The following is a 118,001-nucleotide window of genomic DNA, read 5'->3' on the forward strand; positions in this document are numbered from 1 at the left end:
AGATGTCGCTTCCCTGCGTCCCGCCACCCCCCTGGCTCCATTAGTAAAAATGGGTTAAGATTGTCGTGAAATGTAAAGAAAAAACGACAACGGAAGACGGAAGTGATGTCGTGAATGGACATTTATCATGACAAGAAAATGAGTTAATTGTATTAGCGCTAAAAAACGCCGGACTCCACTGAGCACAAAATCAATACACAACTTTACACTAAACACACAAACCTACCAAGACATTCAGAATTAATTTTTTTTTTTTTGCTACGTAGCCATGGCGATGGAGTTTGTTGGTTACTTGGTTCTCCCACCCACCCCTTTCTTTGTTCTAAGCAATTAAAAACATTTGTCAGTCATTAACCCCTTCCATTTCATCTCCCCCTTTGGCACCACCCCGCGAGAATAAATAAGACTGCTGTTAAAAGGAGAGGTTGGATGGAGAACAAAAATCCAGAATGACTGGAGACAGTTGCATAAAAGGTGTGGAGGTTTGCAAATGAATGGATGAAGCCGCTGCCTGGTGCGGAGTCAGGTCCCTGGGCCCGCTAGCCGAAACTCTCTGCTCTGACTGCTAGTACCTCTCCATGTCTCGGATGGGGGCGGTTTATCCATCCACCTCCCTGAGATTCAGGGTGGCTCTGGGTGTCAAGCAGCAAGTCCCTCTCAGCTTCATGGGTCCCCTCCTACCTGGGTGGGGCAAGGAGGGCCCTAAAGGTTCCTGGTGAAGCTGACCTTGTTGGATGGGATGAAAGAGGGGATGCAAGGATTCTCCTCCTTGAGTCCCCTGCCAAAATCCCACAAGGGCTCTGGGCACAGAGGTGGCCCCGGGGATTTGCCGTGGTCCTGCCTCTCAGCACACTGGCATCCCATCCTGCTCTGCAAATGGGGCAAGGGAGCATCCTGCTACAGAACGGTGGCCTGTCGGATGCACTCCCACGGGAAGAGAGGGCAGCTGATGACCATGAGGCCTGGAGGGCTACCCCAGAGGTCACCTCTGCTGAGATCTTTCTTTAAACTGGGGGTGCTGTGGGCCATGGCCGAGACCTGCTGCCTGCAACCCACATGCCCCGTCACGGAGCTGCTCCTGTCCTTCAGGTCAACATCGCTGAAAGTTCGTGCCCCCCCACCTCATCTGGCTGTGTTCTTCGCTGTAAGACCCATTGGCGACCCCATCGCCCCTGAGTGAGGCTCCCTGCCCTGTTTCCTGGGCCTGCGCAAAGCTTCGGCCCAAGCCGAATACCCTGCTCAGCCCCCTGGCCCCAAGCAGAGACGGCTCTTCTCACTCGGCAGGACTGTGCTTGGCCCAGGGCCAGAGGGCTCCTTTCACAGAGTCCTCTTGAGCTCCTGCTGCCTCTTGGAAGGCCCACGTGACGTGCTGGGAAGTGGAGAGCCCCTTCCTCTAGCGCTCTTAAGAGAGGGCTGAGCCTCTCTCCAAGGGCCCTCCCAGCACAGAGAAAAGCACCAGGCGGTGCAGAGGTCAGCCCCAGGGGGAATGGCTATCCCATGGCAGGGCTTTGGCCCCAGTGGCCCCTGCTTGGAAAAGAGTGAAAAACACGGACTGAATCAGACCCCGATAGCTCAGTCCTGTCTACTCCCGCTGAGAACAAATCCCGGGGGGTTGTGGTATTTCCGAACCCTGCTTAGGTCCGTCTAACTGGAGATGGTGGGGACCAAAACTGGGACCGCCTGCAAGTACCACACAGGCTCCAAAGCTTGAGGCACCCCAAGCCTGCCACAAGCCCAAGGAGTTGGGGACCCAAAGGCCACCCTGGCCCCTTAAGTGTCACAGGGAGGAGTTTGAGATGCTATGGGTACCAGGCCCCATAGCATGAAGACAGTCAGAGAGAATTCAGGTGTGGCAATAGTTTGAATGCAGGGACACTCCCCACCCCCCACCCCAAGATACTGAGCTAGAGGAAAGAGGAATTCCTGGATGAGCCCCAGTCAGAGTTGAATGTAGCAGAGTCTACGGCAATGGGGCAGCCGGCTGCTTTTCTCTAGTGGGATGCTCTGGGATGCATTTTCTCATACATGCGATTGCCTCACAATGAAACCATCAATGACATGGTGTCAGGCGTGGGATCTGAACTGCCTAGCTCTTCCAATTCCAAACTAATCCCAATAGCAACTGCCCAAGACTGGGCAGTTTCTTTGCACCTGCTGACTTCCCTAGCAAGCTAAAACTCCCTTGGGGCTGCAGGGAAGAAATCTCCCACCAAGTTGATTCATCCTCCCCTTTTTCTATGACCTCCCTGGCAAGAGGGAAGAGAGAGATTTCTCAGTGGCGTCCAGTTAGCCCCATATCACTCAGTTCTGTTGAACGGAATCACATTCTGTTGAGCTCAACTCCTTCGAGGAACCCTGAGGCTTCTATCTAAATTTATATCTAAATGTTTTCCTATTGGTGGTGGTGGTGGGAAATTCCCATGCACATAGAAAGATGAATATTTATTTGAGTATTTTGCCATAACACTGTACTTCATGACATTAGCAGCTCGTCCTAACAAGCCACGGGGGCACCAAAGGAGGAAGTCCAGGTTGCTGCACTCTCTTCGGCCCCGCCCGAGAGCCACGCTGCCTGCAGGCTGGCCACTCATCAGGTAGATCTGCGCTGCCGTGCAGCTCTACCTGGCGAATGGCCAGGCTTCAGGCAGCGTGGTTCTCAGGTGGGGCGAGAAGGAGAGCTGTCACCTGAGCTACCTCCTTTGGTACCTCCCTGGCTCATTAGGACAAGCCACACTTGGTCTACCATGTGCAGTGAGAGTGCTTTTGTGGGGGAGCATAACATGTGCAATAACCCCCCCAACACACACACACCCCTGCAGCTTGAAGTGGTATAGTCCAGGAAATGCTTTACCACTGGATGCTGCTGATTGTATCAACTGGCCCAATAAGAATATTCCCTGCCGGTTTTTTCTTCCCGGAATCTTCTGCGGACATTGAAATCGCAGCTCTCCCAACCCCTACCCAAACCTCCAGCACTTTTATGTATCAACATGTCTCTGATGTTTGAAAACACAAAATTAATGGTACCCCTCTTCCCTGCTCTCCCCTTCCCCTCCCCGCAAACATGTTTAAACAGAAACAGAGTATTTACAATGAAGCGATGGTGGGAAAAAACTTTTTTTTCTTTTGTTCACAGTTAAAGGGAAAAAAGTGACATCAAATCATCCCATTCAGTAGTCTAAATTGTAAGAATCTGACAGTCTGTTGCACTTTTCCTTTTCCTAATATTTATATATTTATAGATTATTATTAATTTTTTTGTTTGTTTTTTGTTTTGTTTTTTTTTGTAATATGGAAGATGAGGAAAAAATCCGAAAAAACACAGGTTTGATGAACACAGAAGGAGGGAGGTTGAAAAGTTCAAAATGATGGAAGGGTGAATCTCGAAAGTTCAGAAGACGGGTTGAAACGAGATGGCTGTCCCCAGCAGCGAGATAATTCGAGATGGGATTCCCCAATTCGGATGAAGCAAAAGTTGACACTTTTTTTTGTTTTAAAAAAACTTTTGAAAGGTGAGAGGCTGTGTCCCCCGAAAAAACAACACGCTAGAAATGTTCTTGATGCTGAGAAGGATGAAGGTGGATTGGAAAAAGCAGTCCGGAGGTAGCCAGCCACTGTACAAATAGTCCCACGCTGCTTTAGATAAGTTTTTTTTAAATAATATATATATATACTTATATATATATTTATATATAGAACTTTGTGGTGTGCGAACTCGTCAAAATGCTGGATGGAAGGGATGCTCTGGAAAATGAATGTGCCTTGACACAAATTAAAACGGCTTTTAAGGAAGGGGGGAGACGGTGGGGGAGAATGAAGTCTTGGCACTCAAAACTGGGATGTACACACAAGTGGAGGATAAGGAGTTTCACCTGGACCGTTCCCATTCAACCTTATCGTGGGCCTTTTCTGATTTTTGTTTGTCCACCCTGCCACCAAACCCCCTTCTTGGAACAGAACTGCCTGGAAACTAAAAAAAAGAAAAACATCCACAGTGATATGATAAATGCAAAGGGGAACAGTCAGTGGAGGGTAAATGAGAACAAGACACTCTTGCCTTCCCTCCTCTCAACTGCATGTGACTCTGTCAAAAGGTGAGTGTGTGTATATATATATATATAAATCATGAAATATACAGATGGATGTTGGCTCTTCAGGCCGCGGGCCATGGACCCTTAGAGGAAGGACGCTCCCCGCTGTCTTTTCAGGGTACTGCCCACTCCGCCCACTCACTTTCCAGAGCTGTCTCTTGCCCTCTGCTGTCACTGGCAGGTGAGCACTCCCCCTGCCTGGCACAGGCGCGGCCCGAGGGGAAGCTCACAGCATTAGTGACCCCCCAACAGGACATGAGAAATCGAGGGGCTCCCCCTTCAGGCTGGGGAGCAGGGGGCAGCAGCAAAGTCCAGCATAACCGCCTCCACGGAGCTTTTTCCCTTCCAAGAGCTTTTTCTTGTTGCTATTTGATTCATAAAAAATGGGCTTGTATTTGGCACATTGAAAGCTTGCAAGTCTCAGCTCTCAGAATGGCGGGTTTTGCCGCCATTTCCCTCAAGCACCAGGGTGTGTGTGTGTGTGTGTGTGTGTGTGTGTGTGTGTGTGTGAAGAGGGTGGGGGGAACCGAATCACCCAGGAACCATTGCTCTGAAAGTGCAGAATGGATGGGAACCGGATATACAGGTTAACTCTGGTAGTGGAATCTGGTGAAGAGAGAGGAGGCAGTCAGAAAACTCAACCTGCATTGAAAACATACGTATCTCAATCTCCAAGGTTCACCATGCCTGGCACTCAAGTATGATGTTTCTTTGTTTACTTCCTACCCAGGCATTAAGATAATAAATGCGTCACAGCTATGAGCAAAGGCTAAACCAGGTCCATAGTTTTCCAAGCAGGTCAGAATTAAGGAGAGCTGGTAGAAGACAGAAAAGTGCCTTTAACTCCCCCATTGAGTCCCAATGCTATTGTGTCCTTGCATGAAAAATGGCAAGAGACACTGGGTGCTACCAGGCAAAAGTTAGTCGTGACAACAAATCCTAAGCTTACTTACGTGGAAGTAAGTCCCACTAACATTTATGAGACCCAGTTCCAAGGAAACAGGTTTAGGATTGGAGTGTAACTTCAAATCAATGGAATGAGATTTAGTCATGACTAACTTAAGAGCCCATGAACTTACACTAATGTTTGCTGGACTGTGCCCATTGGACTTCCAAAGGGAAGGATGTTTTGAAAACAGTTTCCCCACCATTAGCAAAAGTCCGGTTAGAAGGAGGACATAACACATTGGCTAGCACATGGAAAAAACATTGGGCACAGATCAGTTCCCCATCTCCTCTCTTGCACCTTTTTTCCACAACCAGGATGTGCACAAGGTGATAGAAATTTCTACCAAAGCAATGTCAGGGCAAGCAGTTGCAAGAAACCTTTCTCTGCTCTTGAAAAGCATCACGTTAAGGAAATTTTTAAAAGAAAAATGTTATTTCACTGAGCAAATTCTTCTTCCAGAACAGCATACAAGGAGCCCCCTAGAGTTATGGTGCAAAATATTTAGGAATCACGCACCCACCCACCACAAATTAGCATCAAGACAGCTACTGAAATCCCCAACAGCTGCAGAAAAGACCCCCAATGGCCTTTCTTTATTTTTTAAAAAAATCATAAACTGTTTCTTAAAAGCCACTAAGGATCCTATTTCAGACCCACTAACAAATTCTATGCTTCGCTTTTTAAAAAACTTTTGTTTTTAAGTATCAAAACACCCCCTCCCCCTTCCCCAACAATTCTCCCTTTTTAAAAAACTTTAAATAGCTGCATGTTCTCTATAAATAATAGTTTGGCACTTCAAAAATGAAAAAATAAAAGTGCGTCTTTTTAAATAGGATATGTCAATCATGTTCCCTAAGAGTCATTGTTCCCCAGGGAAGACATTCTGGTATCTGATACGGTCATTTCCAAAAGGTGAATTGGGCAGAAATGCTGTGAGCCTCCTTCTCAAGTTTAGATTTGAAAAAGAGAGGATCTCATAGAGGTGAGGAAGGGCTGGGGGTGGGGAGAGAGAAAGAAGCTAGAAAATAATGCCACATATGCCACAACTGACTTGAAAAATTCTCCTCCCTCCAATCAAAATGAATGGGAAATGGTGCTGTGCTTACTGTGCACAGCTCCCATTAATTTCAATGGGACTTGCAGAGGAGAACATTCTGGTGGATTGTGCCCCTAGGATCTCTTCCCAAGCTTGTGGAAAGAAAATCAGGGCCAGAAATGTTTATAAATAGCATTTCGATTATGGAATGGAACCCAGCACAGAAATTATTAAGCATTCTTCTCAGTGAGGAAGCCTAAGTTCCACGAGACAAACAAAATGGGCAAAGCAGTTCTATAAACGAAGGGCATATAAACCTATGAAACAAGCTGCCTTCTACTGAGTCAGACGATTGGTCCACCTTGCTCAGTGCTGTCTACTCCGACAGGCAGCAGCCTTCCCAGGTCTCCCCCCCCCCCAAAAAAAAAAAAAAAGGCCTCGGGTCTCAGCCCTGCCTGCTGTGCTGACAGCTTTGCTCTCAGGGACAGAACCTGAACCTGGGACCTTCTGTCTCTGTGTGCAAATCACGGACTCTACCACTGAGCTGATCAATCAGTCAAAGCCTGCAGGATCAGCCAGTCACTCTCCCACAGAACACCAAGGGGCAGCTAGCCCCAGCAAAGTGCAAAGCTTCAGTTCCTCAGACTTAGCAACAGGGCCTGACAGGGAGGGATCCTAATTCTTGCAGGTCAAAAAACATGAAGCATTCTGCAGACTGAGAAGTTATTTTGCAATCTGAAGCACCATTGGAAGCGTTGAGGAGACCTCCATGGACACACAAGAGCTCATGTATGTACCTCGGAGCTGCTAGGTTGCACTGCATATTTTCATATCGTATATGAGGTATAAGCTTTATGGTGGATCCATAGGGACTAGAACCATTTTTTTAAAATGTCAGAAGAAAATCTGCATTCTAAAAGGGCTTGGTACATTTGTGTTTCTTTACTTAGATTTCTAGCCCATCCTAGCCGAAGGCCCCAGAGTGGGTTAACAGCAGTTCTGCAAAAGAATCTGTGAATTGCTGTTCTGGTTGGGAAATTCACAAGCTGCATCCTCTTAAAGAATGACCACGGTAAGAGACCCAAGAAGGGTTCCTGGAAATTCATTCCACTACTTAACCCCCACCCAGGGCTTTGCGCTTGCTGTGATTCTGCAAGAGCACAGAAACACCACAGAATTCGGTGTTGGCTGCAAAAATCCAGTTCTTGACTGCTCCTGGCTGTCTAAAGCGGAAAGAAACGGTCTAGTCCTTATGGCTTCAAAACTATGTTTGGATGTGTGTGGACAGTGGACCACCAGATAGCATTACCACCACTCAGTTATGCAAATTAAGAGGGGTCATGCAAGTCTGCTTGATGTGCATAATTTGCAGAATGCAGCTTTTTCTTGTCATAGAATTTTGAATTCCTTTGGCACAAAATTTTGATGCTGAAGCATATGCAAGGTTGGTGCTTTCACTCTGCCCAGAAGCCCCCCACGTGGAAAGAAGAAAAGGGGTAGAAAAAAGAGCGGGGAGGAGAAACCAGAGCCTTAGAATATACTGCCAAGGCATCAGCAGCATTTGTGGGGGGCTGGGGAAAATGTCTCTTTCCCACTTCTACATCCACAGCATTTAAAAAGACGCAGGCTAAGAGTTTGGCACAAAAACACATTTCCTTCCCCACCCCACCCACCCCCACTGCTCCGGCAAAGCCTGATATATGCAATGTACTTGCGAAAGAGCAGTGATCATTTGTTGTAAAAACCAGAAGGCCCAGGATCTCAGCCCGTGTAAACAGAGGCCTTATCGCCAGCCATTTTTAAAAACCAACTCACTGGGAAACTTCCAGTGGGTATAATGCTGGCTGCAACCTTTCCCCTTGCTCCGTAAAATCAGTGCAAGATGCTATATAGATATTGCTTCCTTTTTCTTTTTTTTTAATTTTATAGTCTATAAGTTTCACATTTGAGTTTTGCTCCTTAGTGGTTGCAGGGTCTTATGACCCTCCCTTCAATACAAGAAAACTGAAAGAAGATGCCGGTTTCTAACTAAGAAGAGATTAGCTCTCTCACACATATCTATCCCAGACGTCCCCACCAGCCAAGCCTGGGCCAAACTTTGGCCTCACCGGTTGGTTGATCAAGCCGATCCAAGACCATTAGAGGAAGGTGGGCGAGGAATGTGCTGTGTTCTCCCCCTTCCCCTCAACTGCCCCCCAACCCAGTGCCCCCTCCACTCCACGCCTCAGAAAGAGCCAAGAGAAAGTGTTTCCCTCTAGTGGTTATAAAAATATTGCACACATCCAAATCTCGCTGCTGGGGCAAGAAGGTAGGCAAACCAGCCATCTAGGCTGCAAGAGCAAGCTCTGTGCTAACGGGAGGAGCGACAAGTGCATTGAAAGACAAATTGGGGTGTGTTTGTGTGTGTGTGGAACTGCAGGCGAATGTCTCTTGCAGTCTCCCTGGCTTCTTCCACCACCAAGGCCTCAGGCAAAACACTCACAAATATACCCAAGTCAAACGTCCCTTCAGTCCTTGGCCTACGCCATTTCAAATAGAAAAAGATTATCCCCCAGACTCAGCTCGGCCAAACACATACATCTCCACAAACTAGCCAACACGGGCAAAGATGCACCCATTAAGACACTCCAGAAGGACACGCCCACCACACTCGCTCGGGTCAATGGTAACTGGGGAGTCCCTGACACCTAAAGCGGGCTGCCTTCATGTCCCAGCCCCCTGCAGGTTTTGAAAGGGGTGCAGGATGAGAATGGGGGTCCCCCCGCTACTGCTGCAGGAACAGCTGACCGCACTCTCCTCCTAATTCCAGAAGGAGGAGGAGAGAAGGTGGAGGCGGAAAAGCCACTGCGGCCCGTTGACTGATTGATTGACGGGCAGTTGGCGGGTGAAGCTGGCAGGAAGCTCATCCCGGGGAGGCTGGAGGAAGGAGGGAGGGAGAGGAAGGGGCAGGCAGGGGGCGTGCCTTTCCCTGTGCTTGCCGCCTGAGGCAGTGGTCTCACGGCACCTCAGGAAAGGGCCGGCCCTTCCCAGAATGGCTGTGAGAACACGCGCAGAAGGATGTGTGTGGCCCTGAAACAAAGCTGCAGACGACATCACGGCGAGATTCAGGCGACGAGGTAGACGTCCATTTCACATTCGAGAGCTTGCGCACAGGAAGTAGTCTGCTGCTCCAAAACAAAAAAAAAAGGACAGGCATACTACCAACACAACACAAGGTGCCCACTCAACCTAACATCCAAGCCGCCATTTGGAGAGAGAGAGAGAGATTGAGAGAGAGAGAGAGAGAGAGAGAGAGAGAGAGGTGCAACCCAGTGCTTGACAACGAATGCAACACCACGCTATCAGTTTGCTCAGCTCTCTGGCAAAAAACCTTGTAGTCTAACGAGGGGCACACCACAGCCAACATACAACGGTAAAGTTGGGTTGAAGGAGATGCCCTTATTAAAATGCTGGCACCATGAAAAACAGATAGAACGAAATCCTCCCCGTTATTTAGGGGGTGTCATAACCCCATATGTAAACATTGCAGGGAAATACCCTGGTTTTAAAAAAAACACAGACCCTTTTAAGGGGTGGGGTGAGGGGCAGAAACAGTGTTGATCACTGACTGGCTAGCAAGTACATAGAGATAAGAAAAGACCAGAGCGGCGCAGCCCTGAATTTGGACTACCAGACTGAAAGCCGCCATTTGGATGGCAGGGACCATGACACAGAAAGGGGGCGCTGCTCGATCATCACCCCACACCTCTATGGCGTACGCCCTGTTTGCTGGGCATTCGTTGCCAGCTGAGTGGCCACATTTGTGGGAACAGGAAGTGCTGATTAAACCGTGCTACGACTGGGAGCCCTTGCACAAATATTCCCAAGAGAGGGGGCAACTGGGGGCAGAGGAGGTCTCCCTGCTGTGTGATTGTTGGGCCCTCTCACAGTTGTGGGCTAATAACACTGCTTGTGAGGACAAGGGGGTAAAGAGAGAGAGAGCAGCCGCAAGAGGGTCAGGATCATCTGAAGAGTCCCTCGCTCCACAGCCCTGCGGCAACACACAGCGCCACTTAAAGAGCTAATAATACTGACATCGGCAGCCACACAACTAGTGAGTGCCCTAGTGCTTTCGTTCGGTAGGCAGCTGTGCCACGGGGGCCAGCTGGCCGAGTGCGGGAGGCAGGACCCCTGATGAGAAGCAGGCTCAGGGAGAAGTCAGAGGGTGCTTTTCAGTTTTGCCACCCAGAGTCTACCAAATGGTACTTGCAGGTCAAGTTGGGATGGCCTTGTTGCTGCTGGCCTTGAAGAGAAAAACAAAACACACCACTGGTTTAGATGGCAGCCACTGAAAAGCAGATCCAAAGTTTTCTTCCTGCTATCAGAACCCAGTCCGTAGTGTGAGAAATAAGGGCTAGGGCCCTTGTTTATTGAGAGGATGCAGTCTACAGGAAGTAGCATGCTTCCCTATTAAAAGACATTGGTGTCACAACAGGAAGTCGACAAATGTGTTACAGGAAGCAGACCACCACCTTGTGGCACTAGATGAGGGGATAGCTTGCTATGTCAACAGAAGGAGCAGACATACACCCCTGTCACAGTCAGTGGACTGTATGCCACAGAAAAAGGAATCTGATGTCCTCCTCAAAGGAAGTCATCGACTACTTCTCCACACAGGAGATCTCTCCCATTCCAGGAGGCTTACTATTTAAGTCGCCTCTCTACAACCCTGGTTCACGCAAAATCACAGGAGAAGCTCCCAAGCAGGTCACAACTTGCCCTTGGCAAAAGAATTCTCCACCATGCATACTTTGATCCAGCGCTCTTAGGCATATTACAGGGACACTCCACATAGACAAAATGTCTTGCTAAACACTTCACTTTTCAATAATGCAGCTGCAAAATGAGGGGAGGGGAGGACACACACTCCTTTTCACTCTTCTGAACAAAAATATGTATGGAAGAATTACTTTTTAAAAAAACAACAAACAAACAAACACCACCCCACCCCAAACAAACCCCAGTTCTCCATTCCAGCAACCACCCCAGTCCAACCCTTCTCTCCTCAACTTCCCTTCAAAATGAACTAGGTTACCTACAGGTAGAATATCCATGCTTTTCTTCACTACAAAAGATGTGTGGGTTAGATATAACACAGAGTGACATCCGTTTCAAAGTTCGTGGGGAAGATCATTCCGCCTCATGAGCCACTGTGCCCCCATTCGAACCCAGATCTCCTCCCCTCCCACGTGCATTTTGAAACCCAGCCAGAGCATTTGCAGCTGATAAAGCTATGGGTGGTCATAGAGAGGGACCTATGCACCCTGTCAAGAGTTCTGAAATGGACTCCCACAGTGGGCTGGGCTGGGACAGGAAGGCATTAAGAGATCGACCTTCCCCCATCAAGATCAGGGGTTAAGAAAGTCAGAAATAAAGAGGGAAAGAAAGAGGATTGTTTTTCTTAAAAAATGTGTTTCTATTAAAATCCATCAACTCAAAAAAGAAAAGAAAACGTTGCCATATATAATATACATATACAGATCGCACCGTCGGTGAAATCAGGGTCCAGCAGGATGGCCGCTGGGCTGCTTTCCAACCAGAGGGGTGTGCGTGTGCGTGTGTGTATGTGTGTGAGATGGACACTGGACAGGGGCTGGGGTCAGGTAGGTTACAATTGTAATGATTAAAGAATTGGTTTGAATTCTACTCCTTCCCCCAGCCTTCTCTCTCCAGCCTTCTCTTAGCCCACTTTCTGCGGATTGGTGGCTCGAACACCTTGCTCATACGTTACTCGCTGGCTGATGAGATATTGTGCCGCTTGTGTTGCAGCTGGAGTGCCTGTGATGGTGACCTTACGGTTCCTAGTACCCGGGATAAACTCCCCCTTTTTGGAAATCTGGATGCGGGCACCCGTCAGCTCTTGGTACTCAACCAACGTCTTGCCGCCTTTCCCCAAAATGGCGCCCACTAGGTTCTCCGGCACGGCAATCTCCACCATATCTTTGGCGCTTTCCACAAGCTTCTCCGTGGTCAGGAAGGAATTGGCCACCAGCGGAGAGGCCGTTCCCAGATAGCCATTGGCTGCTCCAGTGGCCGCAGCTAAGGAACCCAAGGTAAAGGCTCCAACTGCACCAGCTGGGGTAGTGGTGCTCGTAGAGGCTTCGTTGGCATAAGAAGCTAAGAGATTAGCAGCAGCGGCTGCTGCAGGGTTAGCGCCGGCAGCTACGGCTGCCAGCACCCCAGATGCAGCCGCCGAGTTGAGGCCAAGCCCCATAGAACTGGTGTTGTATCCATAGCTGGCTAAGGTGTTGAGAGCTGTGCTGATGGCCAAAAGGTCACTGCCAGAGAAGCCTGGCAGAGCCGCCGGGAAGGCCCCTACCCCAGCAAGGCTGGTGTGACCCAGGAGGCCCGATGCTGTGGCCGCAGCGGCGGCAGCTGGCAGCACGTCCGTGGAATTGGCATAGGGTGATCCAGTTGGGTTAGAATTGGCCACGGGGCCTGTAATGTTGGCGTAGCTAATATTGAGGCAGCTACTGCTCTGTGGGTCCTCCTGGATCTTCTGCACGATGATGTCTATGGCCTTGTGGATCTGCTCGGGCTCCCCGCTGATGGTCACCACGCGCTCCTGCAGGTTGATGCCCTCGGGCTTCTGGCTAAGCTGCACCCAGGCGCCCGACTGCTCCATGATGGCCTTGACCGTGGCGCCTCCCTTACCAATGATCAACCCAGCCGTGCTGTTCGGAACAATCACCTTGGCCTGCGTTGGAGGGGAAGGAGAGAAGAGGAGAAGGATTCGTTGGATGTTTGGTTGGTTCATATATGAAAGCACAGACATATACAATAAGATGGTTCCCTGTCCCCAAAAGGGCTCACAATCTTAAAGGAGGAGGAGGAGGAGGAGGAGATGCTGGAGGTAGATACTAGCAACAGCCACTGAAGGGTTGCTGTGCTGGGGTTGGATAGGGACAGTTGCCCTCCCCGTGCTAAATGTAAAAGAGTCACCACTTTGAAAGGTTAGCAGGAGATAGACTATTATTGTAAATCACAGCCATAAACACTGTCTTAGAGAAAGTGACTTGCAGTGATGTGGGGTGGAAATTCTTCCACTGCTATATCTTTCTGCAGAAAAAAAAGTTCCATTTCTAAAAGTGCATCCCCCCCCCCGCAAAAAAAAACCCCTAAATAGCAGCATAATGAATGGACACAAGGCCATGGACAACCAAACTGGGCAGTATCAGTGTTGCAGTTAATTTTTTGCAGTGGTGACGCTCCCTAACAAGCCTCAGCACCTGGCCTAGCAGATCTAGTGCAGTAGGGAGGGAAGGAGGCCCTTCAGCACCACGGAGAGCAGCAGTCTCTGCTTCATCTCTGCTTGGGAAAGGTGGGCCAGACGGGCTGAGTCACGTGTGCTCACCCCCACTCCCACCCTGCCCCCAACTCAGCAGTCCCTGCAGAAGGGCGAATGGCCAATGTGCAGGCCAAGATTCTGGATTTCCCTCCTGCCTCTGCTGGCGGTTTCCTCATGCCCCTATGAAATGGGGCCATTGTGTCAAAGGCAGGGCCTCGTATTTGCCCTGGCCTTATCAGGCCATATTAGACCATATGAGGACAGGCCTTCCGTCCTAGGTAAGGGAGAAACTGAGGCACAAACACACAGCAAGAGGGAACACCAAGGCTGCTTTGCTGATGGCTAAGAGCCATGCATGAAAGGAAACAAATCATACCACCCCCCACAGACGCATAATTCCGTGTCAGGGCAACTCACATTCCATCTGCATCTCCCAGATGGGTTAGGAACAGAGGAAACTGCCTTCTACTGAGTCAGACCATTGGTCTTTCTAGCTCAGTATTGCCTTCACAGACTGGCAGTGGCTTCTCCCAGGTTGCAGGCAGGAATCTCTCTCAGCCCTCTCTTGGAGATGCTGCCAGGGAGGGGACTTGGAACTTTCTGCAGAGGTTCCAAGAGCAGCTCCATCCCCTGAGGGGAATCTCTTCCAGGGCTTACATGTAGTCTCCCATTCAAATGCAGACCAGGGTGGACCTTGCTTAGCTAAAGGGACAATGCATGCTCTCTGCCACAAGACCAGCTCTCCCCAGAAGCACCCTCCTTGGGGCAGGGGGTGCTTCTGGGGAGGCCTTGCTCTTTGCTGCCCCACAGAAGCAGAGAGAACTGGCCCTGGTGAGGGAGGAGGGCCCTTCCGCCAGGCCCCCTCCTGGGAGGATTCTAACGCCCATTGAGCAAGCTGCCTGTGGGGAGAACTGCACAGCAGGAACAGCAGCCTGTTTGCAACACCCCGAGATGAATTGGGGTGGTGGTGGTGGTGAGGGTGCTTCTGGAGTAGGACCCAAACGCACCCTTGCTCCTTGCTTTGCCTGCCCCCCGAGGCACCAGCAGGTGCCAGTGCCAGAGTGGGCCCACTAGCATGACCCTCCAGCACAGATAGTGGGTGCAGGGTAAGGGAGCCTGTTGGTACATTTTAGGGTGGAAGATGCACATGTAGAAGCTTCTCTTCTCTGAGAACTATTTTACTCAAACCTAGAATCACAGGATCATAGAATTTTAGAGCTGGAAGGGACCATGGAGGTCTTCTAGTCGAGGAAAGTACTGACAGGGAGCCTCTGCTTGTCATGTTTGTAGCCTCCTTGAAGGCCTAAATGGTAGGAACGTGGGATATCAATCTGTCAGATGAGCAAATAAAAAGTCCACACCATCTATTTCCAGATTCTGTGGCTGCGTAGGTGATGCAAATAAAGCATCTTTACACAGTTTCTCTTATTTTGCATATTTAGTCAGGGTTTTTCCCCCCTAGTTATAGGGAGCTGCTTCTCACTTCACTACCACAGGGACTTGAAATTATTATTTTTTAAAATTTAGATTTTAACAAGAGAAAGTGGAGAGTCTTAGGAAGCTGTGGGCCACACCACACCTTCGGCAGTGTTCCAGGGCTCTAGCAGAATCGCCAAATGTACACCAGTCTGCACACTGCCACCATCTGTATGCCAGGAATAGGGAGGAAAATATTGTTCAACGTCTAGAGGATCTTGCTCTTTGGACTACTCTGAGCTCTTCCACTCATGGGATTTTACAATTCTATAAAGTGTTCGCAACAGACGAAGATGGGAGGCAGTGAGGAGGGGAGCGAACGAGTGGGTGTCCACCGAGAGATAGCTTCAGGGGCTCTATGATTATGAGGGAGGGGTGCTCCCTCCACCCTGCCTGCCCCACGCCTTTATATAACCACCGAGAAAGAGAAAGCTGTACAGATTTAGCAAGGAAATGCTCTTATGTAATCAAGTCACAGGCATCTCCTGAAATCCGTCACCTCGTCCAACCCACAGCCATGGCGCTGGATTAGTGGTGAGGGGAAAAGAGAGGGGAAAGAGGAGGACGTTCTTGCACGCAGGTGGAATGGTGTGGCATTCCAACTTTAAAAGCCACAGAGTCTGAGAATTAGCTCTCTCCTCCAGGTAGGAAGAGCAAGCCAACTCTGGATTAAGAAAAAAACAAAATCAACAGCTACAATTCTCCAAAGCGACAATCAACCTGACATAAACCACATAAACTCCTCTTCTGTCTTGGGAAGGATCTGTGCTCTTAACCAGTCGGAAGTACTATAAATGACCCTGTTCCAGTGTGTGCCTCATCTCTGGTTACTTTAGTGCTAAAACCAGCATTTAATAAAATGCGTCTCAACCTGGACACAATGTCCTTTATGCCAAGCAAGTGTCCTTTTTAGACTAATGCCTCACCTTGGTTCTCATCTGTGCCTCTGCCCTACCCACCATCCCTATATTTCTATCAGGGCTCTCTCCCCCGCTACCTCCTTCCTTCCTTCAGTTTATATACCTCCCTTCGTAAAGTGGCTCAGGGTGGTTTACATTTAGATCAAAAACACTTAATAAAAACAATTAAAGTCAGAAAACATTTAAACCCGATTAAAATTAAAATTAGATATCATTATAAACCAGGCTAAGGAGATTCTCCTGAAAGCGCTCCTGAAGGCCTCCAAGGAAGATAATCCTTTTCTATCCACAGGGAGCACGTTCCACAACCCAGGGGGACAACTGAGAAGGCCCGGTCCCAGGTCGCCACCAGATGGACTGGTGGCACCTGAAGATGGACCCCTCCTGATGAGCTTAATGAGCGTTCAAATCGCAGTTTCCCAGTTCAGACGTCACAGGAAACGACGGTTCAGTCAACTAGGATTCCCCCCCACCGCAGTTCAGCCAGCATATGGGAGGAGAAGGAAGTGGGAGGGAGGCAAGGACCAGTGGGTAAATGGCTCAGGAATGTTACACCGGAACCGGGCTAATATCAGGCAGCTTGGGATGCTGCTATAGGAATTCCAGAAGAAATTCCTCAAAGTTTCCCAAAGAAAGAAGAGGCAGGCTGCTCCTCAGCTGGCAGGGGGCAAGAATGCATGCCTGTGTGAGGGGGAGTCTTTGTTCACTGCCCCTTATCTCAGCAGCCATATAACCCACCCACCCCAGCAATACACACTCTATGACCCACACCATAAGGTGGCTGGACATAATCCTTGTTTTTCGCTTCCAGGCCGTAGCTGGCTTTTCTTTGTGCTGCCATGGCAACAGCACAGCCGACTGACAATGGAACCTGCCGCCCTGCTTTTTCCACACACACCGACCTTGAGTGGGCGGGGTGTGTGTGTGTGTGTGTGTGTGTGCTTGGTCACTTTCTCAGGCCTTCTTTAGCCCTGTCTTCTCTTCTTATGGAAGAGGCTCTCCAGAGGAAAATAGAGGCCTGGCACTCTTGCATGCTGCTGGTGTTTTTGTAAACGTTAGACATGTTTTTAAAACATTTGAATGTTGATTTTGCTTTTAAATTGTTATTTTAGATTCTTGTTTCCACACTGCGATTGCATGGGCGATTTTGCAAAGTTAAAAGATACACGCCAGGACCCAGTGCGGAAATGTGATTGCCTTTTATTTTTTAGTCCACCTGCACTAAAAAGCAATGTTTTTAAAAGTAGCTTTCAGCATGGGAATGTTGGGTGGGTTCAGACAACCACCAGCAGCTCCGTCTCAAGGATCTCAAGAATATGCCAGGACGCAAGGGCACAGGTTCCTGGTGGGCATGGCATTTGAAGCCGTCCAGCCGTCCATGTCTGGGTACCAAAATTCTCCGCCCAGCATTTAATCCCTTCGGTTCCCAAGACCCAGAAGTGAGATGAAGAATCTCAGTAAAATGTCGGGCAGAGGATCTTGAGAATGAACTTGGCTACAGACATCACACCTGCCCGGTGTGGACACTCTCACATCCTGGCATATCCCTGAGACGTTGCCATCTTACGGAGCCACTGGCAGTCATGTGAAGCCATTGGGCACCTTAGAATCCGAATTTGTGTGTTTCCAATGGCCAATATTCTGGATGTTAATTTTAGCAGTTTGGGTCTAGTGAGCTCGGATAGACAGTGCTTCATACTGCTTGAGCCCTCCAACAGCTTTTAATCATCATTATTATCCTAAGAACAAGGATCAACATCGTGGAGGATAGGTCTGTCAAAAAGCTATGACAGCTAAATGGAACCTCCATGTTCAGCAGCACTCTCACTCTCTCTCCAAATACCAGAAGCTGGGGATAGAGAAGGGCTGTTGCCTTCACCCTCTGCTTGCAGATTCCCTGGAGGCATCTGACTGGTCATGCTTCAAGGCGGCAGGAAGGTTCAGACTGTGTTAAGCTTGTCCAATTTAAGTCCTAAATTTCAAGTAATGACTAACTTAGTCTTGATCCTGCTCAAAATGTTGGACCAGTCAGATCTTTGGTTTTGATCTGGCAGAGGTTCTCTCCCGTTCTTCAAAGGGCACTCTAGACCCCATCCCCCAATTTGTTCAGGCTTGAACGGCTTCCCGTCACATCACAGGGCTAATTAACTTAGCTGAGCTAGGAGGATTTTCTTATCACCAGTGACTGCTGTTGTGAATGGCCATTGGGTAGGTCCTATATACATTTAAGCATTATATACAATTGCCACACCCATTTCAGGGCTATTAGAGCCACCAGGTGGGTTCACATGCGGCTGAAAATCGGGAGTGCCTAGAGCTCCCAAAGCTGGGTAGGTCATTTGGTTTGCCCAGTTTTTAGCCGTATGAACCCGCCTACTGTTGATCACGTTTTTCTTCTCTTCTCTATGCCCATGCATATGCATAGTTATACCAGCCAACTGAGAACTGCACTTTACGCATTTCAGAAAGTGGACAGTAGACCACAAAATATTATGCTACAATATCAATACGACAAATATTTATATACCACTTTCCAGCAAAAATTCCCAAAGTGGTTCACCTAGATATAGATAGATAGATAGATAGATAGATAGATAGATAGATAGATAGATAGATAGATAGATAGAATGGCTCCCTGCCCCCAAAGGGCTCACAATCTACAAAAGAAATGTAAGATAGACACCAGCAGCCACTGGAGGGATGCTGTGCTGGGGATGGATAGGGCCAGTTGCTCCCCCACTGCTAAATAAAGACTTTAAAAGGCACCACTTTTAAAAGGTGCCTCTGCTCAGTTAGCTTGTCCCTAAAGAACCCAAAGTTTTAAAAAGAAATATAAGGTAGATACCAGCAACAGCCACTGGAAAGACACTGTGGTAGGGCAGGATAGGGCCAGTTGCTCTCCCCCTCCTAAATGTAATAGAATCACCACTTTAAAAGTTGCCCCTTTGCTCAATAGCTTTTAGGTGCCAAAAGGCTCTTTATTGTTTCTGCATCCCCTCAAGTAATCCCTTCCCAGCCCCTGCAATAGGGGTTCCTGAAACTTAGATTCCCAGGTGGGTAGGACTACAACTCCCATCACCCCCAGCCATTGTGACTGGGGATGATAGGAGTTGTAGTTCGACACCACCTGAGGACTCAAGTCTGAGCACCTTTGCTCTAAAAGCATTGGATCTTTTGTTCCCACATTCACTCACCTGCTTGGCTCGGTCAGGGTTCATAGTTGTCTGTGGCTGTAGGATATTGACCGACTCCGGCTTCACGACAGACTGAGGGATCTCTCGCACCTTCTCTGCAATGAAGTTGTGAACAGCATTGAGGGCTTCTGCCGTGCCTTGTACCAGACACACACGCTCCGTGGTCCCTGTATTGGGAGAAGCAGTTGGGCCAGTGAGAAAACAGGAGCCCCACCAAGCACTGTTCTTGTTGGTCAAGGGGTTTCTGATACACAACACCCTTGGAACATTGCAGGAGCATTCCCAGACGTTTAGCTCGCTTCTCCACCAGAATGGAAGGTTTGTGTCTGCACATTGGCCAGATTCGTGCCGAAGTCCATGCGAAAAATTGGGGAGCACTTCACACATGATTCGGGTTTTTAATTGCACGTTAGAGCCCAACCCAATTTATGTCCGGGGTAAAAAAATCCACTTTTTGTGTCGTTTGGGGGTGTGTGTGTCAAATTCGAACTCGCAGTAAACCTGTGATAAATTCTGCTGTCTGGGAGAGCTCCAGGGGGAAAACACAGTTGATCCAAGGACCCATAATGTGGATACTGGTCTGGAGCAGCAAAGAGGGAAGTGTGTAAAAGTGAGGGAGCGGATTGTGAACCTAGGTAATTTTGGAGCCTGGACCTCAAGGCCTTTGGAGGCCTCCCTCCCCACTGGACACGCCCCCCGCCGCCGCAAGTTAAGCATCATCCCCCTAAACACACACCGTGACACATGCAGTATTTTTAACACGTGGGTTTTGGGGGGCACAAACAGCAATTGAATTCACAAGAGTGTAAGAATATAAAACAGGTATATTTATGCAAATATGCATTAGCAGAAACATTTCAACACGCAACCTAACATATCCCCATCCCACATGTTTCTTTCCCCACTCCTCCTTCTGTCTCTAAAGCACCCATCACAGGTCACAATCACACTTGGCTGCCGGTCGCAGTGCGGACCAGTGGTGAGCTGCTCTTGCGGTAGCAAGCATGACTTGTCCCCTTAGCTAAGCAGGGTCTGCCCTGGTTGCATATGAATAGGAGACTGCAAGTGTGAGCACTGTCAGATATTCCCCTTAGGGGATGGAGCCGCTCTGGGAAGAGCATAAAAGCTCCAAGTTCCCTCCTGGGAGCATCTCCAGGATAAAGCCGAGAGAGATTCCTGCCTGCAACCTTGGAGAAGCCGCTGCCAGTCTGTGAAGACAATACCAAGCTAGATAGACCAATGGTCTGACTCAGTATATGGCAGCTTCCCATGTTCCTATAAGTGGTGATCACAACACCCAGAACAGACTAAAGAGGATTTGGGGGCCCCTAGGGGTTGTGAAGGCCCTGGACTTTGGCCTCGAAGTCCAGGGGTAATTGTGCCACTAACACCACTCTATTGTTAGTGGCATGTCTAGCACCACTGCACCCATTTAAAAGACTGTCTTCTCTCTCATAATATCTTTTGGGTAGCCTCTGCTCTGTGTTCCAGCACCATCAGAAGTGCAGTTGACAAGGACAAGAGACAGGGCCTTCTCAGTCACGATGCCCAGACTGTGGAACTCCCTGCCCCATGAGGCTTCTGTGGCCCTTTCTCGGCTGAATGTGTCCATGTCTAGTCAAAACAGTGTTATTTTACCATGCCTTTAGTTTACAAACCAGGTGAAGTGTTCTCCCTTGTTTCATATCTTGGAGTTTGATCCTACGCATTATTTGTTTCCACTGCTATTGTTGGGTTTTTAACCACTGCTGCAAACCGGCGAAGGGTGCCCAACTTTGTGCGGCAGCAAGGTAAATAAAAGAATAAATATTTTAATAAATGCAAATATCAAAGCCTGGGCCTGGATTCTGGCATCCAGCTTGCTCCTGTGCTCCTGTGGATAGACAGTGCGGCACTGTCTCTCAAGTTCTGCAGAAATAGATACGGAAACGGCTCCCCTGGGCTAGATCACTATTTTAAAAAACGACAGAAATCCTGTCTTTCATTGCATCGGGTCACCCTCTTGAGGAAAGTGCCCGCACACAGAGTAAACAAGGGGTGTGTGTTGTGTGTTGTGTGTGTGCAATAGGCTGAGGAAAGGACGGTGCCAGCAACCGTGTGCAGGGAGGAGAAAAGGCATGTTTCAGGCCACCTGAGAAGGCAAAGCAGCAGAGCCATGGACACCACAAGACGGAGAGCTTGCATTCTCCAGCAATAACCCCTCCTTGCAACACTCACCCCCCCCCCCGCCAACACACACACCAGACCCTGCATCTTCCACTTCCCCTCCCTGCCTTCCCCTCAGCTGCTGCCTGACAATGCATCGCTGCCACCGAGTTGCCATGGCAACCCACAGCGGCTTTTTTCCTCCCCATCGCCACCTCACAATCCGCCCGGCTGCAGGCCTCAAGGGCCTGTCGCCACGGCAACCAGCACCCCCTCATCTGCCAAGGAGGAATGCGCTCAGCGGGGGGTGGGGGGTGGCAGGAGACCATCACCTGGGCAACGGGACAATGTGTGTGTGGGGGGCATCCCCTCTTGTCCGCAGGAGCAAAGCACCCTCCATAGCGAGGAGGGGTGGGCCAGGGTCTCGGCCATCCCCTCCCTCCCTGCTGCTGATGGTGGCACGGGTGAGAGGGCGGCCCTGCCATGCAAGAGGGGATGGTTCCTGGCAGCTGGGGAGGTGTGCGGGGAATTCATCGGAGCCGTTTCCACTGTTGTTTGCTCTTCTTAAAAAAACAAAAACGAAATGAAATCGTTGCACCCCAGGACTTGTGAGGGAATCACCAAGAAGAGAGAGGAGCCTGGTTCACAACTTCGCACCGTCGTTCAGAATCTCGGTTTAATGTGGGTTGCTGACACTAGCATGGTTGTGTGAAGCCACGCCAAGGCGGTTTATGGCCTGAGATGAATCTGGGGCTCCTGCCTTGGCGTGAGTTAACGCAATCACATCAGTGTGGGTAGTCCGCATTAACCATAGGTTTGAGGGGTTGTGTGAACCAGGCCAGCATTTCCGAGCATGTGCAGAATGCTCCTTTCCTCATCACATGTAACTGCAGCTGTTTCCTCCTCACATCTGGGATTATAGGAAGGGGCCTCCCAACCTGAGTGTGTGACCTTCCAGGTGAAATCAATAATAGTGATTATATAGCACAGGCGTGGCCAACCTGAGGTTCTCCAGCTGCTGTGGGACTACAGCACCCATCATCCCCAGCTTCGATCAACTGCAGCTGGGGATGATGGTCATTGTAGTCCAGCAGCAGCTGGAGAGCTTCAGCTTGGCTACCCCCTGATAAAGCCTGTTTCAAGGGTTCAATATGCTGTGCATAAATGCTTTCCCTCTCCAACCCTTACAACAATCTTGCAAGGCAGGCCAGTGTATTCACCTGTTATTACAGAGGGGTTACTGAGAGGTTGGTTTGCAAAAGTGAGTTTCTGGCTGAGGTACGAGTTGGAGGAGGGGACTTTGCAGCCCCCCCTTCCTTATTTAACACTGGGTATCTGCTCGTGCAACAAGGTTTGGCAAATGTAGGAGCTACATTTCAGGAAGATTATAAGGGCTGGGGCATTCGGTGAAGAATGTTTGGCAAATGACACCTTACCACGCACAGACTCCCCAACAGCGAAATCACTTCCCGGAGTCATCAGGAACCTGAAAAGTCCGTCGAGAATCCAACAACCCCATCAAAACGCCTCCTTTCCACCTCATGCAACTAACTAAAAAGGAGGGCTCCAACTTGAATTCTGAGGTTCCACTGAAGATATACATTTACCAGGGAACTCAAAATGTCGGAATCCGTCCATTCCCAGAATGTTGCAAGTCAGTTGAGGGACGAATTCCTGCTTCCTTCCCTGCCTCTTTGCAGTACACACAAACCAAAAGTAGATTTTTAAAAATGAACTCTCCCACCCAAAAGGCACCCCAATGGGATTTTCTTGTTTGCACAATCATCCAATTGTGAAGACTTTTTTAAAAATACAAATAATGTTATAACTTTTCAAAGGAGGCATGAGTTTTTAATGTATTGTTTAGGGCTGGGATTCTGACATTCTCATCCCGACATTCCAAAATCTGGAAGTCCTGCTAGAATTCAGCTGGAGAAGCCGCAAAGGGATGTCAGGACAGCTATGGAACAGAACCAAGGAGGGGATCTTCCATCCCTACTAAAAAGCCCCACCCAGAGCCTACAGCACCACAGACAGACAGTTGGCCTGGATACCCATAAAGACATTGCCACAAACTCCCCCCTTGATATCACCACCTTGACTGAGCCCCCTTGCCAAAACCAGCAACAGAGGGAGCAGCCACAAGCACGGCCCCATGGCACACCGTCTACAGCAGCTGTGCAACACATGACCCAACAAGCCAAAAGTCGCCTACTAGTAGCCATCTATGGTAGTAACACGAGCGGGAGAAACCTTGGGAGATTTTAGGTGGGTTGGTATTTTTAAATGTGCACACCAGGGGTTCTCAAACTTGGGTCCCCAGATGTTGTTGGACTACAGCTCCCATCATCCCCAGCCATAATAGCATGTAGTCGTGAAACAAATATGCATAATCTTTAGTCATTCTGGCAGGGAAAGACGGGAGTTGTAGTCCGATTTGGGGACCCAACCTTGAGAATCCCGGGTGTACACAGTTTTTCAGCAGAGCCCCAAAGGAGCATACAAACGAATGTACAATAGAAAAAACGTTTTAAAAAAACACCTCATAAGCTAATAGCAACCACAGAGCCAAAAAAGCAGCACTTCAGGGGATATCGAGTCAATCAACATTGAAGGCCCACCTAAATATGAAGATCTTCAACACCCAGCGAGAAGTAAACGAAACTGAGCTACATAGGCCTTCCAAGGGAGTTTCAGAGTCTGAGTGGCACTACCACCGAAAAGGCCCTGTCCTGAAGACCCGCCAACTGCAACTCTGATGGTGGTGAGGGATGGAGCAGAGCCTCCCCAATAGTTCTCGCGTGCGGGCAGAATCATGCCAGGGGAGACTGCCCTTCAAGTTGTTCACTGGTCTATAGTGTTGCAGGATAGCCCAGCCCATCAGCAGGATAATGACTATCTAACTATCTCTACTAGCAGCATAGTGACTCTACTGATTCACAGTGGCGCCTTCAGCAAACATCTTGGCAGCTAAGATGGGGCCAAACAACATAAACACAGACTACGTATTTGCCACAAAAGACAGAAATCCGTAGATTTTACAGCCTTTGAAAAAGCAGAAAAAATATAATCACATTTCCTGTGGTAGCTGAAGTGCCAGATTTAGGCACAAGCTAAGTAAGCTACAGTTCAGGGCCTCACATTAGGAGGGGCCTCTGAATTATTTTTTAAAAAATGACTAAAGTTCTCAAGTTTCACATAATGTATTTTCATTTGAAGGTATTTCTAACACAAGAAGGCTTATTGAAAGATACCTGTTTGTAAGATTATTAGTTTTTAATTGCATCTTTGCCAAGTAAAAATAAAGCTTTATTATTTCAGTTTTCATTGTTCTTTTCGTTAGAATGAATGAATGAGACAGAGGCAGAGGCAGAGACAGAGACATCGTACTGCTATGGAGTCTTTGCAGCTTGACATCCCTTCCACAAGCTTCCTCAAAGGAATGCCACAATCCTGGAAGGCCATAAGCAGCCCGCCCCAAACTGCAAGTTACTCAGATGGTTACTATAAATTTACAATCCAGAGAAATAGATACCATTTATAAGAACCACCATGTACAGTAACTGTAGCTGTGATGTACACGCACATGTGCACAAATTCCTCATCAGCTACAAGAGGTCAGATGTTTCATCACAGATGATCAGCATCTGGGCACATAGCATTAACGCTGCAGTTGCCAGTACCAGCTGCTGAAGCCAATATCCACCATCCTTGCCCTCATCCCCACCAGAAGATGTCCGAAGTCATTCGATGCCATAAGCATGAACTGGCAGTTACTACAAAGACATCAGCTAAACCTCCCATACATCCACCCAGTTTTTAGCCCTTTAACTTGCTCCCTATGCAGCTGTTCTGTGCATCTGTCCATGGGCGGCTGGATTGTTCTTCCAGAGAGAGATATGCGTTCCAGGGCACTTCAAACAGCCAGTGGCAGCACTAAGCAAAACTGAACCTCCAAGTTCATAAGCAGTCTACCTCCAATGTACTGGAGCTGGGGGCAGATAGCAAAGCAGATTTGCACCCGGGGCAAAAATGGAGGGCAACACAGACACAGGGCAACAATGGAGCATGACAGGCTCCAGCCAGCAACCTGCTTGAATTGAGGGCGTACCTGGACACTGCCCAGAATCCCCTGTGATGTGGAAAGGTTTTCTGGCATAAAAGTTGATGGAGAAATTGTTTTGTGAGAGTAGAAAGCCTGATAACAGCTGGGGTCAGTCTTTGCAGAAAGGTTTGGAGGAGGGGCCAGAGAATCATAGAATTTTGGAGATGGAAGGGAGCCCTGAAGGTTTTCTAGTCCCACCCCCTGCTGAGTGCAGAAAGAGAGAGAAGTAGCACCTCCACCTCTGTGCTCGTTTAGCACAGTCTAAACGCCACAACTCTTGTATTAAAGAATCAGGAGTGCCCCACTGAATCTAGTTAGTCCAGAATTCTGCTTCCGACAGTGGACAGCTGAGCTGTGTGCCTGCAGGACGCCCACAAGTGGCAAGCAACAGCCCTGCCCAATTAGCCCGAGCATTCAGAGTTAGACTGCTCCTGTCAATGCAGCTCTTGCCCTTGGGGCTCAGCATGTGCCCTTCCTAGAGGCACCTGCCCAGCCAGTGCTGGAAACCTGATACTAGGTGCAATGACATCTGAGACAGCAGAGCTCTGCTCCTGTATCACAACACGGGTGCCATGAAGCCTGAGGAGCAAAAAGGTGGTGTGTGTGTGTTTTTGCAGCCCTTGTTCTCAAGATCCTCTGAGCAACCCGCAGCTCAACACTTCCAGGGCCCTGAACCTCAGCTCCTGCCCGGGCTGCAGAGGTAAGCTGAGGAATCTGTGCATGACCCCTGCCAGCCTGCAATGAACAATGCCTGCATTTCCCCAGGGACAAAAGGCCCAGCCCACCTACGGGTTAGTCAGGGCCGGATATAAATAGGAAAGGGTGTGGAGGGACTTGGTGGGTTCTCAGGGTCTTGCAGAGAGCAGAGGATCAAAGCGGACAACTCAGGGCTCCCTCCTGGTGACTATCCTGGGGGAGGGAAGGGGCACTGGCAGAACAGTTTCCCCTGAGGGCTAGCACTGCCCCCTTTCCCATGGCAGGGCTCTTTCAGGAGAGCTCTCACACAGGAGGGACAGCCAGGGTGGTGTAGTGGCTAGGGTGCTGAACTAGGCCTGGGGAGACCTGTGTTCAAATCTCCATTCAGCTGTGAAGCCCACTGGGGGACTCTGGGCCAGTCACTTCTCTCTCAACCTAACCTACCTCGCAGGGTTGTTAAGAACATAAGAACAGCCCTGCTGGACCAGGCCCAAGGAAGCCCATCTAATCCAGCATCCTGTGTCACACAGTGGCCCACCAGATGCCTCTGGGGAGCTCACAGGCAAGAGGTCTGTGCACGCCCTCCCTCCTGCTGTTGCTCCCCTGCAACTGGTACTCAGAGGCATCCTGCCTCTGAGGCTGGAGGTGGCCCACAGGCCTCCGACTAGTAGCCGTTGATAGACCTCTCCTCCGTGAAGTTATCCAAACTCCTCTTAAAGCCATCCAGGTTGTTGGCTGTCACCACATCTTGTGGCAGAGAATTCCACAACGTGATTATGCATTGTGTGAAAAAATACTTCAGTTTGCTGGTCCTAAATTTCCTGGCAATCAATTTCATGGGATGACCCCTGGTTCTAGTGTCATGTGAGGGGGAGAAGAATTTCTCTCTATCCACTACCATGCATGATTTTATAGACCTCTATCATGTCTCCCCGCAGTCGTATTTTTTCTAAACTAAAAAGCCCCAAGTGTTGTAGTCTTGCCTCCTAAGGAAGGTGCTCCAGGCCCCTGATCATCTTGGCTGCCCTCTTCTGCACCTTTTCCAATTCTACAATGTCCTTCTTTAGATGTGGTGACCAGACTTGTACGCAGTACTCCAGGTGTGGCCACACCATCATTTTGTATAAGGGCATTATAATATTAGCAGTTCCCCTTCCTAAGGATCCCTAGCATGGAATTGGCCTTTTTCACAGCTGCCGCACCTTGAGTCTCTTATTCGGGCTTAAAACCCTAGCAGCCGACATCAGTGTGACTGTGTGATGCCAGGCCGAGATGGTTTATATGGCCCAAGGTGAATCTGAGCTTCCTGCTTTGGCGACTTGGCGTGGGTTCACAGAATCACGCTAATGTCGGTAACCCACATTAAACCTAGATTTGGATGGTTGTGTGAACAAGGTCTTGGGGTCAGGGGACTGCAGAGGCCAGGGTGCTAGGTTTGGGTCCCGAGGGCCACAAACCCAGCCCAGCCTACTGCAAGAAGGTTTTGTTGTGGTTTTAAAAAGGGATAGAAAATGAGCACTAAGGATCAAGCCTGACTGCCGTTCTAGGACAGGGCTGTAAAGAGCCACTCGTCTGTGGTTAGAATCACAAGCAGGCAGGGAGACTTTTGTAAATGGAAAGAGAGCCCATCTGGAGATGCTGCTGCTTCTCCCCAGCTTGTTAATGTGCCCCCAATGACTTATATGCAAGAGAGTACATCCCACTCGTTGTGGACCAGTAACTTTTGAGGTCTGATTTGCAAGTCCGTCCTAGAAACCCTCAGGCGTCCCCCACGTGTCCCTCCTCATTTTCCAACAAGCAGCAGCCCTGCCAATTATCCCTGAGTTTCCACCGAGCATGGCAGGGGTGACACACAAGCCTCTTCCCCTCCGACTTCCTCTTCACTCCTGCTGCACTGGGTCTCCTTGCAGGCCCTCTGGGGGGCCTCAGCCCATGGCTGAATCTGCCCCCTGCCCTTCTAACCCCCAGGAGCCTGGATGTTGCCCCTGTGGCCACCCCCAGCTCCCCTTCTCGATGGAGGACTCTGTTCCTTTGCTCCCCTTCCCCCCCCCCACCCACCCCAGATCCTGAAGCTGGATCAGGGACCAACATGCAACCCGGCTGGAGTTTTGGAGCCTCGGCCTGCGTTCCTTATCAGCAGGAGGTTTCCGGCCATTGAATCCGTTTCCCGAGCTGGCCAGCCCAAGCCAGTGTTTCCTGCTTCCTTTCCTTATGCATACACACACCTCCCAGCCCCAGGCCAACTCTGCAGTTGTAGAATGCCCAAAAGAAAAGTTTTCTCCCACTGCCCCTCTGTGTAAGGACCACACCAGGGAGCCCATGATTTCGCAGATCTGGGTCGGACACCCCAAGGGAACCCTGCTGTTATGTGACTGACCTTTGAAAGGGGGATATTTTTGTCCCCAACACCCAGGAGGCCATGGCGACACACACATTGGCACTCAGAAAACTCTCACATCCCTGGCTCTGTCTGTGCCTCCGCTCCAGTCACAACATCAGGGAGCCAGCAGAAGTCAGAAGACCCGGATTCAAATCCCTCACTCAGCCATGAAACTCACTGGTGTGACCTTGGGTCACTCTCTCCCACTCGATCCTACCTCACAGCGTTGTTGTGAGAACAAAATACAGGGGAGAGCTGTGTACAATGCCCTGAACTCTTTGGAGGAAAATAATAATATTCATTATTACTCTTCAGAATCCTCCCTGAAGCTGAATCCTGAGTTTTCCATTTGCTTTGAAGTAGCAACCCAAATCACACTTCGTTGGGAAGAAAGCCCAGTGATATCAGAGGAGCTTACTTCTGGGTAAACACATACTGAACTGAGCCGCACCCGCACAGTGAACATAGTAAGTAAAGTGTGCCGTCAAGTAGGTGTCGACTCCTGGCACCCACAGAGCCTCGTGGTTGTCTTTGGTAGAATACAGGAGGGATTTACCATTGCCTCTTCCCGTGCAGTCTGAGATGATGCCTCTCAGCATCTTCCTATATCGCTGCTGCCCGATATTGGTATTTCCCATAGTCTGGGAAACATACTAGTGGGGATTTGAACCAGCAACCTCTGGCTTGCTAGTCAAGTCATTTCCCCGCTGTACAGTACTCAAAATTAAGATTTGCAAGGAGCAATTCCTCACCGCCATTTTGAATCCAGTGCTGGATTTCTAAAACTGGGTCTTGGTGGAGGCCAAATTCAGAATAGAGGTGACCAAGTCAATTGCTTCCGTATCCCAGAAATGTGAATGCTTGGTGGGTTAATGGTATGGAGGGGAGGCACTCTGTATATGCTCAGAGGCCCTGCCCTTACTTCACAAATTTCAGGGCCGTGCCTTCCCATTCAAAGCTAATTCTAGGGCTGAGCACCATTTCAGATTAAGCCTTGAAGCGGCAGTGCTGGTTCTGGGAAACACTCACGGGAACTGAACGATGCAGGACTGTACCGCGGGAAAGCGGAGGAGCCCTTCCACTAAAAGCAGGCAGGAACCAGCCCAGGTTCGTCGGAGTGATTGTGAGGACTGAACCGAGAGCGGACCGCCATTCTGGACGAATTCGCGCAGAGCACAAGGGCATGGTTTGGGAGAATGCACAGCGCTCAGCCACAAGGAACGGAGCATCCCCGCCACAAGAAAGCCGGATGTGAATGCAGTTGCGTTGCCACCAAACCCCACACATACAAAGAGTTTCCTTTTCCCTTCAATGGGAAGTGTGTGTGTGTGCGGTGGGGGGGGGGGGGGGGACAACAAACGCACCTGCTCTCTGTTGCCATGGCAACACAATCCAGGCCTAGTTCTCTCTCTGCATCCCTCCCTCCCTCCCTCCCTCCTGCACCCATTTTGCACTAGTGAGGATTTGCAGGCCTAGCCCGTAATCCCGCAATCAAGAGCCGAGGATGTGGAAGGAAAGCAGCTTAGCTGGGGCTGTCCCGTCACAGCTTTGTCTGCCCTTCAATCACAGCCAGGATTATGGAATGGCTGGGCCGAGCAACCCACCCTGTCCTCCCCACACGACCCACTGGCTGCCCTCTCATCCCTGTGGGTCCACCTGAGGATGGAACTGTGCACAATGGTGCGGTGCAGGCTTGGTCCTCAGTGTCCCCCTGGGAGAGTCCCTGTGGCTCGGGGTCCCTCTGCCCATTCTCAGGAGGAGAGCTGGTCTTGTGGTAGCAAGCATGACTGGTCCCCATAGCTAAGCAGGGTCTGCACTGGTTGCACATATGAATGGGAGACTTGATGTGTGAGCATTGTAAGATATTCCCCTCAGGGGATGGAGCTTCTCTGGGAAGAACAGAAGGTTCCAAGTTCCCTCCCTGGCAGCATCTCCAAGAGAGGGCTGAGAGAGATCCCTGCCTGCAACCTAGGAGAAGCCGCTGCCAGTCTATGAAGACAATACTGAGCTAGATGGACCAATGGTCTGACTCAGTATATGGCAGCTTCCTATGTTCCTATGAATTCTGAAAATTCATTTCGAATTCGAATCGGCCCAGAAATTTGATTCAAATCAAATTCAAATAGATTTAACCATGTTTTGGCATCACGCAGACACAAGGTTTGTTTGACATGTTTTGGCATCACACAAGGTTTGTTTGACACTCCACACACAGAAATAAGCTTCACCTCCGTCACCCAAAAATAGCCCAGCTGGGCAGGCCTTAACAACACCTCTCTCAAACAGAAATACGGTTCACACCAACGTGTCCATCACTTGACCACGGCACTCTCAAGGGACAATCAGCATCTTTGCACCCGGGCAGAGACCCAACACCCCAAGCAGAACTTCCATATTGTCTAGGAACATCGGAAGCGGCCTTATACCAAGTCAGACTCTTGGTCCATCTAGCTCAGGGTTGTTTGAACTGACTGGCATGCTCAGAGGTCTCTCCCAGCCCTACCTGGAGATGCTGCCAGGGACTGAACCTGGAACCTTCTGCACGCAAGTCTGCCAATGCTCTCCCACTGAACTACTGCCCCATCCTTCTTCTAAGGGGAGGATCTTGCAGCAGACTGTGTTCACATTCACCCATCCCGATGCAAACTAAGGTGAATCCTGCTGAGTAAAGATTCTTTTTAAAATAGCAGTGTCTATATCTTGACATTTTTGTTAACCATCTTGTACAGAAAACAGGGGGAAGGACTTAAAACTGGAAACATGTCGGCATTTGGTACATTAATAAGTTACATCTGAACCAAAAGTCTCCCGGTTGTGAAGAAACTCAGTCTGCATGCTTGTTGCTACAAGACCAGCTCTTTTACCATGCCAAATCATCTCAAATGCAAGACTTTTCGGTGGAATGAGCCCACACATTCAGCAAGCCCTAGTCATAGGAAGCAGCCCTCCTCTGCTTCTGGCTTTAGAAAGCCTTCACAGAATACACACGACCCTCCAGCTACTGTAAGCCAAATACCCACGCTCACCAGCCCCTGCCTTTTGGGCTACCTTGGCTGGGGAGATACAGACCCTCCCAGCCACCCAGACTCACCCGGGTAGAAGTCCTTCGATTTGGACAGCTTGATCGTGGCTCCAGTTTCCTTCTGCAACTGGACAATGGTCTGGCCGCCTTTGCCGATGATGGATCCAGCAGCATAGCTGGGAATCAGGACCTTCAGGAAGTATTCGCCGTCTTCTGCAAGGGAGGGAACAGGAAAGAAGCTGGTGAGGCACTGCAGGACTCACAGGCCAGACGGAAGCCACAACCAGCTTTGTCCCACAACCAGCTTGGACATAAGATCATAAGAGCAGCCCTGCTGGATCAGGCCCAAGAAAGCCTAGCTAGCCCAGCATCCTGTGGCCCACAGTGGCCCACCAGATGCCTCTGGGGATCCTACAGGCAAGAGGTATGTGCATGCCCTCTCTCCTGCTGTTGCTCCCCTGCAACTGGTATTGAGAGGCATCTTGCCTCTGAGGCTGCAGGTGGCCTATAGCCCCCCGACTAGTAGCCGCTGAAAGACCTCTCCTCCATGAAGTTATCCAAACCCCTCTTAAAGCCATCCAGGCAAGTGGCCATCACCACATCCCGTGGCAGAGAATTCCATTGATTAATTATGTGCTGCGTGAAAAAGTACTTCCTTTTGTTGGTCCTAAATTTCCCAGCTTTCAGTTTCATGGAATGACCCCTGGCTCTAGTGTTGGGAGAGAGGGAGGAAAAGTTATCTCTGTCCATTCTCTCCATCCCATGCAGGCTCAAAGGAAAAAGCCAGCTCAAGTCCACTTCCCAAGATGCACCAGTTCAGAATAAAACCGCCTGGCCCTTCGTGTTGGCCGTGGAAACCGGCTCTCTGGCAGAAACTCGGTTAGCAGACAGTTCCCAGAGGCAGGGCCTTTTCAGGCGCAGCACCTCCGTTGTGAAGCTCCCTCCCACACACCCCGGAGATCAGACAGCTCTCTCTCTCGCGCGCGTGCTCTCTCTCTATTTTGAAACAAATGCTGAAGTCTTTCCTGTTTCAGAAGACTTTGCATACTGCAGGCGTTCCCAAACGTAGCCCCTCAGATGTCGCTGGACTACAACTCTCATTATCTCCTGCCACAATGGCGAGAAGGATTATGGGAGCTGTAGTCCAACGTCTGCGGGACCCACGTTTGAGAGCCCCTGGCATACTGTGCTGAATTGACTTTCTGTGGGGTGTGTATTCGTTCTGCACGGTTGTTTTGCTTCTGCTGTTCACATGGATAAACATATTAATGGTGTTTTTACTTGTTTAGTGTAAGCCGCTTTGTTTGTTTTCTTAAAGTGAAAAGCAGTGTATACATACACACCAATAAACAAAAGCAGGTGGTTTCTGCAGGACCGACCCCAGATGGGGCTTCAGTGGGATGATGCAGAGCAGAGAAAGGCTTTTCCCCACAGCTGTCACGACCCTCTGCTTTGCTGCAAGCAGTTTACCTCTGTGCAAATAAGCCAGGCGAACACCTTCCCCCAAACCCACAGAAACAGTAGCAGCTTGTTCTAATGAGCCGGGGGTGGGGTGGGGATGCCAAAAGAGGCATCTGAGGTTGCTCCACTCTCTCTTCCTGCCCCCACCCGAAAGCCGTTCTGCCTGCAGGCTGGCCATTCATCAGGTAACTGTGCAGCTCTACCTGATGGATGGCCAGCCTGCGGGCAGCATGGGAGAGAAAGGAGCAAACCGTGCCGCCTCCTTTGGTACCCCGCCCCCACTCGGCTTGTTAGAAGTGAATGCCTCACCTCACAGGCCACAACCCCACAACACCCCATGACAGCACAACCTGCTGTTATTCAGCGGGTGCCCCCACCAGCCACATCGGGCCCCAAGCCACTCCGCAGGCCCCCTGCATCGTTTCTCTCCACAGCTTGTGGTGGCTGCAAGGCCCCCAGACTAGGCTCCATCTTGACTTGGTATATAGCGCATGTGCGCACACTTGCACATGGTGCCGAAGGTCAAGAAGCATGGTGGCTGGGATCTGGGCTCCAGCCCCAAAAGAGGCGCAGCTGCCTCTGTTCCCCAGCAGTTCAGGTCCCTCCCCCTCTCTCCTGTGCTGCCCAGGAACCACACTCTGCGGTAACCGCAGAGCTCTACCTGACGAATGGCCAGGCGCAGGAGAGAGAGGGGCAGCCCAAACTGCCTCCTTGGGCTTCCCCCGGGGCTCATTAGGATGAGCCACGGCTGACCCATTTGGACCAGAAACCAGCATCGGACCTGCAGCCCTGAAATGCAAAACACTGGGAACAAGTTCCGTTTGAAGTCAGAGTTCTGCAAACGCGTCTGATGGGTGGCAACGGCCGATGACTCAGGGGCACCAAAGCCACTCAGCTCCCTATCCTGCTCTTCCCGCAGCACGCTTTCCTACAAAACAACGGCTCCTATTTTTATCTGGCCCTGGCAGAGGGGTTGTGCCGTGAGTGGATGGAGCTTACCCGAGATGCAGACCTGACCTACTTATGCTCACAGTCCCATGCTGAGGAAGATGTTAATGCCAGGGCTGGTGAGAAGAAGCCTTGTGATAAGCAAGCAGGGCCCGCTGCTGTGTCCAGATTGCAAACGTCCCCCAGGGCACAGAATCAAAGCCATCCGTTGAGGGGAACAGAAACAATGCCACCATGACCCGAGAAGGCCACAGACAGACAGACAAGACAGACCAGAGGCCTGTGTCCAGAGGTGCCCGTAGGTAATTTTGGAGCTGGGACCTAAAGGCCTTTTGGGGGCCCCCTACTGCTCCTGCCGCTGCCAACAGATAAGCAGCAATCCATTATTTTACACCAGAACATGCTCAGGGAGGACTATGAACAGGACAATCCTGCGACAAGTGCATTAGCTTGAGAGAAGGTGTGGATTGTTTTCCCCTCTCGGTCAACAAACGAGAGCTTGCACAGCTCCCAAAACTGGGTAGGGGACTTGTCAGGCCCTTGGTCCACCGAGCTTGGCATTGTCTGCACTGGCTGGCAGTGGCCATTGTGGCTGGGGGTGACGACGGGAGCTGTAGTAGTCCAGCAGCTTCTGGGGACCCCAGGCTGAGAAGCCCTGCAGAGTCTTTGCAACTTATGCTTGCCAAAATGAATGCGCTTGTCTCCCATGTGGGAGGACAATCCACACCTTCTCTCAAGCTAATGCACTCGTTGCAGGATTGTCCTGTTCATAGGAACATAGGAAGCTGCCTTCTACTGAGTCAGACCCTTGGTCCATCTAGCTCAGGATTGTCTACCCAGACTGGCAGCGGCTTCTCCCAGGTTGCAGGCGGGAATCTTTCTTCTTCAAACCTCTCTGCACGCCACATTTTAAACCAGTTTCAGCCTGTGAAACTGTCACGGGTCCAGAAAACTCAGGATTTGCAGTTTTATGGAGAGGCTGGGGGGGGAGGTCTCTGATAAAGGTGTCCCTCATGGAGCAATAATTCCCAGACTCCTCTGAGGGAATCATGACATTCAATGGTTTCAAATCTGTGGTGTAGACTAATTATTGAAAATACAAGATTTGGTAGCTGGGAAAACGTGTTACTTCACCCAGTCACCTACTCGCAGGAAATGTATTGCTGCAAATCAATTTTTGCTTTTCTTCCGGCTTCCCTAAGAGAGACTCCTTTGCCCAATGACTGAGAACCCACGTTCTAGAAGAAAGCGAACTTCACCTACCCAATGATAAACTCATTTTGTTCAACAGAAAAGATTATGTTGGAATAAGGCATAGCTGCTCAGTTGGGAATGGGATCAGCTGAGTTCTGACATTTTCTTTATGGTCCTCGGGCGGTGTTTTTTTAAAACACGAGATAATAGGCAGCCCTACAAGAGGAAAGTGTGGGCAGCGGGTTGGCGCTATCCATCCTCATCCAGCCTCCCATCTCTCCTGACACCTTGGTGATCTTCCTGCCATGACTTCTTTAAGCTGAAGGATCTTCTACCCAAATCCACTTAAAAGAATTCCCTCTTGGGTAGATTAAACCAGTTAAGTCATTAGAAATCTGTGATGGAGACCAAGCCGATCAGCAAAGAGAAACACGGCACGAGGATGAAACCTACGGGCTGCCCCTTTTCTCCATCCTCCCCCACCACCCCAACACTCACACTCAGCTGTTCCACAGTCCTGAAAAAGATCCCAGCTCCCTTCTGAATTACTCTCACGGCCCCCATCCTTCCAGGATGTCCTCCCCACCCCTCTCACCCATAATGACTTTTCCCCCCAAAGCACAAACACGAGGCATGAATGTAACATGGCACTCACAGATACACTGCTCTTGCACACAGAGGTTCTGTTGTGAATAATCACTGCTAATAGACCTCCCTTATATTAATTAGTCCTTTAGTCTAATCCCTTTTAAAAAAAATATAAGCGACTAAACATCCCCCACACCTTGGGAGTAGAAAATTCCATGTTAATTGTGTGTGAAAAAAGTACATCCGTTTGTCAGCTCTGAACATAAATAATGTATTCCTATCCACCTTCTCCACACCATTATTTTATAAATAACACTACCACATGTCCTCTCACCAAGATTTAGTCTCCCCCTCTGCCCACCAAAAAACCCACTAAAGGTAAAGTGTGCTGTTGAGTTGGTGTCGACTCCTGGCAACCACAGAACCCTCAAGAAGGCCCCAAATATTTAAGCCAGGGGTTCTCAAACTTGGGTCCCTACTGTTGTTGTTCAACTCCCATAATCCCCACAGCCACAATGGCCTGTGTCTGTTGAAGAATGCTTCTTCAATCCATCTAAGGATTATCTTCAGAAATTATTGACTTTTTGGATATATAAAATCTATCCAGTGAAAAAAGTCATTTGAAATTGAGGTCACTGAGTCGGCGTTGTGGACGATAAGGGTTTATATTTTTATGGACTATTTTGCATAAGAATTGTGTGATATTTGGTCATTTTGTGATTGTTGCTACTCAGTATAGTTGGATTTATTGCTTACTGAAATATACATTTTGAGATACATTCTAGTTGTGGTGTTATTATATATGGGATAATAGTTACTGGTTGATTCAATTGCATGTATCTCACATTTATCCCAGCTCGCTTTCTTGGTATATGAGTTGGTCCAACATCATCTGGGCGCCTTCCAGATTACACCCTAAAACAGCAGTAAAATGCTTCGAATTGGCAGGATCATATTAAAAACAATCCCCAAAATCTCAAACTCATACAACGGGAAAATACAGCTATTTTTCTGCAACGGACTTGCAACGTGGTAGCACTTTATTGCAGAGATAAAATCCGAAACAAGGCATTGGAAATGGGAACGGTCCCTTGCTGTCAGTGCAGGGACTGCGGTGTCACAACCCAGGAAGTATGGGAGCACATTTAGAAGATCCGTAGTGACCTGTGGTAGGGGTTAATCTGGAAAGCGCTCATCTGGGAACCCTTAAGCTTTCCTCGCGGGGAAGATGTGTCCACTTCTTGATCGTATTAATGACCCTTCTCTGTACTTTGCCCAGCTCCACGCTATGCTTTTTGAGCTGGGATCCATATGAAGATCCATAGTATCTTCATATCCCTCCTCTTCCCAAACTCCCAGCACTGAGGTTTGCATGAATCAGAATACCTGACCCACTTTCTGCAGCTCTCTTTCCAGCATGGGACAAGAACAATCAGGTCAGTCAGCAGGAGAAGGCAGCAGCTCATATTTTTAGCAGGTATGGGGCCTGGCCCTGCCGGCTTCTGCTGGCACATGCACTTGGGAGCTGTGGCTCATTAGAGGAGCATCTGCTTTGCATGAAGAAGGCCCCAGGTTCAACCCTGGCAGCATCTCCAGGAAGGGCTGGGGGAGAGACTCCTGCCTGGAACCTTAGAGAGCTGCTGCCAGTCAGTGCGGACAATACTGAGCGTTGTGGACCAAGGGTCTGACTCAGTAGAAGGCAGCTTCCCATGTTCCTATGTTCCACCTTGAAAAGCGTACTGAGCTGAATTCCATTGGGCAGACCCTTATCAAACCCATTTTACAGATGGGCAAAACAGCACCACACCACGGAGGGGCATACCCAGATCTGGACCTGGAGGGCCCACACACCAGCTCAGGGGTGGCAAGCAGGAAGGGGCGTTCTCTTGGCTAGGCAAGGGCAGAAGGCCAGGCTCCAAGGAGGCAGTCCAGAAATGTCATCCTGCGGATTCTAGGCCGCCATGGCTCATCTCTGTTCCCTTCTGTGCCTGGAGGGGCCTTGGAGGCCTGTGGGGGGGGCACACAGTCCCAGGGAGCTCCCTAGGCGAGCCCCAGGCCTCAGCTTGCCTGCTGCCAGAGCAAGAGACAGCAGCTGGGCCAAGGATCTATCCCCTCGAATCAATCTTTATTGTTGTTTAACCGCAGGCCATTAGAACGTGCTGGCGAACTCTTGGCACACATGCATGCAGAGCAAAACATCCTGAGCAGCGAAAGGCTCATCCAGCCCTGTGAGGTCCACTAGGAGAATCAAACAAATACAAACATCCACAAAGGCGATTAACTGGACTCATTGAAGGAAAAGTATTCAAAATCCGTTACAGTACAGATCTGAACCAGGAGGACTCCAAAGCCAGACCTGTCCCACCCCTGAACACAGGAAGCTGCTTTCTCTCTGGCTTCTCCAAGAGAGGGCTGGGAGAGACTCCTGCCTGCAACCTTGGAGAAGCCGCTGCCGGTCTGGGCAGACAATACTGAGCGTGATAGACCAAAGGTCTGACTCAGTATACGGCAGCTACCTATGTCCCTATGGCCCATCTGATGATCTAGCCCAGTCTCATCAACACTGACTGGCAGCGTCTCCCAAAGATTTTCACACAAACGTCTTTCCCAGGCCTGTCCGGAGATGCTGGGGATTGTACCTGGGACCTTTTGCAAAGGATGTGCTGTATCATTCAGTTATGGCCCCCTCCCCTATTAAGCTTCCTTCTACTGGGTCCAACCACTGGTCCACCTAACTCAGTATTGCCTACTCTGGCAGGCAGCAGTTCTCCATGGTTCCAGGCCGGAGTCTTCCCCAGCTACACCTGGAGATATAGCCACCAGCTCTTTCATAAAAGTATGCAACTGTTGAAGTCTCTCTCTCTCTCTCTCTCTCTCTCTCTCTCTCTCTCTGTCAACAGCATGACACCAAATGGAGTTGACTGGACAGACCAAAGGAAATCCTCCTTTGCACAACACAGAACGCATTGATGGAGCTTGCTGCCACAAGAGGTAGTGAGGGCCACGGTTGTAAAGAGGAAAACAAAAACAAAAACACACAAGGATTTGTCCCAGTGCTCTCAAACCCTGAGTCCGCAGACACTTCTGGACTACAAATCCCATGATGGCCTTCAGCCACTGTGGCTGGGGATTATGGGAGTTGAAGTCCAATAACATCTGAGGAGGACCCAAGCACTGAGGAGGACTAAGCAGACTTTCTGTCCTGCTTGCTGAGCTCTTTTTGAACTATATATATATATTTTTAAAATGACATTTCTGTTGTGCCATTCTTCCATTTTGGAATTCAAAGTGATGTATTAGGAGTTCCTGGCAGTCACCTAGTACCCTAGGGGTCGCTGGACCTGCTTAGTTTTTGCTGTGCCTGGAGGAGAGCTTGTTTTGTAGTTTTGCTAAGCAGGGTCCACCTTGGTTTGCATTTGGATGGGCGACTACACAAGAGCACTGTAAGATATTCCCCTGAGGAGATGGGGCCATAAGCTCAGTGGGATTTTGCATGCAGAAGGTCCCAGGAGGGTTGAAGAGCAGTGTTCACTCTAAAGCGTGCACATGTGCATGTGCTCATAAATTTTTAGATGTCCGCTCAGTTCATTTCAGATCCTGCTCAGGTCGAATCAGGAAGGCCCCACTCTGAATGCAGGTGTGTGCACACTGCCGTGAGACTGCCATTCAGAACAAAACTCATTCCGCACAGAGACGGGGGGCGGGAATTAAGGAGAACACAGCTGCAGAGAAACTCCTGCCTAAAATCTTGGAGAAGCTGCTGCCAGTCAGTGCAGACAAGATGGAGCGAGATGGACCAAGGGTCTGACTCAGTAGACGGCAGCTTCCTCTATTTTCTGTACTCCTACACCCCAGACCTGGGAGATGCTAGGGAAAGAAAAGGTGTAATGGCGAGCCACAGTGATCGAGAGTGTCATGTGTGATGGTGGGGTTACTGCCCGGGCCAGCGCTGTGGTCAGGGAGAAGGAAGTGACCAGAGACTAGACATTGCCGCATGCCCGGTTCTGGCCGGGTCTCTCTTGCGCTCCGGGGTCAACATAACGCTCACCCTCCAGTGTGTAAAAGTAGGTCAGATTCAGGCCCTGCCAAGCTCAGCTGGGTGTCCCCCCCCACCAGCCCCCGGCTTTGCTACCCTGCTCTCATCATCCCGGATGGCAGCCGAGCCGAGCCTGTGCGCCAGCTGCAGAACCAGGGTGGTGCAGCAAACCTGGCTCTTGGTAAGGAGTGGGGGAGTCATTTGGAAGGAGACTGGTGATGTCGAAGCCAGAATGCTGATCGGCTCCCCCTCCCTCCCACGCCCAGTGCTCTTTCGCTCTTCACTGCTCAAGAGCAGAGCCTTGCACAGAGCAGCTGGGAGGGCTCTGAGCTGACATGACAAATCCCCAAACCAAGCAGGGAGCCAAGCGTTAGAACTAGAACCAGCCGCCGCCCCACCCCACGAAGATGTGCTCTCTCTTGGCAGGCTGGGGAGAGGGGCTGGGCGATCTGTCCCCAACCCAGGATTACTTTCGAAAAGCTGCCTCTCTCCGGACAGGGAAGGATTCGATAGTGGGAACTCTCCGTCTTGCGGGCAGGGACGGGGTAGGGGTCCAGGAGGCCACATCAAACAGCAGGAAGGGATAGCAGCTGGAAAGGTGGTGGTGTGCTTAGGGTCTAAACTAAAGCACCGGGGTTCTCAGATGTGGGCCCCCAGATGTCGCTGGACAGGCGATGGACACGTCTGGGGATCCATGCTGGAGATCCCCTAGCCTGAGGGAAGGCATTGTTGGTCAACAGCCGAAACCGAACGACAACAGGTAGCCGAATCATTTAAAAGTCCATGAACTAAGATAAAGTGTGCCGTCAAGTCGATTCCAACTCCTGGCGCCCACAGAGCCCTGCGGTTGTCTTTTGGTAGAATACAGGAGGGGTTTGCCATTGCCTCTTCCCATGCAGTATGAGATGTTGCCTTTCAGCATCTTCCTAGATCGCTGCTGCCCGATAGAGTACCAGCGGGGATTCAAACCGGCCACCTTCTGCTTGTTAGTCAAGCATTTCACCGCTGCGCCACATAAGGTGGTGTCCATGAACTAAACCTGCACCTTAATAAAGTGGAAAACTAAGCACAGGTGCTGATTGGCCATTTCCGTTCTTTCAAACCGATTGGCTAGAAAGCTCCGGGGAGAGAGAGGATCACCTGGAAGGTTTTCCTGATGCCGCCCAAAGGCCTAGCGAGCGACTTTTTCTGAGAATAAAAGCTGAGAATTTGCAGCGAGGGTCGGGGTGGTGGTGCAACTGACAGGCTCTTCTGCCGCTATTCATGCTGCGGCCTTAATCAAGGAAGACCAGAAGGGCCCCGCCATGGCCGCAATCATTCTGATTGCCCTCTCCTATGCCTTTTCTTTGAGCGGTCTACCATGATGAGCCCACTTTCTCTTTCCTAGATAGCCACAGAGCCACCTGCATCTTCTCAGCCAGGGCTTCGACTGAAATGGGACACACACACACACCCCTTGTTTACAAACCCAGAGTTCAGCATAGGAAGCAGTAACAGCCATCAATATCCCCTGGAGTATGTGGAGAGAAGGCATTTCCGCTCACTTGCTGACTCATATTCCAAGCAAGGGGGCACCACCAGGCTTGAACTGGGAGCCACTGGGAACCCAGACCATCAGGTACTGACTGGACCAAAGAGGGAACTTCAGGCAGTACAAGAAGACAGGATGCCAAGAGCCAAACCCACCTCGATATTTGCTATGCAGCCCCACTGCACTCCCTCAGGCTGGGTGACTCTCACTGCTGAGGGAAGCCGTCTGCCTGTTGCCTCCTTTGCTCTAGACACTTCTTTGCTTGTTACGTCTCCAGCCGTTAGGGGCTGGACTTTGCCAGGACTTGGCCCTGGGTGCCTGGCAGCACCCTTAAAAGTAAAGTAGTGCCCTTGAGTCGGTGTCGACTCCTGGCGACCACAGGGCCCTGTGGTTGTCTTGGGTAGAATACAGGAGGGGTTGACCATTGCCTCCTCCCGCACAGGATGAGATGATGCCTTTCAGCATCTTCCTAGATCACTGCCCCCGATACAGGCGTTTCCCATAGTCTGGGAAACACACCAGTGGGGATTCGAACCGGTAACCTCTGGCTTGCCAGTCAAGTCATTCCCCCACGGCACCATTAGGTGGCTCTTATGGACCCATAATTTGTGTGTGCAGCCTCTGGCGTCACCAATAGGGGGAGACAGAGTGCCAGCAGACATTGCATAGCCTAGGAACTGTCCATCGTTAGAGAGGACTGGGAAGAGACAATCCCATGTTACCTAGCAACCACTGAGGACCCCAATTTCTTAGGGTTTTACAAGACAATGGTTATCTTTGCCCTAGATCACAACAATCCAAATGGTTTCTAATATCACAAGGATAGATTCTGCCAGGGCATCCTGAAACAATGCATCTTGGGGGAAAGGGGAGATTTGACATGTTGCATTGTGGGATACCATAGAAACTGAGCTTAAGAACACAGGCCAAGGGTCCGTCTAAGCCAGTATTTCTGCTTCCAACAGCTGAATGCTTCCGAGAAGCCCACAAGGCGGGTGCAACATGAAGAGAGAGGCGCTCTTACCCCTGGACTTCAGGGCCGAAGTCCAGGTCCTCCACAGCCTTAAGCACCCTCAGTCTTATGCACCATGGAGCTTCCATGAAACCACACAGAAGCACCAAAGAACGCTCAGCTTTCCCCAAACCAGTGCCCAGCAGCACCTGACAAACCTAGACCCTTCCTTCCAACACCATCCGCTCATAGACCCCTCCTCTCCCGCTGTCCAGCATACCCTGCACATGCAACAGGCAGCATTTCAGGAAATGCTGCTGTGGAAATTCTGGACTTCGACATCTCACCTAGTGATTTCAATCTGGCCTCCCGGATTTCGCAGCTGTATTTCCCAATGTCATGGAGGCCGGCACATGCCATGACCCCCGGCTGGCCCTTTGCACTCTCAGAGTCTACAGAGGGCATGTGACAGCTGCAACCTTCATGCCTGGCAAGCAAGACTCCAACATGCCACCCCCACCCACCCCCGCGTTGTTCTTAATGGTTGAATCTCCCACCACCCGGTTGCTAGCCCACCCCAAAAGGTGTATCTTCCATACACAAAAATCACCGGAGCCACGGTTCCTCCCAAGGGATTGTTTCCCAGTTCCTCAGGATGAAGCCCTCCAACCCTGAGACCCTCATTCTCCATATCAGCAGAGGAGCTGCCAGTCAGCCGGGGAGTTGGACGTCTACCATGCCCCTGAAGGTCTCCTCTCCATACCTCCCTGCTTCAGCCAGATAGCTTCCTCTCAGCAGAAGAAATGTGCTTTCTGACAGCCAGGAGCTCCTTGTGCTGAGCACCCGCCCACAAGAGAGAGGCAGACACTCCGATGCAAAACACGGGCTTGTACCCATAGACCTGCTGGCTTCCCACCTTTCTTTGGTTGGGGCTTTTTATCCAAGCGATTTAGGGTGGTTTTTTTTTGGGGGGGGGGGGGTCCTATGCTGCGAGTTTAGGTGAATTTTGCTTTTAAGCCTTCTGCAGTGACAAGCAGGGATTCCACTTCTCTGGTTTCTTTGCCCTGCTGCCAAACAACTCACACAGGTGTGGAACTCACTGGGAGGTTCCCTACCTCCTCCTGGAAGATCCCTGGCGGGGGCCCCTCCCTCCTGCTTCCACAGCTGCAGTGACCTTTCATCCCTTCCCTCCCAAATCTGTCCAGTTTATCACAGACACACCCCAAAAGGCCAAGAAGGATCTTTCCGCCTTGATATCTGGTCTAACAGCCTCATCTCCCAGACCACCCTAACAAGGACCAGACAGAGAAGAATCTTTTCTCTTTTCTTTTTGCAGCCATTTTGGGAAGGGGGGGGGCACTGTCTCTGCTCCGGCAAGAGACAGTCACCCGTTTGATGATCACTCAGACCGCTGAGACTGTAGCACCCTGGCAGCACGGTGGAGAACCCCAGTGACCTCCCCAAGGTCACACAGTGACACCAGGAACTGAACCCCAGTCCTAAAGACTAACCTTAACCTCTGAGTGGCCCCTTCGGAGTCCCTAAGACCCCACCAGGACTGGACATGTCCGTCTTGAGGCCTCAGTGGCCTGGGAAACCCTTCGCCACGCCACGAGGCCTTGCAGCGCCCTCCCCCCCCCCACAACTGATCTGCCCTCCTGAGCTGCAACGTACCCCGGGGTCCCTTCCACCACCCTGCCCAGCCAAGGGCCCGAGAGAAGCAGCTGCCCAGCTAGTTCGTCAGTCACCATGACTGCCTGCGGTGACGTCAGCTCTCTGCACTGCTGGGAAGGCCTGGGTTTCACGAGGAGCAGAGCTCAGAGGGGACATTCTGGCCTCGGTGGTGGAAGTCCCCAAGGACCCCTGCCCGCCCGCCCGCCCGCCCGCCCGCCGGGAGGAGTGGGGATGAATCATCTCCTAGGCACAGCCCCTGGGGGACGCGTCCCCCTCCTCACCCGGGCAATCTGCTCCTCTCTCCACTCAGACCCCCCCCCGGCCCCAACTTGATCATGCACAAGACGTCCCACCCAATTTGACCTTCACCCACCCGCAAGATATGACACAAAGGCGCGCGCACACGCACACACACGCGTGCTCAGGCAGGCCCACACTCGCTCACCTCCCAGCTGGGCCATGAGGCCTGTGTGGCTCTCGCTCTTGCGCATTTCCTCTTTCCGCGGCAGTCAGTCGGTGTCCTTTGGCAATGCACACTAGGTACTACTAACGCGTCCCCCTCCATCTCCGTCACACTCCTCCCCCCCCTCCGGAACACCATCAATGCCTCCCCTCCCCCCACCCCCAAATCCATCACTGGAATCAACCCAATCCTCAACCCAACCTGTCATCCCTTTGGAAGAAAAGAACAAGCCGCCACGGAGCAGGCAAGGCAGAACCAAACCGCGGGGCACAGTCCAGGCCAAACAGCATCCTTCCCTATCTCTCTGCAGCAGCCAGAGCTCTCCACCATGGCCTCCACCAGCTAGCCAAGACACCACGCTCGGAAGACCCTCCGATCCTTGCTCCTCCTGGCCCCCCTGCCTTCCCCAGCCCCCTCCCCTTACTTTCTCCAACCTAAAATCACACACACACACACACACACACACCAAAAGCTCGCCGCCCTCCTCCAGTTTTATTTGCAATTGCTACATTAGTCCCATCAGTAAAGCCATCATAAAGGAGAGCAATTTCCCCAGAGGAACTCTGGCTGCTTCAGACGCAATATTTATGGCTTCTTGCCCTGACACTGAGGCTCCAAAGCAGCTCGAAATGTTAATTACATCTGGAGGGTGATGGCGTGCATGTGTGTGTGTGTGTGTGTGTGTACCTACAGATGCTCATAACTGGGTGCGATAAAAGGTACAGTGTCATGATAATAAATAATAATAACAATGATGATGGTGATGAAGATGATGATGATGATGATGCAGGCACCAAAGCTATTCCCAGCTCCTGCCTCCGGTTCAGAGAAAAACAACAGAATAAATGACACTACCCTTCACAAAAGGAGACCAGATGGAGCAGTCAAAGAGAAAGAGAGCAAGTGTGCCGCTTTGGAAAGATCTGTTTTGTGCCCAAGCTTTGGGGGCAGCTGGAATTCACACCACCAGGGATGGTGACTTCTGTGCATGTCAGAATCTAGCACCTCCGAGATGCCCAGCCATCTCAACTCTTCCCCCCCCCCGCCACCTTCGGCTCCCAACAAATCCTTGGAACACACACAGTGCCCCTTTCACACCCCAGCTGTCTGCATCCTCTTTTGAATGCACATTCTTCCCCTCTTCATTTCCTCAGGCAGACAGTAATGGGGGGGGGCAGTGTGTATGTGTGGGGGCTGACAGGTTTCCCATAGTTTGTGTGTGAGAGAAGTGGGGAGGGAAATCTCCACCTCCCTGCAAGCCGACAGTTATTCTAAGAGACTCCATTTTGACATAACAGCTGCATGGACTACTAGTAGAAGCTTTGCAGCAGGGAAATGTGTATTCTTGGAGGAGGGGGGCATCCGTGTATCTGCTCTGCCCCTGCCAAGCCAGGAGGAAACACAGACTGTCGAGGCCCCCCGATGTCTGAGCTATCATGGAGACGGACAGATATGAGGGTCCCACCCTTGGCAGAGATCAGGGTGCGAGGAGGGGCTGAAGGGGCTTTTGAACCAAATACCTGAAGGGAGAGAGATGGCCCTGGAAAGGGACACCCGTCTCTTGAACCCTAGACTGTTGGGGGTGGGCGTGGGGTGAGATAACAGACCTGCACTCCTGGTCTGGTGGGGGTGGCCAGGAGGCTTGAGGGGCGCAAATACCCCCGAGGGAATCCAGAAAAGAGGCAGGCGGGTGGGGGGGGAGATGTGAAGTAGGTGGTGGGGAAACAGAGGCAGTGGGGTGGAGAAGGGATAGGTAGAGGCAGGCAAGTGGGGGGAGAGATGTGGGGCTCAGGGCTTGGGGGGGCTGCTTTGGTGCAGAGGCAGAGAGTGGATGGGAGGCGGGGAGCAAGAGTGGGAGAAGGGGGCTGCGTGGGACGGGTGGGGGAAGAGGCTGGGCCTGCCTTTCAGGGGAGTTCCTGGGGAGCCAAGTCCATCAGGAGGGCAGGGAGGCCTCGAGGAAGCGAGGGCGGGTGGGCTGCTGTCGCATGCCGCCCCTGGACGCCTGCTCAGCCGGTCCCCTGGAAAAAGCTCTGTCTTTGGGGAGGGGCGCCCCGGACCTCCTCGCCCCCCCCCGCCCTCCGCGCGCGCACAAGCCCCTCACCTCCTGTGTTGCTCCTCTTGGTGCTGATGGCCTCGGTGGGGGTCTCCAGGGGCCTTTTCCGAGAGTCAGGGGGGTCCGAATCCATGTGGGGCGGCGGGGGGGCTTGCGGGGAGGGCTGCGGCTGGGCCCCCCCTTGCTGCTGCTGCTGCTGCTGTGGCGGCGGCGGCTGCTGCTGCTGTTGGGAGGCGGGGGGGAAGAGGCCGTTCTGGTGCACCGAGCCTCCGCCGCCGACCATCATCTTCATGCCGAGGGCGCGGAGGACTTCCCCTCCGCGGTACCCGTGAGACTCCAGCAGGGGGAGGCGGGCGGGCGGCGGGGGGGAGAGATGCTCCGATTGTAGTGCGGGGGGCAGGAGGAGGAGGGGGAGGTGTGTCCAGCTGCGCGGGGGGGGGAGATCAGGGCGCGGAGAGCCTCCTCCAGGTGGAGTTGACAAAGGGCGCTGGAATGGGCGAGCGGGGGCTGGCAGGGGGCGAGCGGCGAGCAGGCGGGCCCTCCTCCCCGCGGGTTCCTTGGCCCCCACTTCCTTTCCTCTCTCTCTCTCTCTCTCCCGCCACCCCCAGCAAAGAGAAATCCAAAAAGGGAAAGGGGTGAGGACTCAGCGCCCCCAAAGGATGCAGAGGAGGGCTGGAGAGGGAGGGAGGGAGGGAGGGAGGATGGACGGGCTGGCCACAGAGGGAGCGGGGCGGGGGAGGACCCTCAGATGCTCGCCCGCCAAAGGAGCTACGAAGGTGCCGAGCCCGCGGAGGTGGGGGGCGAGGAGGGGGAAGGGGTGAGCAGGTCTGGCGGGCGCTGGGGGGCAGAGGCTGGCCCCGGGGACATGCGGAGGAGGCCGCCCGAGAGCGAGCGAGGGGGCTCGGCCCGAGGAGGAGCAGGAGCCGCCGCCGCCGCGCGAGAGAAAGCCCGCCCGCCCGCCCGCTTCACAGCATCCCTCTTTGGAGCCTGTCCTGGACGGCAGTGGCGGCGGAGGCGGCGGCGGCAGCCACCCAGCCCCTGACGTCGGAGGAGAGACCCACCTCCCTCCTCCCTCCCCCCCAGCAGATTGGCTGCGAGGAGCTGGGCCAGGCTGACGGGGAGGGGGGGGGAGAGAGAGAGAGAGGAGCTATTCTCTGCCTTGGGGGCCTGGCAGAGCCGGGAGGGAGGGGGAGCAGGTGGGCGGTGGGAGGCGAGGGAGGCAGCAGCAGCTGTGCGGTCCAGGGCAGGAGAGCGGGGCGCCGGGCGGGGGGGGGACGCACGCCCCTCTCTCCCCCCGGCCGGCCGGCCAGCCTTCCCTCCAGGATGCTCTCCCACGAGCCTTTCCGCCTGCAAGCCCTGCTCTCCTCCCAGTGCCAGACCGACGTCCCGGGGCCAAACGCGGCACTTTCCCGGTGAAGCTGCCTGAGCCCGAGTCAGACCCGCAGGGGCCCTTGCACCCGCCGCCCCCCTCCTCCTCCTCCTCCTCCTCCGCTATGGCGGCGGCGGCAGCAGCGTCGGGCAGAGAAGTCGTCCCTTGCCCCGCACTTGCAGCCAGCCCAGCTGCTGGAGCGGGCTGGGGGCACCGGGGAGCTTCCGCAGGCCACGCCCTCCGCTGGGGAGCCCCCTCGGGGAAAAGCACGCGCGGCTTCTCCAAGGCCCCTTCAGAGGGGGACCCTTCTTGCCAGTGGCCGCGGAGACCACCTCCGTGGGTCAGTCGGACTCCATCTCTGGCCCAAGAGCGGGATCCAGGCCGGGACACCTGGCCACGATTCCCCGTCCCAAGCAGGGGCTTTTCACACGTGGTTTCACCCCGTCACCCAATATTTATGTGAAATATTTATTTGTGTGAGATGCCGCCCTTCCAAAGGCGGCTCAGGCTCAGGGCGGCTTCCATTAGGACGAAAGCAACTAAAATCAAGTAATTAAAAGCAGAGTAACATTACTCTGGAAACTAGATGGGTCATTCAAAGCCATCTGGCGGGTCCTTGCGGCTTTCCTGAAGGCGTCCAAGGAAGACCATCCCCAGCCATGGGGCGCCACATTCCCCAACCCTGACTGGACTTCTCGGAACAGCACAAGCTTGGAGCGACTTTTCCCCATCAGTGGCAACCCATCAGAGGATGCTCTCCTCCTCTCCTGGGCTCGCCTCACCCAACTGTGCAGCAGCTGTGCAGGAGCTCCACCATTCACTTTAGTGGCGCTTGGGCAGGACAATTTCCCAGTGGTTTCGAGGGTCCAATCTGTCTCCTCCACCCCGCCACTCTCAACCTGCAGCTGGGCGTGGTCACCTCGCTTTGCCCCGTGGCCCATCACTTTTCTCCTTCACAGGTGGAAGATCAACTACTAAAGCATCCTTTGCATGCGATTCTCCATACAATCCTCCCTCCTGATCCTCAACAACCACACCACAGCTCTCAGCAAGGCAGGAACTAGTCATACCTAGGGTTCTGGTCTCTCACACACAGGAACATAGGAAGCTGCCACCTACTGAGTCAGACCCTTGGTCCATCTAGCTCAGTATTGTCTTCACAAACCGGCAGCGGCTTCTCCAAGGTGGCAGGCAGGAGTCTCTCTCAGCCCTATTTTGGAGATGCTGCCAGGGAGGGGACTTGGAATCAAGGTGCTCTTCCCAGAGCGGTTCCATCCCCTGAGGGGAAAATCTTACAGTCCTCACACTTCTAATCACAGGACTTGATCTGAGTTCTGGAACCCACATTAAACCTCAGAGCTCTATCCCGAAGCACACAGAGGAGTACAGGAGCTCCTGGGCTCAACTCCTGGCATCTCTGTACAAATACTTTGGGTCACAGGGCTAGAAATGGCTGCTGACCAACACCTTGGAGAGCTCCTGCTAGAGGAGTCAACAACACTAATCTGCAGATGATGAGCCAATAGTCCATCTGCCAGGAGCTGTCCTTGTAGACATCTTTTGTCCATCTAGAATCCCCAAAGGTACCTCCTTACCTAGTCAGACAATATTATCTACCTTTGGGGGGGGGGGTTAACATAACACAGAAACCACCTATGCACAACTGCCAATAGCTTCCCCAGACATTTCTGCTGTGTTTTTAAAAAAGGAATTAATGCCCTGGGGCCCTTTAACCAGGGTGTCCCTTACAGCAGAGTTAAGTTACGCAGAAGCGCCCCCTGCTGACACTCAGAGAAATCAATGCACATTGCACAACATTCTTCAGCACATCTTTGAAATGTGCTGGGGTGCTGAAAGGCATCATCTCATACTCGCCCTATCTTGGAGAAGCCATGGAGGAAACCTGAAACCTTCTGCTCTTCCCAGAGCGGCGGCCCCATTATCCCTTGAGGGGAATATCTTCCAGAGTTCACACTCCTAGTCTCCCATTCATATGCAACCAGGGTGGACCCTGCTTAGCCAAGGGGACAAGTCATGCTTGCTCCCACCAGACCAGCTCTCCTCGGTATAACCAGTGGTATAACCAGTTCCTGGTGGCTTCCACTGCATGGAACCCTATAGTATGCCCCGTATAGAACCTTATAGGACTTCATAGGGATAGCTTTTGGGACTGTGAGCCTCTTTGAGGCAGGGAACCCTTTGCTTGCTATGCAAACTGCTCTGAGAACCTTTTGCTGAAAAGCCATATATAAATAAATAGGTGGTGGTGTCAGATAACCCCATATTCCCCACCCCAACTTCAGATGATGGGGGAAGAGGCTGTGGGACCTGGGTTTTTCCATTTGTGATGAACTGGATGAGGAAGAAATGATACCAAGACCTAAGTTAAGATGCGGTGCCTCCAGCTCACGGCGTGCCTCGTTTCCTGTAAGGCTGGAGGGGAAAATAGTAGGTGACTGTCTGCTCAGTTCATTTTAGATCCCGCTCAGGTTGAATCAGGAAGGCCCCACTCTGAATGCAGGTGTGCACACACTGCCTTGAGACTACCGCCCAGAACAAAACTTATTCCGCATAGAGATGAAAAAAATTAGAGGGGCCGCTGGCTCTCACTGCTGCTTTCCTGTCCCAGGCAGGGAGACAGCCACAGGCTTAAATCGCTCTCCCTGCTGGTGAAGTGGTGTGTTAGGTCAGAAGGGGTCTGCTTCATCTCTCAGCCCCCTCAATATTGTTCCTTTCTCCCGACACTCCAACTTTCGCTCTCGCCCTACGATCTGCTGTCTTCAGTTCAGTCCTCTCTCTAAAATCTCCTTCCTCTCAGCTGTCCTCTGGGTCAAAACATTGGGTTGCATTCTGCATCTCCCATGCGGGGGCTATGTCTTCCTCAGGCATGAAGGCAATGAAAGGCCTTGTAGCCAGGCTGAGTGCATGCCAGGATTCTGTGGAAGCACAGAAAAGCTGCGGAATGTGGGAGCGGCTGCAGAATTCCGCATTCCTAAGAACGTCTGCTTTTTAAAAACAAAACACAACAACAGAAACCCACCCGAGTTTCTAGACTTACAGCTACCAGGACCTGCTTAAAAATAAAAGGACAAGATTTCCAGTGATCAGCTGGACACAGCTCCTTCCCCACCACTAGCAGAAGCCAAAGACATGATGAAGCAAAGCAGTGCTTTAAGAATGACGCAAAAGAAGAGGAACGAAGCCCATTTTCATCATCACTTGCATCATTTTGCATCAGTTGCAGAACCCAACCTTTTCTTCTCATGGAATGTGGGTTACTTTGGTGCAGAATGTTTACTACACTATTAAAGCTCAACACACTCAGCCTGCAGCAATGTTTCCGTGGGGCAAGCTCTTTAATGCTACCTGTTAAAAGTCACTCTACTCAAACGGATACCATTTTAGGGAGGAGAGCTGGTCTTGTGGTAGCAAGCATGAATTGTCCCCTTTGCCAAGCAGGGTCTGCCCTGGTTTGCATTTGAATGGGAGACTACATATGAGCACTGTAAAGTGTTCCCTTTAGGGGATGGGGCCACTCTGGGAAGAGCCCCTGCCTGCTTGCACGCAGAAGGTTCCAAGCTCCCTCCCTGGCAGCATCTCCAAGATCGGGCTGAGAGATTCCCACCTGCAACCTGGGAGAAGCCGCTGCCAGTCTGTGTAGACAATTCTGAGCTGGATGGACTAAGGGTCTGACTCAGTATATGGCAGCTGCCTATGTTCCTATTAAAAAATCAAATACACAGGTACATATTTGCACAATTAGCATCTCTTTCTCCGCTCTACCAAACCTGTTGGTTCCACTCTGTCAAGCAACTAGGCCCAGGATGAGAGTTTTGCAAAGAGCAAATTGGACCCTCGGTGGCTCCCATGGCTCTCTAGGGCAGGATTTCCCAGCCTTGGGTCCCCAGATGTTGTTGGACTACAACTCCCATCATCCTCAGCCACAATGGCTGAAGAGAGCAGGTGCAAACCTTAGCCAGTGGAGGTGCACCTTTTTTGCTGCCTCCTTTATGTTGCCACTAGCTTCTGTGAGGAACGGTAAAGCACAGCCCTGCTGGATCACGTTGTAGCAGGAGCCAACTGTCCTCACGCTGGGCACCTCAGGCCATCACCAACCAGGATGCCACAGAAGGGTCTTGTGTCCACTCCCAGGGGGTTCTCGCAAGACAGGCCCCCCCTCCGCCTCCCTCCACCCTGTCATCATAGCCGGCATTTTGCTAGCCGATGATATCCAGCAGTTAGATATTCTCAGTCTCTCTCCCACATAAGCACAAAAATAAATGAACCGATTTCTTGAGGAGCTCAGCATCTTGTTAAATTGAGCCTGAAAAGGGATTGCTGAGCCGTCTGGAAAGTCTTGGCTGGCAATAAAATCTGGCCCCGATCCTGCAAACGGCAACAGACATTCAGCACAGTGAGTGAGCCAGCCAACGATCCCAAGTCTCAATTACAATCAACCATTTAGGTCCTCCCTCGGAATATTATAACCTTGAAGAATCAGATTAAGAAACAGGATCCTCCATATTCAAAGCTCGGTTGTAATAGCCAAGGTCTCCTTTGACAGTTCTCATGCAGGCCTTAATCTGTTAACATGAGATGTCCAAAGGCCTAACAGGCAGTAGAGTTGCCAACTTTTTTCCTAGCATGGCTCCTGTGCCTTCCATAGTTGTACAGAAGGGGGGAATTTCTGCAGGTGCAGCTTGTCTTCAAGCTAGAACAGGAGAAACTGCACATACAAAAATTCTCTCTCCTAACTACTGAAGGAACAGAAGGCCTATCTTTTACTCTGGCTGATCATGTTAGTAACTGAAGCCGACTTGCACGCATCTGGGAACTGTTGTGGGGGGGCATAAGGGAGTGGATTTCAGTTCAGAGGATTTGGCTTCCACACCAGTCTAAGCCACCCCACCTATTTTTTAAGGGCGACATCAACCTCAGGACTTGGGCTGAAACCATTACTTTGTCAGGAGCCTGATGCTGAGTCCATCCTTAGGGCAAAGGGGGTCACCACCCCCAAGCCTCCGTTCTCCTGGCCTTTAAAAGGGTTGAAACATCAACACGGTTCTCTGTGTTGTTGGGAGGAGGAGGAGGAAGAGGAAGGAGGAGGAGGAGGAAGAGGAAGAAGGAGGAGGAGGCGGAGGAGGAGGAGGAAGAAGAGGGAGGAGGAGGAGGAGGAAGAAGAGGGAGGCGGCGGCGGAGGAGGAGGAGGAAGAAGAGGGAGGAGGAGGAGGAGGAGGAGGAGGAAGATCAACACAGCACTTTGTTTATTCGTAAAGCGTGATCCCATTTATTGCTAATCGCCACCAGCAACTGCAGAGAAGGAGAAGATGGGGAACTGCCATCTCAGACCTACTCGGCTTCTCGGCTGAATTTGGAGGCGGGTGAGGGGAGAGAGAGCTCGGAGCAGATGGGGCTTGGCTGGGCCTTTTCATCCTGGCAGCCCTCAGCTAGCTCAATAGCAGAGCAGGGGGAAGGGAGGCGGCAAGTCAGCCGAGCACGGCTCCTGAATGCTAAACGGCTCGGCCATTGTGTCAGCTGGCCCATCTGTCCTTTGCTGCTTGCCTATTGTCCGTGGCTGACACATCTGGATTCTGTGCAGCCCCCAGGCCCCTCCCCCCCGTCACACACTCTCCAAAGCCTCCAGCCCCTGCCTGGACACCCGGGTCCCTCTGGTCACTTCCCCTGCTGTCTGGTCCTAGCTATGGAAAGGTTAGTTGTTGCCACACACACACACACACACACACACACACCCCGGGGAGATCCCTTCAACTCAGCTTCCAAGGGAATCCTTATGGGAGTGATGAAATGCATCCTTCGCTACCAGTATCCTGACAGATGCACATTCATCCCTTGCCACCCTGCCCCACACTCACCTTCCAGCAACCCCACCATGCTGAAAAATTAATTGCAGAGGTCAGGAAGAAAAGTGCCCCCTGTGGAGCCATGGGCATTCAGCACTCTATCTGGACAGCCATGACATGGAGGGATTGGCTCCCCCTAGTGTGCAAACTAGCACTGCAACACGAGACATCACCCATCTGCCTGCATACCAGCCAACATTACAAAGCAGTGATTCGAAAAATCCTAATATTTAGCATTTATACTGTGCATTCCAAGCACTCCTCATATATTATCTCAGTAAGCCTTCCAAAAGCCTTGCAATTAACAGCCTCATAAAGCTACCAAAAAAAGCAGTTTTATTATCCCCATGTTGCAGATCGGGAAAACTGAGGCTGAGAAAAGTGGCCACCCAGTGAATTTGTGTCTGCAGCTGGACTTGAACTCATGACTCCCAGCTCATTGCTTGCAAGAAAGAAAGAAAGAAAGAAAGAAAGAAAGAAAGAAAGAAAGAAAGAAAGAAAGAAAGAAAGGACTCTCATTCAGAGTCCCCACTACTATAATGAAAAACTGGGTACAATATTTTGTATTTAATCAGTGTTCAGATAATGAGGCAAAGGAGGCCTTTTTTAAAAATCCAGATTTATATCTCACCTTCCTAGACAACAGCATACTCAACTGTTTACTAGTCTAAAAACAACACAATGGTATACATTAATTAAAAAGACAACAGAACAGCAATCAAAATTAAAAATAACCCACTGCAGCAATAACAATGTATTGTTGCAGTGCTGAGTTAATTATCTTTTTTTAGATATTCCTTGAAAAAATGGCTTTCTCCTCCACTCACACTTTACCATCAGTTAATTGCCAGTACATATTAATACAATATTCCATGGAGTGCATTGCATTGGTTTATGTCCAGATCTGGCTTTGCCCTGCCACCTGCTGGCCATTCAGCTCAACAGCGGCCCAATGAATCTATGTTTTGCACGAAATCTGCAGAACCCGGCAAAGCAAAGAGGCTCAGAAGCAGGGCACTCATTCTTCCTGAGCAGGAAGGGACTGTTGTCATGCCCTGCTGGTGGGCTTCCCAGAGGCATCTGAGTAGCCCCTGCAGGAAGCTGGACCCACTTTGGTCTGATCCAGCAGGCTGAGCCAGGCTCTTCCTAGCGTTTCAAGCCACAAATATTGGCGTCACGATATGCATAACATAAGAGAAGGAAGGACGGACCCCTCTTCCCTAGCTACGCCCCTGTATTTGGCACGTTTGAATTCATTTCTGCTCTTATCTGTCTATTCGGAAAGATAAGCTTCCATCTATGTCGTGATCCAGGCTTTGCACGCATTTTGCAATCAAAGCTCAACACACGCATGAGCCTGGATCATCTACTACTACTACGGATATTTATATACTGCTCTTCAACAAAATCATCAAAGCGGTTTACATAGAAAAAACAAATCATACACAAATAGGATGGCCCTCTGTCCCCAAAGGGCTCACAGTCTGTCAGGTACACCCCAGCCACACCCACTGGAGGGATGCTGTGCCGGGGTCAAAGAAGGCCAGTTGCTCTCCCCCTGCTCAATAAAGAGAATCCCCACTTTGAAAAGACGCCTCTTTGCTCAGTTAGCGCAGGGATCTGGGGCTGGCAACCAGCACCGTGTGGCCACCAGCAGGGTGAGGATGGATGGCGGGCAAGCAAACTAGCCAGGGCCAGGGCCAGACTATTTTGCGCCCTAGGCAAGCATGCACTTGCATCCCCCCCCCGCAAAAAAACATTTCAACTCCGATTTTCAAAAACAGGTGTTTTGAAGAAAAAAAGGAAAAGCGCAAAACTTGAAAGTGCTACATTTATTTTAAATGGCAAGAAGAGGTAATGCAGTTTCCGTTTCTGATTATCTTAAATAATCAAAAGCAGTTTCAATTTTTGATTATCTGGAAAGAAAATATTTTGGCACACAAATCATTTTGATTGATTGGAGGGACTCTGCGTCCCTCCGAGCTCTGCGCCCTAGGCGGCTGCCTAGTTGGCCTAAAGGTAGCAGCGCCGGCCCTGGAAGAACTAGCCCACATTTGGACTCCAGCAGCCCGCTTGGGCAACCGGGCCAGGCGTTTCTCAGGGGACCCACTTTTTGCGCGCGGCCGGGCTGGGAGGTGGGGAGGGAAGGAGGGGAGAAGTGGTGGCGGTAGAGCAGCAGCAGCAGCAGCCCCGGCGGAGTCCTAGCCAGCCCGAGCAGCGCTCCGGCCGCGACGAGAGCCAGGGTTGGCGGCGGCGGCGGCGGCAGGCTCCTCCCCCGCCCCGCAGCCTACGCGGGGCCTGCCAGCCTGCTGCCTACCGCCGCCCACTGCTGGAGGAGGCGGCGGCGGCGGCGGCGCCCGGCCAGGGTTGCCACGGCAACCACCTAGGCAGCCCCTTGGCCTGCTGGGAGTGCGGCTGAGCAGTGAGCATGCCCGAGGTGGAGGCGGCGGCGGCGGAGGCAAGAGTGCCGGAGGGAGGCATCGCCATGCAGCAGGGCAGCTGAGCGGGCGGCGGGGCAGAGTCCCGGCAGAGGTGCGGCCGGAGGCGGGCGCCCCGGAGGCCAGCCCGCAGCGCGGCCAGCAGCCGCCTCCTCCTCCTGCGGGGCCCCCGCCACGCCGTGCCAGGCAGGCAGCCCCGACGCCGCCGCCGCCTGGCACCTGCCCGGCGATGCCCGCCCGCCGCCGGAGCGCCCGGTGCGGGGTGCGGCGGTGCCCGGCTTAGCGGAGGGCGGCCCCAGCGGCATGTCCGGGGAGAGCGAGGAGACCACCCGCCTCCGCAAGCCGCGCTTCTCCTACGAGGAGAACCAGATCCTGATCCACGAGGTGCGGGCCCACTACGCCAAGCTGTACGGCCCCCAGAGCCGGCGGGTGACGGTGGCCGAGCGGCGGCGCGTCTGGGAGGGCATCGCGGCCAAGATCAACGGCATCACCAGCTGGAAGCGGACCGGCCAGGAGGTGCAGAAGCGCTGGAATGACTTCAAGCGGCGCACCAAGGAGAAGCTGGCCAGGGTGCCCCACTCCACCCAGGGGGGGCCCGGCGGCGGCGGCGGCGGCAGTGGCAGTGGCAGCGGGGGCCCCGCCTGCTGCGTCGAGGAGGCCTTCTCGGCCGAGGAGGAGACCCTCTTCGCCATCCTGGGGCCCGGCGTGGTGATGGGCGGCGGCGGGGCAGAGCCCGGCAGCAGAGCCCTGCAGCACGGCCCGGGCTTCGCCCACAGCTTCCGCCTGGCGGCTGAGCACGGCGGCACAGGTGCGTCCCCCCGGGGGGGCCGAGGGGCTGCCTGCCGTGCTGCGGGCTGGCCTCCTGGCAGGGTGGGGAGGAGGAAGTGCTCGCTAGCGCCTAGTTTCTGAAAGCGGGGGACGGGGGAGAGGACTGGATCGGAGCTCACACCTCCCGCCCCGCGCAGGGACATCGTGCCTCTGGGCACGCGCAGAGTGCCGTGCTCCCTTGTCACTGAATAACTGCGACCAGTTGCTCCCATGGGTGGGGAGAGCTTCCAGGTCGGGGGTGCCCCAGGTAGGCTCGGGCCCTGGGCCCCGGCGGCCCCCCTTGTTCTAGACACTAGAAACTTGATCAGTGCAGCCTCTTAGGGCTGAAACTAGTTGGGGGAAGGACCGAGGGAAAGGGGAGGGGGGAGTTCACTGCATAGATGGTTATGCCTGATCTCCCGCCCCCGCCCCCCATCAGAAGAGCTCCCATGGCAGCTTCCTGATTAAAGAAATATGCAAAGAAATATGGCTTGTGTGTGTGGAGTGGGGACAGAGCCAGCCGGATCGGTCCCTGCACCTTGCTCAGTAGTCAATGCAGGTCTCTTGAACTGTACCAGCCTTGGGGGTGGGTGGTGTATTTAAACGGGCTCTTTTTAGCAGAGGGACTAACAGACACCCAAATCCCACCCTGCAGAGTGAAGCCTGGTCTTATGGGCAATGGTCTGGGGGGGGGGCTGTCCCTCATCTTCTCCCCCCAACCCTTTCCTCTCCTATGTATTTTGGCTTTCATGCACTGGCTCTTCCAGTATCCTGGAAGCTTTGATCTCTGCTGCAACCCCACCTGCTGATTCCAAAAGGGCTGGTCGTCTCAAAGTCACTTGGTGGTACGGGACAGGCTCTCTGCCCATGCTTAGATGCAACTCAGAGAATGAGCTTTGGCACTCAGCCCTTTGGGGGCCAATTCCCCCACATCACCACCCACACTCTGGATTCTTGTGCCTGGGCCCAAATAAATGATAAGGAGGCACATTGGTGTAACATGCGTTCAGAAGAGGGTGCAGGCTGGTGGAGTGGCTACCACTCCCTACCTTCTAGAAGCTGGCTTGTGATGTGACTCTTGTCCTCCCCAATGAGTTTGCCTCTGTGGCACAGTCAAGAAAGGAGGCACAGCTAATGAGGCCAAGATTTAAGGATGTCCCCCTCCACGGCTTAATCTGGCTTGGTAGTGCTTGTCTCTGGAACCTGTTTCCAATAAACAAAGTAATATTCAAGAAAAAGCAGTATCTGTGCATACACTGGACAGGAGGCACCATGAGGCTCTCGGGCTGCTCTTGGACTACAACTCCCATCATCCCACCACAGTGTATTGCAACAGGGGATGATGGGAGTTGTAGCCCAACATCGTCTGTAGAGCCTCGGGTTGGCCAGCCCACTGATGAGTAACCCTCAATGGCCACCAACTCACCCAATAAACACAGAGAATTAGAGATTTCCAGCTTAAAAGAGAGGCTCCGACTCCTCAGTGCCTCTCATCCTTTTAGAAATAAATTGCTCACACAGCTCACACCCTCTTGTACACTGAGACAGCAGCTGGCTCCCACCCCACAAGCAGCAGAGAAAAGGTGTGAGATGAACAGAAACTGGGAGGAAGGAGATGAGGCAGAGGCACAGAACCTGTTCAGTGAGCAGGAAGAGTACATGGTACAGTCCTACCTGGACCGCTTTATTCAGACTCTATGTGGGGGCTGGACATTTGAATATGCCCCCACGTAAAAACTAAGCCACTCCTGCTAACTAAGCAAAGAGGCATCTTCCAAAGTGGCGATTCTCTTATATTTAGCAGGGGGAGAGCAACTGGTCCTCTCCAGCCCCAGCACAGCATCCCTCCAGTGGCTGTTGCTGGTATGTGCCTTATGTTTCTTTTTAGATAGTGAGTCCTTTGGGGACAGGGGACCCATCTTCTTGATGTATTATTTATTCTTCTGTGTAAACCGCTTTGAGAACTTTGGTTGATGAGTAGTATATAAATATTATAGTAGTACTAGTAAGAGAAAACTGTGCTTGGAAAACTGGCATCCAAAGAGGTCAGGAAGGGCGGGACCACTTCCTGTTTCTCCCCAATAGTGCCCCCAGGAAGAATGAGCTGGAGAACTACTGCTCAGTAGCTTGGCCTACGGGCTGCACTTGAAGGACGGATCGGGGCAAGAAGGGACAGTCGCTCTGGCAAATAGTTCTGAGTTCCAGCATCACCACCCATCTCCTTTCCCCCTCTCTGCAGATCTGCCTGCCAGAGGCCACAGCTCCTGCAGCCCAGAGACTTCTGCCCGAGCTTCTTGCTGCGGTCTGGACGGCGGGTTGCTGCGGCCCAAGGAACGCGACTCACCGGCGCCCCCTCCCGCCCAGCCCACTTCGCTGCAGATCGTCCAGCTGGCTCCGTCTCCGGCCAGCTTAGGCTGCAGGCCGCAGGCCGAACACTCCCCCATGGAGCAACTGGGCACCCCATGCCCCTGCACCTCCCCGCCACTCCGGCGCCGGCGGCCCCGCCTAGACCCACCCATGGAGCCCCCTCTGGATTTCCTGCAGGCCCAGAGGGAGACGGCCGAAGCCATCCGCGAGCTGACCTACACCCTGCGGCAAAGCCTTGAGCGGCTGACTGGCGTGGTGGCAGCTCTGTTGCCGTTGCTGCCGGCTCCACCAGACGCCCCTTTGCATCAAGAGGGGGAAGCCCCAGTGGCAGCCCCTTCTGCAGAGACCCCGCCCCCCAGCAACACCTTTGCCGCTAAGGTGGAGCCGTCCCTGGAACAGGGAGGGGCCGAGGAGAGGCCTCCGCAGGAGGAGAGCAGGCCTGTGTTCGAATCTGGGCAGGCCTCCAGCCAAGTTCTCCCGCCCCAGAAGCGGAGGAAAGGTATCCCCACTCGGAAACGCAAGGGGCGCTGGAAGAACGCATGAGTGCTTCGGAAGGCCTGCTGCTGCCCCCTGTGGAAAGAAAGGGGAAGTGCACACCTTGGCGGGGGGGGGAGGGGGCAGGGTCTTAATGACTTTCTACCTGCTCACCCCATAACCAAGAGCCCCAGCGCCACCCCATGGAGAATGCAAGATTGTACCCTGCACAGTGCACAGTCCCATTGACACCTGCTGCTACAATGGGTCTTCAGGCCTGCACAGCTACCGAGCCAAATGCAGCCCACAAACCATGTGCTTTGGGCTGCTGCGGGGCGGAAAACCCACCCTTGTTTCTGCAGTCCTAGCCAGACCCCCAGCTGTGGCTGGAGGGCTGGGTCTGGCTTGGCGGATCCCATGCTGTGCAGGCACGCGTTGAATGGAGGGCTGAAAGCCAGCTGGAAAAGCTCAGTGAGGAGCCAGAGAGAGAAGAGGCAATGCAAACGGACAGGCACACCACCCCCACACACCCCTAGTTCTGGCAGTACCCCCCTTTCCATCCCATCACACCTCCTCCACCCATCCACACTGGATCCTGGGGAGCATGGGGTAACTGGGTCGACTTCCAGTCCCATACAGATGCCCTCAAATACTTGCTCTTTTGCTCTGTCCTGGCCCCGTCCAGCGCCTGCTCAGTTCAGTAGCAGCTCCTGGCAGCCACACACAGAGGGGCAGCAGTAATTGCCCCACTGCTGCCAGAGGACCCACACAGGTGGCCACTGCTGCCTCGGATGACTCTCGCCGAAACAACCCAGGGATGGCCTGGACTCCTCGAAACCCCGTCCCGATTGAAACTCAATAAACTATTTTCATACTAGATCTCCACTAGTGTTTGTGGCACCTTCTTTGGCCGGCTGTGTTGGGAGGGGCAGAAATATGGCCTTGTACGGGAAAGCAGTGGGGCGGGGGCGGTTTCCCACTTAAGAAAGATACTGATTCTGTTTTTGAAAGCTCAGAACAGGGGCAGACCAACTTCAGGCCTGCAGGATCCTGAGCCAAAAGCTAGGCTCAGGCAGGACTGGCACACACATCGAATAAAATAAGTGGGTGGTGCCTCCCAGCTCCCACTTAGCCCTGGGAATGGTTTTCAGGGCCAGAACTGAGCTGACAGGTCTTGCATACAAACATCCAGTTCTGATCTCCCCCACCTCACCCCTCAAAATGTTCTTCATCTTAACGGTCTAATTGGGTGTTGGGAGGGAACACCCTCATCCTTTTTGCTGTTCCTGTTTAAACAATTGGGAGTCCAAAACCCTTGCCGAGATCTACCACTTGATTGCCATCTGCCTTCCCCTGGCTTGGAAAGCATTTCCCCCCAAACAGTTTGCAAAGTAATTTGTGCTATGTGCTTTGCCTCTGTTACTTCCATTACACAGACAAGAGTCACACAAAGAGAGGGTCCTCAGACGTGGGTCCCCAGATGTTGGACTACAACTCCCATCATCCCCAGCTGCAGCAGCTGGCGACCCAAGGTTGAGAACCCCTGTGCTAAGACTTGGATCTTTCCAGCACACATTCAGAGCTCTGTCCACCAACCCACATGGCATTTTTGTTTTTTAAATTGTCCAGTCTTTATAATATATACTTTTGGTTACACGGAATGCTTCAGCTGACAGCTAGATTATGTATTCTCAGCTGTGTGGTGGGCAAAATGTGGTCCCCTCCTCACCACACTCGCCTATGGGCAATTCCAACAGCCCATACTAGTTTGTTTGTTTGTTTGTTTGTTTGTTTGTTTGTTTGTTTATTTGATTTATATACCGCCCTTCCATACTACTCACTGGAATAACTGGGGAAACTGTCCCAACATTGAGAGTTTGGGCAGTTTCCTGGGGGGTGGGATGTAAAACGTTCCCTGCCAAATGTGACAAGATCAAAACGTTTGTGCTGCTTCCTGGTTCCACTTCCTCTATCATGTCCAAAGCTGCTCTGAGGCTCAGAGAGCATCATGTGCCCTGCTAATATCTCTGTAATTCAGGGCTGGCCCACACACAGGAAACCCAAGACCTCCCCAGGAAAAGACCAAAGAGGACCTGAAGCTTCTGCATCAGCTCAAAACACTGAAGGCTCCCTAGAAAGGAAACACATACTTCCCTTTCAGCTTCTTGAAGTTTCACAGAGATTTCATAAGGCCAGAGAGCTGATTCCTCTCTCGCACTGTCTCTCTTTGTAATCAGATTACAAATAAACATTTGTGGTGTACATATGTAGTGCTTTACAGAGTAACATATGCAAATAAGGCCCCTGCCCTGAGGAGTTTACAATCTGTGGAAGCAGGCAGATGCTCTAACCACTATACTCTTGCCTTACAAGGGGCTTGTGTATTCTGCTTAGCTCTGGAGAGACAGACTATTATTATTATTTTATTATTATTATTATTACATTTATATCCCGCTCTTCCTCCAAGGAGCCCAGAGCAGTGTACTACATACTTGAGTTTCTCTTTCACAACAACCCTGTGAAGTAGGTTAGGCTGAGAGAAGTGACTGGCTCAGAGTCACCCAGTTAGTTTCATGGCTGAATGGGGATTTGAACTCGGGTCTCCCCGGTCCTAGTCCAGCACTCTAACCACTTCACCACGCTGGCTCTCAGGGATGGGAACTACTAGGAACTACTAGGGATGGGAATACTCAAACTAGAGGTCCCAGATATTGTTGGGCTACAACTTCCATCATCCTTAGCCACAATGTCAGAAGGCTCATTTTTGAAAGTCACCTGATAGTTTAGTACATTGCATCACTTTTGGGACTGAGTGGCAAGGAGTTCCCAAGGACCTCTGCTTCTTGATGCAGGTTCTCATTCTCTCAAGCATCAAGTCTTCTATGGCTTCCCAAAGTACCTTTCATGTGCATCCTTATACTTGGAACGCCTGTGTTGCAAACACATCCACTGCCATCTTTTCTTGGGGCTGAAACATGTTTAGTTTTTCAAATTGCCACATGGGCTGCTAAGCTTATAACTGGGAAGAGCCTGCTTGCAATCTGCACAGTTCACAGGGAAAATGCAGTTTGCACATTCAAAAGGAGTGTACAAAGATCTGCCTCTCCCAAAAAGATCTTTTCCTCCATCTGTAATTGGTGCTGTTTTGCAACATGCCCATCACCGGGGTCTCTAGGCGGCTGGATATCAATTGATTAAGTGCCGTCAAGTCGGTGTCGGCTCTTAGCGACCACATTATTATTATTTACATTTATCTCCCGCTCTTCCTCCAAGGAGCCCAGAGCGGTGTACTACATACTTGAGTTTCTCTTTCACAACAACCCTGTGAAGTAGGTTAGGGCTGAGAGAGAGTCCAGAGTCACCCAGCTAGTTTTATGGCTGAATGGGGATTTGAACTCGGGTCTCCCCGGTCCTAGTCCAGCACTCTCACCACTACACCACGCAACAATACTAAGAGGAGTTTCAGGTGGAGGTGGGGGTCTGGATGGGGCTATAAGAGAATGAAATGCTTACTTGTACAGGGATAGACTCCCATCTGGACTAGGAGCCTTGCAGCAGTCTAGGTTTTTAACCCGCTCCGTACGTCAACAATCCCCTTGTTACGTCCCCAGCCTAGAGTAGAACTATGGCCCGTTGGGCGGGGGCTGGAAGGGGGGGGGAGGGAAACGGAGGCGAGGAGCAGGAAATACGCCAGAGCATCCGGGCTTTGGCAGCGCTCGGCAACACGGGAAGTGTAGTTCCTATCCTTTGACGCTAAGAAACTGGATTAACCCTTTAGGGTTAACTGATCTTCCCCCCACTGGAAGAAATTAAGAAAAAATTCCAAACTGGGTGGGGGCAGCTAGGATCCCTGGGCTCTGATTTCAGAATGTGAGAATCGGAATATCTGGGATGTATGCAGAAGTTGGGAACTGACTGCTTTAGGAGTGGGCAAAGCTGGGGCAGTGCTGGATTCGATTTCTGCTTCCAGGTGGGAGAAAAGAGGGAGGGAGATAGTTTAGTGGTTGCAGACAGCCAGTGGTCGCTGCAAGGCGGCCTTGGATGCTGCCTTTAAAAATAGTCATTCAGTACTATATCTTTAGCTCCAGAGGGCAGGGGAGGCTTTATGGAATTTGGTCTATGCCCTGTTCTACTTGGGGAGAGGGGCCGTCATCGCATGGGGTTGTAATGGCTGCAAGAACTCTGCACAAGAAGAGTTTGCCAAACAGGTGTGTAAGGATGGAGGTAGTCCCATTGTACCTCTTTCCCCTCCCCACATTTTTAAACATATCTGCCCTCTGGCTCTCTCTGTGGATCTTTGTGTGTGTGTGAATTTTGTGGAGGGTAGCATGTGGGTGAGTCTCTCTGTCTTCTGGGTTTTCTACCTAAGGAATAATTCTGCGCAGCCTGAAATCTTGCTAACCTATATTGCCTGTCCAGTTGGTTCAATCAAGGCTGCCAAACCCGTTTGGACCCAGTTTGTCCTATGTCATTATGTTCTGTGGGACTTCCTCCTGAAAAAGAATTATGTGATGATGATCTGCAGCTGGTGACTGTGGCCCAGTCTGTAGACTGGGCAGATTGAGACTAAGTGATAAATCTCATTGAAATGAATGGGACTTAAGTTAATTATGACTAACTTGTATCATGGAATTAGGTAGTGCTTAGCCATGACTAACTGTCTGGATGACACGATCTAGTTACTCTGTTTAGTTTTATGGAGCAGAGTTGTAGGCATGTATATGGGACTTCTTGCTGGAGAAAGACCCACTAAAAGCTATTGTTGAAATTATTTCAGATCCTGGATCTCAATGGGCAATTTAAATGAAGAATTGCTCCTTTAAATAAGAGACGAATTTATTGCTATAAACTAGTTGCAAATCACATTAGCTATACTTTGGAATAGTCTGTGCATTTCATTTTCTTGGGAAGAAATAATTTAGAATTAGTTTACTGCAACACGTTTGTTATAATAATGTAGTGAGCCTTTGCAAAGTTTTTTGCACGTAATAATTATCGAGCAAGAATTTATTGCAACAAATTGGTTGCTCTAAACTGGTCTTTGCAAAGTTTGTTTTGCAATAAACAACTGCAATAATTTAGCAGTAGTTTTGATGCAATAAACTTGTTGCAGCAAAGTAGTGAGCTCTTACAAAGGGGTGTGTGTGTGTTTTGCAATAAATAGTTTAGTTTATTGCAGTGAAGTTACTGCAAGTCAAGAAGCTGGCCTTTGCAAAGTTGGGTTTTTACAATAAATTTTTGCAACAAGTTAGCAATGATCTACTTTGCACAGCTTGCCTCTGCAACAAATATGCATGCTTGTCTTTAGAGGCTACAGGAGTCTTCCCTGTTAAAGTTAAGGGCCTTCCAGCAGGACGCCACCGCAGGGCATCAGTTCCCTTTAAGACTTTTCCCCGCCAGCCTAGAGGACTACATCTCCCAGCAGGCCTTGTAGCGGAGTTATGTAAGTTTCTCCATGTAAGAGGGCAGGCGAGAGGGAAATTTCCCCCCCTTGTTTTTCTTTCCCTCCTCCTCCTCTCCTCCTCCTCCCCCGCTTTAAATCCCCCCCCTCGGGCTGCTTTTGCACCCCTTCCTGGCTCCACAGGTGTAAACAAGGCCTCCTCCCGCAGCCATCCAGGGGGCACACTAGGAGACAGACGGGCAGGCAGACAGACAGACAGACAGACGGACGCCAAGATGTCTTCGGCGCAGACGTCCCGCAGACAATGGTGCTACTTGTGTGACCTGCCCAAGATGCCCTGGGCCATGATCTGGGACTTCAGCGAGGCCGTGTGCAGGGGCTGCGTCAATTTCGAAGGGGCAGACCGCATCGAATTCCTCATCGAGACGGCCAGGCAGCTCAAGAGGAACCACGTCATGCAAGAGGGACGCTCCCCGGGGCCTCAAGGCGTCAAGCATGCCAAGGACGGCGGGGCAGCCGCTCTGGAGCGATACGAGCGAGGCCGCCTCTCCGGCGACTACACCCTCAGCCCACGCTTGCCCAACGGCCTGGCACGTGCCACTGACGAAGGTGAGGGCAGCCGGCAGAGCCCCACCACCCGGCGGGCGCTCGTCGGACCTGTGCCGCCCAGCCTGGTGCCGCAGGGGCTGATGGGAGGCCCCCAGGGCCTGTTGGCCGCCGTGTCTGGCCTGGGGGGTCGCCCCGGGTCCCTGGCCATGGCGTCGCCCATTCTGGGGGAGCTGGGGAAGCCGCCCCGGGCAGCCTACGGGGATTACGAGAAGGAGAGGCAGCGCAACGCCGAGTGCCTGGCTGAGCTGAATGAGGCCATGCGCGGGCGCAGCGAGGAGTGGCACAGCAAGCCCAAGCCCGTGCGCGAGCAGCTGCTGGCACTCTACGGCTGCGCCCCCTTCAACGTGCGCTTCAAGAAGGACCACACGCTGGTTGGGCGGATTTTTGCCTTCGACGCGGCCCCCCGGCCTGGCTACGAATACGAACTGAAGCTCTTCACCGAATACCCGTGCGGTTCCGGCAACGTCTACGCCGGCGTGTTGGGTGTGGCCAAGCAGATGTTCCAGGACTGCCTCAAGGACCCTGGCAAAGTCATCTCGTCCGGTTACAAATACCTGGAGTATGAGAAACGCCATGGCTCTGGCGACTGGCGCCTCCTTGGGGAACTCTTCACCGAAGGCGTGCGCTTCTTTAGAGAGTCCCCGGCACCAGATGCCCTGCCTCAGCAGTTCCTAGACAGCAATTGTGCCATGCCGCCCAGCCTCCTGCTGCGGTCTGTGCCTCCACCCCGGGCTGTCATGCGGAGACGCAAGGCCTCCCCTGAGCCAGAGGGCGAAGTGACAGGCAAACTGACCGGCGAGGAACAACAGCAGAGGCAGCACTGGCTGCCCCAAGGATCTGGCGGCATCTACCCATCAGGCATGGCCCACTTGCCAGGCACTGCAGGCCAAGGGCCCTTGCCTGAGGGCTCCCTGAGAAATGACCCCTCTCCCATCACTGCTCTCAAGAACGTGGCTGATACGCTGGGGAACAAGGAGGTCAACCCGGTCCACTCCACCACTGCCCGACAAAACAGCGCCAGTCCAGCGTCGCCTGCCGCCTCAGGGCAACACCGGCTGGTGCCTCGCAATGGTGAGCCGGGCCAAGCCGCCGCCGCCACCACCACCTCCTCCTCCTCCTCCTCTTCCTCCTCTGGGGCCCACTCGTCTGGAGGCATGGAGCCCAGCGGCACGCAGAGCGTCCCCGACTCCTCAGGAGGTGCCAGCAGTGCCCCGCTCTGCTGCACCATCTGCCACGAGCGGCTGGAGGATACCCACTTTGTCCAGTGCCCTTCGGTGCCCGGGCACAAGTTCTGTTTCCCTTGTTCCCGGGATTTCATTAAAGCCCAAGGAGCAGCTGGAGAGGTCTATTGCCCCAGCGGTGAGAAATGTCCCCTCGTGGGGTCCAATGTCCCCTGGGCCTTCATGCAGGGCGAGATCGCCACCATCTTAGCCGGAGACGTGAAAGTAAAAAAGGAGCGCGACCCATGAGAAGGGGGAGCAGCCCAGATCCGGGACGTCGTAACAGGGGGTGCCCATCTGCCCCTCACCCTTCTCCCCTCTGCTGTGGCAGTGACTGGAATTAGTAACTTATTCCCCACCCGACGCCCTCTTGAACCTGCTGTGGACTGGGGCACTGTATATAAATCTATTTTTTAAATAATATTTCCATAGCCAGCTTATATATGAAGCCACATCTACGTAACCTACTACGGGGGCGTGGGAGGGAGGGGTGGGAAACCATGTGTGCTACCCAGTAGCATAAGGGGAAGGGAGATTCTTAAGGGGAGGGCAGGAGCGTTGGGCGGGGGTGGAATTGGGGTGGGGGGTGGGGAGAGAGGGGCAGGGTGGATCGCACTGCAGTTGGACTCCGGTTGTTAGCAACTATTGCTTTTCAGGGACTGCCCAAGCCACTGGGAGGCAGAAGTGAGTTCAGGGCAGTCCACGGAGGGCCAAACGGCAAACGTTCCATGAAGGCGCTTCACGTGTGGGGGGCCAGGCTGAGAACTGAACCAACTTGAATCATTTCAGGTGCCTGGCGAGGATGTGCTATGATTAGCTGAGGCAGGATTGGGACCAGGGCGCTCTAGAGGGCAGAAACAGCATTTCCCACCCTCGCAAACAAGCGTATGTATCCTCATTTTCTCCACCTCTCAGGAACGTAAGAATTGCCTGGCTGGATGAGACCCAGGGTCTGGCTAGTGCACCAGATAAGAAACCTCTGAAGAAGCTCACAAGCAGGGCATGAAGGCGGCAGCTCTTCTCACCAAAGCCTGCTCTTTAGAGGTAGACTGCTCTGGCTCCATGTAGTTCTCTTGAATAACCCCTGTAGGTTGTACTTGCAGAGCGCTCTGTAATCATGTCCCGAGTCAGGCCCCCTGCCCACCTGGCCCCCACCCCTTGCTGGAGTTCTATGATCAACTAATTTGGATGCTGTTTCCAAGCATTTACTGGGCGGAAAGGGAGACAGGCGGATAGTGTGAGAATCATAGAGCAGGCAGAAGATCCAGAAAAGGAGGGGATGTGGGGTGCACAGGGGTGGGGGGTGGGGAAAGTGCCTCTTGCATAGATTTGTGGGGGGGAGGGGCAATTTTCCATACCAAAAGACTAATCATGCACACCAAAAAAAGAGAAGAAAATTACCAAATTGAATGGGGCGGGGGGAGGGGGAGAGTTGACAAGATTAAAGGAAAGTGTGGGTGGGCAGCTTGGTTGAGGGATGTAGTTAATGCAGTCACAATCCGCCAGGAAATTCTCCTGCACAAGCCACTTCGGGTAGTGGGGTGGGAAGGGGGCCTTGCATGGGAGAACTTCCTGGTGGATTGCGTCCTTCCTGGTGGATTGTGTCCTTGTGCCCAGTGGCCCATCACAAATTTTCAATCTTATGTGACGTACATGCGTGCATAAAAGTCCCAGTGAACTTCACAGGCATTACATCTGGGTAAATTTGCATAGGATCAGGCTGGGCACACATGTACATGTTCTACCGGGAACACGAACCCTTTTCTATTCCAAACGCTGCCATTTTCCATCAAAGACTGCCTTCATAGCTTGGGACGGGTCCTTTATACAGCAAAAGGTAGAACCCCAGCTGAAGTTAGATTATTGCTTTAAAAAAAACAACAACACTGAGGGTAAATCTTCTGAACAGATCACTAGCTGGCCTGAATTTTAATTTTAATTTTTAATATTTTTTTTGGTGTGTATGGGAGGGGTGGGGTGGGATGAATAATCCGTGTTTATCCCCTGGACAAGGAGGGTGGCCATAAATCAGTAAGGGCCAGGGGAGGCTAGCACCCACTGTGATGTGATGTAGGGGTGCAGGTGGATAAACTGCAGCCTGCCCCTCACCATAATGTCCACCTTGTATGGTTCCGCATCTGTTTCACTCACTGATTGGCAGTTTGCTCTGCCTTGTGTGTTTTGTGTGGCGATGAGGGGAGGGGCAGAGGGAGGGTGATGGGGGCAGTTCAGATTCCCACATTTAAGGGGGAGGGGAGAGAGAGAGAATGTCAAATTGTTTTTGTATTTCTTTTACTCGTCTCTGTCAATAAACTTGATTATCTTTTTCCATTTACTATTTTTCTCTCATTGTATTGCACTCTCTTTTGCTCATGGCAGCAAAATCTCTTGATTCCGATTTGCTGAGCTGGTTGTGATCCATGGACTCGGCTCTACATTTTCATCCCCTGCTTTGCCCTCCCCTCCATTTTATCCTCTCAGTGACCCTGTAAGTTAGTTCAGGCTAAGAGATCGTGACTGGCCCAAGGTGAGCTTTGTGGGATTTCTAGGTCTACCCACTTCGCTCTCTGTGATGGAATAGAATTTTCACAAACATTCCCAAGTTCTCGGAGGCAAATAAAAGTTGCCTCAGAGAAAGGACACCATAACCGCATGGAAGATAAATGCTTACTTCTTGTATAGGTCGAGTTGTGACTAGATGACCTTAAGGAGGACAGTGAGTTGAGCAGAGGGGCTGGATTTCCCACACTAAGCAGCCACTTTCTTGGCTGGAGGCTACTAGCATGGATATTTTGTTTTAATGCTTTTTTATGTCTTTTGTATGGCCTATGGCTGTAATACAATTGATTGATACGAGCATGGAAAAGGAAAGGGATTGTTGAAGAGCAGACTAGCATAAGCAGAAAGACAGATCCCTGCCCCAAAGAGTTTCCATTCCAAGTGTAGACTTTAAAAACCCAGCCTGGAAGTAGAGGCCTACAACAGTGTGGAGTGAATAGCTCCTGCTGATACGTGATAGTAGCAAGGGCAATGGAGCGGGGCAGGTGGGGGCCCAGTTATTGGGTGCCAAGAGTTGGGGTGGTGTGCTCTTTGCCATCCTTGCTGCCTGGCTTGGCTACCCTCCGGAGCCAGCTCTGCAAGGTGCTTGCACATCTGCTCCCTGCCCTGCCGGCCAGTGGCTGCTTTTCCACGTGCAGTCACCTGCAGAATGGTAACCTTTCTTCCACACTGCAACAGATGTTGCCTACTTTTGGCACACAGTGGATGAGCCCTTCCCTGTTTACCCCTGTTGTGCCTGGGCATGTGCTTTTCAAAAACAAAAGACAACTCTTGTTCTGACAGTCCACCTGTGCAGTCATTGTGCTGTGGTTCTGCTGATCTGAAAAAGTTGGCTTTTCTCTGCTGATGGGGGGGTGGGGTTAAGTAGGGGGAGCATGCAATTTAAGTAGGGGGAAGATACAGGTGGACAACAGATGGATGAGGACGCTGTGTAAACGGAGTGTGAAGAGTGTGAACTAAGTGTGGCAACCCAGACTGAACATGCCACCTGGAAGTGCCCCGGGACGCTGGGTTTACCTGTCTCTGTCCCCACATCTGCCTTGCCAGGCTCCTCTCCTCCACCAGGTGGCAGAGGCAGCCTGGAACCCAATGCTTGCCATGAGGCCAGGTAAGTTGCTGGCCAGCGGGCGGAGTATTGGAATAACTGTCTAGCTTTATAAAGACTAGTTCTGTCCAGGGAGCAAACCTTTCAGGTACTGACTCAGGACGCCCAACAGTAGCGGTGGTCAGAACACGCGTCACGGAAAACCTCCCGCCAAGAGACACAACGGACGCTGCGTCCCAAGATTGGACGGATCGTCTCACTCCGTTCTACGCCATGGAAGCCTGTTGACTCCGTGCGTTTCTGGGCAGTCATCTGTTTTCGAACTGCTGCCACACATTTTCAAAAAAGGCAGAAAGTGAAATTTTGCGTCAGACTGAATTGCCATTTGCGTTGGTGGGTAGAGTCAGGCCCATTTCTAAAAAAGAAAATAGTTCTTTTTGAGAAGAAGAAAACATTATCTCCCCAAAGAAAGGGATTTCAGGATTTCATTTCAAGAAAAGGGGGGGCGGGGAAACAAGAAGCACAAAGGTTTTTATTTTTTATCTTTGGGATTTTGGAATGCTGGGCTCCATCAAAATGGAATCGCACGACCTTTCTGAATGGAATTCGTACTATAATGAACCCACAGAGGTAGGTCAAGTATTTCTGGAGGAGGTGTGTTGTTTTTATTTATTTTATTTATATTTATATACCACTCTTTGTTCTGGGGCCCCAGGGCAGTGAACAACAAATTAAAAACAAAACAACTATAAAATCTAATTTAAAATACACTAAAAATCAACAAGGCAGCTACAACTGACTCAAAGGAAACCAAAAGAGAGATCAGGATTTAAATCAAAAGTAAAGGGAACCAAAAGAGAGATCAAGGATTTACATACAAAGGACAGTCTTCAACCGGTCTCTTCTAAAATATTGGGAGGGCGGGAGCCATGTGGATTAGGAGGAACTGGGATGAAAGAAGTGGCACCAGTTGGGTTGAAATGCTTCGTTTCTATCTGGGAGTGCGTGTGCGTGCATGTAAAATCATGTTAGTGGTGCGACTCATCTGTGATCCCTCTTGGGGTGGGGGTGCTAGTAATCCTGCTTCCAGAGTGTCGCAGCTCTATGAGGGGGAGAGTTGCAGCCACACAGGGCCAGTGAAAGTAAGCAACTCTACCTGGAGACAGCGTAAAATGGAAGGGATGGGGGAAAGGTGCCGTTTCCTGCCAGCAGAGCTCTTAAGTCTCACTGACTTCAGTAACATTTAAGAACCTACAAAGGGCCTTCCTGAGGTGGCAAAGGCCCGCTGCTTCCAGGAGAGGTCAGCCGGATGCCCCAGGAAGCTCAGAAGACGATACAGCCTGCTCTGGTTGTCTGTCCCCGGTATTTGGAATTCAACAGTATACTGCCTCCGGGTGTGGAGATCCCATTCGGCTATCTTTGGATAGCAGTCCATGACATAGCTACCCTCCGCAAATAAGTCTCGTTGCTTTTATTCCTTATTATTGCATTTTCTGTATTGTAAAGAAAATTATGACATAGTTGTGCATCAGGATCCACATAATGTTGAAACTTTGCATTCTGACACACTGGAGACAAAGTTTGGCTTTCCAATAACTTGTCGTCATATTGTTGACCTCAAGGGCACGTAATGTGCCATGTTTTGGTCATGCTAGTCAAGTCTGCTATCCTAGAAAGGCAGTTTTCTGACGATGCTGGTGCTACTTCTCTGTCTTTTCAGTTATTAATTAGAGCTTTGCTGCTGTTAGAAACTTTATGGTTATTTTGACTTGAATTCCGTCTCCCAACAACCTTTGTAGCTCTATAACCTAACATTGTAACCCAAGAAGTGCTGGCATGGAATAGACCATGCATATTGTGCAGTACCCATTTCTAAAATGGTCCCATAAGCAGGCACTGCATAATGAGGCCCCATCCTGGCCAAGGGATGAGATACACGGCCCTTATCCATGGGTCTGGCTGGGCAGGTCCAGGCTTTACAATCTGGACACAGCAGCAGAAGATATACACATACACCTGTCAACATGGGATTTTGTATGAAGGCAGACAGCTGCCTCCTGTTGGGTATTTAGGTCCATCCTGGGAGGAAACAATAGGTGCCTCTTGCTAGGACATTCGCCATGTTCTGAACTGAGTGAGACAGGGCCCATCTTTGGGCACATGTGGGCACATTGCCTTCTGAATGTCCCTTTTGCGATCAAAAACGTGTCAGATACATGCCAGCATACATGAGGGAGGCCTCAGCCCTTTTATGTTTCTCTCAGCAAGGAGCTGTTGCCCAGGGTCGCCCCTCTGCATCCGTCCTCGGTGATAACTCTCCTGCCTGTAAATCACCCGTGCACAAGTCTCTAAAGACTACTGAGAAAAGACAGGAGAGGAATTATGAATCGCATAGAGAGAACAGGCAGGCAGTCCAAAGAGAAAAGGGAGACGGACATTTCTGTCTGTTCTCTCTATGCGATTCATAATTCCTCTCCTGTCTTTTCTCAGTCGTCTTTAGGGATTTGTATTGTTCAAAGATTGGAGGCAGGTGCAGGACTGACAAAAGGACACACATCTCACCTACCTGTGGGAGTTGCTGCCATAGGAGGTTATGATGCCCTCTAGCTTAAATGGCTTTTAAAAGAGCTAGACAAATTCATGGAGGTGAGACAGATCAATGGTGGGAACCACAATGATAGCTGAATGGAACCCTTGTGTACAGGAGCAGTCTATCTCTGAAAACAGGACACTGGTTTAAAAACAACAACAACAAGGAAAAGCCATCATTATTATGCTGTCCCTTTAGGAGTTCCCCAGAGGCATGAACCAAATACTGGGCAAGATGGATTTTTAGTCTGAACCCAGCAAGGAGATTCTTATGTTTGATGCCAGCTTAGAGTACCAAGTAGGGAATGTAAAATATATTTCCTTGGGCAAAGTTGTCTCATTATTTATTATTAATTATTATTATTACTACTACTACTGTGGAGGAGCTAGCATGATGCACTATTGTTATTTATTGATATAGCACCATCTACGTACGGGGAAGCAACATGCCTTGAGAGCAGGAGGCTGTTGGTTCAAATCCCCGCTTGTGTGTCTCCCAGAATATGAGAAACTCCTATATGGGCAGCAGGATGGTGCTGAAAGGCATCATCTCGTACTGCATGGAAGATGGCCATGGTGAGCCCCTCCTGTATTCTACTAAGAAAACCACTGGGCTTTGTGGTCGCCAGGAGTCAACACTGACTGGACAGCACAATCTTTCCTTTATGCACATGGGGCTCTAGAAGAAATGAGAGGACAGGTCCCTGCCCTGAGTAGTTTACAAGGTAGGCACCAGCACCAGGGAGACACATGAGAAAGGAAAGGGGGGATGGCAGCGGCAGGAGTAAGCAGGGCCAGGAGATGAGAGTGTTTCAGTTACGTGTACTTCAGCTGAGTTACAGGAGGAAATTGACCACCTAGGCTGCCCTGAGCTCTGCGCCAAGGCCAGAATGAAAGTGTCACCCTGAAAGTCGCTTTGATACGGAAGGGTGGCTTATACATTTACAAAGTAAGTTGACAAGTATAGAGCAATAAATGAATAAAATATACATCACAACATCAGCAACAAACTGCAAGCACAAGAGCACAAAAACAACAGCAAAGTCACTTTGTTAAAGTGGGAGTAGCAGCAAACCCACGACATACACAGAAACAGCAGCAAGTGAAAGGCGGCCAAAGTACCGCACTTCCAAATAAACCATCTACATATTCACTCTTTACTCTTATTCATTTTTTACGGAAATGGTGCTCTATAGTAGGATGGATGCTGGGGGCGGGGGGGGGCAGTAATTTTGGGCTCTGATACCGAGTCAGACTTAGGGCAATCCCTTGGCAGGCAGTCACAGGAGGCAGACAGGATCTGGTTTGCCCGAGCGCATCCATCCGTGGGTCACTTGTCACTTGATCATTCTCTTTCACTTCTTTATAGATTTCTGTACTGCTTTCTCAGGGCATGGGTGGTTAACCAACACACCGACAACCACAACTGTAATCATATTTATCATTTGGAAAGAGCTTCAGCAAGTACCAGGCACTGTAGATTTACTTGAAAAAAGAATCAAGCCTGCCCGTAGGCTTGCAGTCTAATGAAGGATAAACTGATAAGGAAAAGGGAAACCACAGCACAATTTAAAACACAAAACCAACACCTTTACCATGAAGCCTTCCTCACAACTGCTTAGTCCCCATCCTCTATTAGAAATAGGGACCCTGTAATGAAATAAAAATGCAAGTTCTTCATCTGTTTACACCTGCTTCCTTCCATTTCCCAGGCTTCCTCCTGTTTCCTCTCTTGGATCATTTTCAAGATTGTAAACCTCTTACTCCTCTACTTTTCCTTGTTAAGCAGCAAACATGCACATTTTAAAAGCAACTTGCAAGTCCAACTCTCCACTAAATGCAACAGCAGCCCCCATCCAGCACCGCGGGAGTTTCCTCTGAAGTGGTCCTCTGCAGTGCTTGATGCTAGCAGTTGTCAAAGGACTTACAGTATATTATATTATTGATAACATATTATTTTAGCAGAATAATATGGCAGAAAGGGCTCCTTCCTGCCCGTTCTGCACTATAAAACTCCCAGCCAGCCATGCAGTACAGCCTGGGCTGGATCATGCCACCATCATGCCCAGTTGTGCCTTCAGACATTCTTCAGATCCAAAACCCCAGGGCAGGCATTCATCTACCCTCACAAGGCCAAACTGGTAGCTGCTAGTTTCCTGCCAGATCCTACAACTGTAAGCTTGCTGCAGTTGCTTAACATTAAAATGGGAACATTACAATAACCACTAGAAGTTGTTAAAAGGTGTTGAAATCCCAACTAGAAGACCAAGCAGCCTTTGTGGGGGGGGGGCACTAATCTGACTACTTTAGTGAGATGGGCACACAGAAGGGTCTTTTAAAATTTGTATGTAGGCAGGCAGGGATTCTCCAGCTTGGATCCCAGATGGCCTGCAGCCATTGTGGCCAGGGATGATCAGAGGCCGTCCCAACAACCTCTCAGGTCCCAGGTTTGGGAACCCGTATGTTAAGGCTTTTAGGCACAATAAATGGAGCCTCCTGGTCATAAGCAGTTCCCAGGAGCAAAGTGCAGGAGATGCCTCTCTCCATCAGAAGCAGGGCACAGGTCTCCCCAGGACATCTGGGGGCTTTTTCTGTTGACAACTTTGTCCCAGACTCCCATCACGTCAAATTTTGGAGAGAATGGTTTTCCAATTTTCTCATCTGCTTTTTTATTTTTATTTTTTCTTTTGAATGTGACTTTTGAAAAAATCCAATTTAAAAATGTACTTTAAAATAACATATTTGTAGAGTATGCTTATGGCAGGACCACAAGTACAAAAGGTTCCTCTGAAAAAAGAATCAGGTTAACTTTTACAGCAGAATTAAGCAGAGTTGAGCACAACAGTTCCAACAAAACTGAAAAACCAGTGGCCAGAAAATTGGGGTCAACCAGGAATTACATCACTGACATGAATGGCCCCTATCCCAGAACAGTGTAGATAAGTACATGAATGCCAACACCCCAACTTCTCTGCCTCCTTCCTCCAAGACTAGGGTTCTCAGATGTTGGACTACAACTCCCATAATCTCCAACCACAATGGCCTTTGATGGGAGTTACAGTCCAGCAACATCTGGAGAACCAAGTTTGAGAATCCCCGAGGCAGATAATTCTTTTAGATCTCAACATCTAGATTAGACACCCAACTTTTCCCCAAAGCTGCAGCTAGCCAGGAAATCTGTTAATATGTCTTTATCTATGCTGAAATTTTAATCCAGATTATCAAAAAGTGTGGAGTCCTCACATAATTCAATGCATCTTAAAGAGGAAGTGGGTGGGGGGGTCACATCTGGGCAGATGTTTAACCTGATTATTTTTTCAACAGTGGAGATAAAAATAATTTGTTTGGAGTCACATTATACAGTGATGAGTTTTTGACTCACTCTTGATTTGGTTAACTCCATTCAGGCATCAATCCATCTGGAACTGCTTCATTTAAATGGTTAATTTGTATTGATTACAAAAAGAAAAAGGGCAAAGGTGGTATTTTTTATTTGGTCAATTTCTGTTGCTTTTGGAACAGGCAAGCTCTATGTTAAAATAAGGGCTGCTTGCTTAATTAAGCAATATTTAGTTGATCTGTCTTGTCTGATTAATCAAACAATGAAATCAAAATAAATGTGCCTCCTACAAAGATCTTAATATAGGCGCCTTTTTAAGAGAAGAAAAGAGGAGGAAAAGAGAAATGGCATAGCACCAAGAAACAAGAAGAGAAGCACCCCAAAGATGCCGTGTGAGTCATAGGCGAAAGGTTTCATCATTGAATAATGAACTGTCATACTCACACAGCACCTTTGGAATACCTCCCTCCCACCCCAATTTTTTCTGAACTTTTAAAGAGACCAATCTTAAGACATGTCTTCTTGGGAATAGGTTTATCTTTGTTCAGTGGGGCTTTGTTCAGTGGGGACTTTACCAGCAGTCGGGAGCCTCAGACACATGGGTTCCCAATCCTCCGCTTACACATGACAATTCCCTGCCGTCTACTTCGGTTTGAGGCAAACCACTGTTTGCTGTTTTATCCAAACTGGCAAACAATGGGTTGCACTTGCCCTGCAAATCAGACTGGGCTGGATCATGCAAGTTTTATCCTGACTCTATAAAAAGACAGGCACACGAAAGAAAGACCACCTTGAGTATGCGATTTCTCCTTCCCTGACCAAGTAGCACACTACAGGCAAAACAGCCTCCAGAATCAAACTGGTATGCTCTGGATCTGCTGCGTCAGAGAGGCATTCAGCCCTCACCAAGTAATGTGGCTCCATTATAACCAATGGGAGGTTTGTGGTTGATTTCTGTAGGAGCAGGGCAGCAGCTCAAACCCAATTTTGTGATCTAACCCGATTTCAGCTTGCAGTCCTACAAACAACAAACAGCTTGAATTGAGATTGTGGGTCATTACAGCAGTTTAGGAGCCCCACTCCCGCTGGCTGATGTATTTTATTATATAGCCGGACATTTTACAATTGGGCCATGTAAAAGGTATGGGTTAATAAGTAACCTTGACTTGCTGTCGGTGTGCCTCGAAATCAACCGTTTTGTTCATTCTAGCTGGTGAAGAGTTCTGTATCCAAGCTTGCATACAGTTTCACTTCCCCAAACCCTCTGCCCTGCCCATTAAAATATCTCTTAAGCTGTTATCTTCTTTGAGGTCTGGAATCTGGCAGGGCTCTAAAGACCCACCACTCCAACCGCACTGCTGTCTTTACTTTGCACAGAGCCCCTTAGAAGATCACAGGAAGCTCCCTTATCCTGAGTCAGACTATTTGTTTGTCTAGATCAGTACTGTCTGCACTGACTGGCAGCCGCCCTCCAGGCTTTCAAACTGCGGCCTTCCCCAGCCCTGGAGATGCTAGGAACTGAACCTCGGCTGTCACAAAGTAGCTGCTCTTCCGCTGAGCTGTGGCCCTGTAGGGACGGATGCAGAGGAAGACAATTCAGGAGTCAGGGGCAGTGGGAAAAATTGACGTGCCCTGCCTTTTCCAGGTTAAGGGGGTCCACTGACAGAGCCTCATCCAAGTGCCCCCCCCCCAAATTATGGAGCTGGCATTGATCGCCAGGGAAGTAAGGGAGATCCATGTGAAGGCCAATATTTAGGGGAAAGAGACAGCCCTAGCGGTCGGCACAAAAGGACAGCGAATGATATTGGTTCCCGCAGGCTTCACGATATCTCCAAACTGGGGAGGGCTGGCTAGGTTTACGTGCCGGAACACCTGTGTTATGAAAGGGAGGGCAGTCCACACACCTAGTGTGACGAAGCCTTGCGCACATGAAACGCACACAGCCCGAGATACTTGTCTGTTTAATGGGCGGATCCAGAACATGACAAGAGTCTTGACAAAGGTGAGAACCTGGTTCTCACAGTCATAGATGCTCTTTTTTTAAAAAGAAAGAAAGAAATTGCAGAGTGTACAAAGAAAACAGATAACCTCAATGGTGCTGGCCCCACGGAATTAAAACGTGGAACCAGTGAAGTTATATGTTTTATTAGGAACGTTTTTGGAAAATACTGAAAACAACATTTGTAATATATTAGGTGTTTGGGACAACAATACTTCTATTTATCTCTTTTCTCATATGTTCTATTTTCTTTGAGATTTACCACTCCACCTTTTGCCACAGAGTGGCCCCAAAGCAGCAAGAGTCAGTTTAAAACACACCGTAAAATGCAAGATATAAGCAGCCCAACATCACAAGTAGACATTTAAAACACAGAGGAAATCTATCTATCTAGTCATGGCTGCAAGCCAAGGCCTGAGTCATGGCACCCCTTAGACTTTCTCACAGTTCGGGGAAGTTGGGGGAGTGTGCAAATTATTTATAGGTGTTTGGGACAGGAAGGATCACTGTTGGTGATACAAAGGTACTTCTATAGCAGGCAGAAAGCTGAGCTGCAGTATATAAGAAAGTCAGGGTGCCAACTTTTTAAAATTAGCCCTGCTCGAGTGCCTCTAACAGCAACATGAACCACAGAAACTCAGGAGGTGAAGCTTTCCTGGGCAGGGGAAAGCTTTGCCTGCTGCATTTCTGTGTGCTAGACTTCAAAGGCACCAGAACAGGGCCAATTTTAAAAAAAGCTGGCAACCCGACATCCCGGTCCTTCCTCCTGAGGCTGGTAGAAAAGAAAAACTGACTGCAAGCCCACATAGAGTCGGCGTCTATGGCCATTTTAAAGACAGAAACCCCTTTCTCTCTCCTCCTTCCTGCGGCCCAGTCCATCATTTCACCCAGCCTCCAAGCTTTCAGAATTGGCCCAAGCTTCCCCAAGCAGGAAAATCAACTTAATTTTAGCACCTTCTGTGGTCTTCCTGGAATGGAGCAAACAGAAACCTACTGAGCAGGATGTACAGTTTGTCCAAGGACCAAGGGGTGTCCTTCAGAGGAAGGTGACAACAGGATACAGCTGATTGGGTGGTGGGGGGAGAATTTGAGGCTCAACCAAGTGCATCAGAGAAAGGCAAAATCTGACTTACTAGCAGGGCTTATCTTTGACCCAGGTTTCAAACAGCTCCAGACCAGAACCTGTTTTGGTCAAAGGCAGGACTAGAGGGAGGGGGAAATGCCCCTCCAGACAAGGAGCCCAGGCAGTTCCCCATGACAGAATAATAAGACAGACATTAAAATAAGGTTGCAGTGCTTGAAAGTTCACAGCATCAGAATCAATAGAGCTAAATAAAGATAAAATACAGATGGGAGCTATAATGTGAAAACATGCCTTGATTTCTCTTTCAGAAATCCCAACCACTGCCACCAATGATAAATAGGAACATAGGAAGATGCCATACACTGAGTCAGACCATAGGTCCATCTAGCTCAGTATTGTCTACACCGACTGGAAGCGGCTTCTCCAAGGTTGCAGGCAGAAATCTCTCTCAGCCCTATAGGAACATAGGAAGCTGCCATATACTGAGTCAGACCATTGGTCTATCTAGCTCAGTATTGTCTTCACAGACCGGCAGCAGCTTCTCCAAGGTTGCAGGCAGGTTATCTTGCAGGCTATCTTGGAGATGCTGCCAGGGAAGGAACTTGGAACCTTGGAAACTTCTGCTCTTCCTAGAGCAGCTCCATCCCCTGAGGGGAATATTTTACAATGCTCACACATCAAGTCTCCCATTCATATGCAACCAGGGTGGACCCTGCTTAGCTAAGGGGACAAGTCATGCTTGCTTCCACACAACCAGCTCTCCTCTGCAGTTTTTAAAATACTTTGATGTATTTCTACTTTGACCCTTCTATGCTCCCCTACACACACACACACACACACACACACTTTATTTATTTATTTACTTATTTACTTACTTACTTACTTATTTCTGGTGCAAACATGGCTAAACTCCAGTCTGGAGATATTATATAATAATGATAATGATACATACATACCCATCAATTTATGCTTTGTGACATTACAAAAGAGAGAGAGAGAGAGAGAGAGACAGAGAGAGAGAGAAAGAGAGGCAGGTCCCTGCCATGAGGAGTTTACAGCCTAGATTTGAACAGTGCAGGGAATGGCAAAGATAGGGAAGGATGGGGAGGGGAGGAAGGAAATGTAGCAAGAGATCACTAGGAACGAATGCAGCCACTTGTATCTAGGCCAGTTGAGGGATAAGTTGAGAAGAGTAAAGGCCAACCCTGATGAGATCTCCCAATGTATTCTGGGGGAGCAAGTGGATTGGGCATTGCAGGAGGGGGGTGAACTCTCTTCCCAGTGCTGCCCCTGCATCCCTGCTATTAGGCACGGGAGAGCAGAGAGCGAGAAAAGCCCGGCCAATATAGATACCTGGACATTTCCCCTCTGCTGGCTGGGGCGGAGGGGAGCAACTTGAAATCAGAAAAATGGTGCAGGGAGAAAGGGTTTCCTTTGGCCCCAGTTCATAAGAGAGGAGAGCTGGTCTTGTGGCAGTAAGCATGACTTGTCCCCTTAGCTAAGCAGGGTCCACCCTGGTTGCATATGGATGGGAGACTTGATGTGTGAGCACAGTAAGAGATTCCCCTCAGGGGATGGAGCCGCTCTGGGAAGAGCAGAAAAAGGTTCCAAGTTCCCTCCCTGGCAGCATCTCCAAGAGAGGTCTGAGAGAGACTCCTGCCTGCAACCTGGGAGAAGCCGCTGCCAGTCTATGAAGACAATACTGAGCTAGATAGACCAATGGTCTGACTCCATATATGGCAGCTTCCTATGTCCCTGTGTTCCTCTTCCCCATGGCTGCCTCTAAGAAAAAGAGGCTGGGAGGTCATATCCAGTTTGGCCCATAAGTGTGCTATCTGTGCACACTTACCTGGGTGTAACTCCCAACACTGCTGCAAATTAGACCTCCCATTCCCAAGAACTGTTCTACAGAAGGTGAGGTCAAAGGCTTTGCAGGGAAAGTGGGGTTTGAAATTAATTAATTAACTGTGGTTGAACTTGATGGTGAATACAGCACCAGGATTTATATGCCCCCTGATATGTGTATCCCTAGACGGTGTACATAATTTAAAATGCAAGTACAATACAGGATAAAATGATTAAAACCATTAAAAAAAAACCTCAAGAAGTAGTTTAAAATGAATTCAATAACTAAACGCCTGAGAAAACAGGTGTGTCTTTTTAAAAAGCAGCCAGAAAATGGAGCAGCTCTTATTTTGACAGGGGCAGCCACAGAGAAGGCCTGATCCTGGTCCCGATTCATGACCAAGGAGGCACTCTCTTCAATATCTTAAATAACTAGGGTGGCATTCCAGATTGGTTACTCCAGAATAAAAGGGCAGGGTGCTGCAGGCCACTTGATGCTGATTTCCCTAGCTTTTAACACCAGGGAAGCAGCTGCCCCTCTGAAAAGGTCAGGAGAAAGAGACTGGATTTCCCCCGCTCGCGAGGGGGATTCCAGATGAACAAATCACCCAGGTGAATATGCCCACTTCACCCCTAAGTGTATAATCTAGGGGGAGGGAGGAAAAAACCCTCAGTCTTTCCCAATCGGGATTGTCAATACGGTAGGCAATTAGAGTGTGTAAAGTGGCAACTGGTTGAAAATGGTTGTCCAAATTATGACAGCCTAACATGCAGAAATAAAGCGGGCCACATTTCCCCCCATCACTTCAGCCAGGAAAAGGTTCACCCGCATAACTTCTGAGTGTCACGGTGCATTTGAAAGCACAGGAGCAGGGCCAGTAGAAAAATACGGCATTCTCCAGAAGCTTTTGGCTGAGCCCCCAAGCCCCTACCCCTTGCCAGGGCTCTCCATCACTAAGGTTGCCATCTTCAAGCTTCCCAAAGCTGGTGGCCTTATTTGCATAGTATGCAAATTATGCAGTAACTAATTTGCATTTATTTCTTTATTTATTCGACCGATTTGTATACTTTCCCCTCCTTCTCTGCCCTCCCATGTGATCAGATCCAGAGTAAAATCCGGGCCATCTGGGCAGCGCATTTGAAATCTGTGTAAATCCGGGTGGAATTTAGCAGCCGGGTAGAGGAGCAAAAATCTGGGGGCTACCCTACATTCCAGGGGACATGGCAACCCTATCCTTCACCCCTTGTAAACCTTACCTCTCTGTCTTCCTGACTCATCTTCCTGCCTCCCAACCCACTCTCCAGTCCAAAGGACTAGCTGCATGTAATGTGCAAACACATAGAAAAGAGCCCCGACACAGGGTGTGTGTGGTGTGTGTGTATATGTGTAAAGAAAAACAGCTTGGAAGGATTTTGAGCAGAAGAGAGGCAGGGGTCCTTAGCTGAACGTATGAGTCAACTGTTGGCCAGTGCAGCTGAGTATTGGCTCTACCGAATGGCAGTGGCACTCCAGGATTTCAGATTTAGGGGCCTTTCCCAGCCCTCTCTGGAGCTGCCCGGAACAGAACCTGAGTGAACCTGAGTGTGCACTTGGTGCGGTGGGAGCTTTCTTAACTGGGACTATGTTGGGTGGGGGAGAGAGTTAAAGTCCCCCCCCCCATTACCAATCCACACAGCTGCTATTAACCCTGCCAACAGAGCAAAGAGGCACCTTTTCAGAGCGGTGATTCTTTATTTATTGGGGGAGAGCAACTGGCCCTATCCATCCCCAGCACAGCAACCCTCCAGTGGCTGTTGCTGGTGTCTGTCTTATATTTCTTTATTAGATTGTGAGCCCTTTGGGGACAGGGAGCCATTCTCTCTCTCTCTCTCTCTCTCTCTCTCTCTCTCTCTGTAAACCACTTCGGAAACTTTTGTTGAAAAGCGGTATATAGATTTTCATCGTGTTCATATTTAGTTCCCCAAAACTAAGCACATTAGGGCCAAGGACATAACGTGTCATTTTTGGTGAGATAATGCCAGTGTTGGACTAGTATCCAGTCCACAGATCTTCACGTGGAGCACAGGAGGTTCCTCTCAGCCATGTGTGGGAATCTCCATATGCTCACTAGTGGTACAGACTATTTATTTATTTATCACATTTCTATGCCGCCCCATCCAAAGGCCTGGCTGCTGGTGCACAGCAAGTACAATGCAAAAACAAACACCATTTAAAGCAAACAGGTTAGAACAGTATAACGACACATGTAGAACAGTTCAGAGCGAGCAGGTTGTGGGGAGAACAACAAAGCCCTGCAAATTTGGAAGGGCAAGTTCGAAACGTGTGAGAAACCCTGGTGCAGTTAACTGCTCGATATGCAGAGTAATTCCTTGTCTGTGGACCCTCCAGGGCAGAGACTTCTCTTTTGCTTAAGTTACTCTGTCATGTGGCAAAGCTCCATGTTCAGGAGCTGAAGGGAACAAGATCTGTTGTGGGGAGTACAGGACTGGCTGTTGTCACTCCCAGATGGCCTTAGTTATGGGCAGGACAGTTCTATTGTGCACTTGGAGTGATTCGGATTATATTCTGTGACTGTGACTCTGCCCCATCAGGGCCTGGTAGCTATTCCAGTTTAATTAATCTGACGTTCGTAGTGTACAATCCGTGGGCAAAATTCTTAAGATGTTGCAAACAATTCTCTCTCTTCATTTGCAGAGTGGGTGGGGGTGGGAAAGACGCTTGCTCCCAATTTCCCAACAAGGGGATGGGATGTAACGTTGCTGCTGCTGTTGCTGCTGTCATGTTTCAAAGGTCTCCTTGTACACAGAGGGGTGATGGTGGTCAGAGATCCCTCTGTCCTTTTGGGAAAGGACCAAGCAAAGGCTGGTTGCCAGACCCCCACGCAAACAAGAGATGCTAATGTCCAAGGCTGCCTGTCATGGGGGGAAGGGTGAGAGGTGAGGGCCCCGGTCTGACTTGCACAACTGGAGCGTCTGCTTTGCTGTTTGGAAAGGATTTGGGGCTATCTGGGAGATGAGAGAGGCCATGGCAAAACGAAATCTCAAACTCTCTAGAGCAGCAATTAAGGCTGCAAGCCTAAAAACTCTTGCCAGGGAGGAAGCCCCGCTGCAGACAGTGAATGCATCGGATCTCTTTTGTCCCCCAACATGCAAAACCGACAATGAAAAATGCTGCATCTCCCCTATTAACGGGGATGAAAAGGATGGAGGAGCTGAGGCAGAACCTCAGATACTGAATGCACAGGAGTGGGTGGCTTTTCCAGGAAATAATTTGCCCATGAAAACGGCAGCAGAGGGGGAAAACGGGGGGGGGGGCCTAGGCTCCAAGGTAGAGAAGTCGTAGTCCTGTCAACGTTCAAGGCGCCCAGATCTCCCTAGCCCAGTGCTAGCGTGTTGTCCACTGCACCACCACACTTAGGCTCCGTCAGTGAATGCATAACCCTAGGACTGAATGTGTGGCCGGTAGGTCCTCTCACCTTTCATGTAAAAGAAAATGCAAGGCTCAGTCTAGCCGATAGGGCAGCCAGGGAACACTTGGAAGCACCCGAGGGCATCTAACCTGACACCTGGACTGGTGGAAACCCTCTGGAAGTGCCTACTGGGAGGAGGAAGCAGCAGATTGCTTGCAGGCTGGCGTGTCTGAGCCACACTTCTTTGCTGCAGTAAACGCCACCAAGTGTCCCCTGTGGAGTCACACATCTGCAAAGACACCGTGAGGTGGCAGAGAGCTGTGGCCAGCTCTCGACTTCCTCAATGTGCCCACTGCCACCTCTCTCCAAACACACTTTGCTGCAGCAAGGCCCCCCACCCCCACCCCGGCCCCCAGAGAGTGAACATGACACGTCAAATGTCAATTGACTCTCAGACTGCAGGTCACGCTGCTCCTGCACCTTTGATTAATCCCACCACCTCCTGCACGAGGAGTTTTTTTGATGGATGGCACCCAAAGGCTGCTGTCCCAACCAGGGGGAAAGGTTCCTACCAAAGCCCAAGAACATCTGACCCCTGCATTCTAGCCACATGACAAGAGAGGTTAGGAATGGCCCTGAAATAGCTCCCTTTAATCCGAGATAAGGAAGGAAGGTTCAAAAGGCATCTGCTTTCTCAGAGACAATAGGGAGCTGGCCTTGAGGGGGAGCACTAATCTTCTTCACTCATCCCAAAAGCAATTTACAATGTTTGGCCCACAACAGCCAAAACCAGAAGACACACCCGAGGTGGCGGTGGGGAGGGGGGAGGCGCCTAAAAGTGAAGAGAGGGCAGGTCAGGTGGAAGAACAGATCCATTTCTTGTTGATCCTACGATCTGGAGCCTTGCCAAAGGAATGCCAAAGGAACATAGGAAGATGCCTTACACAGGGTCAGACTATTGGTCCATTTAGCTCAGAACTGTCCACACTAACTGGTAGCAGCTCTCCAAGGTTTCAGGCAGATGCTGCTAGGGACTGAACCTGGTACCTTCTGCATGCAAAGCAAGCACTCTACCACTGAGCTACGGCCCCCTCATAGGAACCTCAGAAGCTGCCTTTGACCGAGTCAGACCCTTGGTCCATCTGGCTCAGTAGTGTCTACCCAGACTGGCAGCGGCTTCTCCAAGGTTTCAAGCAGGAGTCTCTTTCAGCCCTATCTTGGAGATGCCGCTAAGGAGGGAGCCTGGAACCTCCTGCATGTAAGAAGGTACTTCATGCATACCTTGGAACCACCTCTGCAAGGTATGCATGAGGAAATGCCACTTCTTCATGTGCACACACACACACACACACACACACACACACACACACACACACACACACGGCAATCCTTTGGTGTTCCCAGACACAAAGCTGCTGCCTGATCTCCCAACCATGGCTCTGGAAATCAGGAGTGCCCCAGCAAGGGCCCACACACTCTGCCCCTCTCCTCTCTCCTCACTTCTCACACAGTCACTCCTGCCTCCCTTTCAGTTTCAGAGCTAACTCTGCTGCTAATCATGCTAAGCCCCAACTACAGCTTGCAACTGGTTTCTAGACGTAGTCGCCAACGGTGGCTTGAGGCTAGCTGTGGCAAATGGAAACAGGCCTAATGCTGCTGGTCACAGATCGCTTCAAAATGGAAGTGGGAAAGGCATGCCCACTCAGGGGAAGAGGAAGGCAGAGCAAGGGAGAGCTCATTAGCCGAGAGAATGTTCTTCACCACGTTAAGGTAGCTTACATGATCACAAACAGCGTAGAAGTGTCCTACTTCTACACACTCCTGATTTTCTATTGTGTGTGAGCAAATTGCTAGGTAGGGCAACTTCTCCTCCTACCTTGTTAAAATGCTGGCAAGGAGAGCTGGCTGAGTGGGACGGCATCCTCCTTCCCAGCTCCGGCCTCACTCCCTGCTCCTCCTACCTAGTCATTTGCTCACACACAACTGAAAATTGGGAGTGCACACAGCTCCCAACGTTGGGTAGAAGAATGCTTGTACTACCCGGATCGTGTGGACTGCCTTCGTATCTGCCCTGAACCAATACTGTATCACTAAGGTCAGTTATCCACTGCTTCAGTCTAGAGCAGGGATTCTCAACGTTGGGTCCTCAGATGTTATTGGACTTCAGCTCCCATAATCCCCAGCCCCAATGGCCTTTGGTTGGGGATGATGGGAGCTGAAGTCCAATAACATCTGGGGACCCAACATTGAGAATCCCTGCTCTAGAGAACCATGCCACGGGTTCTGTGCACCCAGCTGGCTTTTAGGTGTGTATGTCTCAAATGGCAGCCCAACGCACTGAATGGCATGCTGCTTTTGAAACGACGAGAAATTTCAGAAGCAGTTTGATATGGTATGGGGCTCAAAGATGAGCGGTCAGAAATCCTACTGAGAGCTTGCTTCCCCTTGCTTCAAGATCCTATCTCTCACAGTTGGAGAATGACTGCATCAGCAAGAGCTTTCCAAGGATGGTGCAACAACAGAACGGGTTGCCTCCCTCACTACCCTTCACTGTAAACGTGGTGGGTGGAGTGGGTGGAAACAGGTTGCATAATAAGGAGATTAGACAAACATTTGGGTGGATTTGTGTCAGTGGATTCAGTCCACAACGCGCACAGGAAAACAAGCTGGTGCAGTCAGTGTGCCTGGCGTGGCAGTGTTAGTAGGGAGACCCCAGCCCAGTGAACTCAATGGCCGTAACAAGACACTCTTGCTCAGCTTTGCCGCCCCCCCTCCACAACATGGCAATAAAAATTCTGATCTACTCAGCAGGGTTGTTGTAAGGATTACTGAACTACTGTACACAAAGCACTCTGGACATTTTGTGAATGCTGTGTGAAATGCATCCACAAGAGTCTCTCCATCACTGGCTTTCAGGTAGAATCCCACTGCTTCCTAGAGAACCAGTCCCTTCAGTTTCTTTGGCAACAACAACATTTAATTTCATGGTTTCCCACTGCCTTCAAGGAAGCCTGGGAATTGCAGTTCTGTGCGAAGGCCACAGATAGCTTATCAGAGGCTGTTCAGACCCTTTCACCCATCCTCAGGGGATGCCACCACAACAGCTCAGCTGGTTTATATCAGTACTCATTGACTTATCACATCTATCTCAGTCTTCCCTCTAACAGGGATTCCCAGCCATTGTTCACTACAACTCCCAGAATTCCCAGCTGCAATAGCTTTTGCTTGGGGATTCTGGGAGTTGTTGTCCACAACATCTGGGAATCCCTGTTAGAGGGAACACTGATCTATCTCCTGCCCTTCTTCCATGAGCCTGGGGGAATATAAATGGGGCTCTATCCTCCCAAGAGCCCTTGCCCTGTGGGCTTCATGGCTGAGTGGGGGGTTGGATCTATGACAGGCTTCCCCAAACTGTGGCCCTCCAGATGTTACCTAACTACAATCCCCATCACCCCCAGCTACAATGCATTGTGGCTGGGATGATGGGAATTGTAGTTCAGCAACATATGGAGGGCCGCAGTTTGGGGAAGCCTGATCTATGGGTTTCCTACATCCAAAGCCAACATTCTAGCTCAGGGGTTTCCAATGATAGGAGTTTCCAACATCTGGAGATCCAAAGTGGGAAACCCATGGAAACACCCACCTGTGCTAACCACTTCAGGAATGCCTCCTATCTTAAAGAGCACTGTATTTAAATCCATGGTTGCAATGCCTTCCTGCTGAAGGCCTTCTAAGCAGACCTCCAAGAAGAGATTTTATGGCTCCGTAACTGACAGCAGCAGACTATGGGCATATGGCAAATGAGCCCTGTGGCACCAAACTGCATCGATTGCTATCACCTGTCCCTTGGCAGCAGGTCACCACTTATCAATGAGGATGATCAATAGCCTTGCCAATTAAGTGCCTATCTTACGTAAATAGCAGGCACTTCTCTGCCCTTCAGCATCTGATCCTCCCTTCGACAGTTTTGAGCAAATAAATGTTGGGTAAACAAAGTCAGCCAGAGATGGAAGTCAAGGAGAACGTGTGCTGGTTCCTGGACCACCACTGGCACCCTTTGAATGGGAGGGTGGCCTTGGTCCCTAGAAAGGACAGTGGCAAACTGAACTCTCGGAATGCTGTGTTGCTACCCCCTCTTCCACAGGAGACTGGGGGATGTATGTGGAATTGTTTTATTCTTAGTGATACTTTTAGTGAAGGGGTTCTTGGACAACACAGATGCATTTCAGAAATGCAACAGGTGCAGCTTTCCCCCTTCATTGTATCACAGTGGTGGGGGAAAGCTTCATTAGTTGATTTTTGCCTGTTGCACAAAATAAAGCCACAGACCTTCTCTCCATTACTCCCCTGTTTGTTTCCCCATGGAGCAAAAGTCCCTCTTTTGACCATCTTTCTTTCCTTCCCTTAGGTATTTCCCTCTGTGAGCACCATGGCGTCCAGCTTGGGACCTATGAACCCTATCAATTCCTACGTGACGTTGAACCCCCTCAGTTCCCCCAGTTCTATGAACCTTACTTATCCAAACAGCGGCTTGGGTAGCCCTTCTCTTGCCGGGCTGACCAATGCCACCAGTCCCATGAACCTTCCTTCAGTGGCCTCTCCTGTCAGCCCCGTATTGACTCAACTGGGAGCTCAGGCTTCCACTATCAATCCTCTGTCATCCTATCAAAATGTTGGCCAGTCAATGGCTCCACTAGGCTACTCACCTTCAAGCATCAACAGGCCCAAAGAGATCAGCAAGTCATACCGGCGCACGCTGACCCATGCCAAGCCGCCCTACTCTTACATCTCGCTCATCACCATGGCGATTCAGCAGGCCCCAAGCAAGATGCTGACCCTCAACGAGATCTACCAGTGGATCATGGACCTCTTCCCCTACTACCGTGAAAACCAGCAGCGCTGGCAGAACTCCATCCGCCACTCTCTCTCCTTCAATGACTGCTTTGTGAAGGTGGCCCGCTCCCCAGACAAGCCTGGCAAAGGCTCCTACTGGGCCCTCCACCCAAATTCAGGCAACATGTTTGAAAACGGCTGTTACCTGAGGCGCCAGAAGCGTTTCAAAATCGAGGACAAGGCCAAGAAGCCCAACTCCAAGGCTTCCAATGCCCAAGAACAACCCCCTAAGATTTCCGAGGGTCTTCAGGAAGGCCAGAGCCCCAACACGGGGTCTGAAGGGGCTGAGTCTGGCCACTCAGATACCTCCCATGGCTCCGAGGAGCAAAGAGGCTTGGTCCAGTTAGATTGCTCAGGGGCCCAGGGCTCGTCCCCCGTTTCTGAAGCTTCTCCAGCCCCGATCTCCCAGTCCATGAATAGCCACTACTATGCAACCTCCATTACCAACCTCGATCTTCCTAGCGATCTCAAAATAGACCATCAGTTCAACTTCAACCACCCTTTTTCTATCACCAATCTGATGTCCACAGAGCAGAGCCACAAAATCGACTACAAGTATGACCAGACAATGGCATTCAGTGGCTACAGCTCCCCACATTCATTGGAAAGCAAGCACACCTACGAAACACCCACCTCACTCACCGAGTCCAGCCAATACTTGCAGAGCCTGTACAGCGGCCGCTCCTTGCTCAATGCCTCGTAAGGTTGCTGCCCTGTTATCACGAGAAAAAGGAGGAGGTCAGAGAAAGAAGAGACTCTGCCTCGTTCCACAATCACCCGCAAGACCATCAACGAGATGTTCCTTCCCATTGCCAACCAATTGCATCATGGCCAGTGGAAAGGAGTCAGAAGCCAGAGTCTGCTAGACCTTGATGAACCACACACTTTCCAGACCTCAAGACCGATGTTGCCTCATAGTGGTCAATAACTCCTTTGGAGGCCTTCCATTCCAATATATTCACTTGCCCGTAGTGACCAGGGAGCAGCAAGAGAGAACAATTCCACACTTTGCTGCATCAACCAATGGCCAGTTGGGCAGGAATGGCCACAGATTCATCTTCACTTCAGCACAGTTGTACTGTTGTCAACAGGGGTTCCCATGCTTCAAACTCTGTCATCTCAAAATGCTGGACCACACTCTGAACTCTACATTTACTAAAGATGAGGCTTGATATCCAGGAGTGGAGCTTTGATGAATGTCTGTATATTACTCAAAGGGACATAGGAAAGGAAATTCCATAATGTGGAGCAAGCTGGGGACCATTCATCAGCCTAGAACATTTGACTTTGCAGTCTCAACAAAGATGTTACAGTCAGTGGTTGAACTCTGGTCTTGGGGTACTCAAACCTACCTATTTAGGTCAGAATTGTACTTGGTGGGTCTCTATTGTTACACACACACAAAGGGGTTTGGTTACACCAAAGACAATTTAGGCCTCCACCAGAAGAGGAGCAAGGAGAATATATTTCAGATTTTTTTTTAAAGTGCCTTTATATTTAAATATTTGTGTTTTCTGTTGGGAAAAAGGGTAAAAAGTTGATTTAATATATCATTATTTAGCGACAATACAGGGGGGTGTCTTTCTTTCAAGTCTCTCTCTCTCACTCTCTCTCTGTATTCATGATAATTAAAAACAAAATAATATTCAATGGGTTTTTTTTCTCCTGGCAGGAGTGTTTAAATCTGACCTGGGGCATCATCTAAGATGACTTCTAGTCCCTAACATCCAGGACATAAAGATACTTATTTATTTGAATATATTAAACTGCCTTTCACCAAGTCACACCTTGGTCTGTCTAGCTCTGTATTGTTTACACAGACTGGCAGCAGCTCAGATCCCAAATAGGCGTCTTTCCCAGGCTGACTTGAAGATACCAGGGACCAAAACGGAGGCTTTCTGCATCCAAAGCAAGATGCTCTTCCTCTAAGCTGAAGCTATTTCTCCAAAGCAGACACACACACACTTGCCCTGAACTGAGTCAGATAATCGGTCCATCCAGTTCAGAACTGTCTATGCAGCCTGGCTCTCCAGGGTTTCATCTGGGGGTTGTTTCCTATCCCAATCTAGAAATAAGACAGAGTTGAATCCATTCAGAGGAACCCTCCACTATTTATAATCCTCTACATCTTTGAGGGTTCAGGATGGTTCTCAGCCTTGGGTCCCCAAATGGAGCTGGACTGCACCTCACACTAACCTTTGGCTATTGTGGCTTGGGCCAAATTTTTATTTATTTATTTATAAAGGTAAATTTGTAAAGGTAAATTGTGCTGTCAAGTTGGTGTCGACTCCTGGCGCCCACAGAGCCCTGTGGTTGTCTTTGGTAGAATACAGGAGGGGTTGACCATTGCCTCCTCCCGCGCAGTGTGAGACGATGCCTTTCAGCATCTTCCTGTATCGCTGCTGCCTGATATAGGTATTTCCCATAGTCTGGGCCTGGGAACATACCAGCGGGGATTCGAACTGGCAACCTCTGGCTTGCTAGTCAAGTCATTTCCCCACTGCGCCTTTTGAACATAGACCCAAACCTTCGTCACTGGGCAGTTAACAATAACATAAAACAAGTTTTTTAAAAAAACAAAGACAAAACTTAAAACAATTTAAACAATGTAAAAGTCAAACACAAATTAAAACCTAAACATTTAAAAAGCTGGAAAAGCTTGGGTGAAGAGCGGGGTTTTCAAATGCAGTTCAGACCCACATCAGCTGGGGACCCAAAGTCGAGACCTCCTGCCACAGAACAGAAACATGTTCAGCCACCTTAGAAACCGACTGAAATCTCGTTGCCTTTCGTTCCTCAGCCTGCCAATAGGCGAAGGTTTGCATCTCCTTACCTTCTCTCCTTCACTGGTCACTGCCCTCTTCCACATGGGCCTGAAGGCCTGCAAAGAGAGACCATTGCTGCAGAGTGGAAATCGCCACGTGGCCATGTGAAGACCCCTCGCCACAAAGGCTGGATGCTGCTGCACCACAGGCGGCCAATGCAAATGGGATGACTAATGCTCTGAGCCAACCCATGCCTTATGGAGGGGAGACACTAGTTAGGGCTGACTTGTGTCTGGTGGGGGCTGTTGCTTCTGCAGCTGGCCACTCATGCCATTAACTTGGAGGGGATCCGGCCTTTGTGGTTGCCTAGCAACCACTGCCCACAAAACCCTCACCTGCAACTCGCTTTGCTGCAGGGCCACTTTGGCAAGGGAGGGCGTCAGGAGCAGTGTCCCCCCTAACAGGGATCCCCAGCTGTTGTGGACTACAACTCCCCGAATCCCCAAGCAAAAGCCATTGCCGCTGGGGATTCTGGGAGCTGTAGTCAACAACATCTGGGAATCCCTGTTAGAGGGAACACAGGTCAGGAGAGGAGGCACTGCCAAGACCAGGCCACCCCATGTGACCTCTTGCTAATGTCATGTCTCCCAGAATTCAGGGCAGCCCCGGATTTTGGCTCCTCCACCCGGCTGCCACATGCCACCTGGATTTAAGTGGATTTCAAATGCACTGCCCGGATCCGATCACATGGATTTCAAATGCACTCTGGATCTGATCACATGGGAGGGCGGAGGAGGGGAAAGTATACAAAATCTGTCAAAGAAATAAGTGAAATGCAAATTAGTTGCCACATAATTTGCATAATATGCAAATCAGGCCACCTGGATTTAGGGAGCTTGAATATGGCAACCCTAATCGATGGCTGCTAGTCTGGTGGCTGTGGGCCACCTCCAGCCTCAGAGGCAAGATGCCTCTCAATAAGTGGGCCACTCTCTGAAACCGAACGCTGGACTGGATGGGCCTTCTTGGGCCTGGTCCAGCAGGGCTGTTCTTATGCCCAACATGCTCAAAATGGCGGGGATGTGCTATTGCTAAGCAACCACAGAGGCCTTGCTGGTCTCCCCACTGCTTGGGTTGGGGCAAGGCCCAGAAACGGGCCCCGGGTTGAGGGGGCTCCTTCAAGTTGCGTTGGAAATGGGGAGAACAAGTCACAACACAACTCTGTGTCCTTAGCTGAGTGACGCCACCCCCATGCCTCCTGAGAGGTTCATTTCCCAGAGGAAATATAAGGACTCCGGGATCCAAGATGGAGTCGCAATGGAACCACAAGAACAATGTTCTTTCCCGCAGCCAAGGGGAGATGGGAAGGTGTCGGGCTGCAGGTTTCTAGGGCCACCTGTTCCTTGGAAAGGATTCTTGCGGCTCCTGAAAAACTAACTAATGTACGGATTGTGGCCTATGCTTTCTTGGGCCAGACAAATATGTTTGTTTTTAAAGCGCCTCTGGAATTCTTTGTTGTTTTTATTTTATTTGTTTTTGTTTGTTGTGTTTCTAAACCGCCTAATATCTAGATCTCAAGGCAGTGTGCACACAACTTAAAACAATAAACAAAGCTCCATAAAAACAATGAAAACAATTTTCAAAATCATAAAATTCTAAAAATAGTTTTAACAAAAAACATTTTTAAAATGGTTTTAACAAAAGGCCTGAGAAAACAGGTGTGTCTTAGTTGCTGTTGTTTTTAAGTCAAATGCTAATAAAATAAAATAAAAATGCTAATATTATAATGCCTTTATACAAAGCTATGGTGCAGCCACATTTGGAGTACTGTGTTCAGTTCTGGTCACCATATTCTAAGAAGGACATAGTAGAACTGGAAAAGGTGCTTAGGAGGGCAACCGAGATGATCACGGGCCTGGAGCAACTTCCTTATGAGGCAAGGTTACAGCATCTGGGGCTTTTTTAGTTTGGAGAAGAGGTGACTAAGGGGAGAGATTATAGAGGTGTATACAATTATGCATGGAGTAGAGAGAGTCCTCAGCACATGCTAGATGAAAGCAAAGCACTTAGCAAGACCAATCAGCTCATTTGCAAGTGATTGTAAATTAGCTTTTAGTTTTGCCAGATGGAATCAGAGCTCCTTGCAAGACTTCAGCCTCTTTGCAAGGTGAGATTAAATTTGGCTGATCATTAACTGCTAGACTAGAGAGTTTAAATGTAAGAACTTAGATGTAAGGTCCTATAAATGGCCAGCAAGTTAAGCAAAGGAGATTAGAATTTGCAAAAGCCAGCGTGGTGTAGTGGTTAGAGTGCTGGACTAGGACCGGGGAGACCTGAGTTCAAATCCCCATTCAGCCATGAGACTTGCTGGGTGACTCTGGGCCAGTCACTTCTCTCTCAGCCTAACCTACTCCACAGGATTGTTGTGAAGAGAAACTTAAGTGTGTAGTACACCGCTCTGGGCTCCTTGGTGGAAGAGCGGGATATAAAATATAGATTAAGAGAGAGAGAGAGAGAGTGGATTGATTTCAGGCTACTGATTGGTCTTAAAGCTTGGTAATGTGGTATGAGAATCTGGGATTCTCCACATATCTGACTCTGACCAAGAGGAGCCTTGGAGGGCTTCGTGGGGAGGGAGATAGAGATCCTTCCCAAAATTGCAACTTGCCTTCAGATCCTCATGCCATCTCTCCAGGTCTCTGTCCCAACCTTTATCCTCCAGCACTGCCACCCACACTGGACCATGACCCCTGGGTTTATTTGCACTCTCTGGTGGGGGGCATCCAGGCCCTTCAATGCCACCCCCTGCTGCCCTTGTAGCCCAGATTAATCACTAACTTGCCAGGGCACCGACACCTGGGCACTGGGGTCACACGAGAGCCACGTGGTCAAGCACAGCACATTTAGGGGCACGTCCCGATCATGCACAACTCAACTTGACACACTTCCTAACCTCCCACACATCCAGTTTCTCCCCCAAGGGCAAGCAAAACATTGTCTCCCCACAGTGGTAAGGCCCATGGTGAGAAGGAATGGAATTTAGTTTGGGAAAGAAAGTGATTCCCTTTCCCCAGAAAGCCCCAGTCCAGATATTCCCCAGAAAGCCCCAGTCCAGATACCCACATTCTCCACCCCTTTTGGAGCTCCCACCTACAACATCGTTTCTGAATGCCTCCTCCGCCTGCCCCCCTACTTGACATTATCTTATATAATCCCTTTCCACCCACCAATGACTTCCAAATTGTGTGCCAGAGAAAAGTGGGGGTCATCATAAACCCCTCAGAGGTTCCTCCTCACACCAGACAAGCATCTTCACAAGACCATTTGTTTTGCCAGTCTTCCCTTGAAATCTCCAGAGGCAGGAGAGGGCTGTTCTAAGGCAAGTTCTCAGTTCACATGGGGCCAGAATGAAGTCCCACAGCCTGGCCAGTGAACTGTGTACACAACGAGGACTATGTCTTGGAATCCTTTCCTTCCAAGGCACAGGTGTTCTGTGGCAGACACTATACCCGCCCCCCATTCAGGTGTTACGTGGCTGTGTCTGTATTCACCCACACCAAAACACTCCTTAACCACACCCTCCACTTTCCCCAGATTGGGCATTTGTCTGCAGAGAAAAAGACAGCACTAAGGCAGAGATTCTCTGCATGGTCAGGAATGCCGGGGACTCAGCATTCTTCGTCATGAGGAGGGTCTCTCCTTGGGGCAGCATTTGTCTGCAGAGAGTTAGCAGCACATTGGCTTGGAGGGCAGGGCTTGCTAGCATGCTCCTGTGGACCCTGTAGCCATGCACAGCACCAGAAGAGTGCTTCAGTGTCAGGTCAATGTGGAAAAGGATCTCTGAAGGTAGACTGTCAACTATTTATTTCCTTCCTTCCTTCTTTCCCTCCCTCCCTCCTTCCTTCCTTCCTTCCTTCTAGTATCCAACCAAGGCCAATGTCATAGATAGATAGAGATAGAGATAGAGATATATAGATAGATTATATATATGTACAATTCTCTCTCTTCTTGTCTCATCCCCTCTACCTGTCTCTGTCACTCTCTCCATCCTATCAATTATTTATCCATCCATATCTGGTGAGGGGAAAGCACCCTGAACATGCTCAAAGGCACATCTTATCCTCACATCACATCTCCAAGGTCTCAGCTGTGGCACTGAAAGTGGGTCCTGCTTTCCGATTCAACCAAAAGCCCATTTCGGAATCAAGAGGTTCCAGGGTTCACGCCACACTCTTTAATCTGGGCAGTCTGTGCTGCTGCTCAGTCGTTTGAGGAACCAGGATTTTCTCACATGCCCAGAGTCCTTATCATGTCAAAGGTTAGAAGACTAAGTCTCAGAGCTGATCAGTGGGTGGAGGAGCTGCTCTCTGCTTCACGTCTCACCTAATCCACAAATTCACGAAACTGCCTTAAGCAGGCGGCCGATGTATTTCCACTTAAGTTGCAAAATTGGGATAATAGGACTGACCGACCTGATGGGGCTGTTGTGCGGGTTCCAGGGAGAATGCATGTGAACATACGCCTGCGAAATCCTAGCCCATCTCTGGGACAAATGCTCGCTCATCCCTCTTCAGGCATGCTGCCGAGAGAGAGAGAGAGAGAGAGAGAGAGAGAGAGAGAGAGCTCCTTCCTCACTGGCTCCAGCCTCCAGGCCTGCTCTCCCTCTTTTTCGACAGCAGTGCCACTTGCAGAGGCAGGGATCGGCTGCCCAAGGGGTGCCAACCAGCCAGCGGTGTGGCTGCTCCCATCCTGGCTGCCTCCTTGAATGGGGCCAGTGTGCGCGTGTGCGTGTGTCCGCCGGCTGGCCGGACGCAGTGCGATTCCGCACATTCCTGGAAAAAACAACACCAGCCTGCAGAAAGGCCTTCTGTGCCTGCTGCTGCTGCTGCTGCTGCTGCGACCCAGCCCTGCCCAGCTCAAGGAATGGAATTGATGGCCACCTCCTTTTCCTCTCCTTCCCAGGAAAAGGAACCTCCAGAATCCACCCAGGACTGGGCAGCAGGAGGAGGGAGACGCACAGCCGCTGCAGGAGCCGACCTTTCTTTCTGTTAGGGTTGGCACCATTCCACCCACCCACCCACCACACACTCTCTCTCACTCTCTCTCTTACACACACACACACACACACACACACACACACACCTGGGGTGGCTCATGAGCCTGCCTTGTAAGAGCAGAATCTGCAGGCAGAGTTTGCACAGGCAAAGCTTTATCAGATGCACAATGAGCAGGAAAGGTGAATATCTGCCTGCTAGAGGCCAAGACGCCCAGCGGGTGTGTTGGGGAAAGTGGCAATGTGATTGCTGAGTGACTCTTTTAAAATCTGAGGACTGCCAGAGCTCAAAACTTAATTCTTCTCTCCCCTCTACCCTGGCTGAAGGGAAGGACCTGCAGGGTGGAACAGAGGAACATAGGAAGCTGCCATATACTGAGTCAGACCATTGGTCTATCTAGCTCAGCATTGTCTACACAGACTGGCAGCAGCTTCTCCAAGGTTGCAGGCAGGAGTCTCTCCCAGCCCTGTCTTGGATGCTGCTGCCAAGGAGGGAACTTCGAACCTTCTGCTCTTCCCAGAGCGGTTCCATCCCCTGAGGAGAATCTCTTCCAGTGCTCACACTTCTAGTCTCCCTTTCATATGCAACCAGGGCGGACCCTGCTTAGCTAAGGGGACAGGTCCTGCTTGCTACCACCAGACCAACTCTCCTTATTGGGAGAGGAGGGTGGGCCACTCAACTCCCACCTGCCCAAACAGACCATGAAGTTCCCTGAGCAGAGCACAGGTGCATACTAACGACAAGGTTTCACATTTAAAATTTAAACTGTTATTATTTATTTTTTACTGGTGGAGCTCATATTTTTCAAGCAGGCAACATTTCACCTGATGAAGCTTTTCCTACTCCTGTGTTATCAGGTAGGAACAAGGTTCATCTGTTAGAAATCTGCCTGTCATTTAACTGTTAGTGGCAAAACTAATAATGCAACATTCAAAATTCTATTGTCCAACCTCACATCACATCACTCCTGTAAGGTAGGACAATGTTATTGTTGCTGTAGGCATTGCTATTTCTGTTTTGTAGGTATTGGGGCAGGTTGCTGAGCCTACTGACCCAGAGGCGTAACTAGGGAAAACAGCGCCCGGGGCAAGCACTGAAATGTCGCCCCCCCCACCGCGCCCCACCGCCCCCCCAACATACTACATTATACTTAGGTTTTTCCTCACAAGCGCCTGCCGCCGCTGCCAAGCCAGGCCACTGACTGGCCACCAGGTGCCAGCAAAGCAATGCGGGGGGGGCGCAGGCGGCGCGGAAGGGACCGCTCGTGGGGAAGGGGGCACCGACGCGCTCCCTTGACTGCTGCAGCACTGCTGCACTGAGCAGGAAACATTTGTATTAACAAAAAATTTTAAAATTTTTTTAAAAAATTGGTCATGACGGCGCCCCCCATGTGACCAGAAAAGATGGCGCCCGGGGCACGTGCCCCCCCCTGCCCCCCCTATAGTTACGCCTCTGTACTGACCTAAAGCCACCTAATGGGCTCATGGTTGGCATGGGACTTTGGAGTCGATAGGTCATAGTCATCTTTGCTACTATATTATAAAGGTAAAGTGTGCCGTCGAGTCAGTGTCGACTCCTGGCAGCCACAGAGCCCTGTGGTTGTCTTTGGTAGAATACAGGATACCAACTCTCAAAAAAAGTTCAGTGCATCAAAAGAAAGAATGGCAATCCAAATTGAGGACCAGTGTGAGGAGACCTGAGTTCCAGGTCCTACTCATTCAAGGCCTCAGACAACCCTGACTGAGCCATTGGCTTTGTTCACACAGTCATTTGAATCTAGGTTTAATATGGGTTGTTGACATTAGTCTGAGAACACCAAGTTTGGAATCTCAGATTCATCTCGGGTCATAAGCCACTTTGGCGTGGGTTCACACAATCATGCCAAGGTTGGTAACCCACATTAAACCTCGATCCCAACAACTGTGTGAACCAGACCAGTTATTTCAGTGTAGTCTACCTCAGAGGGTTGTCGTGGGAATAAAATTGGATCATCCCCTGAACATCGGCATCCAAACTCTTTGGAGGATAGGTGGGATACAAATGCCATCAATCAGTCAATCAATGTCAGCACCCTGGGGCCACCTTTATGTAGAGCGAGGGGGGAAATCCTACGCCAAGAAAAAAACACGGATTCACAGCACACAGGCCAGCTTCAGGCAATCTCTCCATAGCCACCAACCAATAAAAGGAGGCTTTCCCCGGCTGGAAGACGGGCTGAGTTATCTTTTGCCTGCTGCTTCATCCACATGCGCGCACACACACCCCGCCACAAGCTCTCTCTTCCTTCCTAGAGCTGTTTTTAACAGTTTCCAAGGCAGACCAGTGCACAGGCTTGACCAGAAAGGGCTCTTTATTCAAGGAGTCTGAGCAGTTGATCCGTCATTCCAGCAACACCTCCTTAATGAAAACACCACAAACTGCTGGGAGAAGGTTAGGGAGCTTCAGCAGCCGCTCACCACCGCCCTCCCCATGGAAAAAGAGAAAGGAAAGGAGGAGAAGGGTGCCGCGTCCTGGGGAATGTCGCCTTGCTCTCTGCAGGGGGTGAATCCAGCATCCTGAGGCTCAACAGCCTGGAGGCCACGAGGACTGGCACCCTGCGTCGTTTGATTTGCCTCATTGGTCCTGTCAATAGCTTTTCCCTTCATCAGACTTTTCACTTGCTGTGAACAGGTGTCAGCAGTAGGACTGCCAGCAGCGGAAGAGGACGCAGCCCAAACCTCTCCTGCCCCCACCCACCCCTTCCCCGATCCCATCACCACCCACTTCAGTGGTCTGCTGTGAGGCAGCACAAGTGTGGTTGTATTGACAGATGAAATGTCCAGGCTTCATCCTAGTCAGCAACCAATGGCCAAACTCTCGCTCAGGACAAAGAGTTGATCTGAAGGCCGGACTATGGGAATGCCCCCTGCAGGGGTCTTCCCTTGATGACTGTTCCAAAGACTCCCCTGGTGCAGGGTGTCATAGCCCAACCTCTGTTGCTGACAGACCTCTGATGGGGGTGAAGCATGGGCAACCTCACACTAGTATTCTGCCCTGCCCTGCTGGAATTATTCCGGGGGCTGGTTTTGACCTATGAAATCCCTTACCATCTTGGGCCCTGTAGAGATCCTCTCCTTCCTCGTGCCCCTTTGCGACCCTTATGGCGCTTTCACAGGCCTTCCGTACTTGTTTCCACTGCAGGTCAGAAAGCAGTTTGGGGTCTCTAGGGTCAATTTCACTTGCAAAAAAAAAAGAAGAAGAAGAAGAACAAAGGGGCCCACAGAAAAAGGGTGGAGAGAGGAGAGCTGGTCCTGTGGTAGCAAGCATGACTTGTCCCCTTAGCTAAGCAGGGTCCGCCCTGGTTGCCTGTGAAGGGGAGACTTCACGTATGACAGTGTGAGCAGAACTGTAAGAGATCTTCCCCTCAGGGGATGGAGCTGCTCTGGGAAGAGCAGAAGCTTCCAAGTTCCCTCCCTGGCGACATCTCCAAGATCGGGCTGAGAGAGACTCTTGCCTGCAACCTTGGAGAAGCTGCTGCCAGTCTGTGTAGACAATACTGAACTAGATGGAGCAAGGGTCTGACTCAGTATTTGGCAGCTTCCTATGTTCTTCCATTGTCATTGCTTGGGGGGTCCCAGTTCACAGCCTCACCGAAAGAAAGGTAGGAGAGCTGGTCTTGTTGTGGCAGGCATTAATTGTCCCCTTTGCTAGGCAAGGTTTGCCTTGGTTTACATTTGGATGGGAGACCACAGTGCTGAAAGATATGCCCCTTAGGGGATGGGACCATATCTCAGTGGAAGAGCAGGAGGTCCAGAGAGGGACCACCTCTAGGGAGGGCTGCCTGGGGGAGACAATTCTGAGCCAGATGGATTGATGGTCTGACTTGCTATAAGGCAGCTTCCTATATTCCTAATGGATGCAAGAAATGTTGGAAGACTGGTCACAGACTGCCCCCCCCCCGACATCACATGCCATTCGGTCCAGTGTCCCAAATGCATCACACTTGCAAATGTGAAATGTGCTATTTTTAAATCTCTGGTTCCCCTGATGCCTCAGCACCGTATCTTTATTGCCGTGTTATTCACATCAGCTGCCTTTAAATTGTGCGTGGAGGGCGGGGGGGGGGAGAGTGCATCCCCAAGGAACGGGCAGCTAGAGCTGGCATCGCTCCGTGTGCCCCTGCATTGACACCAGCGGAGAGAGGGTGCGTGTGGGCATCCACACTTCCTGGTTCCTTCTTCCCCTTCCCAAGCATCTGGTGATGATAATGCAGGTGTGGCTGCAAAGGCCGCGCTGAACAGGATACGGTTTCCTGGTTAGGGATTTACGGTTCTCAGTAGTAAAAACCCTGCCTCTGCGAAGAGTGATGCCTGTCCTCAACCTGTGCTTGGAATGTGGCCAGCGAGGCAGCTCCACCTTGGCCAGAAGGAGGTGAGAGGACTTCCTTTCTGCAGTGGGTGCAGGGTGCCGCTCCACCGGGATGTCACAATCAGGCTGGCTTGCAAGGCCTGCCTGGCTGTGCTAAGCAGCCCCGACAGCCGCCCGGGGCTACGGTGAACACCGCCTGTGTCCCGGCATCTCAAGCTCAGGGCCTGTAAGCATGTGCCGCTTTCCTGCACACAGGTCTGTTTGTTTCCAAAGGAGCAAAAGGGGAAGTGGCAGGTGTATCGAGTGCCCTCCATTCTAAGAGGAAATGAATTGACAGGGGCCGCTTAGCATTCCCTTCGACACTGACAAGGGTAGTGGGGTGTCCTTCTTGGGGACACTTGGAGGTGCTGCAATGGGGAATGATCTCCCTGTAGAATTTCTGCCTTTCAGGCAGCTGTTAGGTACAGGGGCCCTGCCATTGCAAAAGGTAGTAATTCTACTCTGTTCAGGAACGGAGCAGGCCCTACTCCAGAAGCATTAACTCCTGGTTATCATTATTGCTTATTTATATTGCCCCATAAATGCAGAGAAACATTTACTTACTTACTTACTTACTTGTTTGTTTGTTTGTTTGTTGTTTGTTTGTTTGTTTGTTTGACATATGCAGAAAAGAAAGGCCAAGCCCCAAGGAGCTTACAGTCTAGCAGAGGGGAGAAGGACATGAGAAGCATGGGTAACTACACTGTTCAAGAGCAGGTATATGCTCTCTAAAAGAGAACATGCGCATCTTGAGCCTTCTTGCTTTAAGTCCTCTTTTAGTACAGGAGTTAAACACCATCACAACTTTCTTAAACTATAGTAATGTTTTGAACAGGGCCACAGGACTTCCCGCTGGAACCTTTCAGCTCCCTTGCCTGAAAAAGCCTGCGGGATGATAATATCAGCAACATCACCCTCATGGCTCAGAATGCCTCTGTTTGAAAAAGAGTCCTGTGACACTCAAAAGCTTTCATCCAGCAGCCTTTGAAACATTAGCCAACCCAATCAATGTCCGGGTTTGCAGGCACTGTCATACGAACGAGAGACACTTGGGCAGTCGTGTTCTCAACGGGCCCTAGGTGAAGGCTTTCTCAATGCCCTTTTTCAAGGGGGTTTCAAGCCGAGCCGAAAAATAGCCGCGTGGATTCCAAGAGGTTCTAAATTTATCTGCCAGAGCCCATGACCTGGCTTCACCCTCTGTTCCATCCAAAACCGAGAAACATTCACGTCCCCCTCTTTTTGCTTTTGCTTTTTAATGGGCCCTCCAGAGCAAAGCGACGTTTATTCTGAGGCCCGGTGTACCCACCAGGGTTGACCACAGGGCCCCTGTGGAACCTGCAAATAAAATCTCCAAGCCAGCCCTGGGCCTGGCACAGACATTCAGGGATAAGTGGGTGATGTGGGGAGTGAGGGAGGCTGGGAAGGAAAACAAGGCGGCAGGAGCATGGATGGAAAAGTACAGAGAAGGCAGGAAGGGAGCAGCAGAGCCCTGTGGGTGGGAAACAGGAGAGGTTGGGAGATTGGCAGCACAGATTCCCACAGGTGGTGTGGAAGGGGAGGCTGGCAACACGCTTGAGAAATAGGCGCATGGATGTTTAAAAACTGATATCCTGTATGCCATTTTATTTTATTTAGGTATGGATCTAGCACCTTCTGTGAGCAGGGTGCTTTCCAGAGGTCTCTGCCCCAAGGGGCCTACATTCTGGAAATCTTCACCACACAGGCAGGGGAGGGAACGAGAGGTGGGGCAAATAGGGGGAGAATATGCTATTATTTCAAGTTGGTTGCTTGCCAGTCAAGTCTGGGACAGGGGGCCTTCGGCCATTGCGGCTGGGGATGATTGTTGCTGTAGTCCAATAACTTCTGAGATCCCTTACACACCATTCTCCAGTGCCTGGCCTCAGAGGAAACCACAGACTGGGTAGACTGGCTGAAGAATGGGAGCTGTGACCCTTTAGAAGTACCATGCACAATCCGACCTCATTAGCTGCACAGCAGCAGCTACAAGGGCATCATTTAGGGAGGGCAGAGTGGGGAATGCCCTCTTCCTTGACTCTGTTTCAGACCGTGTGGGATCAGAAGCACCTATTTTTCTGGCCCGCTCACTGGTTGGACACTGTTTGCTAGGTCAGTATGCAAATGGCAGGCAGGCAGGCAGTGTGTGTATATCTTCATATGGGTAGAAACCATCATTCTGAAGCAGGCATACCTTACTTTTACACTAGCTTAGAAGAGACCTGACCTTTTATCCTAACCCTTTCCCCTATGCACGAATGACTTCGTGCAATTTCACCCTCATCATTTGGGGGCAGAGGCAGAGGAGAGATTATAACACAGAGGAAGCTGTGGGGGCCATGGGGCTGGCTGCTGTCCTCTGCTTCCCATCTCTGTGGGGGGTGAATGTTGCTGGTGTCACTGTGGGTGTTCATGGTACCAATGGCCAAGATTCGTGAACTCCAGGGGGCATGCCTTCATCTCCTGGAAGTTTTCCACACCCAGTTTTTAGCTCGCTTTCCCTCCATTCCTCTGGAATGCAGGTGTGTGTTCACAGATCGGCCTGATTTACCCCAAAGTCCCTGCGAGCGATCGGGGAGCACTTCACACACGATTCAGGTTTTGAATCAGACGTGAGAGTGTCGCCCGATTTATCTCAGGGTAAAAAAAATCCACTCCTTGCATCGTTTTTTGCAGGGGGGGCAACTTCAAGCTCTTCAGTAAAGCCTCACCAGGGCTGTCCTTAGGCCATGGCAAGCAGGGTGACCCCACACTGGCTGATTTGCCCCAGGCCCCGCACCCTGCCAGGGCTTTCTAAGGACAGTCCTGAGCCTCACCGAGAAACTGTGGCAAACCCTGCTGTCTGGGAAAGCTCCGGGTGGTGTGGTTTCCCAAGATATCTGGCAGGCCAGGGCCACCCTGGAAAACAGGCTAGATGGGCTGCCTTGGGCCTGATTCAGCAAGGCTGTTCTTATGTTCTTAAGAGTGGGTCCTCTTGGCTGAGAAAGAATGGCCAATACTTCTTTTAAGATGGCATTTGTTTTTAAATGGATTTAATTGCTTTTATTCTGTCTTGTATTTGCTGTATTTTGGATTATGTGCACTGCCTAGAGAGACATATAAAGGTAACGTTGTGCCATCAAGTCAGTGTCAACTCTGGGTGGCCACAGAGCCCTGCGGTTTTCTTTGGCAGGATACAGGAGGGGTTGACCATGGCCTCCTCCCGCGATATAGGTGTTTCGGGGATTCGAACCAGCAACCTCTTGCTCCCTAGGCAAATTACTTCCCCGCTGTGCCATTAGGTGGCTTAGACATACATACATATACCAGAGAGAATATAAATATGATAGATAGATAGATAGATAGATAGATAGATAGATAGATAGACAGACAGATTTACCATATACATTTTTAGAAGTGCTTGAATTCAGAAGGCGTGCACACACACACACACACACACTCCCCACCCCCACCCCGTTAACTAGGGCACAATGTTTAGAATGCTAATTAACTGCCATTTTTAATGTTTGCATTGTTAGGATTGTATACTGCTTTGTGGAGTTTTGGGGAAAGGGGCATAGAGATGCTACAGATGAGCGACAGAGAGAGATATTTGTGGCTCTCCAGCGTGAGAATTTGGTATAACTTTGTACCATAGCAGCATGCTTTCCATATACCCAAGGCTTTCTAGTCCTTTTATTTTTCACCCCGCCAATACCCCTGGGAGGTAGGACGCTACTGTCCTCACACAGAAGTAGGTGCCAATGGGGATGATGAATTGAAGACGGTTTCTCCCCCCATAAGAAGCGGTTGGGTGGAAATCCCACACACCTACCCTGTCACCAGGATCCCCCACATCCTGATCCACGCCCCTGGGGCTTTTGTTGAGCTGACATGCTCCTTCAAGGTTCCCCCCTCCCTTTGTCTCTTGCCATTTAATCTGTTTGTTTTGCCAGTCTGATTCCTTCCCATTCGTGCATTACGAGGGCAAACACAGCCGGTGAACTGCCTCGGCGAACCGGATGTGCCCCATCTTGCTCCAGGCAAAGCAGCTCTTTTGCGGTGGGAAAAGCGAGGAACCGCCCAGGTCACCAGTGGAGTGATCATGAATCCACCTTCCTTGATCCTTGTCGACAACTAGAAGACACACATTTTATGGGCCATGCATAGAGGTTCAAATCAGAAGCTGGCTTTGTTGGTTTGTGAATACAATGCCATCAAATAAAATCAGAGCTAGTATTAGATTTCCCACAAATCAGGGCAGTTCCCCCAAATTTCAGGTTTGAACATTTAAATTCTGTCTTAAGAGTTGGTTCTGGAAATCTGATAGAATTTATTTATTTGATATATTTATACATGGCCCCCAAACTCACGTCTCTGAGCAGCTGACAACAAACATATGACAAATTAAAACAGAAATTAACACATTAAAACAGTTTAAAACCACAATTCAAGTTAAAAAGCTTGGGTGAATAAATTTGTCTTTAGAGACGTTTAAACAGTTTTCAGAGATGGTACAGGCAAAGTGGGCCGTCGAGTCAGTGTCGACTCCTGGCGCCCACAGAGCCCTGTGGTTGTCTTTGGCAGAATACAGGAGGGGTTTGCCATTGCCTTCTCCCGCACAGTATGAGATGATGCCTTTCAGCATCTTCCTAGATCGCTGCTGCCCAATATAGGTGTTTCCCATAGTCTGGGAAGTGTACCAGCGGGGATATGAACCGGCAACCTCAGGCTTGATAGTCAAGCCATTTCCCTGCTATGCCGCCCTTATTTCAGCAAGGAGCACATTCCCGAGTCTTGGGGTGGCAACAGAGAAGGCCTGTCCCTGTTTAGCCACCAGACGAGCCAGTGTCAACTGCAGATAGACCTCTTCCGGTTATCTCAATGGGCAGTGGGGCTCATAGTGAATCTCTTAAATACCCTGGGCCTAAGCTGTTTAGGACTTATTAGGGGCCTGTTTGTTTTTGGTTTTTGTTTGTTTCTTTAACTAGCATTCAAAGAACCATACAAAGCATTCCTTCCCCCAAGATTTGGAAGCCTCAAATGGGTTACAGTGGATGCTATGCCAGTGGACACAACACAGAGAGATGGATGGCCAAGGGAATGAGAGGCTTGCATCTAGAGGAGAGAGGGGACCAGAGAGACCTAGGTTAAAGCCCCTGCTCAGTCATGAAACTTACTACATGACTTTGGGCAAGGTGGTCCCTCCCTCCCTAAAGGACCTTGCAGAGTAGTTGTGAGGATTGCACACAACAGAAAAGGAGGGCTGTGTAGGCCACGCGGAGAAACTGTACAGAAGGAGGTGATACAAGGGTCCTAAAATAAAGACTGATGCCACACACCTGCACAGGTGTGCATGTGTGAACAAACAGCCACAGGAACACAAGGTACACAGTCCGCTCTTTCGCTCTTGCACACGCAGGCCTAGTTCTTCCCGGGTGGTTTCTTCTCCGGTTCCTGGCAAGGTGAGACTAGAAAGGTGTGTGAAAGGGGCCCAGTCCAATACTGAATGCAATCCCAACCCGTTTTGGGTTTTTTTGGGGGGGGAGGGGGCAATGTGCTTCACACACACCCCTGGCCTGCTGGGGATACCTGAGCGTGGAAGGTGCCAAGACTGCAGTGCTCCCCAAAAGCCGGCCCCAGCAGGGCTCCGGGAGGCCTGCAGCCATGCTGGGTCAGGTGAGTTTGCCTTGGGTCTAGCAGTGGGCTGGGTGGAGACGTGGAATACCTGCTGGCAGTTATAAATAACTGGCAAGAGGGCACAGCACCCTGCCCTTTCCCCCGGCTCCTGGCGCAGCCCGTCTGAGACTACAAAGGATCCTTTCATGCTCCCACACATGGGCTGCTGTGGCTGCCGCCACACCAGCCAGAGACCAGCCCCGCGGCTGCCGCCGTCACTTCCACGACGACAGATGTGCCTGCAGCTCAGGCAGTTGAGCCTCCCAGTTAGACATCCCAGGCCTCACCCAATTACAAACTGGGATAAGGGGGAAGCGGGTGGGGAAGGGGGAGCAGGGTCACACCCTTCTTCTTTTCTGCCTGTGTTTATGTCCCTCCTCTTTCTGAGCAAAAATTCCAGACAGGTTGCATCCAATCCGTGCAGCACTCCATGCACTGAAAGCACAATTGGAACACACTTGGAGGGCTCGTAAAATCAAGAACAATAAAATACGACAGTAAACTCCATAGAAGAGATATAATCTGAAACCAGAGGAAATGTCAAGGAAGCAAGGTCAAGATCTCTCTCTCTCTCTCTCTCTCCCCCTTTAATATTTATTTTATATCCAATGAACCGGATGAAAACAAATAACTACATCTGTTTTTTAAAAACCCAAACCAAGATCTATCTAGAGGGAAATGCAGCTCAAGACAATATCTAGGTCGGGGTGGGGGGAGCCAAGAAAGAGGAAGAACCACCAAAAGTTTTGTGACCTCTTGTAGCTTGACCAAGCAGAGGTTTTGTGAACCATGGTCCACTCCACTTCATCAGATGCATGAAGCATTATCCTCAGTATGCAGGGGTAGGGGTGTGTGTGTATACACACACACCACACACACACACATACATACACCAAGTTTGGGACGGAATGGTAAACAGTCAAGTCAAATGGGCAGGAAATGCTGGAAGCCTAGGTGAATTCTGTGTAAAGCTTCTAAGTATATAAGCGAAGGAGGATGGCAATTCACAGCAGCAGTGACAGCAACAACATCCTCCGGAGCCATTTTCCTTGAGATAGAAACACATCTTCCTGGTTGAAGTCAGAGTGATTCGTATCAAATATCCTGATGCATTCTAAGTCCTTAGAAGCTTGCCTGAATGAGCACATCCATCAGATGTATATCCCGCCTCTCTTCCATCATGGAGGTCAAGGCAGCGTGCTTGGGGACCCCAGGTGGTCTCCTATCCAAGTGCCAACCAGACCCAGACCTGCTTAGCTTCATCATGTGCCCCCAGACCATGGCTGGCTACATTCCACTTTAAGCCCAGGACACATGGCTCGCACATGCTTTCAAAGCAACGGCTAATGTTGCATGCTAATGTTGCAACAAATGTGCAGACGTAATCACCATTTGTGTTATGCGGAAAAAGGTCCTGGCAAGAGCAGGCCGGGCTGTGGGGGAGGGAGAGCCACAGGCAGGTCAGGGGGAGCAGTTTTGCTGCTTTGACAACAGCAAGGTGACAATTTGAGGTGGGGGGGGTGGGGGTCGTGGGTGGATTATCTGCAGCCTTTGGGATACTGGGAAACTGCAGCTGTGCATCCCCGCCGAAGAGAAGATGTGCTCGCTCTCTCGCTCTCGCTCTCTGGAACGCCACAACCTCAGGTGCTGACCAGCTCTGTCATCTGACAAACACTTCTGCAGGGAGGGGGGGAAGAAGACGGCATATATACATATTTGTTTTACCAAGTCGCTGAAGTGCCCCATCAGTGTTCACACGGCTGAGCAGCTGCCTGTCCAACCTTCCTCACATCCTCACTCGGTTTCCCCGAAAACATCCGTCTCCTGGCCCCATTGCTTGGAGTCGTGTTATATATATATCCATACATTATTAAATCAACACGGAGGCCTGTGTCTTTTGCAGACAGTTGGGTCTTGGAGAACAGGACGGGCGGAGTGGGGGGGGGGCACACCAAACACTCAGACCTTTGTATCCGGCTAGGTGGGCAGGGTGCAAAGATTTCGGCTTCCAGGCTGCGAGTATAAAGAAGTTCCTGTCAGGCTTGCCAATTTCCTTCCAAGGTGTAAGACAGGAGGACAACTCAGAGGGACAGAGTTGGGGGCAGTGTGGTGAGGGGGTAAGGATGAGCGGGTGGTGGGGTGGGGATTGGCCAGTAGTGGTGGAGGACTGATGTGGAAGAAAGTGGATTTCCAGAAGTCACAGGGAAAAGTTAAACTCACACCATTATTTCCCCTAATTCTTGGCAGAAGCCGAAGCCCTCTGCTAATGCGCAGAAGAATTAGCACCTTTCTGTGATGGAGTCTTTCCTATACCCTTTGTCCTTGCATGAACCGTCCTTGCTTGATCAGTCATCAGTCGGTGACTGACCAGGAGAGGGATCTTTGGGTCGTGGTGGACTCGTTGAAAGTGTGGACTCAAGGTGCGGCAGCTGTGAAGAAGGCCAATTCCATGCTAGGGATCCTTAGGAAGGGGGTTGAAAATAAAACGGCTAATATTATCATGCCCTTATACAAAACGATGGTGCGGCCACACCTAGAGTACTGCGTACAATTCTGATCACCACATCTAAAAAAGGACATTGTAGAACTGGAAAAGGTGCAGAAGAGGGCAACCAAGATGATCAGGGGCCTGGAGCACCTTCCTGAGGAGGCAAGGCTACAACACCTGGGGCTTTTTAGTTTAGAAAAAAGATGACTGCGGGGAGACATGATAGAGGTCTATAAAATCATGCATGGTGTGGAGAAAGTGGATAGAGATAAATTCTTCTCCCTTTCACATAACACTAGAACCAGGGGTCATCCCATGAAATCGGTTGCCAGGAAATTTAGGACCAGCAAACTGAAGTATTTTTTCACCCAACGCATAATCAACTTGTGGAATTCTCTGCCACAAGATGTAGTGACAGCCAACAACCTGGCTGGCTTTTAGAGGGGTTTGGATAACTTCATGGAGAGAGGTCTATCAATGGCTACTAGTCAGAAGGCTATAAGCCACTTCCAGCCTCAGAGGCAGGATGCCTCTGAGTACCAGTTGCAGGGAAGTAACAGCAGGAGAGAGGGCATGCCCTCAAAACGATGGTGCGGCCACACCTAGAGTACTGCGTACAATTCTGATCACCACATCTAAAAAAGGACATTGTAGAACTGCTTCTAGTGGCATCTGGTGGGTCACTGTGTGAAACATGCTGGACTAGATGGGCCTCGGGCCCAATCCAGCAGGGCTGTTCTTATGTTCTTATGAAGTTAAAACATACTTCCTGAGACCTGAGGGCCTCAGGCAACGGTGGGGTTTATCACTGTGTGCAGTGATAGCTGGGTTTCTGCCCAAGATGGGCTGAATCAGAGAGCTGAGATGGAACCCCCAATTTCACTTTGGTTTTGTTCATCCTTGCAGAGCAAACAGTCCAGATATGGGCTGGGGGCAGATCATCGCTTTTGCCGGTGTTTGGGGGCAGCTGGAAGGAGGGCACAGAGCTCAGGGTGTGTATATTTGTTTGCTTCTGGTAAACTGCCTTTGCTGAGTGTTTTTTGGTAATGTTTAAAAAAACCTGCTCAACCTGTTTAATTAGGGAGTGGCCTGAGGTGAAATAAATGGTCATCCACACAATCAAAAACTGCATTCTACCCGGGTTTGGGTGCTGTGTGTGCTCCAGTGTTTGGTTGTGTGGGCATAAGGTAGGAGGAAAAGCTACCTAGGGTTTCCTGCTCCCTTGCTTCCACACAATCACTTCTACCCAGGTTTTCCTCTTACCTTGCTCCCACACAACTGAAAATTGGAAGCACACACAGCCCCCAAACCTGGGAGGAACACAGTTTTTGATTGTGTGAATGACCTCAATATGTGTGTCATACTCCCCAACTGCCCCTATACTGTACACAAGAGTCAGCCCCTATGATCTGGTCCCAAACCCCAACAAAGCAGTTATTTCTGAGAAGGGACACATGTTTTCTCTAGAGCGCATGTACATAAATGCGGGCAGATCAGCACTAAGGCAGACAATGCACACAGACTGGCATTTTGTACACTGCAGCTGCTGAAGTGTAACTGCTGATAACATATTGGACAACAACAACAGTTGGAGATCTTCTTTAGCCCAAAAGTGGGAAAAACATCCTCTCTGCTTCTAAATCAGTAGAGGACAGAGGACAGTATATAGTAGAAGGAATTCAGTAGATAGCTGATGAAACAGAGTCTTCAGTAATAGGCAGTGAATCTGGGTATCAAGGATAGAGAGAGCTGTTACACGTTTGCCCCTACTTTCACCTGGGCATTTTTCACACAGTAAGCTTTATTGAGAGTTTACTGAGAGGCTTTACTGTGAGTTCAAAGTTGCCCCCAAAAAACCAACATAAAAAGAGGATTTTTTTTTACCCTGGATATAAATCGGGCTACACTCTAACCCGAGTGGTGTGTGAAGTGCTCCCCAATAGCTTGCAGGGACTTTGGGGTAAATCTGGCTGATATGTTAACGCACAACCTCCATTCCAGAGGAGATGCAAGCTAAAAGCTCTGTGTGAGAAATTCCCTGGGAAATGCTGGAGAGAACTGGGTGCTCCCTGATGGGAAGGGAAGCATCTCTCAAACGATTTCCAGCTCTCTTCAAAGCCACTGAGGTCATTCACACAATCAAAAACTGCATCCCACCTGGGGTTGGGACCTGTGTGTGCTCCCAATTTTCGGTTGTGTGGAAGCAAGGTAAGAGGAAAACTTGGGTAGAAGTGATTGTGTGGAAGCAAGGGAGGAGGAAAACCTTTTCCCAATAATTGGGAGCACACACAGTTTCCAAACCCGGAGAGAACACAGGTTTTGAGAGGTCATTCACACAATCGAAAACTGTATTCTACCCAGGTTTGGGAGCTGTGTGTACTCCCAATTTTTGACTGTGTGGAAGCAAGGTTAGAGGAAAACCTGGATAGAAGAGATTGTGTGGAAGCAAGGTAGGAGAAAAAGCTACCTAGGTTTTCCTCTAACCTTGCTTCCACACAGTCACTTCTACCCAGGTTTTCCTCTAACCTTGCTTCCACACAATCAAAAATTGGGAGTACACACAGCTCCCAAACCCGGGTAGAACACAGTTTTTGATTGTATGAATGACCTCACTGTCTGCCTTGAGTCATGGTTTGCCGTATTTTTGTACATCTGCCTATCCCAGACAAGTCTGATACCAAATGAATATATATTCCTCATATATTTCTCATGTATGATCCCATTAAAATGGCATAAAATCAAGGTTTTGTTCGGTTGTTTGTTTGTTTGTTTGTTTTCAAGTAATCTCCCTTTCTAGTTTCCCCTGGCCCATGCCTCTCTCAAGCACAGCTCTAAAACATGCCCATGAGACAAAAGTGGCAGGTTCAACATAAGGGAAACCGAGATAATGGGAACCACCCTTAAGATGGTAAATCGGGTGTGGATGGCAACAGGCCGCCAGACCCCACCCAACCAGGGAGAGCTGGTACCACCCTCCTGGCGCTGCCTGGCAGGCAGCAAAAACTGCACCAGGGTTAATGTTTAATGAGTCGCCAGTGTGCCCCGGTTTGATGGATTAGCTTCTGCCCTTGGTAAGGGGCGGTGGGAGAGGCCCGGCTGTTTCAGGCAGGAGGGTTAAGAGTCTATCATGAGGCCTATATCTTGAGCACACATGCAATGTTTGCCATGAGGGATTACCTCAGGGCTAGTCCCCCTCCAGGTCATGCCTCTATAAAGGGAGATTTCCAGACCAGCCCTTAAAGGGCCAGGTGTGAAACGGGACCTTCCGGAGAAGTGGAGGGAGTCATGCAATCTGTCCACCACCGACCGCCATCGCCCAAGTCTCAGAGCGGGCTCAGCCATTCGGTAGAACGAGGCAGTCACTTCAGGCACCAGATTCGCATGTCTTTAAAAGTTAGATGCAATCGACGAATGTACCATTCTATTTCCACTGTGGAGGGAGGCGCCATCTTGGATTTCTGCATCCGGTCTGGGGCGGGTTATACTGCTGTCTTTGCGGCATTTAGGGCGGAGGTCTAAGTGGGCAAAGTGTGTCGCCGTACTCCTTTAGAACGGAATTGTCTTTAGGGCCAAATACTCAACTGCTGTTTTGTTTTCAAAGTCATTCTTTCTGCCAGGCTTCCCTAGATCGTGACAGACCACCGGCCATGTTGTTTTAAGCAGCCCATGACTCTGCATGCAATCCCTTCCCTTTTTTTGGTGCAAGAGAAGGCCATTTTGTTTCAAAAACCCACTTTTCTTTCATGATGTATTGATGACAGCCATAAACAAAACCAAAAAATCAACAACTCAGTTGGCACCTGTCATGATGTCCAGGTCTTTAATGTTCGAGATCCCAGTGGCTGCCCATAGACAACCAGTAACGGCCAGTGTTTTATGGGTCTAACCAATAAATCCCGTTTCCTTTCAGGCAACCAGTGCTGCAGTCAGCAAGACCAGTAAGCACCGGGTTTTTTCCAGGCATCTGCCTTGACCTGACAAATTTTGCTAGACTCCACGCTGACTTCAGACTCTGTCCCTCGTCCCTGCCTTGTGGAGTAGGGCTGTTAAAAAATAAATTAAAAAAGCAACCTTCTCTGTGATCTTACATTCACGGAACAGCTTTTAACTCAGCAATACCTATGCTTTAAAAAGAAAAGAAAAGAACAAGGTTTACTGTGTGTTTGTTTTGTTTTTTAGAGTCACTCGGTGTCCACAACTTCTTGGCTTGTGGAGCGGCCAGTTTCTTTCTCACCCTGCACAGCTCCCTCCTCACGATAAGAAAAGGTTTTCATGATAAATGGCAATTAATCAAATGCCAGTGACTAACGCTAGCAGCAAACTGGAAGAAGGCCAAGTCTGAGGTGTGCACTGGGGAGAATCTGGTGGGGGGTGGGTGGAATGGAGGGGCTCCCCTATTAGAGACAATAAGGTAGCATGCCGACCTGAAACTCATCTTTTGTTATGGAGGGGAAATTGTGAATATTTATCTACGGATTACAAACATACAGTTGTAGACAAACACACATCTCTCTCCAGCCCAAGCTCACGGAGTTTCCTGCTCATGCGTTTGGCGGCAGATGGGAAAGTTTTGCTCGTGGCTGGTTTCGATGGCCACTCCCTACATTTTGCATGATGGACAAATGGGTCAAAAGGCTTCTGGCTGGTGAGAGAGCGGGGAGGGCGGGGTGGCTGGGGGGCGGACTGTTGGTAGTCTTTGGATAAGCTTTGTAGCTGGGGTGGTGCTGGAGGGGGCCATAGGGAGGGAGACCACCCTGAGAATTATTATAATTATTATATTTTTTACTGATCCCAAGAGAGCCAGGAGAACTCACTGCCACATGACTGAACCCAGCTCAGGCAAGTCTGGAAGCACAAGCTCTGGATGGGAGCTATTAAGCCAGCAGGCGAATGTAGCCAGTAAGCCCCACACCTGCCTGGATCCCTCCACCAGCGGAGGCGACTTCAGCTAGCCAGCCTCCCAAGCAGTTGTTACCTCCACTCCCTGGGACCTGGGAAAGGGGGCTCCGAGGCTGGGCCAAGGGGTCCACTGAGGGGTACTGGGTCTACAGTGCTTCAGGACTCTGCTGAGGGGACGACTGGGCCCAGCTGCTTCAGACTTGAACGGTCATCATGGTGGGTGACGGTGGGAGTTGTAGTGAAACAGCTTCTGGGGACCCAGGGTCCATCACGGCTCAACTTTTGACCACGGAGACCTGGGTGCAAAGCCCTACTCAGCCCAGCTAATTGGGTGACCCTTGGCCAGACCACCCGCTCTTTTAGCCTACCTCACAGGGGTGCTGTGAAGATAACATGGGAGAAAACTCCACCTATGAAGATACAAATGTGCTAAATGCAGGATTGAGGAGGCCAGTGGGCTGCTGCGAGATCTGGAGTCCAGCTGCATGTCCAGTCTCCGCCGGAGGGCCAAAGGGGCAAGCTACGGAGATGAGCGCTCTGTAACCTCTGCATCATTCTCGGTGGCGCCTTGCAGAACGGGAGGCCCCCTGAGCAGTGCTCTGCCTTCCAAGGCGCCTTCAACTCTTTTAAAAGCAAACCCCGCAAACCGAAAGCCTGTCTCCAGTCACAGCTTACGTTAGCAGGATGAGATCCCCTGCTTGAACGACAGGGGGACTGGAGTGGATCTGGCCTCCTCACCTTTTGGCATGGCCATTACTGTTTTCCAAAGGCTATTGGAGGGGGGGGGGCGGGCATAATCTCCTCCTCTGTTTGCCTTTAGGAGGGCGGCCCTGAAAATGTACCTGTTTTCCCAGGCTTTGAACTGAAATTTCAATTTTACATTTTAACGGGTTTTTATCTATTGTTATTTTCATCTGTTTTTATTAAACTTAAATGTATGTGTGTGTGTGTATCTGTATACCGCCTAGAGCTTTCGATATTAGGCGGCATAGAAATGCAATAAATAAATACATACATACATAATTTGGCTATAACTGGGGAGAGTCATGGGTTAGGACTTGTGGATAACAGCAAGGCCCCCACAAGCCACCCCTCGCCATAATTAAAGCACTAGACAAAACAGGGGAAACCTCTCTCCCAATCCCATGCGTCCTTTTAACACCTGACCCTAAAAAAGTGCTTTTGTGTGTCTCCTTCACTGTTGTACTAGATGCAGATTTTATTGGAGTGGGAGATAAACCAAGTGCATGGTCTAGCCAATGTGAGCACAAATGGATGGAGCGTTCACAGGTGGGAGACTGGGGCAGGTGCATCTATCTGTCTGTTTATCTCTTCCATTTGCATCCCTCCCTCCTACCAAGGAGCAGCAGGTGTGCCTCACTTCCGCCCAGCAAAGTAGGGTAGGCTGAGAGAAAGAGTCTGGCTCAAGGTCCCCCAGCAAACCTCCACGCTGAGATTGGACCCTGGGAGGACTGCTTCTCACATCCATGTCTGAAGGGATGCCTTTGAACTGGAACAGAGGGAGCTGCCATATACTGAGTCAGACCACTGGTCCATCTAGCTCAGTATTGTCTGCACAGACTGGCAGCGGCTTCTCCAAGGCTGCAGGCCGGAATCTCTCTCAGTCCTATCTTGGAGATGCTGCCAGGGAGGGCACTGGGAACCTCGATGCTCTTCCCAGAGCGGCTCCATCCCCTACTAAGGGGAATCTCTTCCAGAGCTCACACTCCTAGTCTCCATATGCAACCAGGGTGGACCCTGCTCAGCTAAGGGGACAGGTCATGCTTGCTCCCACCAGACCAGCTCTCCTCTCCTAGGAGTTGCACCTGCAGTGCATCAGATGTGGTCCAGAAGAGTCGTACCGTCCCCTCTTCCGTGGGAAATCAGCCCTTGCCACTTCCAAAGCCCACTTAACTAAGGAAGCAAGGCCCGTCCCTCTGAATCACTGCACATTAGGACCAGGCCAGACCCCGACTCTGTGGCTTTTCATAGGGACGCTGCTGCTCCTGCCTAGGTCTAAAAACGTACCAGGGATGCTGTGGGACGGAATAGGTTAAGCATGGTGGCTACGTGTTATCGGCGGGGTGGGTCCCCTCGGCGACTGCAGCGCGGCCACCACCGCCACCGCCACCGTCTGTTCCCTTATCTCCTGCGTCCTTGGCCCACACCTGTCATCGCGGTGCTGTCCGGTTGATGATTAACCAGGACTTCCTGTTTGCCGCAGAAACATGCTAGGAGGGCCCAGATTGCTGAAGCGAGGGGAACAGGAAGAGAAGGGCAGAGAGCCAGAGAGGGAATCTAGACCTGCCAGGGTCTTTGCCAGCCTTCCTTGGAACGGGAGGTCAGGCAGGGCTTGCTCAGCTCTTCTGCTGCCCTCGGTGGAGATAACGGTGTCCCCCAAGACCGGCAGGTTGCCAGCGATTCCAGACTGGCCTGGAGCTTCCAGGAATTTGATATGAATCTCCAGGAGGCCACTGAAAGCAATTCTGGAGATTCCTAAGGCTCGGTATTGTGAAAAAGGAATGGGTCAGAAATGTTGGGGGTGGGGATCCAGGAATGGCTTTAGTCAAAATGGGTCACCCGAGACCAGAGGTGGGCAGACGTCAGGTCCACTGCTGCTGACCAGCTTGCCAAGGCTCGCCAGCCTGAGCCAGGTGTGAGGTAGTGGCTCAGGGGTCAGCATCAGGCCGTGCCCGCGGCCCCACCTGTGCCCAGGGCCTTTGTGTGTCGACGGAGCGACTCTGGGCACAGGCGTGGCCCAGGCCACACTGCCTGATAAGACATCTGAACTACTACCGAACCAGCACTACACTCTGCAAGAGTCCAGTAAAGCTGCACAGATCCAAGGCAATCGATACATGTTCCCATTTTACAGGCGAGGGACACTGAGGCAGAAAGAGAAACACACACACCCCCTGCACAAGGTCTGCCATGGCAGGGGATTTTTCAAAGTTTCCGTTTGGCGATTGAGTTGAAGCACTTGCCAATCTGGTGAGGAAAGGGACTCCAGGGGCCACCCTCTAGAGATCGTGGGGGGGGGGGCACCCTTTAGGAAAGGCAGGAGGGCACTGCTCCCCTGTGTTGCTTCAGATCACACCTGATGATTTCTCAGGAGCATCAGCATCTCTAGTTATAGTGAGGTTACCCCTGCAAAAGCAAAAAAATGCTCTTAGAAGACACTTGGC

At 50.6% G+C, this 118,001-nt stretch overlaps 4 protein-coding genes and 1 long non-coding RNA gene across 8 annotated transcripts; 3 read left to right on the forward strand and 2 right to left on the reverse strand.

Moving 5' to 3' along the window:
* Window positions 1-11,507: 11,507 nt before the first annotated feature.
* NOVA2 (NOVA alternative splicing regulator 2) lies at window positions 11,508-63,163 on the reverse strand. 3 transcript variants are annotated; one of them, XM_053266756.1, is made up of 4 exons: window positions 63,071-63,163; window positions 31,411-31,554; window positions 18,994-19,160; window positions 11,508-12,812 (listed from the first exon to the last, which is right to left on the reverse strand). In XM_053266756.1, the coding sequence occupies exons 1-4, from the start codon at window positions 63,090-63,092 to the stop codon at window positions 11,796-11,798; spliced, it is 1,350 nt and encodes a 449-aa protein (XP_053122731.1). In that variant the 5' UTR covers window positions 63,093-63,163; the 3' UTR covers window positions 11,508-11,795. The 3 variants fall into 3 exon arrangements, with proteins under 3 accessions (XP_053122731.1, XP_053122729.1, XP_053122730.1); XM_053266754.1 differs by lacking the exon at window positions 63,071-63,163 and adding an exon at window positions 46,290-47,219; XM_053266755.1 differs by lacking the exon at window positions 63,071-63,163 and adding an exon at window positions 44,171-44,283.
* Window positions 55,799-60,436, forward strand: MYPOP (Myb related transcription factor, partner of profilin). Its single transcript, XM_053266758.1, has 2 exons — window positions 55,799-56,717; window positions 58,956-60,436. Exons 1-2 carry the CDS (start codon window positions 56,213-56,215, stop codon window positions 59,624-59,626), a joined length of 1,176 nt encoding a protein of 391 aa, XP_053122733.1. The 5' UTR covers window positions 55,799-56,212; the 3' UTR covers window positions 59,627-60,436.
* A 151-nt stretch (window positions 63,164-63,314) lies between the features above and the next one.
* On the forward strand, window positions 63,315-67,259 carry IRF2BP1 (interferon regulatory factor 2 binding protein 1). Its single transcript, XM_053266753.1, has 3 exons — window positions 63,315-63,765; window positions 64,866-65,000; window positions 65,142-67,259. Exon 3 carries the CDS (start codon window positions 65,234-65,236, stop codon window positions 67,034-67,036), a length of 1,803 nt encoding a protein of 600 aa, XP_053122728.1. The 5' UTR covers window positions 63,315-63,765; window positions 64,866-65,000; window positions 65,142-65,233; the 3' UTR covers window positions 67,037-67,259.
* Window positions 67,260-70,544: 3,285 nt separating this feature from the next.
* Window positions 70,545-91,335, forward strand: FOXA3 (forkhead box A3). The gene is made up of 2 exons (XM_053266757.1): window positions 70,545-71,021; window positions 89,067-91,335. The coding sequence occupies exons 1-2, from the start codon at window positions 70,950-70,952 to the stop codon at window positions 90,252-90,254; spliced, it is 1,260 nt and encodes a 419-aa protein (XP_053122732.1). The 5' UTR covers window positions 70,545-70,949; the 3' UTR covers window positions 90,255-91,335.
* Window positions 71,071-92,700, reverse strand: LOC128332465 (uncharacterized). Of its 2 annotated transcripts, XR_008310660.1 has the most exons (4): window positions 92,385-92,700; window positions 90,194-90,264; window positions 72,958-73,122; window positions 71,071-71,884 (listed from the first exon to the last, which is right to left on the reverse strand). It is a non-coding gene; the product is annotated as an uncharacterized LOC128332465 (long non-coding RNA). The 2 variants fall into 2 exon arrangements; XR_008310659.1 differs by lacking the exon at window positions 90,194-90,264.
* Between the last annotated feature and the right edge of the window lie 25,301 nt (window positions 92,701-118,001).

Source organism: Hemicordylus capensis, chromosome 7, assembly GCF_027244095.1.
Source record: "Hemicordylus capensis ecotype Gifberg chromosome 7, rHemCap1.1.pri, whole genome shotgun sequence".
Classification (NCBI taxonomy): Eukaryota; Metazoa; Chordata; class Lepidosauria; order Squamata; family Cordylidae; genus Hemicordylus; species Hemicordylus capensis.

Coding starts and splice junctions, on each gene's coding strand:
- NOVA2 (XM_053266754.1), bottom strand. CDS start 46,533: ATGAAGATGATGGTCGGCGGCGGAGGCTCGGTGCACCAGAACGGCCTC. Junction 31,555..46,289: donor CAAGAGGAGCAACACAGGAG/GTGAGGGGCTTG, acceptor CCTCCCTTGCAG/AAGACGGCGAATACTTCCTG. Junction 12,813..18,993: donor ACCCTGACCGAGCCAAGCAG/GTGAGTGAATGT, acceptor CCTCCAACGCAG/GCCAAGGTGATTGTTCCGAA.
- MYPOP (XM_053266758.1), top strand. CDS start 56,213: ATGTCCGGGGAGAGCGAGGAGACCACCCGCCTCCGCAAGCCGCGCTTC. Junction 56,718..58,955: donor GGCTGAGCACGGCGGCACAG/GTGCGTCCCCCC, acceptor CCCTCTCTGCAG/ATCTGCCTGCCAGAGGCCAC.
- IRF2BP1 (XM_053266753.1), top strand. CDS start 65,234: ATGTCTTCGGCGCAGACGTCCCGCAGACAATGGTGCTACTTGTGTGAC.
- FOXA3 (XM_053266757.1), top strand. CDS start 70,950: ATGCTGGGCTCCATCAAAATGGAATCGCACGACCTTTCTGAATGGAAT. Junction 71,022..89,066: donor ACTATAATGAACCCACAGAG/GTAGGTCAAGTA, acceptor TCCTTCCCTTAG/GTATTTCCCTCTGTGAGCAC.